Source organism: Kogia breviceps, chromosome 6 (assembly GCF_026419965.1).
Source record: "Kogia breviceps isolate mKogBre1 chromosome 6, mKogBre1 haplotype 1, whole genome shotgun sequence".
NCBI lineage: Eukaryota > Metazoa > Chordata > Mammalia > Artiodactyla > Physeteridae > Kogia > Kogia breviceps.
Window position 1 is genome coordinate 63,881,994 of NC_081315.1, and position 109,831 is coordinate 63,991,824.

The 109,831-nt window shown below is 39.2% G+C and overlaps 3 protein-coding genes and 1 pseudogene across 13 annotated transcripts; 2 read left to right on the forward strand and 2 right to left on the reverse strand.

Moving 5' to 3' along the window:
• Positions 1-11,057: 11,057 nt before the first annotated feature.
• Positions 11,058-66,448, reverse strand: HELQ (helicase, POLQ like). 5 transcript variants are annotated; one of them, XM_059066971.2, is made up of 19 exons: positions 66,127-66,448; positions 64,170-64,887; positions 60,104-60,282; positions 59,343-59,543; positions 58,424-58,496; positions 56,397-56,494; positions 55,164-55,262; positions 53,716-53,861; positions 50,291-50,530; positions 47,209-47,350; positions 46,721-46,825; positions 39,055-39,313; positions 38,036-38,193; positions 36,875-36,973; positions 33,697-33,870; positions 30,501-30,614; positions 29,516-29,650; positions 24,925-25,055; positions 11,058-11,098 (listed from the first exon to the last, which is right to left on the reverse strand). In XM_059066971.2, exons 1-18 carry the CDS (start codon positions 66,313-66,315, stop codon positions 24,948-24,950), a joined length of 3,237 nt encoding a protein of 1,078 aa, XP_058922954.1. In that variant the 5' UTR covers positions 66,316-66,448; the 3' UTR covers positions 11,058-11,098; positions 24,925-24,947. The 5 variants fall into 5 exon arrangements, with proteins under 5 accessions (XP_058922954.1, XP_058922953.1, XP_066892063.1 ...); XM_059066970.2 differs by lacking the exon at positions 11,058-11,098 and having other exon boundaries at positions 24,832-25,055; positions 66,127-66,432; XM_067035962.1 differs by lacking the exons at positions 11,058-11,098; positions 36,875-36,973 and having other exon boundaries at positions 24,832-25,055.
• Positions 66,040-71,814, forward strand: MRPS18C (mitochondrial ribosomal protein S18C). 2 transcript variants are annotated; one of them, XM_059066998.2, is made up of 6 exons: positions 66,040-66,850; positions 67,612-67,667; positions 69,595-69,678; positions 70,727-70,784; positions 71,543-71,602; positions 71,687-71,814. In XM_059066998.2, exons 1-6 carry the CDS (start codon positions 66,751-66,753, stop codon positions 71,761-71,763), a joined length of 435 nt encoding a protein of 144 aa, XP_058922981.1. In that variant the 5' UTR covers positions 66,040-66,750; the 3' UTR covers positions 71,764-71,814. The 2 variants fall into 2 exon arrangements, with proteins under 2 accessions (XP_058922981.1, XP_066892070.1); XM_067035969.1 differs by lacking the exons at positions 70,727-70,784; positions 71,687-71,814 and having other exon boundaries at positions 66,063-66,850; positions 71,543-71,599.
• ABRAXAS1 (abraxas 1, BRCA1 A complex subunit) lies at positions 68,456-91,830 on the reverse strand. Of its 6 annotated transcripts, XR_010841041.1 has the most exons (10): positions 91,647-91,827; positions 89,472-89,562; positions 85,104-85,140; positions 81,297-81,363; positions 79,334-79,527; positions 78,316-78,435; positions 77,270-77,354; positions 74,526-74,640; positions 73,615-74,149; positions 68,456-69,080 (listed from the first exon to the last, which is right to left on the reverse strand). XR_010841041.1 is itself a non-coding variant. In XM_059066991.2 (9 exons), the coding sequence occupies exons 1-9, from the start codon at positions 91,731-91,733 to the stop codon at positions 73,713-73,715; spliced, it is 1,233 nt and encodes a 410-aa protein (XP_058922974.1). In that variant the 5' UTR covers positions 91,734-91,830; the 3' UTR covers positions 73,573-73,712. The 6 variants fall into 6 exon arrangements, 4 of the variants coding, with proteins under 4 accessions (XP_058922974.1, XP_066892067.1, XP_066892068.1 ...); XM_059066991.2 differs by lacking the exon at positions 68,456-69,080 and having other exon boundaries at positions 73,573-74,149; positions 91,647-91,830; XM_067035966.1 differs by lacking the exon at positions 68,456-69,080 and having other exon boundaries at positions 73,573-74,149; positions 85,104-85,623.
• Positions 85,667-86,138, forward strand: LOC131758668 (E3 ubiquitin-protein ligase RNF138 pseudogene; annotated as a pseudogene).
• Positions 91,831-109,831: the final 18,001 nt, after the last annotated feature.

Sequence of the window (109,831 nt, forward strand, 5' to 3'; positions counted from 1 at the left end):
GTGATGTTCTGCTGAGGTGGCAGCAGTGTCTGGTTTCACAGTGTCTCTCCCAACTGACGCGGTTAAAAGATGACTTTATATACTTCCTTTTTTGTTCCCCAGAGCTGCCTTGGTTCCAGCTAATTTTCCAAGTCTGGTCCTCAGGCCTCAAGCCAATATCGTAACTCCTCACTATCCTTCTGTTATAATAGTCAGTGTCAGTTTCTGTCACCTGTAACCAAGAACCCTGACTGTTGCTTGGGGGTGGGCTTTGGAACTAAGCACAAGTTTTCATCTCAACCCTGGTACTAGCTTTGAAGCCTCGAGCAAGACGCTTAAGCATTCTAAGCCCCAGTTTCTCTCATTTTGTAAAATAAGAATTGTATCTTACAGAGTTGTTAGATCAAATGAAACAATAAGTGCAAAATAGCCTCAAAAATACCTACATTTTGGTAAGGGCTTGATGAAGAACAGTTGGTTTTTCACAAAGTGCTTTTGTGTATGTAACCTCACATGACCTTCATACAAGGCAGGGTAGAAATCCCCATTTCACAGATTTGGAAACTGAGTTTCAGAGGGGCAAGGTGACACCCTCGAGCTCACACAAGGAGTGAGTGAATCTGAGGTTTGAGTCCAGGTTTTTTGATTCATGGCCCAGCTGTCTAAGAGCCCTGGCTGCAGGCTTGTAGATGGATAGGAGAGTTTCACTGGGTATTCATGGAAACCTTTGGGCAAAGGTAATTTGGGGGTAGGAATTTGGAACTTAGGACCAGAAAGAGGCATTGTAATCCTACGATTATAGTGAAGAGGGGGAGAGTGAGGTCTATCCGGTGTGCACCAGCTCAGAGGGTAAAGAGGCACAAACAGAAGGTATGGAGTAGCACGCAGAGAAAAGAATCGGCGTCTTTACAACGCCTGAGAATAAATAAATAAGACCATGGGACTGCTTGACAGAATCAGGCATTTCAAAGAGGTCAAACAGAACGAGGACTGAGAACAGGCCATTGAACACAGCTACAGAGATGTCACTAATGTCCAAAGACTCCTCAGTGTTCCCTAGTTTACTCGCCAGACTTATCTATATCATCAGATCAACAAACGTTTTTTAAATTGAAGTATAGGTGATTTACAATGTTTCCAGTGTACAGCAAAGTGATTCAGTTATACATGTATACATATTCTTTTTAAATGGACTTTTTTTTTTTTTGCAGTATGCGGGCCTCTCACTGTTGTGGCCTCTCCCGTTGCGGAGCACAGGCTCCGGACGCGCAGGCCTAGTGGCCATGGCTCACGGGCTCAGTTGCTCCGCGGCATGTGGGATCTTCCCGGACCAGGGCACGAACCCGTGTCTCCTGCATCGGCAGGCGGATTCTCAACCACTGCGCCACCAGGGAAGCCCTAAATGGACATTTTAAAGCATTTGTTTCATTCACAAAAGTAGACAGAAATAAATAGAATAACATCAGTGACATCTTTCATTAAATATACTGTATTATGGTTTTCACTAATTACCATTAATCTTCTAAATAGTAATGTTCCCAGAAATGGAAGAATATAATAATAATAATTTCTAAAATCACTCCATTTGTTGATTTTCAGTACATTTTTCTATTGATCCCTGGAAAATAATGAATAGCTTTTCTGATACATGTAAGTGCACAATGAAAACATTTTTAAAAGCCAGCTCTACAGGTAATGTAAATCTAGCTCCTAATATCTAGAAATAGGAAGTATATAATACCAATGAGCAGTTTGGATTTTTTTTGCAAGGTTCAGGAATACAAATGAGCGCCGAGCCTGACAGGTTCACTCAGCTCTAAAGTCATAAGTTAAAGACTGAGCACAGTATTTGCAATTGACTTTGGAGGTCAATCAACACAGACAAGCAAGAGGATGTTAAAAAAAAAAAAAACCTTCTCTGGTGCTTCTCATTGTCTCCTCTATATCTTCTGGGGATAATAATGACACTGGTTTCTCTTTATCACTATGAAAAAGACATTATTTGGAGAATATAGTGTTATTCTATTTTCTTTTGCTAGTTTTTGAAAATCTATTTTCAAATCTATTTTAATATAAAATATAAATATATTTTTACGAGAATGTATTACTCCCATGTTTGCATCATCAAAATTTACTATCTTTGGGCTTTGTTTAAGGCCAAAGGAGACATTGGCTACTTTGACAGCCTTAAAACAGACTCCAGGAAAGCCATCAACATTGCAGCCTTTGAGACCAAACACAGCAACCTAACTTCATCGTTTTCCTCAATACAGTTCAAGCAGCCATCACTGTTAGGTCTGGTAGAATTTGGCTGTTTGGCTTCAACCCTACTTTTCCCAGCACCTCCAAAGGGCCTGGCTTTCAGGGCTGTGCCAGAGGGTTTTCTTGTACTGTTTACCGTGCCACTTCTGCTCCTGTGGGTGGCTCAGAGCTTCCTGGCAGTGGGAAGACTGCAACACTGGCCCATCCTGCCAGCCCTGCAGGCCTGAGCAAAAAGGCGAGGTAACGCAGGCTCTTTTGTGAATCTGAGGGAAAATATTATAAACATTCGGAAAGAACAAAGAGGGCTTCCCTGGTGGCGCAGTGGTTAAGAATCTGCCTGCCAACGCAGGGGACACGGGTTCGAGCCCTGGTCCAGGAAGATCCCACATGCCGCGGAGCAACTAAGCCCGTGCGCCACAGCTACTGAGCCTGCGCTCTAGAGCCCGTGCACCACAACGAAGAGTAGACCCCGCGCGCCGCAACTAGAGAAAGCCCGCATGCAGCAACAAAGACGCAATGCAGCCAAAAGTAAGTAAATAGATAAATTTTAAAAGAAAAGGGATGAAGAAAGGCCAAGGAAGGTTTAGTGTCCAAATGTGATCTTAGTGTGTGTGTGAGTTATCAATTTACTGCCCATCAGCTCGAAAGCTACAGTTATCTGCTCTGTGATAATGGGCTAGACCCTTGCATCACTTCTCGTTTGCAGAGGGCGCATTGTTAGGCTTTGTCAAGAGAAGGCACTGGAAGGACACGCAGGAGGAAGGGTCTGCTCCTGGTTCTGGTTCTTCCAAATTATTTCCCCCAGTTACACACATTTGCTCACTCAAACAGAAGCTGCCCGGACTGCCAAAGGCTCCCTGTGGTGGAGATGGCTGCGGGACCCAGATCCGCTTTGCCGTCAGGTGCGCCCGCCCCCCGGTTGCTGGTGGCGGCGGCTGATAACACCCCACACTTGCTGCCTTCGCCAGAGCATTTGCCCTCGGCCACATAGGGCTGCCTCAGCCTGCCCAGGAGGCTCTGCTATCCTCTCACCTGCCCCTGAGCTGTCCAGTGACTGGTTGATGAAGGAGGGTACCAACGGCCTCAAAACGACTGCTTCTGTGTTGCAGTCTGTGCTCTCGAGCTGCTCTGTGGGATTAGACTGAGCTAGGCTCCGGTGGAGATCACATGCGTGCCTCGCTTTATTCCCCTCTCCTGCCCGGCTGCCCTCTGCTTCTCTTGAGAGCGCTCCCCACGTAGAGCAAATGAACGCGCATTAGCAGCTGAGACGCTGCTTCTGGAGAACCCAACAAAAGACCCACCTCCAAAGGGAGGTCAGCCGGATACCATTCACAGCCTGCAAGAGCTGAACAGGATGGAGGCTCCCTGAGGGCGGGATCATGCCAAAGAGGAAACTGAGAGAAGACAGACTGGGATCCCAGCCCTGCTTCTGTGCCAAACTCAGCGGAGGGAAGAGTGAGCAAGGGGTGGTGAAAGCAGGAGTATTCAGGAATGTTAGAATTTCAGTGCTCCCTCCTTCCACGGGAAGAGGAGACCAGGTGTGAGGAAGAAGCATCAACACCAACGTCATCAAACTATTATTTATTATTAGTTTTGGCCTCGCCAGGCGGTTTGTGGGATTTTAATTCCCTGCCTCGCCAGGCGGTTTGCTGGATTTTAATTCCCTTACCAGGGACTGAACCCCAGCGTGGCATTGAAAGTGCAGAGCCCTAACTGCTGGACCGCCAGGGAATTCCCAAACTATTATTTTTTAAATGTTACGCTGTTGTATTCATTTCCTAGGGCTGCTGTAACTAAGTACCCCAGACTGCATGGCTTAAACCAACAGAAATTTATTCTCTCACAATTCTGGAGACTAGAAGTCAGAACTCAAGGGGTAGCAGGGCAATCCTTGGATTTCAGACGCATCACTCCAATCTCTGCCTCCGTCACAGTGTTCTCCCCCTGTGTCTTCACATCATCTTCTTATGAGGACATCAGTGATACTGGATTTAGGGCCCAGCCTTCTCCACTATGACCTCATCTTAACTAGTTACTTCTGCAATAACCTATTTCCAGATGAGGTCACATTCTGAGGTACTGCGGTTAGGACTTTAGCATATCTTTTTGGAGGACACAATTCAACCCATAACAACTGTACAGGTCAAATAAGATGCACATGAGGGCCAGATTCAGCCAGAAGGCTGCCAGCCAGCTGACAGGTACAGGTGTTCCTCCTCCGTGTTACTACAGCACCTGCCTGTGTGTGCAGGGTACCCACCTCTAGCACAGAACCTGGCACATTGTATAATAATCTTCACTCTGCTTTGATTTCCTCTTACATTGCAATGCCTTGAAGGCAGGAAGAATTTATTATTTGCATCCTCAGCGCCAGTATGAAACCTGCCACATAGGATTCACTCACCAAATGTTTGTTGAATAGAAGAAGAATGGTTCTAAGACCCTCAAATATTACAGTTTGGCTCAAATCATTGGGCCCATTACTTAACTTCTCTTAGCCTCTAGTTTGCTATTTTGTAAAATGGGATCAATCAAATCCAACCCGCTAGAACTTCTGTGAGTAAAGAACCCAGCCCAGTGCCATGATTCAGAAAGTGCTGGCGTACATCCTTTCTCTGCTTTTCCATTTCTGAAGGTGTGGGGACCCACTCAGAATGCTCAGAGTTGTTCTAAAGATTATTTTAGGCTGAAGACATTTGAGATTCAACAGATGTAGAAAGAAGCCTTCTCCAAGCTTCCCCTTATCTGACTAAAAGTAGAAACTTCTGAGAAATGAGGCTGCCCTAAAATCTCTCTTTGGCTGCATAAACAAACATTAGCACAAACTTTCTTATCTCCCATTTGATTTTTCTCCTAAAAATCCATTTGTCTGTCCTAAAGAAATATATTTGTTCTTCCCATAGAAGCTGTTAGATATACAAGCCTCTAACTTTAACCACTTAACTAGCCAGCTGCTTCTTTTATTGGCTTCTGTGTGTATACCAATAAACCTTTTTTCTCCTGTTAATCGTTTGTCAGTTTAATTCACAAGCCCCAGTCACTAAACATAAGAGGGTAGTGAAAAACACTTTTTCCTTCCCTATAAAGGCTTTGGAAAAGAGCTATTTTTTCATTTGTGGCTGTGTGGCTTGACTATGTATAAATGCAAACATCCAAGCATATTATCTTAACAAGGATGGATGATTCTGCCAAAATAAGTGTGATCATTATTACTCTCATCAGCTTCTAGCAACTGCTGGATCATGTCTGGTTTTTTTTTTAACATCTTTATTGGAGTATAATTGCTTCAATGGTGTGTTAGTTTCTACTTTATAACAAAGTGAATCAGTTATACATATACATATATCCCCATATCACCTCCCTCTTGCATCTCCCTCCCTCCCACCCTCCCTATCTCACCCCTCTAGGTGGTCACAAAGCACCCAGCTGATCTCCCTGTGCTATGTAGCTGCTTCCCACTAGCTAGCTATTTTACATCTGGTAGTGTATATATGTCCATGCCACTCTCTCACTTCGTCCCAGCTTACCCTTCCCCCTCCCCATGTCCTCAAGTCCATTCTCTACGTCTGTGTCTTTATTCCTGTCCTGTCCCTAGGTTCTTCAGAAACATTTTTTTCTTTTTCTTTTAGATTCCATATATATGTGTTAGCATATGGTATTTGTTTTTCTCTTTCTGACTTACTTCACTCTGTATGACAGACTCTAGGTCCATCCACCTCACTACAAATAACTCAATTTTGTTTCTTTTTATGGCTGAGGACTATTCCATTGTATATATGCACCACATATTCTTCTTTATCCATGCATCTGTCGATTGGACACTTAAGTTGCTTCCATGTCTGGCTATTGTAAATAGAGCTGCAATGAACATTGTGGTACGTGACTCTTTTTGAATTATGGTTTTCTCAGGGTGTATGCCCAGTAGTGGGATTGCTGGGCCGTATGGTAGTTCTATTTGTAGTTTTTTAAGGAAACTCCATACTGTTCTCCATAGTGGCTGTATCAATTTACATTCCCACCAACAGTGCAAGAGGGTTCCCGTTTCTCCACACCCTCTCCAGCATTTATTGTTTGTAGATTTTTTGATGATGGGCTGGACCAAGTCTGAACCACAGATGTCCACAGTGACACCTCTCTCCCTTACACAGGACTAACAGGCAGCACATTCATTAACAGTGTTAAAATGTAGATGCTTGCAAGGGAAAAAGAAAAGAATACATACCAGCATGAGTTATTTCTGGATGAGACCATTTTAAAATTTCCTTTTTTGGGCTTTATTTTCTAAAGTTTCAGCATTGAATGTTAGTATTATAATTTTAAAAAGCTATTTTCTCCACAATAAATATTATTTAAAAAACAAAAGTAAGTGATTGGGACTTCCCTGGTGGGCCAGTGGTTAACACTCCGTGATTCCACTGTAGGGGGCACGGGTTCGATCCCTGGTCAGGGAACTAAGATCCTGCATGCTTTGTGATGCGGCCAAAAGAAAAATAATAATAATAGTAAAATTTTTAAAATAAATAAGTAAATAAAAACAAAAATAAATGATTAAACATGTAACATAGGCAACGTCCTCTAGATCACTCTTGTTTGCTGGTTTTTTGTTGTTGTTTTGTTTTGTTTTTGGTTTACCTTCTACTCAGATTTGACATTGTTTTTTAAGCATTTACTGCATATTCAGCACTCCTCACTCTTTGGATGGTTACATTAGTAATAGGAGGTAAAGTCATTTCCTCTGGGATTTTGCAGTCTATGCAGAGGTTCAACATTTGCCTCCCAAATCTGAAACTAGAGCTCATTTAACTTTTTTTTTTTTGCAAAAAAATACGCCAGCTAATCACTACTTCTTTCTAGAGCTCAGCTATGGGAATTATTTTCATTAAGTATAGCTCCTATTAATAAAGGAAAGGAGAAAATTTAAAAAGAAATGAATAGAATGATTTCTTGGAAAGGAATATGAAACAGTAAAACTTCCTTTTGAAACAAAGGTGATTGTAAGACCACATATAAGTTATTTGAAAACAATACTAACATTATAATTCGGTTAAGGACAGCTTATAAGAATATTTAAACAACAGAGAACTTAATCTTGAATCAAGATAAAAAGAAAATCACAATGAATTGGTGTGAAATATCCTTATTAGAAAACCACGGAGAAATGTGTACGTCCACATGTCTGAGTTTTAAAGAGTTTGCCCTTGAATCTCACTAATCAATTGGCATTTGTTGGGGAAATATAATTAAAAACAAAATCTCTTCACAGCCCAGAAAATCCCTCTACAAAGAAAAGAAAGAAAACAATTGTTATTATTGAATAAGCATCAACCGGAATGCGATTCACATGTCGGGCCATCTGCTAAGAGATGGTAGAGACAGAAAGTCACCTCACACTCACAGCAGAGAGGGTGCAGCCCATGGCGTTAGGTTGGTTTTGCAATTTTCCGTGGGGGACAGCTGACGTTAGGCCCACCTCCTCCTGGGAAAGTGGGAGATGGGGTGATGTCTTCCTTGATGCAACTTTCTTAGATATGGCTCCCAGGTTCTTGGGAAATACTCCCGAGTTGTGAGACCAAGAAAAGGCTTATCTAGCCATTAAAAGGATTTACATACAGAGCAAGAAAATTTTAAAGAAAAGGGAAAAGTAGGGGGGTCTTTCCAGCAAGAATTAAGCCTCTTATTTGCCCTCACACATACTATGGGGTAATTTACCAACTCAATTTGCATCCAGTAATGAGCAAAAATAAATAAAGAACTCAGTAATTCAGGTTTATAGTTTTTCCTTTTTTGGCAAAACAGAAGAAATACACTCTTTTCTGATTGCCCAGACCAGGTTTTTTTTAAAAAAGTGTAGCACTATTAACATTTGGGGGGGCCAGATAATTTTTTGTGGTAGGAACTGTCCTGTGCACTCTAGAATGTTTAGCAGCATCCGTGGCCTCTACCCACTAGATGCCAGTAGGACATCCCCTGCACCCAACCTATGACAACTAAAAATGTCTCCAGACAGTGGCAAATGTCCCAGGTGGCGTGGGGATGAGAACCATCCTCCACTGAAAAGTCCTGGCCTAGACAAATTATCAAGACAAACAGCCCAACAGATAGTTGAGCCCAGACTGGGCTGGGATGCCAATAAGGCTTCTGCTCTCACTCCATGAGCCACACCTGTCTGATGCATGTTGCAGTAATGTTTGCTGTGGGCTGACCACTGCAATTATTAGAGGAACTTAAGAGTCTGTCCTCTTAATGGAAGACATCTCTGACCAGCTTAGAGTCAGCCTTTTTTTTTTTTTGCAGTACGCGGGCCTCTCACTGTTGTGGCCTCTCCCGTTGCAGAGCACAGGCTCCGGACGCACAGGCCTAGCGGCCATGGCTCACGGGCTTAGTTGCTCCGCAGCATGTGGGATCTTCCCGGACCAGGGCACGAACCCGTGTCTCCTGCATCGGCAGGCGGATTCTCAACCACTGCGCCACCAGGGAAGCCCTTTTTTTTTTTTTTTTAAGTAACAACACCTTAATTATCTTTCTCAGTTAGTCCAGGGAGCGGGGTTATGACCCAAACCATTGTAGCTTTAGGGGTTGTCTTGTATCCAAGGCCTAGTCAATTGCTCATCCTCCTAGCCACCATGAAAAAGTGTGAAAGAGGAATTCTTTTTCTTAGCTGTGAGGATGAGCCTGACTGAGAATGGAAGCAATTCAGGGGGAAGCAGAATTAAGAAGAAAGGAGACAGTATCCTGGGGAGAAAATTTGAGTCCTGGATCTAGCCATGCCTGAAGCCATCTTCTGAACTGTTTGTTCATGTGAGCATCAAAGCCATGGTTGGGGATTCAGCAAGTGGCATACAGCACTCACAGACTCTCCATGTTTTCCTCTTTTCCCAAATGAATCAGGGAGGTGGAGGTGGAAGAGCTTGGGGTCTTAACATCCTCTTCTAATCTACCTCAGAAGTGTGCTTCTATCTCTGCTCTGAAGTTCCTCTCCTAATCACGTTTGTTATAGTTATTTATATGGATGGCTTCTCTCTGCTACTGAGCTACATGTTTCCTAAGGACCAGATCCTATCAGATTCACCTTTACATCCTCTGCAGCACACAGTTGCCCCTCAATAGAAAGTACAGATTGTGTAAAGCAACTTGAGCAGGTACCAAACTCTGTGATCGACATGTATCTTAAATTGATGCCCTTCTGGTTTCCACAGTGAGATTAGAGGGAAATTTTCAGCAGTGTTCAGATTCCGGAAGCTGGGCCTGTTTATTCCCCCTTAGCCCTCTGGACTCCATCTTTCCTTCCTCTGTCTGTCTTCCTTACTCATAGTTATGGACAGACACAATGGCCAAATAGCTCAGTTGTCATTTTCTTTGCCAGCCAGTCCATGTTTCTTTGCATTTGAGAGACCTCCACCATGCATGAAAACTATCAATATAATTTTATGTTGGTTTATAAGTAACACCAAATTGACGTGCTTAAATAAAATACCCAAATAACACTTGGAAGCCTCTTAACTCACAATATGGATGTGACAAGTGGCCCCAGAAAAAAGGAATAGAGCTAATTCTTTTCCAAACAATTTGAGTTACCTATGGAACTGTTACCAACCAGGGTTCTTGGCCTTCCCCAATCAATAGAAATTGATGAGGCCGGACAAGACATTCAGGGGAGGCTTTAGTGGGGCCCCTGCTGCAACAGGGGGGAGCGAAACAAACAACGGGTTCCCTTGCTTGCTCACTCCCTGGGGGAGGGGTGAGGCAAGCTTGTTTCTTATATGGGGTGAGGGTAGGGGTGTGTCCAGGGGTCAGGCCAGAGGGGTGGCTTAGGTGTTTTTGCCCACCCCTTAGGTGGTGGTGTGTGCAGGGGGCATGCACAGTGCCCTGCTTTTGCTCCCAACACCCTGTTTTTGCTCCAGGCTCTTCAAAAGCGGCAGTTGGGTTTTTTGGTCTCTTTGCATCTTTGGGGTCCAGAATTTGGCATGCACGCAGTTACTTTTAGTCCCATACAGTTTCTTTGTATTTTGTTGCTCAAGGAGAGGTGTGTCCAGGTCCAAGCACTGCAGCACTGCAGCACTGCAGCAAAGGGTCCCAGGTCCCAGCCTGTCTCAGAACAATTTCCCTACAGTTCCAGCAGAGACCAGTCAGGGCACCTGTTTCCAGGAGTAGAATTCAAGCTTCTCATTCAACAGAGATCACTGAAGTTCACTGTGGAGGAGCAGAAATCTGGGATGGGGTGCCTAGATCTTAGCCTGCCTGGCGGCCTGCCTCAGACACAGGAACCCAATCGACTGCTGTGTATGAATGAAACCACTAGCCATTATGAATCAGGAACATGACAAGTATGCATTTGGAATAAATAATGGGAAAGACGCTTTCTCTCTGCTGAATTGACAAGAAAGAGGTTTCGGCAGCATCTGCTAGAATCTGCTCATTTAGCAGGAAAAGATAACAAAAAGGTCACCTCACAAGTCATCCTCCACCGTAAGTATGCACTGCCCTTGGTAACAGAAGGGCAGACGCAGTGACGGCCGAGCTTGTTCTTCTGCATGTGGGACCATTTGGTGAGGCAGCACATCATGCTCACCTTTTTCTTCTTTTTTTTTTTTTTTTTTTTGTGGTACGTGGGCCTCTCACTGTTGTGGCCTCTCCCATTGCAGAGCGCAGGCTCCGGACGCGCAGGCTCAGCGGCCATGGCTCACGGGCCCAGCCGCTCTGCGGCATGTGGGATCTTCCCGGACCGGGGCACGAACCCGTGTCCCCTGCATCGGCAGGCGGATTCTCAACCACTGCGCCACCAGGGAAGCCCTCACCTTTTTCTATGTGTGGATTCATGTCCTCCTTTTGTGCTTCTCTCAAGAACTTTCAGCTTCTCCTGCAAGAACACATGTTCCTTCAGTGAACATCTTGGCAAAGGCGAGTCTTTTTGGCAGCAGGGCCATTAACGATACTAGGTGCCGGCGTAAATCTAGGAAGCCAGGGCACAGGGGAAGGCAGTGACTCAATTACTGACAGCTGTTAGAGCCTCGTTTCTCTGCATTTTAGTTTCCCCAGCAGAGTGGCACAGACACCACCATCATTAACATTTAATTTTGATTTAGTACTTCTGCACAGGCTGGAACAACTAAAGTGCAGCCTGTTGCCTATAAAAGTTCAAGCCCCCTTGAGGTCATTCTGGACCGCACCTGCTCAAACCCAAGTGGTGGCTAGACAAAGCTTTTCAAGGTTGCTCCAGTTTCTGAAGGCTTCCTTCTGCTGCAGGAGTCCTGAAAGGTGAACTTAAGAGCTATGTGAAGAGCTGGAATAACTCATGCAAAACCCCCTTCCTACTCCCCTGTGATCACACTGAGAAAAAGAACCAAGAACTAATATTAAAGACCAAGGTCTAGGTTTCATAACATAGACTGAAGGAAACCAAGTATCAATCTTAGTGATGGCATGTTTTAAAGTGAGCTAAGTGGTGCATGTGGAACAAACCTTGGAAAGTGACAAAGATTCTCTTCTTGACCAAACTTTAAACGGGCTCATCTGAGCCCTCTTTTCGACCAGGCCTTAACTCTGGCCTAGAAAAACTGCAGACTCTCAGCACAAATGATGCCGTCCCACCCCTCCCCGCCTAGTCCCAAGCCCCCACTAAAAGATTTGAACAAACACTAACATAGCTCCTAACAGCTCAAGGCTGCACCCCTAGGATGACCCTACTCCCCCCTTAAACTGTTTGCCTGAGAAAACTGCCAGGAGGATTACTATTTGTTCCAGTCCAAACGTGGTAATAGACAGGCCCCTGCACGGCCCCCATTCCCGTTTAGTAGACTCTGGGGGGCTTGTTCTGACTTACACCACTACCTCCTGTCATACAGATACTAGAAGCTTGCTTCTCCTCTGGATAAGCACTGATCAATAAACCCAGTCTCTGCTGGAGGGCCCGCTCTTTCCCCTCCCGCTCCCCCATTCTTCCTTGAAAACGTCCATCACCTCCACACTTAGTACTGAATAAATCCTATCCTTACCGCTTTACCTAGTGTCCAGTTTATGTTTGACAAAGCTCAGGTCTACATTTTCTATCTGTCCTCGGCAGCAAGGACTAGACAGACAGATCACAGTGCTAACAAGGCCAAGGTGATGAACTTGATCTCCGTATGGCTCTGTCCATATTGTGGTCACACGTGTCCACCTCTGTCAGGTGTTTCACCAGGGCCTTTCATTGATCACAAGGTGAACCAGATGAGCACGTAGAGATGGCTCAGCACAAATCATTTGCTGCTGCTTTTTTGGTTCCTCATTACCGCTTTAAGAGTGCAAATATACAGATGGTGCTTGCAGCCTTCCCTCTGTACAGCTCAGCGAGAAGAGAACCTTCCTGTTGTCGCTCATGCTCTCCCCTCTCCCACCCACCCTTCTCCCTCTGTCTCAGACATTCCCATCACCTCCCACTTCTGTCTCTAGTGCCTGTAAGCATTTATCTTCTGTACACTGTGCTTCATGATGTGACCATCAGTGGTTCATGGTTCATGTAGTTATGCTTTACTGCTCCTAAAAGCAACAAGAACCAAATATTCCCTCGTTTTCCACGAGCGTCTAGCATCAGGCCAAGCACATCAAAACTATTCACTAAAATGCATGTAAATATTTTCATTGAGCTTTCAGATGACTTTGACAAATTTCAGCAAAATGATGTTGAATTCCTTCATCATTTCTAGGATGGGCAGTAGACTCTCAAAGTGCTTACACATTTATAAAGTAAACTAGTGTTATTGTGCTTCATGTAGAGTGAGTAGTCTTGTCTGTAGATTTTTTCCAATTTTATGTGTGATCATACAGTAATACTATATTTTACTACAAAGGAGGATCGTTTAGCATGCAACATTATCATAGCTAGTTCTTTATACTTACATTGCAGTTAGCCTACATTTTCCTAGTTTTATACATATCTCTTTATCATGATAACATACTTTTATGCCCCTTTGAAGACAGAAAACAAGGTCTGGGGTAATATCATAGACTAGATGGCTCATAAAACTTCTCAGAAGTTAGGGATTCAAACTTCCAATCTCTGTGGTAATTGGATCTTTTTTGTTGTCATTTTGTTTTAGTCAACTGGGGATAGGACTTTTTTACTTAAGTTGTTGAAGGGATAAATAAAAAGAAATCTTTTTACTGGAGAAAATGCAATTAATAAAAATGGTAAGGGGTACTTCCCTGGTGGTGTAGTAGTTAAGAATCCACCTGCCAATGCAGGGGACACAGGTTCGAGCCCTGGTCCAGGAAGATCCCATATGCTGCGGAGCAGCTAAGCCTGTGCGCCACAACTACTGAGCCTGCGCTCTAGAGCCCACGAGCCACAACTACTGAGCCTCAGCTCTAGAGCTCTTGTGCCACAACTACTGAAGCCCGCATACCTAGAGCCCGTGCTCTGCAACAAGAGAAGCCACCACGATGATGAGAAGCCCGTGCACCACAACAAAGAGTAGACCCTGCTTGCCGCAACTAGAGAAAGCCCACACACAGCACTGAAGACCCAATGCAGCCAAAAATAAATAAATAACAAACACATTTATTTAAAAAAAATGTAGGCATTCACCACAGTTAATTTCTATAGTTTTCAGGAACACAAAATAATCCTGTCAATGGGCCTAACACATTTAACTGAGATTGCTCATATGCTAAGACCCAGAAGGGGTCCTGCAGAATGGTAGCTCCCCAATTGTGTTCCAGGCTATTTTCAGATGTGTTCGTTTCCTATTGCTGCTGTAACAAAGTACCACACATTTAGTGGTTAAAAGCAACACAAATTTATATTACAGTTCTGGAGATCAGAAGTCTCAAAGGGTCTCAACAGGTTAACAGCTGGTGTCAGCAGAGCTGAGTTCCTTTCTGGAGGCTCTAGGACATAATCTGTTCCCTGGCCTTTCTCAGCTTCTAGAGGCTGCCTGCATGCCTTGGCTTGAGGCCCCTTCCATCAGTGTATTAACTTGTGCTGCCAGGTTCACATGTTTTAGTGCAGCCCTTAGACTAAAACTTCTACTGCCCTCTCTGTGCATATGGATCATTTTGGGGAGGTTTAATCATCTAATACAGTTGGTTCAGCTGGAGCAAAATCACTCATTTCCTCTAGAGTGGTAGTTTTAATTCTAATAGCAAAATTTTTATACATTACAAACATCCTGAAAGAGATGTATGTAATTCTCCTGAAAGAGAATTATCACATCTTTAAGTTTTACTCCAAGTGACCACATATCACTTGGGTAACCACTTACTGAAGAAAAGGATCAAAAGACTATTTTAAAAATGAAAAATGAAGCATGCTAATTCATCAACATCAAATTTGTATTTTTAATCACTTCATAGGATTTTAGGCAGGAGGAGGGGCTGTTATACTGATATATGCTGTCTGCCATCTTGATCAACTCCTTTCCAAACACACATAGGGTAGATTGTAATGCAAATAAACACAATCAAAGAAAGAATTATCAGCGTGACCTAGGTGTGACCTAGGATCTGCCTCTTATTAATGGAGTGATCCTGGGCAAGCCACACTTTCTTCATTTGTAACATAGGGTAAAAAACAACATGTACCTCAGATGGCTGTAAGGAAAACATTATGGAATTAAAAAGCTGTAGTGATTCTTGTGTGGGAAGGTTCTTACAAATGGAAGCAGAAAGCCAAGGAGAGTCTTACATTAGTCCTTCCTGAAAGGACTGAAAAAATATCAGTTTTAATATTTGTTGAGAGGATGGCTGGGTTTGAAATGCTTAAACTTGACCAAAAATTTGATGTACTCAATAGAAAAAAAAAAAATCTTTTTTTGTGGTGGTGGTTACTTATTTGAGCTTATAATGCAAACCCAAAGAAGCTAGGACATTATAAAGATCTTGGTGAAGTTAAACATTCTAGAAATGGGCAAGCTTGCTCATAGCTTGAAAAAATTACAAAAAGGAAAATTATTTTCCTTTTTTTCCTTTTTCCTGGACTTCCTGAAATTTTTAATGTCTTGAAGCTTGATACAAAGGAACTGTGGGTACACTCCTTGATGCTTCAGTGCAGTCAGATGATGCCATCAAAAAGCCCATATTCAAATCTTTTCATTTACTTAGAATTTAACTTGGTTTAGGAACAGAGGTAGAGATTCAGCTTAATATTTCCCTAAAACATGAGGTAGCCATTGTTTGAACTCCATTCACTGAGTTATCCATCTTCTCCATTGTGACTCAAGTGTCACCTGTATTAGCTATTGATTTCTCTGCCTACCACCTCTCCCCTTCCGCTTCTGAAAAAACTAACACAAAACAAAAACTCTACACCCTGGCCACAGAGGTGGGCAAAGGACCAATTAGACCAATGAGAATCCCTCCCAGCAACTTCTCTACCTGGAATGGCAACAGAGAGCTCATTTTGCTTTGATCTTGAAGCCACTGAGTCAGTCAGTCTAGAGTTGCCCGACAAAGAAGAGGTGGCAAGTCCTGAGGTGCTGTGTCTCTGGCTCCAGTTGCTCCAAGGCCAGTTCTATTGCTGCTATGGTTTGAGAATGTGGCTGCTAAATTTTCTTTTTTGTTTAAGTTAGATATACCTGGGTTTTTATCAATCAAAACTGAAAAACCATGTTTATTATATATTAAGTTCTTAAATGTCTTTCAATCTATTTTTACTCTCCACTCTGTTCCCACTAATCTACTTTTCTCTTCTTCTCTAGAGCTGAACTGTTTCAATTTCTTTACATTTTAATATCTTTCAGGGCTAATCTCCCATCATTACCCTTGGTTACAGCCTTTCAGTTGGACTGACCTAGAGATACTGATCGGGGGAGGGGGAGATGGTCCCAGACTGCAGGTACAGGTTTTCTAGTTTCTGTAAAGGTACCCCTCCAACTTGCCATCTCGAATCTTAAATTAATAAGTTGGGATTATTGATCAGTCTCTTATAAGTTGGTTAGCAAGAATCAGGACTCCCTTAGAGACTTGCTCACTTGAGCAAACTAACCATACTGGGGTTACTAGATTTTGTGTGTGTGTGTGTGTGTGTGTGTGTGTGTGTGTGTGTGGTACGCGGGCCTCTCGCTGTTGTGGCCTCTCCCTTTGCGGAGCACAGGCTCCGGACGCGCAGGCTCAGCGGCCATGGCTCACGGGCCCAGCCTCCCCACGGCATGTGGGATCTTCCCGGACAGGGGCACGAACCCGCGTCCCCTGCATCGGCAGGCGGACTCTCAACCACTGCGCCACCAGGGAAGCCCGAGGGGTTACTAGATTTTAAAACACCAAAGGCTTGACTATGGACCTCTGGGGCACACCTCAGTGGCTGCACCCAAGCAGCCAGTAGGTGGGCCAGCTGCTCTTTTACAATCTTTTTAGTTGCAATAAATGAAATATGTGCAGTACAGCCCAGGATTCTACCAGGACGTTAGGATGCCATACTGTGCCTCATATGGAGGGGTGAGGTGTGACAACGTGATGTAATGCTAGGGACAAAATCAAGCAAGGTGAAAGGGACACTCAGGAAGGACAAAATGGGAAAAATTCTACCAAGACAATACTGTATATTGGTTAAGTGCAGAGACTTTAGATTGGGATGGGCTGGGTCTGAATCCCTGCTCTGCCACGAACAGTACATGACCTTGGGCAAGTTACTCTAATTTTATCGGCACCACTTTTCCAACAGCATTTGCTCACTTTGTGTCTTTATGTCACATTTTGGTAATTCTAACAATATTTCAAACTTATTCATTATTATTATATTTGTTATGATGATCTGTGATCAGTGATCTTTGATGCTACCACTGCAAAAAGATTACAACTCACTAAAGGCTCAGATGATGGTTAGCATTTTCTAGCAATAAAGTATTTTTTATTAAGGTATCTACATTGTTTTATTTTAGACATAATGCTATTGCAGACCTAACAGACTACAGTATAGTGTAAACGTAACTTTACATGCATGGGAAAACCAAAAAATTCATGTGACTTGCTTTACTGCAATAATTGCTTTTTTGTGGTGGTCTGGAACCGAACCCACAATATTTCTGAGGTGTGCCCATATCGTAATGGTCTACAGCGTTAAGGCACAAATAACTTAGACTGTGGATCTATTTGCAAAGTTTCCAATGGATGTCTCTCAGACAGGTGAGGAAAACTTTAACTAAACCAGTTCAGTACTTATAAATATTGCTAGTTATTACTTTTTTTCTTGTTTAACTAGTCATCTACATTTGAACTATTAATCTGAAAAGGGAGGGGGGAGAGCCAGTATTTAAGTTGTGTTTAAAGAGAATATTTAAATTATTAATTTGAGTAGAATTCCTTTTTTCACAGAGGTTCTTACTTTGTGCAATAAACTGGGGTAGGTGCTGTGTGGATACAAAGATGGTAACAAAGGTCTTGGCCCTCCAGGAGATTTCAAACTAGTCACATTAAAAAAGACATGGGGAAGGAGGAACCAAGACAGCAGAGTAGAAGTACATGCTCTCACTCCCTCTTGTGAGAACACCAGAATCACAACTAGCTGCTGGACATTCATCGACAGGAAGACACTGGAACTCACCAAAAAAGATACCTCACATCCAAAGACAGGAGAAGCCACAATGAGACGGTAGGAGGGGCGCAATCACAGTAAAATCAAATCCCATAACTGCTGGAAGGGTGACTCACAGACTGGAGAACACTTATACCACAGAAGTCCACCCACTGGAGTGAAGGTTCTGAGCCCCACATCAGGCTTCCAAACCTGGGGGTCCGGCAACAGGAGGAGGAATTCCTAGAGAATCAGACTTTGAAGCGTACAGGGAATTGACTGCAGGACTTCGACAGGACTGGGGGAAACAGAGACTCCACTCTTGGAGGGCACACACAAAGTAGTGTGTGCATCGGGACCCAGGGGAAGGAGCAGTGACCCCAGGGGCGACTGAACCAGACCTACCTGCTAGTGTTAGAGGGTCTCCTGCAGAGGCCGGGGGTGGCTCTGTTTCATGGTGGGGACAAGAACACTGGCAGCAGAAGTTCTGGGAAGTACTCCTTGGTGTGAGCCCTCCCAGAGGCTGTCATTAGCCTCACGAGAGAGCCCAGGTAGGCTCCAGTGTTGGGTTGCCTCAGGCCAAACAATCAACAGGGAGGGAACCCAGCCCCACCCATCAACAGTCAAGTGGATTAAAGTTTTACTGAGCTCTGTCCACCAGAGCCAACAGTCAGCTCTACCCAACACCAGTCCCTCCCATCAAGCCTCTTAGATAGCCTCATCCACCAGAGGGCAGACAGCAGAAGAAAGAAGAACTACAATCCTGCAGCCTGTGGAACAAAAACCAAATTCACAGGAAGACAGACAAGATGAAAAGGCAGAGGACTATGTACCAGATGAAGGAACAAGATAAAAACCCCAGAAAAACAACTAAATGAAGTGGAGATAGGCAACCTTCCAGAAAAGGGATTCAGAATAATGATAGTGAAGATGATCCAGGACCTCAGAAAAAGAATGGAGGCAATGACTGAGAAGATGCAAGAAATGTTTAACAAAGACCTAGAAGAATTAAAAAACAAGCAAACAGAGATGAACAATACAATAACCGAAATGAAAACTACACTAGAAAGAATCAATAGCAGAATAACTGAGGCAGAAGAACAGATAAGTGACCAGGAAGACAGAATGGTGGAATTCACCACTTCAGAACATAATAAAGAAAAAAGAATGAAAAGAAATGAAGACAGCCTAAGAGACCTCTGGGACAACATTAAATGCAACAACATTCCCATTATAGGGGTCCCAGAGGAGAAGAGAGAAAGGACCAGAGAAAATATTTGAAGAGATTATAGTTGAAAACTTCCCTAACATGGGAAAGGAAATAGCCACCAAAGTCCAGGAAGCACAGCGAGTCCCATACAGGAGAAACACACCGAGACACATAATAATCAAATTGGCAAAGATTAAAGACAAAGAAAAGTTATTGAAAGCAGCAAGGGAAAAATGACAAATAACATACAAGGGAACTCCCATAAGGTTAACAGCTGATTTCTCAGCAGAAACTCTACAAGCCAGAAGGGAGTGGCATGATATACTTAAAGTGATGAAAGGGAATAACCTACAACCAAGATTACTGTACCTGGCAAGGATCTCATTCAGATTCCATGGAGAAATCAAAAGCTTTATAGACAAGCAAAAGCTAAGAGAATTCAGCACCATCAAACCAGCTCTACAACAAACTCTAAAGGAATTTCTCTAAGTGGGAAACACAAGAGAAGAAAAGGACTTACAAACGCAAACCCCAAACAATTAATAAAATGGTCATAGGAACATACATACTGATAATTATCTTAAACATGAATGGATTAAATGCTCCAACCAAAACACACAGGCTCGCTGACTGGATACAAAAATAAGACCCATATATATGCTGTCTACAAGAGACCCACTTCAAACCTAGGGACACATACAGGCTGAAAGTGAGTGGATGGAAAAAGACATTCCATGCAATGGAAATCAAAAGAAAGCTGGAGTAGCAATACTCATATCAGATAAAATAGACTTTACAATAAAGATTGTTACAAGAGACAAGGAAGGACACTACATAACGATCAAGGGATGAATCCAAGAAGAAGATACAACAATTATAAATATATATGCACACAACATAGGAGCACCTCAATACATGAGGCAACTGCTAACAGCTATAAAAGAGGAAATCGACAGTAACACAGTAACAGTGGGGGACTTTAACACCTCACTTACACCAATGGACAGATCATCCAAAATGAAAATAAATAAGGAAACAGAAGCTCTAAATGACACAATAGACCAGATATATTTAATTGATATTTATAGGACATTCAATCCAAAAATAGCAGATTACACTTCCTTCTCAAATGCACATGGAACATTCTCCAGGATAGATCACATCTTGGGTCACAAATCAAGCCTCAGTAAACTTAAGAAAATTGAAAGCATATCAAGCATCTTTTCTGACCACAACGCTATGAGATTAGAAATGAATTACAGGGAAAAAAACGTAAAAAACACGAACACATGGCGGCTAAACAATACGTTATTAAATAACCAAGAGATCATGGAAGAAATCAAAGAGGAAATCAGAAAATACCTAGAGACAAATGACAATGAAAACACGATGATCCAAAACCTATGGGATGCAGCAAAAGCAGTTCTAAGAGGGAAGCTTACAGCTATACAAGCCTACCTCAAGAAACAAGAAAAATCTTAAATAAAACAGGCTAAAATCTCAAATAAACAACCTAACCTTACACCTAAAGGAACTAGAGAAAGAAGAACAAACAAAACCCAAAGTTAGCAGAAGGAAAGAAATCATCAAGATCAGAGAATCAATGAAATAGAAACAAAAATACAATAACAAAGATCAATAAAACTAAAAGCTGGTTCTTTGAGAAGATAAACAAAATTGATAAATCATTAGACAGACTCATCAAGAAAAAGAGGGAGAGGACTCAAATCAATAATATTAGAAATGAAAAAGGAGAAGTTACAACAAGACACCACAGAAATACAAAGCATCCTAAGAGACTACTACAAGCAACTCTATGCCAATAAAATGGACAACCTGGAAGAAATAGACAAATTCTTAGAAAGGTATAACCTTCCAAGACTGAACCAGCAAGAAAGAAAATATGAACAGACCAATCACAAGTAATGAAATTGAAACAGTGATTAAAAATCTTCCAACAGGGCTTCCCTGGTGGTGCAGTGGTTAAGAATCCACCTACCAATGCAGGGGATAAGGGTTCGAGCCCTGGTCCAGGAAGATCCCACATGTCACGGAGCAACTAAGCCCGTGTGCCACAACTATTGAGCCTGCACTCTAGAGCCCGCGAGCCACACCTACTGAAGCCCATGTGCCACAACTACTGAAGCCCGTGCGCCTAGAGCCTATGATCTGCAACAAGAGAAGCCACCACAATGAGAAGGCTGTGCCCCGCAACAAAGAGGATCCCCCGCTCACTGCAACTACAGAAAGCCTGCGTGCAGCAGTGAAGACCCAATGTAGCCAAAAATTAAATAAATGAATAAATAAATAAATTTAAAAAAATCTTCCAACAAACAAAAGTCCAGGACCAGATGGCTTCACAGGTGAATTCTATCAAACATTTAGAGAAGAGCTAACACCCATCCTTCTCAAACTCTTCCAAAAAACTGCAGAGGAAGAAACACTCCCAAACTCATCCTATGAGGACACCATCACCCTGATACCAAAACCAGACAAAGATACTACAATAAAAGAAAATTACAGACCAATATCACTGATGAATATAGATGCAAAAATCCTCAACAAAATACTAGCAAACAGAATCCAACAACACATTAAAAGGATCATACACCACGATCAAGTCGGATGTATCCCAGGCATGCAAGGATTCTTCAATATATGCAAATCAATCAATGGGATACACCATATTAACAAATTGAAGAATAAAAACCATATGATCATCTCAATAGATGCAGAAAAAACTTCTGACAAAATTCAACACACATTTATGATAAAAACTCTCCAGAAAGTGGGCATACAGGGAACCTACCTCAACATAATAAAGGCAATATACAACAAACCCACAGCAAACATCATTCTCAATGGTGAAAAACTGAAAGCATTTACTCTAAGATCAGGAACGAGACAAGGATGTCCACTCTCACCACTATTATTCAACATAGTTTTGGAAGTCCTAGCCACGGCAATCAGAGAAGAAAAAGAAATAAAAGGAATACAAATTGGAAAAGAAGAAGTAAAACTGTCCCTGTTTGCAGATGACATGATAATGTACATAGAGAATCCTAAAAATGCCACCAGAAAACTACTTGAGCTAATCAATGAATTTGGTAAAGTTGCAGGATACAAAATTAATGCACAGAAATCTCTTGCATTCCTATACACTAATGATGAAAAATCTGAAAGAGAAATTATGGAAACACTCCCACTTACCATTGCAACAAAAAAAATAAAATACCTAGGAATAAACCTACCTAGGGAGAAAAAAGACCTGTATGCAGAAAACTATAAGACACTGATGAAAGAAATTAAAGATGATAGCAACAGATGGAGAGATATACCATGTTCTTGGATTGGAAGAATCAACATTGTGAAAATGACTATACTACTCAAAGCAATCTACAGATTCACTTCAATCCCCATCAAATTACCAATGGCACTTTTTACGGAACTAGAACAAAAAGTCTTAAAATTTGTATGGAGACACAAAAGACCCCGAATAGCCAAAGCAGTCTTCAGGGAAAAAAATGGAGCTGGAGGTATCAGACTCCATGACTTCAGACTATACTACAAAGCTACAGTAATCAAGACAATATGATACTGGCACAAAAACAGAAATATAGATCAATGGAACAGGACAGAAAGCCCAAAGATAAACCCATGCCCCTGTGGTCAACTAATCTATGACAAAGGAGGCAACGATATACAATGAAGAAAAGGCAGTCTATTTAATAAGTGGTGCTGGGAATACTGGACAGCTATGTGTAAAAGAATGGAATTAGAACACTCCCTAACACCATAAATGAAAATAAACACAAAATGGATTAGAGACCTAAGTGTAAAACTGGACCCTATAAAACTCTTAGAGGAAAACATAGGAAGAACACTCTTTGACATAAATCACAGCAAGATCTTTTTTGATCCACCTCCTAGAGTAATGGAAATAAAAACAAAAATAAACAAATGGGACCTAATGAAACTTCAAAGGAAACCATAAACAAGACCAAAAGACAACCCTCAGAATGGGAGAAAATATTTGCAAACGAATCAATAGACAAAGGATTAATCTCCAAAATATGTAAACAGCTCATGCAGCTCAATATTAAAGAAACAAACAACCCAATCCAAACATGGCCAGAAGACCTAAATAGACAGTTCTCCAAAGAACATATACAGATGGCCAAGAAGCACATGAAAACCTGCTCAACATCACTAATTGTTAAGAGAATTGCATATCAAAACTACAATGAGGTATCACCTCACACCAGTTAGAATGGGCATCATCAGAAAATCTACAAACAACAAATGCTGGAGAGGGTGTGGAGAAAAGGGAACCCTCTTGCACTGTTGGTGGGAATGTAAATTGATACAGCCACTGTGGAGAACAGTATGGAGGTTCCTTAAAAATCTAAAAATAGAATTACCTTATGATCCAGCAATCCCACTACTGGGCATATACCCAGAGAAAACCAGAATTCTAAAAGACACATGCACCCCAATGTTCACTGCAGCACTATTTACAATAGCCAGGTCATGGAAGCAACCTAAATGCCGATCGACAGATGAATGGATATAAGTTGTAGTACATATATACAATGGAATATTACTCAGACATAAAAAGGAATGAAATTGAGTCATTTGTTGAGATGTGGATGGATCTGGAGACTGTCATACAGAGTGAAGTAAGTCAGAAAGAGAAAAACAAATACTATATATTAACGCATGTATGTGGAACCTAGAAAAATGGGATGAACTGGTTTGCAGGGCAGAAGTTGAGACACAGATGTGGAGAACAAACGTATGGACGCCAAGGGGGGAAAACTGTGGTGGAGTGGTGATGGTGGTGTGCTGAATTGGGTGATTGGGACTGACATGTATACACTGATGTGTATAAAATTGATGACTAATAAGAACCTGTAGTGTTAACAAACAAACAAACAAAAAACAACGAATACTAAACTTTCTTTGTGTTATTTGTATGGAAATATGTTAATATAAATGTTTCAGACATTACATGAAAGTTCTAAAAATCTTATATGTTCTGGTATAATGTTATAAGCCATAATCCTAGTTATTACTTTAAAATGTATATCTCAGAAATAACTAAATTTCCTTGTCAATTGCATTACTATGAACTTTCATCAAATCTTTAACTGTGGTCATTTTTAAGTCTTTTGTCATTTGCAGACAGTTCTGGGTGTACTCTGATGCTTTTGCAAATATATTCCTATAAAAGGGTTTCATGTTCAAGGAATTCATGGAAAAGACTCTGACAAGTACAGGTTTCTGGTAACTACTGACTATACTGCTGAACTGAATGAATAAGCATTTTCAGAACTGTAATGAAAAGCTGATGAATTCATAAAAGTGCTAACAAAAGATCAAGATGATGGGACTGAGTGAACTGATGAGGATGATTATAATTTCTTTGACTTTCTGTTTGAAAAAAAAAAAATGGGGATAAAAAAATAAAAATAAAAAAGACATGTTCATAAACGAGGGACTCACAATACTTATAGGAAGGTAAAAACCCATGTATGGGGTGGGGAGGAGGTTGAACTTGGACAATTTCTTAGAGGAGATAATATTCGAGCATTCTTAGTTGAAACTTGAAGTACTTAGTACACTTTAAAGATAATTTCCCATGCATGGGGAATAGCATAAGGCAGTTAGGAAAGAGAGAGTTTGGAAATCCCAGGGAAAATTCTGGGATTTCAAATAGTCCAGTTTGATGAAAGAAATGGGTAAGAGGATAATGAAAGATCTGGGTAAAAGGGTAGGTTGGGGATATGTTGAGAAAGCTGGATTTCATTTTGTGGTAGACACCAGATTTTTGAGCAGAGAAATAATGCATAATTATGTATGGAATTATGGGTGACAGGAATATTCAAACATCATCCACAGTTCTTAATATATAATTAAAATATATTTTTTTCACTCATAAATTACAGGGAATCTTTAATAAAACATATGTACAATAAATAATTCATACTTAAAAATGTTCATCTGACAGTTTCATGCCTTTTCAACGGAAGAGGCCACAATACCAGGGAAATCAGAAGGCAGTCTCAATAACTCTTCTACTTCTTCTTGCAAAGCCTCTGCTTTCTCATGCAACAGCAACTACAATAAAAAATCAAGACATGAGGCAAAAACACCAATTTCTAGAGAACTGTTAACATTTTACCGCCATCTGTTTGACACCTGAATCCTTACATACCACCAAACTAGACATTAAAACTAATAATGAGATTGAAAAATGGCCACTTAAGAACAAGTGATTACAATTAATGAAGCTGAGACATTTAGTTAAAGCCATTTTAGCTGATCACTGCACTGGGCATACCCAAAATAAGGGAGCTTTAATACTCTCAAAGATTTGTTTTATTGAAGACTCAGCCACTTAAAAATTAACTTTTTTTTTTTTTCTTTTTTCTTCCGTGGTACACGGGCCTCTCACTGTTGTGGCCTCTCCCTTTGCGGAGCGCAGGCTCTGGATGCACAGGCTCAGTGGCCATGGCTCACGGGCCCAGCCGCTCCGCAGCATGTGGGATCTTCCCGGACCGGGGCACGAACCCGTGTCCCCTGCATCGGCAAGCGGATTCTCAACCACTGCGCTACCAGGGAAGCCCAAAAAATTAACTTTTAATCTATACAATTTAAGACAATTTTGTAAAAATTTAATTAGTTCTTGAAAATGTTATCCTTTATATATGGATTTCACTATTCCTCAAAGTTTAGTATGCTATCTTTTAAAAGCTTATCAGTGTTTCAAAGAAAAGTTTTATTCAAGCTCCTAAAATTAATATGGTTAATTTCAAAAGAAGCATAATGAGCAAAGAAAGTATTTCTAAACCCAGCACATAGCAGATGTCAATGAAAATTTGCTGAATAATGATTTCTCCCCTTTCTTTAAAAAAGTCAGAAATAAAATATTCGTATTTGTTGCATCTGGGTTTTGAGTATATTGGTGTGAAATATTTGCACTATTTCCCTTATAACATTTTTATAATAAAAAGGTCAGCAAAATCACACAGAGGACAAAAACCACTCTCTACCAATTTGATATAAAGCATAACATTATTTAGCACTATATAAAGGAGTCTAAAATGTAATTAGGATGTATATATATAACTGACACTTTGCTGCACAGCAGAAATGAATACAACATTGTAAATCAACTATACTCCAATAAAAATTAATTTAAAAAAAGAAATTTCAAATATAAAAAAAATTAAGCAATGAAGTCAAGAAATAAAAATGTAATTAGGTGAGCTTTCCAGTAACTGAGGTAATGGTGACCATGCAAAATGAATCTACCAACACATCCTGTAAGCACTCCACAGATCACCAAGAACAATAAGTAAACCATACAAAACTCACATGTCAACATTACTAGAGTACAGAGAACACCACCAACATCAAATGACTTGAAGTGTTCTGTTTACCCCTCAGAGGTCAACTAGTAACCTCTGTTACTAATTCTTTTTTTTTAAAATTTATTTTATTTTTATTTTTGGCTGTGTTGGGTTTTCATTGCTGACTAATTCTTTATATTAAGATTTCCTGTTCAAATTACTGTGTGGTTTCTGTTCCTAATGATTAGACCCTAACTGATACAACCAGAAAGTAAGAAAGTACACCAATAATGATGGGGACAGGCCAAAAAGACACAGGAGCCAGTTTGCAGGGGCTCTTCCTGGCCAACTCTGAGACCATTTGACTACCAAAATAAGTATGAACCCATCGTTCACTCTGATATAAATAAATGAATTAAAAGATAAATGAGGGGGTTTCCCTGGTGGCGCAGTGGTTGAGAGTCTGCCTGCCGATGCAGGGGACATCGGTTCGTGCCCTGGTTCGGGAGGATCCCACATGCCGCGGAGCGGCTGGGCCCGTGAGCCATGGCCGCTGAGCCTGCGCGTCCGGAACCTGTGCTCCGCAACGGGAGAGGTCACAACAGTGGGAGGCCTGCGTACCGCAAAACAAAACAAAACAAAACAAAACAAAAAAAAAACAAACAAACAAAAAAAACGATAAATGAGGAAGGAATAGCTTTTCCTCATAGTAAAATGCCAATAAAAAATATAGAGAGAACAATGGAGCTAGAAAATCACCACTTGACAAACATAGAAATAACTGAGGCAAAAATCATCAATGAATGCTAAAACAAGTGTGTGAAAGTTTAATGAAGAATAGGATATCTACATGGTTTCAAAGTATCCACTCTGAAAATACTAATAAAAAGGGAAAAATAATAACTTTACAGTGGAAAAGCTTGCCAGATGACACTTCCTTAACCGAATGTGATAAAGTGACATCCTGTGGCTCCTGATCTGATGTACTAAGGACACACAACATTTTTGTGGCATTCCTGCAAAAACCTGTTTAACCTCAATATAATCCTAACTGGTTTCCTTACTTCCATTCTTGCTCCCCTATTTGCAACCTCTAACCCACTCTTCTACTCAAAATCCTGCAAGGAATATCCATTTTACTCTTTCAAGCTTACTGGAAAAGCAGAAGGGATGGTGGGAAGGAGAGCATGTACCTCAGTCCATAAGATGGAAGCTATATATTAAGACTGGCTGAGCAATGAGACAGGGGAAGTATGGGTCCTTGGACACACAACTGATTCTTCATATCAGCTGTGAACTGTTTGTGCTTGAACTAATAAACCTTTAACATTTAAAGTCACTTATTTTGGCCATCGTTACCACAGCTCCCTTTGTATCCTTAATAACATATAGTGTAACTCTATAGTCCTGCTCTACTACTTATTGACTAGCTGTGTTTCCTTGGGTAAATCAATTTCTTTAAAGCTTACTTACTTATTTATTAATAGATTTAATTAATTAATTTACTTATTTATTTTTGGTTGTGCTGGGTCTTCGTTGCTGTGCACGGGCTTTCTCTAGTTGCTGCAAGTGTGGGCTACTCTTTGTTGTGGTGCACAGGCTTCTCACTGAGGTGGCTTCTCTTGTTGCCAAGCATGGGCACTAGGTGCACGGGCTCAGGAGCTGTGGCTTGTGGGCTCTACAGTGCAGGCTCAGTAGTTGTGGCGCACAGGCTTAGATGCTCCACGGCATGTGGGATCTTCCTGGACCAGGGCTCAAACCTGTGTCCCCTGCATTGGCAGGCATATTCTTAATGACTGTGCCACCAGGGAAGCCCCAATCTCATTTATTTATTTATTTATTCAAATATTTGCTAAATATCTGCTATAGGCTGAATACTGTGCTAGGTGCTACAGAAATGGAAATAACTATAACTTCATCCCTATCAACCCAAAGAACTCCTAATCTAATGGAACAAATTTTAGTGTCTTCATTTGTAAACGGAATGTAACACCAACTCTGCCCACCTCAGAGGACTGTTGTAAAGATCAATCAAAGCAATACAAACAATGTGAGCACCATTCAAAAGAGTAAGATGGAAATTTACTTTTCAGCCAGTTCTGATCTATATATGACAATAGTATAACAATGAAGTTAAAAAAACAAAAACAAAAAAACTATGAGATTTCAGACCACAAGGATAGAACTATAGTTGAGATCAAGAAGGAAATAATCCCAAACTGTTGTGTAATGGATTTATCCACATGGAGCAGGAGGGTAATGACAAACTGGATTGCATCTAGCAAAGGGTAACCAGTATAGTTAGCCTATGAATAGCCTAAAACTAGGTTATATACTACAGGTGAAAGAAACAGAAAAGAGAGCCCTTGGAGGCAAGAAGAGCCCATTTTCAAGTATGTGAAAAGCTACCAAATGAACAAAGCAACAGCCAAGTTCCACAGGGTAGTACTCTATGATGCCATGGTAGACATTTTTAAGACAGCCTCATTATATTGGGATGCTCTTTGTAACACTAGGGGTCCAAAAATAGAACTACTTAATTTTTGAGGTTGTAGGTTCCTTGTCAGTGAAGGTGTTTAAAGGTGAGAAGACCAGGTGTCGGGGATGCTGAGGAAAGGACTTCTGTGTCAAGAGTAGTGGGAGGCAGAGTTCAGCGAGTTCCAGAGTTCCTCGTACTTCAATGAACTCTTGAAAGCGCATTTATTTTTTAGGAGATCCTTTTCCTCCTTTTAGCAAACTTTGTATCATAACACGTGTACTATTTTTATCCACATATTGTGAGTATAAACTTTTGCATATATAGTTAACCGTTTTCGCTTTTATATCTAAAGTATAAGGAGATTACACTACGAATTATCATAAAGATTGGGCTTCCCTGGTGGCGCAGTCGTTAAGAATCCGCCTGCCAATGCAGGGGACACGGGTTCGAGCCCTGGTCCGGGAAGATCCCACATGCTGCGGAGCAACTAAGCCCGTGCGCCACAACTACTGAGCTTGAGCTCTAGAGCCTGCGGAGCCACAACTACTAAAGCCCACGTGCCTAGAGCCCGTGCTCCGCAGCAAGAGAAGCCACTGCAATGAGAAGCCCGCGCACCGCAACGAAAAGTAGACCCTGCTCGCCGCAACTAGAGAAAGCCTGCACACAGCAACAAAGACCCAACACAGCCAAAAATTAATTTAAAAAAATATATATATATCATAAAGATTAAAAAATAGTTTGCTTACCTTGGCTGATGAAACAATTTGCTTGGCCTGGCGTCTTGATAAATGATCAATTGTTTTTATCAGCACTTCAGGATTTGCATTAGCTAAGTGCATTAGACTTTTATAACCTGCATTGTATAACTGTCTTGCTCGACCCTGAAAAGTATTACAAAAATCATTAGGATCAGAATTTGGGATTAGGAAAAAATAATTAAGTGTCTTACTGAAGGGAAAAAATTCACTTGCAGAGACAGGAATAAACTAGGATAATAAATATGAAGATATGAATCCTGAGGAATTTTAAAAGATGCATTTGGGTGGTTCCAATCTGACCGCAAGATAGCTAGTTTTCTGTGCAGCTTAAGTGAGCTGATGTGTGCTGCAATCAGAAATAAGAAACCCATTATGGCACTTAGGCTAGGGGCATCCCCAATCAAATGTTTTAGTCCAGTATCCCTAAAATGTTACCATCTACTCAGGGGACCTCTAAGGTAGGGGTGTGTGGGGTGTGTGTCTGCATTCCCAAACAGAACTCCTCTGATTTAGTAAGAACTGAATAAAAGAGGATAAACTGAAATCAAGGGTTGGTCAAAAATAGAAAGCTAAGAAACCAGCTGAGGATACTTTCTCCTCACTCCCTTAGAAAATGTAAATGACACTCACTGCCACCAAGTCACCACCACCTTCAACAAGCACTGTTTAAACTGACAGAAGGTGATTCTTCACTGGAGTAGAGGAAGGAAAGGATGTTAAGAATGACACACATACTTGGGGAGAGTCACCCCATCCCTGTTATTTTTTTCCCAAAAATGTGATTTTTCATCAGAACTTCTTCCAGATTATCAGAGATTTCTGGGAGACCATGGCAGCAATTAATTTAAAAAAAAAAGATTCCCATGATAAATGAACAATAAGGTTATTGTCATTTACCCTGTGACATGACAGTAAAACCTGATTTTTCTGTTAGTTGAAATCATCTCAGGTGGGAAACTGGGAGGCTACTAACCTCTAAAACTCCAGTCACTTCCATGAGAGGGATTAGCTCTGTCTTTACACAGTAAGTCAACTTCTTGGTAAGTTCTACCAAAAGGGCTCTATAAACCCAGAACTCCTCAAGTTCCTGCAGAACACAAAGAAATATGCAGAATTTAAATCTGGTAAGTCATTTCAAAATCTAGTTTGCATGGTAGAGGGCTCAGAGAGGACTCTCCCTTCTGTAAATTCTGGAAGTTAGGTTAAGCCAGAGATGAACAATGACTCCAAGCAAAATTATTACAAGGAAACATGGCAGAGACTGAGGAACGTGATGGAATGGTTTTAGGATGAAGAAAAAGGTTGAAAATTGAAAACTAAACAACTATACCCCAATTTAAAAAAAAAAGAAAAAGAAGTCAATAAGAAGAGTTCTATTCATTTTTATCAAAACATCAGCAAGTGATTGCATAGTTTTTCTTTCCCAAATGATTGAAAACAATTCCTACCTCTGGAGATTTATCCTGAAGACAAAATACTGAATATGGAAGGATTCAAATACAAGATGATGCTCAGTGCAGCAATATTTAAAATAGTATTAGAAACCATGAGTTGGTAATTCTTAAAGCTGGGTGGGTAAATGGGTATTCATTACATTATCTTGTCTTTTTAAATATAGGGTTGAAATTTTCTGTAATAGTAGTCTAGTTTTTTTTTTTTTTACATTTCCTTTCTAACCTTTGGGTATCACTGTGAGCATTTGTGATGCATGGAACAACATTAGCTAGCTACTTTGTGACCTACTACTTTCCTACTACTAGAAAAGTAGTCAATGCACTAGTATGGCAGCAAAAAAGGAAGAAAAGAAGACCTTGAATAGAACTACTGAATCAATCAATCCCAAACTGCCTTAGCTCTGGCTTTCCTGCTACATAAGATAATCATTTTTCCTTACTGTTTAAATTTCTATGGAATTTTTCTGTTACTTGCAGTTAAAAGTATCTTAACTAATATGATCAGTGTACTATTTTATTCCACTTACATAACTTTTTGTTGTTGTTTGTTTTTATTTATTTATTTAATTTATTTATTTCTGGCTGCGTTGGGTCTATTGCTACAGTACGTGGGTTTTCTCTAGTTGCAGCGAGTGGGGGCAACTCTTCACTGCAGTGCATGGGCTTCTCACTGTGGTGGCTTCTATTGTTGCAGAGCACAGGCTCTAGGCGCATGGGCTTCAATAGTTGCAGCACGCAGGCTCAGTAGTTGTGGCTTGCGGGCTCTAGAGCACAGGCTCAGTAGTTGTGGTGCACAGGCTTAGTTGCTCCACGGCATGTGGGATCTTCCCAGACCAGGGATCAAACCCATGTCTCCTGCATTGGCAGGCAGATTCTCAACCACTGAGCCACGAGGGAAGTCCTACATAACTTTTTATAAAGAAAAAAATGCTTTAATATATTGAAAATACATTCATGAGAGTTGTCGGATAGACTGACCCTAAGATCAACCATCAAATTATAGCTGCTTTTGAAGTTCAACCTATAGATTCTTTCACTTGAACAATTCTGTAAGGCTCACATCCTTATAGTTCTAAATAAAACAAAGGGATAGAATTATCAGGGAACATCTTTTTAAATATGAAGAACAAACACAGTAAACTTAAGAAAATACATTTTAAAGGCCAGCTTCTCCTTATTATCCATGTTTGTGTACTGATTAGCTACCATGTAATTAGGGAATATAAGCTTAAATTTAAAAATCAGCATAAATAAAAGGTATTTAAAAGGTAAATTTGCTAAAATAATTATCATTCAATCTAAAGCCAAGTAGTTTTGGATTATTTACTCCATTAGCGTATATGATAGAACTAATTGCCCTATACACACACAGAATATGGAGGCTTAAGATAGGGCAAATGAAGTAGATTTTAAGTTTAAAAGTAGAATTCATTGTGGAAAAAAGTTTTTTAAAAAAAAGTACAGAAACAAATATTACTATGCCACCCCCAAATAATAAATTTCAATGCAGCAAAAATGGCTTATCTTGGGCTTCCCTGGTGGCACAGTGGTTGAGAGTCCACATGCTGATGCAGGGGACACAGGTTCATGCCCCGGTCTGGGAAGATCCCACATGCCGGGGAGCGGCTGGGCCCGTGAGCCATGGCCACTGAGCTTGCACGTCCGGAGCCTGTGCTCCGCAATGGCAGAGGCCACAACAGTGAGATGAGAGGCCCGCGTACCGAAAAAAAAAAAAAAAAAAAAAAAAAAAAGGTTTATCTTATAAACTCATCAAAAAACTGTCTGGGTAGAAAACTCTGGTAAGCTTTGTTGTGTTATTTAAGGAAATTCTGAAAGCTTCTTTTAGTGAAGTCTTAAACAAATCGATCTCAAATGCATATGGCCAAAATTAAGTTTTCTTCTTTATTTTATAAGACACACATGTGACGTAGAAACTGAAGTAGCTGCCTGACACTGGAAGCAAAAATGGGAAATTACTGTGGTAATCAAAAGAACATGGTACTGAGTAGTCAGGTATCTGCTGGATATTGGTAACATACTAATCAAACACTTTACACAGTTACCACTCAGGAGAAAGACACTCACACAGAATTTACATCAATGGAGAAGAGTTATTTTAAGAGTTGATTCCAGGGACTTCCCTGGTGGTCCACTGGTTGGGAATCCACCTTTCAATGCAGGCAACGCGGGTTTGATCCCTGATTGAAGAACTAAGATTCCACATGCCACGGGGCAACTAAGCCCTCATGCCGCAACTACTGAGCCCGCACGCCACAACTAGAGAGAAGCCTGTGTGCCACAACAAAGAGCCCACGTACTGTAATGAAAGATCCCTCATGGCGCAACTAAGACCCAACGCAACCAAAAATAAAGAAAGAAAGAAAAGAAAAAACAACAACAAAAAGAAAGTAAAAAAATAAGAGTTGATTCCAAATACTTGAAACTATTAATGATAGTTCTAAAAGTAGGGATAACTAAGGACTTTCTACTTGTTCATTATGTTTTAGTTGATTCTGTCATTCTGTAATACCTTTATTACATGCATATATATAGTATTTTTGTAAATGGATAAAAACAAAGATATATTTTAAACAAATTTTGACTGCTTTGTAATAACAGAGGAAACGAGAACATACTGACTGACTGGTTTTTGAGTTCAGTAACAGTTAAAACAGAAGATGCACACAGCATATATCATCTATTTAATGGAATTACCTCACAGAAATGTAACACACAAGAGGAGAATGCGGCAGCTCCAGATAGAAGGTTTTGTATATATCCTCGAGGCATATTGAATTTTTCAGACACACTCCAAATGTTGGTCTCTTTGAGCAAGGTATAAAGAACAAAAGACAGGTATAGTCTGTTGACAATATTCTTCTCCACCTTCTAGAAAGACACAAGTAAATTTATGTACTGGACCTGCTAAAAAATGTACATTACATTCAAAATGGACAAAAGGTAAAGCGCATGAAGTTGTACCACAGGAGAGCAAGGATAGAATGGTTCCACAGAAATAAATCTAAGTGCTAACAAATGTACTTTAGATTAGTTCAAATTACTGTTTTTCCGAGTGTAGAAAAAGAGATATGCCAAACTGTTTCCAATTTAAAGTTCCTTCTATAGGGAGTGTAGTGAGTTGAACTGTTCCCCAAAAAAGATATGCCCAAGTCTTAACCCCTGGTACCTTTGAATGTGACCTTGTTTAGAAATAGGATCTCTGCACATGTAATTAGTTAAGGATCTTGAGATGAAGTCATCCTGGATGTACAGGGGGCCCTTAAGGGCCCATTATTCAATGACTGTCATACCTTACAAGAGAGACGACATAGAATGACACAGAGAAGGCAATGTGAAAATGAAGGCAGACTCTGGAGGGATGCATCTACAAGGACTGCCTGCAACCACCAAAAGCTAGGAGAGAGGCAAGATGGTTTCTTCCTCAGAGCCTCCAGAAGGAACAGCCCTGCCAGCATCTTGATTTCAGATCTCTGGCCTCCTGAACTGTGCCAGAATATATTTCTGTTGTTTTAAGATACCTGGTTTGTGCTAATTTGTTATGGTAGCCTTAGGAAAGAATACAGGAAGGAAAGGAGTTGGGGAAACCTTTACATTTACTGTAGTACTTATAGGTGGTATATATATGTGTGACTGTGATTATAAATTAGACAAACGTATTTGTTTAGATTAATATGTTAATAAGTTTACAAAGTAAACACTAGATTCTATGATTTCCACAGGGTCATGATAAATAATTAATGTTTCCAAAGTTAAAACACTGAAAGAAAAATGCTTCCTGTAGTTGACTATTTCTATTCTGTATATGTGTTTTTGCCTGTGGTGCCTAGTGATTATTTTTTGGGTAAAGCATTTCATAGCTAATATTAAGCTAACTCAGAAACTGAGTAACTCATGCTTAACATCAGAGGAAATAAAAGATGAATTTTAAAGAGAAAAAAGTTGGTTTAAAATATAAAATTATATTCTTTACTATAGTAAAAGAATGTTTAAGATGAGAACTTAGGGTGGCACAGTGAAGGATATAAGAATTACAGATTCTGCATGTTGTACTGGATCACTCTTCTAAAAAGCATTAAGCTGAAAAAGCATGATAGCTGAAAAACAAGTAGGAAAAGGTTACCTTTTAATTTTCCAATTTTAGTACATCTTCATTATTAACTATAAATTGAGTCAATGTAGATTTTGCTTAGAATGTATTTTCTAAGCCAAGAAAAATGATGTAATTATATTACGTGGCAAGAAAAGCCACATTATGCCAATTTCAAGATTTTTACAAAAAATGTTTAAAGGTTTTTTCCAATGTGAAGACATCAATTAGATCTTACGTAAACATCATGTTCTGCAGAAGTTTCTTTAAAAGATACTTCTAAAGCACTGAACTAGTAACTAACCCATTTGTAATTAAGACAAATCCATGCCCATACTATTTAAAATATTTAATTATCAATTGAACATTTATTGACTATATTTCATAAAATGTAACAAAAATAAATTTTGATTCAAGTTTTAAAAGATACATTATTCTATAAGGTTTTTTGTTTGTTTTTTTTTTTTTTTTTTGCGGTACGCGGGCCTCACTATTGTGGCCTCTCCCCTTGTGGAGCACAGGCTCCGGACGCGCAGGCTCAGCGACCATGGCTCACGGGCCCAGCCGCTCCGCGGCATGTGGGATCTTCCCGGACTGGGGCATGAACCCGTGTCTCCTGCATCGGCAGGCGGACTCTCAACCACTGCGCCACCAGGGAAGCCCCTAATAAGGTTTTATAAATGTTTATTATTTGGTAATGAGTTCCAAACTAATATGATTTTGTTTTTTATTTTATATTTTAGAGTTTGATACAAAAGGCTGTTTTAAGAAATATCTTTATTCAACATTTTGAAGTCCTAAACAACATAGTCATTTCTGAGGTAAAAGACCCAATTTAAATATTGACAACATGAATACTGAAGTGATATTATTTATAATTTTATGATACATCAATACAGGGGACAGCTGCACCATTCAATTCAAATGTAAGTAAACACCTTCCATTTTTCAAAATGAAATCAGTAAAATCTATATAAATTTAAAAGATACAGGGGAAATGGTAGGTAAGATAATTAGGTTTCAAGGAAGATTAGATTACCAAAGAAAATGAAAAAACGTGTATTATGAGGTGGAAGATTATATGAACTTAAGGATTTTGAATGCATGTTTCCCACAGAATTATTTCCACTTCTCTTAAGGTTAGTGTGTGCATTCAACACTTGCTTCATGTTTGTTGACTAAACTTTAAAACACAAAAATATAAGATATCACACAAGAGTATTGGCTTTTCCACTGCAACCTTCTAAAATGCTTTACGTACTTCAAGTACATTGGGAGTTCTTTGGGACAACAGCAACAACAAAACCAAAAATCCCAAACTTGTCCTATCTTAGAATCCCTGATACCAAGTAGAATGCTTAATAAAAAGTTTCTACAAGATTTTTTTCTCCCTTGAACTGAACTTATTACAGGATTCCATAATACTGTGAAAACATTTTACAAATATTTTACAATTTATATAATTTAAGCCATAATAAGTAGCCTAAGAAAAATAGATAAATAAGGTTTACCTTTTCCTATGATAAAGACTTACATGTGCATGACTATTTTAGAAATACAAAGGTACACAAGAAAAGGGCCATCACACCACCCAGAAATAAATACTGTTTAAAAAAACATACCTAAATTTCTGGTCCTCAGATGTTTTAAATAGTAAAATGGGAATTATATTAAAGAGAAAAAAAGTGAACCAAAAGGATCAAGTCAACAAAAGAGATGATACAACAGCATTAATTTTGTTTTATGAACTTAAGTTATTCAGGAAGGAAAAAAAGACTATGGTACCTTCCTGATAGCTTGACCTGATGCTTTCTTCCCAATAAAGTTCTCAGAGACTCCAACCAGAACAGCCACATTTTGCTCTGCTGGGCTGAGCTGGCTAAACTACAGAGAAAAAGAGTATAAATATATAGAAAAATTAAATTGTAACTTTAAAAAGTCTGCCATTAACCAAATCCAGTATTTAGTCATATCACACTTTCATTATTATAAAAGATATGAAAAAACCCACATATTTTGTTTACAAATATTGCAAGCTTAAAAGATATATTATTAAAATATTTGGGTTGGCCCAAAAGTTCGTTCGGGTTTTCCTGTAAGCTGTTACGGAAAAACCCGAACGAACTTTTGGGCCAACCCAATATAACCAACTTTAGTAGAATGACTTAAAGACGCGGCCACAAATACTGTGACCATGGACTATGACTTCCATGGACTATGGGCTCATGTATAATATAGGAGATGTCTGTGGGAAGAGAGAAGAGGGAAAGCTTTTGAAAGTAACCACATTGTATAATACCACTTAGAAAAACAGAGTAAAAATTTTAAAATACGACATTAAAAAGAAAGTTAATTTCCTCCAATTAAAAGCTGCATATTGCTTCTGCCTAATATGTGTTCATGCATCTAGCCTGTTCACAGTAAAATCATAATAGACTGTACTCTACCACTTGGTTTTGTAACAAGTATGGCCAGTTCCACCTTGCTACTGTTGATAAAGATGATACTCCTTCTCAGGTATTAACATCACCGGGTTTGGTTTGACATGATGTGATGTCACGTGTGACTGTAATAGAGCTTTCATGTTATTAAACTATCAATCATTAGGGATGGCTTTCATGGTTTTCTTTATATTTCAGGCATTATAAAATGTAGTGGTCACCAAATCATATGAGTAAACTACCTTTGGGGAAATGGGACCAGGGATGATCTTTTTTTCTTTTCTGCACCTTTATTTTTTTGAAAATGAACATGTTTATATTTAACAGAAAATATTTAAGTGAAACAAACAAAAAATGCGATTGCCATATTACTACTTTAAAAACTCAAAGACAAAGGGCCCAATTTCAAATTCATTTTAATAAAGAAAAAAGTGAATAATCACTTGACAAAAATCAAATCCTGATTCATTATTGTAGCCTGTATTGCAGAATCTTATCGTCTCACCTGCCTGAAGTATATCATCCAATCAGGGTTACACTGAGAAGCCATATCATAGGGAGTTGTTAGGTAAATTAGATGAAGAAGGCTTTCAAGCACAAGTCCTTCAAGACCTTTCTTCAAGTCTCTGTAGAGACTGTCACAATAAGCCAAATCTATAGCTCCTAAAAGAAAGACACAAATAGTTCATCTTTCATAATCACCAAAGGGGGAAAGAGGTGACTTTAAAGTAAGTCTAGTTTAGGAGTTAACTACAAAAGTCTTTAAAATCTCTTACTATGTAACTTAACACCTATTTTGGAGGTCATTTTGATAGTATCCATCAGCATTTAATAAGTACATACCTTCTGACTCAATTCCTCTACTCTTGGGAATCTAACTCGGAGAAACATTTTTCCACACATATCTAAAAATACATGAACAGAGATGCCCAAGCAGCCTTGTTTATAATGGAGAAAAATCAGGAACAGTGTAAATGTCCATCAATAGGGGAGTGGTAAAACAAATTATGGTATCCATACTATGGATGACTATTGTAGTAAAAGGAAAATGAGGTAGATTTAAAGGGATTAACATGTAAAGATGCTCATATTTTATAAGTGAGAAAAGCAAGCTCTGTGTGTGTGTGTATATATATACATATATATGTATATATATACACACGTACACACAAAAATATTTGGAAGGATATATGTATCAAATTGTTAGGAAGTTTGCAGATAATGTCTGCAAAAATATATACCAAATTGTTATTCTTGGTAAGATATTATGATTTTATGATTGCTGAGGGAGGGGAGCATGAAGGAGGATGACCACCATTTTCTCCATATACCTCTACAGTATTCTAAATTACTTGTTTCAAAATACTTTTCAACTTTTTAAAGTTGAAGTAGTCCAACAGTTTGTAAGATAAGATTAATATTATTAATATGAAATTACAAATCCAACTTAACATTACATAATAATTTCTATTTTTTCCAATGCCATTTCCTCAGATTAGTAATGAGATTTAGGTAAACTTTTACCCTTAAAAGACGCTCGTCCCAACTTTGTAATGTGAAAACTATATTGGAACTCTTCTTCCGACCCATGAATAGTGTCTTTTTGTAGAAGTCCTTTTTCTGTCAAAATAGTATCTTTTTGTAGGAGTCCTTTTTCTGTCAAGTATCTAACCGATTTGACAGTTATTTCCCAGAGACTTCTTTCTTTCAACAAAATCTTCTGCTGAACACCAAAAAATGTACCACTCATAAAGTGATGTAAGTCACCAAGATTTGTTGCAATCTGAAACAATTCAGGACATCATTAGAGCATCTTCCCTAATTCAAGGCAACATTCTGAATGAATAATTAATCAAGTTAATGACCCATTTCCATACCGCAAAGCTATTTAAATAAAAAACTACTATAAAATCTACATAGTTGCATAAATGTAATTTTATAACATTTTAAAATCACAAGAAAAAAAATTTAAGGGAGAAGATAGTTATCACATTCATACTTTTAATGAAAACACCTACATATTTCTCATTCAAAAACCCCTTAAGTTTTTGAACGATTTTTCACAATACCTCCAAAGCTGTGCTCTCTGTTTACTTCTCAATTTATCACTAATTCCCACTCAGCCTCCTTCAGAAATCCTTCCTCCACCCCTTTCCAGCAACATGTGAAAACATTCTCTAGCTTTTAAAATTGTATTAAAAAAAAAAACCATGGAAAACACAACTGAAAGCCTCCACTAAAACAGGATCAGGCAATACTTTCCCTGACATATTACCTAAAAATAGACAGCAGTTTTTTACTGCTTTTTGTCTCTCTCATTCCCGTCTCCTTTTCCTGTTCTTTTGCTGCCTTTTTTTTTCTCTCCACTTACTCACTATTTAAAACGTATAATGGCAATCATAAGTAATACTTAACTCACCACTTGGTATTCAGATGTAGAGCTGTCTCTGAATTAGAATAATTTATATTAGCCAATTTCAATGCAATCAGCAAGTTATACTAAAATAGTCAATCAATAAGCATATCTCTCTCTCACAACTCTGACGATATTTCAACTGGAAAACTTAACTATTAATTTCATATTAAACCATTATAAGCGATAACAGAAAATAATATGGAGTACAGACATTTCCTATTGTTTCTCTTTTTAATAAAAATCATTCTTTTTTTTTTTTTTTTTGGTACATGGGCCTCTCACTGTTGTGGCCTCTCCTCTCTCCTGTTGCGGAGCACAGGCTCCGGACGCGCAGGCTCAGCGGCCATGGTTCACGGGCCCAGCCGCTCCGCGGCATGTGGGATCTTCCCGGACCAGGGCACGAGTCCGTGTCCCCTGCATCGGCAGGCGCCACCAGGGAAGCCCAAAAATCATTCTTAATATATATATATATATATATATATATATATATATATATATATATATATTCATTCAGGCCAAATTGTACTTTTAAGATACTCAGTTTGTAGATTATCAACATACTTAGTTTCTATATTGCTGTTTGGTTGGCCGATTAGTTAACCGTGGGAGGAAACAAACAAGCAAAACCCTTTACTTGATCCTTCTGGTGACCAACAGGTTACCTTTCTAGCCCTCTGTGAAAACTTTTAGACATAATGGTTTAAACCCACTGGTACAGCCTCTGCTTTTGGCTTCTCAAAGCTGGGTTCTTCACTGTTGCCTCAACCTGCAAGTTCAGCCATGACCAACTCCAAAGTCAACCCATTCATTAATTCCAGTGTTTACCAAATGCCAAACACATACCAGGCACTGTGCTAGTCACTGGAATTCAGTGATAAATGAGAATAAATGTGGATCCTGCTGTCACAGGGCTTACATTCATTCCACTGGGGTAAAGTTATTAGCCAAATAATGGCACTAACAAGAATACAACTACAAACTGATAGGTGCTATTAAGGGAAAGAAATGTGTTTCTACAGAGCATACAATAGACTGACTGGGCTCAGTGGCAAAGGAAGGGTTCCCTGAGGAAGTGGTGGTGAAGTGAAAGTCTGACTGTTAAGTGGGAGTTAAGTGAAAGTCTGACCGTTAAGTGAGGGTGAAACTGGAGACGGGGAGGTAAGAAGGGCGATTCCCAAGCTTACGGAACACTGCAGTAGGAGCAAGTATAGAATGTTTGAGAAATGTAATAGAAGGCCAGTATGTCTGAGTACAGAGTGTACGAAGGCTGGTGAGAGATGAGGATGAAGAGACAGGCAGAGGCCAAATCTACCACAGTAGACCATGATAAGCAATTTGGGCTCAATCCTAACAGCAATGGGAAACCACCAGTGACAAATTTTAAGCAGAAGGGGGTGACACATGCGGATTTTATATTTTGTGAAGATCATTCTATTGAAGAATTACTTGGAGGGGATGTGGGAAGGCAGGGCAGACAGAGTGAATGCAAAGAGACCAACTGGGAGACCGTTACAGTGATCCAGGCAAGACCGCAGTAGCATGCACCAGAGTGTGCAAGCAGCCTAGGTAACCTCCCTTTTTGCCTTGGATTCTTTTTTTGTGAAAGCACAGTTATGTTACTTTATTCAAAGGTATGCAAAGATCAGAGATAAAACATATGAAGTGTCTAGCAGAGCATCTGAAACATAGTTGTGAGAAACAATCATTGGAGGCTCCCTGTATCCCATGGCTCAACAACAGTTATGATCTCTTATTAATTCCTGGAGTTTCCATCTCTTCCACCAAACCCTGGACCTAGTCTCTCCAGGGATGCCCACCTCTACTTCCTGCCTCCTGACCTCACACTGCCCTTCTTGCCTCTCACCCCTATCCCACCTGGTTGTTCCTGTCCAGAGGACTTGACTTCTGCTTCAGTTCTAACTCTAAAGATTTTCCCATTTCTCCACCCGGTCTGTAATTCCAGCCTCCTTCCACAACTAGAGCTCTGTTGTGAAGCCCTACCCCAAGGAGTAGGAGGAACCCTGATGGCCTGTCCTCCTCAGGATGGGGCCCAGTAGCCTCCTATGGGCAGGCTTGAGACGACAGCTGCCTATAGGCTAATCTCCTGAGCTGACTCTGCCTGGACTTCTTGCTGCTGTACTTCAATTGTTAAAACAGAATACAGTGGTTGCATTGCCAGGCCCATAAAACCAGACCTTTGTGGCCAAGTCAGTCCCCCCAGGATTCCTGTACATGAGTGCACTGGTCTCAGTGCACAGGGAGTGCAATGAAGTCCCAATTCCCTCCTAATTCCACTGCCTTTTGTGGAGTCCTCACTCATAACATACTCATATTTGTCAGATGTATAAATATTTCCCCCTGTCTTTCCATTTGTTAAGCAGGGTCTTTTGAAGAAAATTTTAAAATTATGATGAAGCCTATTAAATTGATTTTTTTCTTTCATGGTTTATGGTTTTTGTTTCCCATGTAAGAAATCTTTGCCTACCCCAAGGTAACAAAATTTTTTTCCTAGATTTTCTTCTAGAAGTTTTATTTTAGCTTTTATGTCTAGGTCTATGATCCATTTTGAGTTAATTTTTTTGGACAGTGTGAGGTAAGTGTTGGGGTTAATTTGTTTGTGGTTGTTCCATCTGGATATCTACTTGTTTCAGCACCATTTATTGAAAAAAAATCCTTTCTCCATTTAAATACCTTGGCACCTTTGTTGAAAATGAACTGATCATATATGGGTCTAATTCTGGACTTACTGATCTATTGGTCTATATGTCAATCTTTGCACCAATATCACACTGTCTTTATTATTGAAGCTTTACAGTAAGTCTTGAAGTCAAGTTCTTTTACAAAACTATTTTTGGCTATTCTATTCCTTTGCATTTCCAAATAAATTCTAGTATCAGTGTGAAATTTCTACAAAAAAACCTGTTGGGATTTTGATTGGGATTGCACTAAACTTATAGGCCAATTTGGGAAGTAACATCTGAACAAAAGTGAGTGTTCCAATTCATGAACATGCTATCTCTCTCCATTTATTTAGGTATTCTTTAATTTCTCTCAGCAGTGTTTCATAGTTTTCAGTGTATAGGTCTGACACATATTAGTTAAATTTATCCCTAAGTATTTCATGTTTTTTAAAATTTATTGTAAATGGAATTGTTTTCCCAATTATTTGCAGTGAGTATATAGAAATATAATTGAGTTTTGTACACTGACCTTGTATCCTGTGACACCACTAATAACACTCTAGTTTTTTTGTACGTTACTTTGGATTTTTCTTGAACTCAATGCCATCAGCAAATAAGATAGTTTTACTCCTTCCTTTCTAATCTGTTTTCTTTATTTTTTCTTCCTGTCTTATTGTATTGGCTATAAGTTCTGATATATGTTGATTAGTAGGGTGAGAGCAGATTTCTTTTCCTGATCTTAGGGGAAAAAACATTTAGTTTTTCACCATTAAGTGTGACATTACCTGTAGTTTCTTTCTTTTTCTTTTTTTTTTAAATAAACAAGCTTTATCAGATTGAAGAAGTTCTTTTCTACTCCTAGTATGTTGAGTTTTTATCATGAATGAGTGTTGAGTTCTGTCAGATGGATAATTATCAATACACTGATGAACTTTGAATGTTAAACCAACTTTGCATTATTGGAATAAATTCTGATTGATCATGGTATATTGTTCTAATAATGTATTGTTGTATTACTAGTACTTTGATATGGGTTTTTATATGTATGTTTACCAGAAACATTGGCGTGTAGTTTTCTCTTCTTGTAATATCTTTGTCTGGTTTTGGTATCAGCATAATGCTGGTCTCATAAGATAAGATGAGCAGTATTCCATCTTCCTCTACTTTCTGAAAGAATGTGTGTATGACTGACATTATTTCTCCTTTAAATGTTTGTTAGAACTCACCAGTGAAGTCAGTTGGGCCTAGAGTTTTCTTTGTGGGAAAGTTTTAAATTATAAATTCAATTTCTTAATAAATATAGAACTATTTTAATTTCTTCAGTCAATTTCGGGAACTGTGTCTTTCAAGAATTTTCCCCACTGGACTTCCCTGGTGGTGCAGTGGTTAAGAATCTGCCTGCCAGTGCAGGGGACATGGGTTCAAGCCCTGGTTCTGGGAAGATCCCATATGCCACAGAGTAACTAAGCCTGTGTGCCACAACTACTGAGCCTTGCTCTAGAGCCCGTGAGCCATAACTACTGAACCCACATGCCACAACTACTGAAGCATGTGTGCCTAGTGCTCCACAAGAGAAGCCACAGCAATGAGAAGCCTGTGCACCTCAATGAAGAGTAGCCCCTGCTTGCCACAACTAGAGAAAGCTTGTGCACAGCAATGAAGACCCAACACAGCCAAAAATAAATAAATAAATAAATTAAAAAAAAAAAAGAATTTCTCCCATTTCATCCAAGTTGTTGAATTCATTTTTCAGTATTCAAGGATACAGCTATTCAAGGGTAATTCCTTACTACCTTTACTATCTCTGGGATATCCAGTGATGACCTTCCTTTCATTCCTGATACTGGTGATTCATGCATACTCTCTTTTTCTTCTGATCAATTCAATCAATAATCTTACTGATCTTTTCAAAGAACTAGCTTATGGTTTCATTAATTTTTTCTCTTGTTTGTCTATTTTTTGTCATTGATTTCTGCTTTTATCTGCTATCATTTCCTTCCTTTTACTTACTTTGGGGCTTTTTGTTTTGTTTTGTTTTAGCTTCCTATGGTGAAACTTAGATCACTGACTTTGGATCCTCCTTGAATTTTAATAAGCATTTAAAGCTATAAATGTCCCCTTAAGCACTTCTTTAGCTGCCTGCCACTAATTTTGATATATTTGTTTTCATCTTCATTCCATTCAAGATATTTTCTAATTTTCCTTGTGATTTCTACTTTGACCATAAAAGTATGCTGTTTAATTTTCAAATATTTTGGTATTTTCCTGATACCTTTCTATTATTTATTTTTTAAAAAATATTTATTTATTTGGCTGCATCGGGTCCCAGTTGCAGCACAAGGGCTTAGCTGCCCTGAGGCATGTGGGATCTTAGTTTCCCGACCAGGGATCGAACCCACATCCTTTGCACTGAAAGGTGGATTCTTAACCACTGGACCACCAGAGAAATCCCTACCTTTGTATTATTGATGTATACTATAATTTTGTTGTCATTTAGATACCATTCTTTATATGATTTCAATCCTTTAAATTTATTGATACTTATTTTATGGCCCAGAATATGGCCTATTTTGGTGAGTTTTCAAGGGCACTTAGTGAATGTTCCACATACACAATGGCATACTGGAAAGAGTACAGGCCAGCAAGGCAGGAACCTGCATTATAATCTCATCTAAACAGAACACACTGAATGACCTTAATCACGAATTCTCTGTTACCTTATTCAATATATAAATGTAATAAGACTCACTGATCTTCATGATCTCTTTCCCTTCTTTATTAAATCCTTGGCAACCCTCCAACTGCAGGTCTTTATTACATTATACATGGATTACTACAGTTGCTTCCAAACTAGCCTTTCAATACTTCTGCATACTATTCTTCCCATTTTACAGATAAGGCAACTGAGTGAGGTTTAAGAGAGAGTTAGTAATTTATACAGGATAACAAGAGACAGAGCAGTGACCCAGACACAGATATGTGTGATATCAGAGCCCTTGCTCGAAACGATCACAGAACACTTTGACTATTTCTCCACTGATAAGTGACTGTGTTACAACTCTTGAGTCTACTATTTAAGCACTCTCTCATGTCTTCCCCAATCTACAGCACACACTCTGCCCCAACTTTTTCCACCCAACCCTTTACTCTTTGGTATCTTCCGCCCTCCTCTACAGCTATAATATCTATTGACTGTTACCCCACATCATCTTAAAGTTTCTCATCTTTCATTCTATTTTAAGTACCTGGAATGGCTCATTCCTTCCCTCTGCTTATCTAAAACCTCTATCTCCTTCAATACCCAACATTAACTCCTATTCTTTCTTGTAGTCTTTCACTCTTGTAAATGGCCAGGGGATACTGCAACATTACACCATTCATCTGCAAGGTAATCAACACCTGTCTCATGATATCTTTTATTTGTCAATTAAATTTTGGATTTTCACTTAAACCATTCAGGTTGATGAAGAGAGACTGCATGACAGGTTAAGAACATTGGTTTTGTCGTTAGAGAAAGTTGAATTCAAACCCTGGCTTTGCCACTTTCGGGCTGAGTGACTTGGGCACAAAGTGGAAATTTACTTAAGGATAACCCTAAAAAAAAAGGTTTAGCTCAAGAGCTATCCTAAAAAAGAGCGCTACTTTCTAATCTTAGGAAAAAAAGACTGTTTTCCCATTATGCCCCACCCAACTTTTTTTAAAATTTTCTGCCTGATAAAGGCTATACTGATCTGACAAATGTTTATGGTCACAGGACTACAATGAACCTTATTCTTAACAATGGCAGAGATGCTGGATTATCCCACATCAGGATCCATGTCTTTAGAGCTCCTTCTATCCCCCATAGTATCCACCAAAGTTTCTTACTTGTTATGGATACCCAGTTATGATTTGTTGATTTTTCACATTCTTTATAATTCAAAGGATTAAAAATGCACATATAAATCCAGACTCAGATTTATCATGTCACAGACTGTTCTTTTCCACATTAGATTAGAAGTTAACATTTTTTTCATACTTTGTAGTTTTCAAAACTTTTTAACTTCCATTATCTCAGGTAATAGCAATAAGATATAAAAATATTAAAAAATACCTTCAAACCAATCAAAGAGAGAAACAAAGTTTGGATTCCCTTGGTGAATTCTTGAACAAGTTGGCTATAACAATTTTCCAATGGTCTGCTTATTAACTCCAATACCTACAAGAGTTAAAGCGTTATTATAAAAAATAAATTTATGTTTTGCATTATTATAAAAAATAAATGGTGTTCCATATAAATTTTATATTTTGCATAGATTGTGTGAAGGCTGGGGGAGATAAAAAACATAAAGACAAAAAAATAAGAATTTAGCAGATGTTCTCATGAAAATGGAAGACGATAAATAAGGAAAATACTTTTCATTGTTTGCCTGAAATACAAAAGTATTTGAACTACTCTTTCTAATTCTTAATCATGGGAGAGAAGGAAACATTATTTAAAGGAATATTAATAATTAATTTTTAAAAGACAGTCTCATAAAAGGGCTAGACCAAAGTCCAAGAAAAGACAACAAAATGACCAACCATCCACCAGATTATTACCTGTTTCTTGTCTTTTTCTTGCAATATAAGGATACTTTCCCCAGTAGAATCTATTCCAGCACGGCCAGCCCTGCCAATCATCTGTTTATATTGATTCCTCTTTAAAAATTCTTTAGCAACATAGGGGGCTCTTAAAATAACTCTACGGAATTGATAAAATTAATTAAAAGTGGTACTACATCTATAGCAATAACATCTATTTTTTAAAGTTTTCATTATATTTATGTGATATTAAATTTAATAACATATTAACTCAAAATAATAGGCAACTACTGTTTACCAAGAATCTATGATGTCCTAGGCTTTATGTACATTATTTGTAATCTAACAAAACTCTTGGTGATAATATTCTTACTTACTTATTTACAAAGGAGCTAACTAAAGCATATATATACATGTTAAGTCATTTAGCAAAACTCACAAAATTAGTAATTATCAGAACCATAACTTGAACTTAAGTCTGCTTAGCTGTAAAACATATGGTCAATCCACTAGAGCAATAATCTCAAAATAGTTTTGATCTGGTACTCCATAAATGAAAAATCTGACCATGGACCACCAACATATGCATATTCATTTAAGAGCTTACAATACTGTCAACATAAAATTGCAGATTTCAACTGATTTTGACCTACAAACATGGTGATTTCAATCTTGTTCACATATACAGAAGTTTGTAGCCAGCTTTCCTATTCAAAGGTAAGAGAAAACCTGTCATTTATGTAAAACAATCAGCCTACCTCTTTATTTATAAATCTCAACGGACAGCCAAGATTACCAAATACATGAAGAAAACTAATGACATAAAAGGAAAACAATAAGAACATACAGAAAAAATGTCTGACAGAAGCAGATAACATGTAGAACAGAAAAGAACTTAAAAAAATTCTAATTAGTATCCAGAGAATTCTAAAGGGTATTGTATTCACACTATGAGAGCAGACTGTTACAAAGAAAGGACAATAAAAGAGAGTTCTTAGAAATTAAAACAAATTAATTTAAATAATTTAATAGAACTGAATAATGAATGAAACAGTTAATGGAATACAGTTAAAAACTGATTTTGTTATGTAGAAAGTAAAGGTGAAGAAATCACATAGCTCATATAGATTGAAAAATGTGTAAGAAAAATTAAGACATGAAAGCTCAATTTAAGAGGCTTCAACTATCTAACTGAAGTTACAAAAGCAGAGAAGAGATAACAGAAGATAAGAAATAATAAAATAACTGAAAAAAATTACTCTAAGATGAAGAAAGGCATAAAACTTTAGATTGAAAGCATGTACCAAAGGGCTACCCCTATGAATAATAAGTAGCTAAACAGGGAGAGTTAGGATTGCAGAATTAGATTTCTCAGTTTCTTGAGTTTCAAACCTTGGCTTTGAAACTCATTTGTTGGCCGTGAAGTTGGGTAAGTTACTTCATTATTCAGTGCCTCAGTTTTCCCTTCTATAAAACGTGGATAATAAAATACGACCTTCCTCACAGAGCTGTTGTGAGGATCTATTAAGTCAACACATGTAAAGCTGTTATGACATGAGTGTGGGTTTGTAATAACTGTAATTATTATTATACACTACAACGAAATGTTAAGGTTAAAGAGAAAGGTCTAAAAGCTTCTGGAAAGGGAAAGACAGCAAGCCCATGCAAAAACAAAAATGACCAACACTAGCTCCTAAAAGACATGGAAGAATACTACAAGGGCCCCAAAGAAAAAAAACTGAACCTAGAATTCTGTTCCTAGCAAGGTGTTCAAGTGCGAGTCTAAAATAAAGACACCTTCAGCTACTCAAAGATCCCCAAATTTTTACTCCCAATGCAGCATTTAAAAAATAATTACCCAAGGATGGCAAAATAAAAAATGGATCATAGAAGGAAGATGTGAGACACAAGAGGCAGTGATAGGCAAAAAAAAAAAAGTATAATTTACAGGTAAGTTTAAATAACTATTGATTATAAGATGAAAGAAAATTTAAAATCTAGAACTAAAATTCCAGGTAACTGCAACAATACATGAGGCAGTGTAGAAAAATACACAAATGCTAAGACTCTTGTTATGTTCAGCAGACGATATAGTTATTGATTAATTCTAAAATGATAGAAAAACACAGTTGCGTTTTTTTAACAGTTTTACAGCGGTTAAACAATTTAAGAGTAACCATTGAAATAAGAGAAATAGGATACATAACTTCCTTCTTTATTTCAACAATTGTCTGAAAAAACAGAAAACTTAACCAGTGACAGAGTCTGAAAATAATAGAAAAAAATATACTTGGCAAAAAATGTAGTCCCAGTATTCAAAATAAAATCACTAAATGAGGAAAACAAGGAGGTATTCTATTCATAAAAGGTATAATTCAGCAATAAGATATTTGCAGTAAACCTTTATATACCTAGTTTTGAAATACAAAGCAAGAACTTTTAAAAATGTAAAAAGGAGAAGTTGACAACTCCATAATTACAGTGGGAGACTCTGAAATTGACAAATCAAAGAATCACAAAGAAAAAGGAGGAGCTGATGATTAATAACTGTTATATATTGAGCTATATACCCAACAGAAAATACATATTTTTTTAAATCTCATGGATGATTTATAAAAACTGACCATTTATTTGAAAAAATGTCACAAATGACAAAGAGTAGAAATCAATTATACTGGTAATAACCAAAAAGATAATTAAGGACCTACTCTTTTAAAAAAAGATACTAGATTCAAAAGTCTTTATGGATGAGTTCTCTAAACTTTCAAGGAAATCTCTGTGAAATAAACTCTTCCAGATCATAAAAAACGATCAAAAGCTTGCCAACTGTTTCTACACAACCAGGATAATGAACCATAACATCAAAACCAGATAGGGAGAGTCACAAAAAAAGAAGGAATTCTAACAGCAAGAAATCTACTAGTGTTATTTTTCATTAAAATATTAAAGTAAATAAACCAAACAATCAACTCAGCAAATGCTGAAAAAAACATTTGATAAATTCTCACCCACTACTGAGAAAGAATAAAACAATAAAAAAACGGTTGGCAACTAGGAACTGGAAAGTTTTGAGATCGGCCAACAATGACTTATATCTTACCTTCGAGCTGGTAGGTTAACACCTGCTGCTAGGGTGGATGTGCAGGTAAAAAGGCAGAGAACTCCTGCGGAGTAGGCCTCCTCCAAGAGCTTCCTTTCATCACTCGTTAAACCACTATGGTGATAAGCAACTCCAAATGGGATGGTGTGCTTTAAAACAGGACACAGGTTGCCACTGCTGATATTCTTCAAGTTCTTAATCACCTCATGTTTTTCTTTCTCTTTGTGTTTCAGATATTCCCTGGGAAAAAGATGTTAGACATGAACCCTTGATCTTACAGTGACACAGTACCTAAAATTTTAATTTCAGTAGGTGCATGTAAACATTCTTTTTTTAAAAGAACTTAATACTTTTATTGATATAAATAAATAGAATGTTCTTAGAATTTTGATTTGACTTCATTAGCTATTAGGCAGTTTCTCTGAACCTTTTTGTGGATCACAGAGCCCTGTGAAAAGCTGCTTAAAACTAAGGAAAGGGCTTCCCTGGTGGCGCAGTGGTTGGGGGTCTGCCTGCCGATGCAGGGGACACGGGTTCGTGCGCCGGTCCGGGAGGATCCCGCATGCCGCGGAGCGGCTGGGCCCGTGGGCCATGGCCGCTGGGCCTGCGCGTCCGGAGCCTGTGCTCCACGGCGGGAGAGGCCGCAGCGGTGGAAAAAAATATTCACATAAATACAACACTTTGCATATAATTTCAAGAATTCATGGACTTCCTGAAGTTCAATCCTGTACCCTCCTATGAATATATGAACTCCAGGTTGAGACCCCTGCTCTAGATGTTACAATTATTTTTTCACAAGAACATATATCTTTAGTGAAGATGATTTGTTTTAAGTCATAAATTTTCTTCTATGAGGATGAAAACATATATTATTAAATCATATGAATTACATGTAAAACACTGTCTAAACTCTAGCATTTTAGAAGGCTCAGTAATATACTACAATGTCTTCTTACCTAGAAGCACCTATTATTTTAAATTCCCTTCTAGAAAAGAAAAAAAGGAAAGAAAGACTAAGTACAACTAACTACTAACTGACTACAAAGCAACAACTTCTGAATACCAGTAGCAAACAAATATAGTCCAAGATATAAATATAATACACACAGCCCTATGTTGTTTTAGCACGCTTCACGGAAAGCACAGAGAGCTCTGGCTGGTGCTAACTGCACAAGGACAGTAATTTCACACGAAGTTGAGAAATTGGAGGCCAGGAGACAATGAAGAATTGGGAAGAAAGTGGTCAAGAGTCATCAGTGCAAGAACTAGAAGTGGCCGCTGAGTAGGGAGCAGTAGACTTTATGTTACTACTTTCCGGCCAGTGTTTGAGGTCCTGAAAGGGACGAATCCTTCTCAAGGAATTAAGACTTATGGATAATCACCCTATAATTTTAGAGAAGGGAGACATTATTTGTAACAGACCAGATAAGACATAATTATATGGAGAAGGGTTTTGTGGGAGAAGCTGAGATGTGAGCTGGGCCTTGAAGAACAGGTGTTAGAGAGGCAGCAATGAGGGGGCAGGAAAGTGCAGTGCTGGCAGAGGGTAGAGCATGACTGTAGGCATGGAAATGGGAAGTTTAAGAATAAACGAAGAAGACAAGTAGTTCAGTCTGGATGAAGCGCAGGGTGGATAAAGAAAGGAAGAAATAAGGATGGGAAACTAAGTTGAGTCATTATCTTAGCATGAATTCTAGGCTAAGAAGCACTGTGGTATCATTTTGAGGGACATTTTTAGGGAAAGTGATATGACCAGAACTCTGGCAGTTGTCAGCAAATAGTGTTTAAAAGACATCCTTAACTCAGAAGTCAAAGGTGGTAATACCTATAAAAAAGATAATTTTCTTTGAGATTGAGACAATCACTTGGGAAAAAATCTCCTTCAGTCTTTGCACTTAGACATACAAGCATATTCTAGGTGATTTTACTATACCTGCTTCACATGAAATTTATGATTAGGAGGCAAATCATTAAGACATAGGACTCCCATGAAATTATGTTTTAAGGACAATACTGAGATGAGAAACCATTTAGCCCCAGATTTACCTTCATCTACATGTAAACTATAGAATAATATTAAAAAGTATGCTCTAAACATGACATTTTAGTCAACAGCCACCAAAAAAGGGGGCTAAGCTATACTCAGAACATTCACCTTATGAGAGCAGCAAGTAATATGGAAAATGTATTTTAGAGGAAGTTTTCCTTCAGAAAGAGTTTAAGAAAGTATCAAGTGTCCATAATAATTCATTAACTAAGGGTTCTGGAGAACCTGATTTTTAAGTAATTCAATATTAAACATCAACATTTATGATCCAAATTAACTGTTATCACCAAAAAGCAAAATAAGTCAAGGATATAACTTGACTAATAATAAACCTCACATCTCCCAGTCAAAAGTTTGTCTCTAAATTTCCCCATCACTTAGTCAGTGCCATACTACCTTATTCTAAGAAAGCAACTGATTTACTGAGAATATCTCAATGATAATTTAATCTCCTTAGGTTTTTATAATCTACATCACCACTGTAAAGGCAGACTCTGTTACTGAAATGGGAAACTCCTGAACTTTATCCCGAACGTCTGCATCTCTGTGCTAGTCAATGAATTTAACTGTATATTAGGTCAATCCATGATGACAGCAGGATTGGGAGGGGAGGCAGAGGATGGCTAGATTAGAATCCATAGTACTGGTATGTGAACAGTGATATAGCACTGGCTCAGGGGCCAAAAAGAAGTCTGAAAAATATGATAAAACTACACATGGGACAAAAAGGTACAGAAAAAACTAAACTGTTCATACTTAAGTTCATTTTATACTTATCTCCATGACATAACAGAACCAACATTAAAATTTTATAGTATAAAATTACAAACTAATACATTTCTTAATTATTTAGGAAATTCAGTTTAAATGTCCACACCACCTAAGTGTGAAGTTTACTAAGAAAACAAAGGCAACAGTACTTAATTAAAAAGAAAGTTAAGCTGAAGATATGATTCATCCACACAGTGATTAGTGATTAGTCCTCTGATCATGTAGGCCAGCGGTTGACCTTGGCTGCATGTTGGACTCTGCCTGGGAGCTTTACAAAATAATGGAGCCTGGGTCCCACTCCCATATACTCTGATTTGTCTTGGATGTAGCTTGGGCACTGAAATTTTAAAAAGGCCCCAAGACGATTCACTGTGCAGCCAAGCCATTATATTAGTCAGCATTCTCTTATATGTAGAATTTTTCTCTGGCCATTTCACATATGTGAATTTCACAGTTCAACTTTCTTCAAGGTCAGGGCCTTTAGAATCTATTATAACAACTTAGTATAATGTTCTGCAAGAAGTAATTAGTGCTTGTTGAATAAACAGAACATACAGCATGTAAATCATAATAAAAATGAAACAATATTTTTAAAAGAGTAACATACTTGCTTAAAATTTTGCATATCATTTCTGCTACATTTTCACAGTTCTTCTTAGTGGGACAAAAAACTAAGCAGGAATAATTGGGAATAACTTCCGTCACCAATGCTACCAAGTGATCAGGATCCATCTTTTTCAGAGTATCAGGATACTGCACAACAAGATTTAGAAACAAGGTAGTTAGCAACCATGAAAGCCTTTCATTTTACCAGTGTAAAAGGTAAGTAAAAAGGTAAGCTTTGAAAGGTAAATAAACCAACCATAATTTTGAACTTCTCATTTAAAATATGATCATTTAAAAGAAAAGATACAACCTATATTAAACAGCAAAATGTTAAGTCCCACTTTTCTCTTGGGTTATTAGGGTTTCGTTAGGTGTTATTTTAGTTTTAAATAAAGGAAGTGAAAATAGTTAATGTTATTAATAACCCCACTACACACCCATCTCCACTGAAGCAGAGAAAGTCCACAGAGAGAAACACAGATTGATCCTAATAATAGTCAAAGAACTGCATAAATAAGCTAAACCTCCTGCTTTACTAACAGTTTTCAAAAACATAGATTCAATCATACTACAGGACATATTTTCAGAAATAAAAAATATATTTATCAAGCAGATGCAAAGAACTCAAAGAACATGAAAAATGTAAAGTTATTTAAAATCTCACTTCCTTCGACTTTACTGAAAACTAATTAAGATACAGATTTAGAATAATACACCTTTATAGAATTCTAAAACTGTTGTAAAATCTCTTCTTTCCCCTTTTAATGTCCTTCACATAAATCACAGAACATTAACATAGTATACATTAACATTTTCATACACCAGTATCTGAGCTATACAGCCCACAAATATTTCTTCTTGTTTTGCTTTTGCCGCTGAATGAATAAATATTTATGGGAGAGGTCTCCAAACATTCTTGGCTCCTGGAGCCCCAAGGTCAAAACAAATAACTAACAGTTCTGATTCTTAGGTAGTTAGGTCCAAACAACTTAATAAGTATGCATTTCCTCACAAATAGTAGCCATCTAAATAAATAATACACATCAACTGAATAAAAAATTTTTAAATTTCATTCTTAAATAACCATCAGAGCCCACTAACAGGATGTGCACACAACTGCGCCCTGCAGTCTTTCAAACCTTAGAAATCCTCATTTTCTGTCCCACATTGATTTTCACATGGTATTTGCTTACAGTAAGTGCAAAAACAACCCCCAACTTCACAAAGATACATTATCATAGGAAGTAATGTAGTGTGATCTAATGTTGACATTGGAAACTGCTTATCTTGAACCAGTAGTTTGTGTGGTGTCCAAGAGTTGTCCAAGCATCAGCTGTTTCTCTGAAACAACTAAACTACCCCATGGTACCCATGCAACTCTTTTGTGGTGCCCCAGGGAAGCTGGGCACAAAGTCTGGGGACCTCACCTTCAGGGATTATCAAGGTTACCTTATAGTTAAGGAGACGTGAAAAAGTCATGCCATTCTCAGCTTTGCTGTCAACCTCATATATTGCATCCTTTATTTTCAGATATTCTTTTAATTCAACCTCGAATTAAAAGGACATTTGCGATTAATAACATATGTAAACTCCTTTTTCCAGAGTATCAAATTTTGTAAAATATGTTGTAAAAAGGAAAGATATACAAAAATTTTAGCTTTTCTAAGGTATGTAGAATGCTTCAACTTAAAAGTTATTTCTTTCCCATCTAAGTTTATTTTTCCCTTTAAATCAAAACAGGGATTAATATCCTTGAAGAAATACTTATGAATTGAATAGCCACATATCTAAAAGAAAATCGGATACTTGTATGTGTCACAAGAGGAAGTATAAATAAGTCAAGTGTTCACACTCTCTTTTATTAAGGAGTTATTTGTGGTATTCCTCAAGATTTAAAGCTTCATTAGTCATCAGTTTTAATCTAAAAATGACCAAATTATTAGTTTAACTATTTGTAGACAAAAAAAGTTTGTAAGTACAGCTCATTGAAATTTTAAAAGAACAGCATCTAATTTGACAATTAAGGTCTGAAAATATCTCTTGAAAATTCTCACATTTGGTACAAATGTAAAAACACTAAATTTCAAATTAAAATTTGGTGATTCTAAAAAAATTATTTTCTGAAAACCTATTTAGACACAGAAACTACAGAGTATATGTACATTATACTTTACTTTTGAATAACTATGAACTACATTTATTTACTTTCTTCAAGTCTCTTAGGAATACTTTTATTGGAGAGTTTAAATTTAAATCCATGTTAAGTCTTAACTTATTTTTAAAAAGCATTAAAACTACCAAAGCATAAATATTTGAAAATATTTTAACTTTTAAGATAAATTTTTTTATATGCCAATAACTTGAAACATGAATCACTAAATTCTCACTGAATGAAAATATTTACCTTATAGAATATAAAGTAGAAAAGCAGAATGGGTCTGAAAAATTCCATTCAATAAATATTCATTGAAGGCCCATGGGTCAGGCACTGTTCCAGATGTTACCCATACAGTACTGACCCAAGCCAAGATCCCTGACCTCTACACACAGACTTGCTACCATTTAGCCATGGTGAGTGGCATTATGTTCCTTCACTACTCTTAGAATTTTTGTACAGTACATTTGCTACTTTTCTTTCTAAACAGAAGATGATACATAACAAACCAAACCTTAGGTACATACTGGTCGAAACTGACTCGTGTAATATTCTGCTTGCAGGAACTCTTGTAGGTCTTCAACATTGCTTAATGTTGCACTCATACCAATAATTTGAGTTGTTTCTAAAAAAAAAAAAAAACAAAACCCAAAGTATTGAGGAAAATGCGTTACTTAGTATATCATAACGGTAATTTTAGCAACCTTTTAGTGTTCTTATTCTTCCTGAGTGATTTGAGAAAGAGGGGGCAGGTAAGAAAAATACCAACACAGTTGACCCTTGAACAACACGAGGGTTAGGGGTACCAACCTGCTTCGCAGTCGAAAATCCGTGTAAAACTTATAGTCGGGCCTCCATATCCTCAGTTCTGCATTCCTGGATTCAACCAACCACAGATCATGTGGTACTGTAGTACTTACTATTGAAAAAAATCCACATATAAGTGGACCCATGCAGTTCAAACCTGTGTTGTTCAACCGTCAACTGTATAATACCAGAGTATTAATCTGGCAGACAATATTACTCAGAAGAGAGGTATAAGCTGATAACACAGATTGGGAGCCATCAAACACAAGGAGCCCTTGAAGTCATGAGTATGGATGAGAATTAGCAGAAATTGTATGAAGAAACAAGAGAAGAGTCTAAGATGAATCTATGGTAACACCAATGTACATGATGAATACGCTTAGAAAGCAGTGTCACAAAGGAGAACAAAAGGAGAAAGTAAAGAGATTCCTTTCATTCAAATATCTATTAAGTGTAAGGCACTGGTGACAGAAGGACAAATAAGTATACAGCAGAAGCAAACACATGTCCATTATGTGCAGGTACTATGCTAGATGCTGTACAAATACTGACTCATGCTATCTTCACAGCAATTCAGTGAGGAAGGTTCTATTACTAGCATCCATTTTTGATGCATAAGGAAAAAGAGGCACAGTTACTATAACTTGCCCAAGGTCACAGACAAAGTTAAAAGTGAGCCAGGATTTGAATACAGCTCCAGAGTCTGCCCTTAGCCATTATGCTATGCTATCTCTCAATGCTAACACATGATCAGTCTTACAGACAGATAGAAGGGAAACCAAGACAGAATGATGTTTCAGCATCCAAAGGAAAAATGAATGATAATCAAATGCTGAAGAGAAATTAAGACTAGGACAGTCAGTGTACACTGGATTTGACAAGTAGATGATCATTTTCCCCTCTTCCTCTGCTTTATATTTTTCCATAGAATTTGTCACCATCTGACACACCGTATGTTTTCTTGTTTATCCGCTTATTATCTGTTCACTTTCACTAAAATATAGGTTTGATAAAGGCAGGGCCTGATGCACAGGGGGTGCTCAATAAATATTTTTTTTAATAAATGATTATAAAATGCTACAACCTGCCTAAATACTAGTTATCAAAATTTTAAAAATAATTCTTAAGATTTGACCTTTATGATTAATAATTTTCCATATATAAAGTATTACAATATATAACTAATAAGCTATTACAATAGTATATCAAAAAATAACAGAGAAGCTATTTAGAATATTTCATATACATTTAAAGACTATCTGAATTTGTAAAATAGCTCCTTAAAGTTGACTATTTATATACAATGTTTACTTGGTATGATGATCATATTGATGGTGGCAACAGCAGCAAACCCTTATTGTGCTACGTGCTAGGCATGGCTGAATGCTTCCATTACATGTGTTAACTCATATAATCCTCACAACAATCCCATCTGGTTGGTACCATTATTATCCCCATTTTACAGATGAAGAGAGGTTGAGTCACATGCCTAAGCACACATAGCTAGTAAGTGGAGGATACTGATAGGGGACATCCTCAAATGTTAACCTCAATTATCTTCACAATTCTACTCACTCATACATTCTTCCAACAAAAATTTATAAGCTTACTTTAGACATAAAAAACTAAGGCAGAAAGCTTAACTACCTTACTCTAGGTTACATAATCTAGCTAGTGATAGAATTAAGTCTTTTATAGGTCTCTTGATTATAAATCAATTAGTGACCACATTTGAAAGAATACTTACTGCTAGTGTAGAGGATTTTTGCTAGAGTCATTTCCAGTATAGCCCCACGGCTTCCTTCACCAATCATGTGCAACTTTGAGATTTAAAAAACAAAAGGGAGAAAAGTAAATCTGCATAAAATACCTATATAAAACAAGCATACATTGGATGAAATGAAGAAGCAATCTTTGCTTTATAACTCAAGCATTTTCGTTATGGTAACTAGAGTACATATACATTATTTCACTGGTATTTTAAGTTAATGAGGTTGTCCCGAGGACAACATTCTGGCATCTGGAATTCATTAAGTACTATTATAAAACTGAACATATATACATATATTCACTGTTCAAGAAACACTTGACACAAAACTGAATTTAAGACTACCATGCATGGGGGCTTCCCTGATGGCGCACTGGTTAAGAATCCACCTGTCAATGCAGGGGACACAGGTTCGAGCCCTGGTCCAGGAAGATCCCACATGCCACGGAGCAACTATGCCTGTGCACCACAACTGCTGAGCCTACGCTCTAGAGCCTGTGAGCCACAACTACTGAGCCCGTGAGCCACAACTACTGAGCCCACATGCCACAACTACTGAAACCCGCACACCTAGAGCCCGTGCTCCACAACAAGAGAAGCCACAGCAATGAGAAGTCTGTGCACCACAACGACGAGTAGCCCCTGCTCGCCGCAACTAGAGGAAGCCCGCGCGCAGCAACAAAGACCCAATGCAGCCAAAAATAAATAAAATAGATACAACATTAAAGAAATAAAAAATGTTTTTAAAAAAAGATTACCATGCATGAAACATCTTCATCTGTGTTATATACATATTAAAATCAATTACTTATTCTCATAAAGGTATTAAGCAGATCCACATAATAATAAATGTTAGTATAATAAAAATGTTGATATGTTAATAAATGGAGTAACCAACCTCATCTACAACAACCAGACCCAGACTGTTAATCCTTTCGGTTTCAATCAAGGAGTTCACCAGACTATGTCCTTTTTCAATAGTGGCAATATATAGTGATTTCTTTTCCCTTCTTTTAATTGGAGGAAATTTTCCTTTGCTTCCAGCATATTCTTCAACAAAGAAACCCAGTTCTATACCAAAACTTGACAAACCTGAAATCTAGAATATTAGTTAAAATAAACAAAAAAAATCAGATACGAACCCTAATTATTAAGTGTTCACAGGGATTTAAAAAATCTAAAAGTGTTTAACACCAAACAATGGGAACAAGGTCACAGATAATACATACCTATATATATATAATAAATGTCATAACTAATGTATTAATCTTTGCAAATGCCACTTTAAAACTAGATAATATAAATATAAATTTTAAGTGTCTCCTCTGATGTTAAAAAAATCAGAACAACTCATTTATTTTGATAAAATAATTGGTTAGTTTCTGCTTGAAAAAGCAGGCTAAATATCAATACAACATGTAAAATGGAGTTTAATCTACAGGTTTAGAAAAAAATAAAACCCCTTCTGAAACAGGTAATTAGAAGAGATTTTCGGTTAAGTACTCCACACTGCATTTGCACATCCTAAAAATAATAATTCTCCAACATTAATAGAGATACCTTTTCTCAGTCAATAAAAAGTTGTTACATTTATGCTAGTTTTTATATCTTAATGTCGAAATTACATTAGCAAATACCACTTGTTAAAAAAAATCACACCTTTTCTTGAACAATCGCCACATATGGTAGGATCATTAAAACATCTTTTCGCCGGCAAAGCAGTTCTTGCAGCATTAAAATCTCAGCCACGAGGGTTTTTCCACCACTTGTTGGCAAGGAATATATTAAATTTTTTCTTTCTTGCACAGAATTCAATGTTAAGCAAGCATGTTGCCATTCTGTGGAATTGAAAAAAAAAAAGCCTTATTTTCCCCTTCTACAATCACAAAGTTTTCTAAGAAGAAAAAAATCAAATGTTACCATGTAGCATCTTCTCATAGTGATAAATGTAACTATATGTCAATGTTAATTGTCAAAATCCCCAATGCATGGTGTGCATTCTAGTTCAGGCCTGGTCAGTGAGGTGGGCAACTAGCCCACCTATTTGCCAGCTGTCGGCTGAGGTCTAAGATTCCACAGGGCAGACAGTGCCTGCTGGACAAGAGATGTTACCTGGGACATGGAGGGGCTAACGGGCACTTCAAGGATCTGTGTGAATTCTAAGGCTTTCCTCTTATGTTCTGCAAGGACACTGTGTAAGTTTCCCTTCCTCATTCACCCAAATACCATCTTAGAGAGAAACAGGGCGAGGAGGAATAAAATTTATGAGGTTTTACACAAACTAAGAAAGACGATTCAACCAGCTCTCACAGCAAGCTGAAGTTTGAATGGCCTGAATACCACCTTAACTGATTGATGAGACTGTTTAAACCATAAAAGATTTGGATTATTGGGCTTCCCTGGTGGCGCAGTGGTTGAGAGTCCGCCTGCCGATGCAGGGGATGCAGGTTCGTGCCCCGGTCCGGGAGGATCCCACGTGCCGCGGAGCAGCTGGGCCCAGCTGGGCCCGTGAGCCATGGCCGCTGGGCCTGCGCGTCCGGAGCCTGTGCTCCGCAAGGGGAGAGGCCACAACAGTGAGAGGCTCGCGTACCAAAAAAAAAAAAAAAAAAAAAAAAAGACTAGGATTATTAACTAGGACACCCAGGATTTCTACAACTTAGCAAGGTGGAATTTATGAAAAGGATCGCATCAGATCGAAAACAATGTGAAAACTAGTATAACTACTCTGTAGGAAAATTTGACAATGTGGATCATCAAAAGTCTTTAAAATATGTATCATTTTTATCCCTAAAAAATGGGCAAAAGATATGACATTTCACACCAGGTAGAAATGCAAATGGCTAATAAATACATGAAAAGATGCTCTATTGTTACCTATTAGGTTGGCAAATTAAACAAATAAAAAATGTTAAACAGCTACCAAAAAAAAAGCCCCCCACACATAAAATCCAGCGTTTACTAGAGTGGACAGGAACAGGCATTTTTGTGTGTGGTTGATGAAAGCATAAACTGCTACAACGTTTTTGGAAAGCAATCTAGCAGCATCAAAAATAAAACTGCACACTGTCTTTGATCTAGCAGTATTGCTTGTAGAACTCTACACCTAAAGAAATAAAAGCAAGGGTATATATATATATATATATATATAGATTATGTGCAAGATGTTCACCATAGCATTGTTTATATATAACAAAGAGCCATCAAGGGGTAAAGACTGAATTACTGCACAATCATATGATGTAATTCTTTGCAGTCTGAAATATTTGCAAGTGACTATGTATTTTTACTTTAAAAGTATCTCAATATTCTACAGCACAGGAAAATATAGGCATTATATTGTAATAATTTTATTTTATTTACTTATTTTTTTATCTTTTGGTTGTGCCGTGCTGCATGTGGGATCTTAGTTCCCCGCCCAGGGATTGAACCTGTGCCCCCTGCAGTGGAAGCATGGAGTCTTAACTACTGGACTGCCAGGGAAGTCCCCTGTAATAACTTTAAATGAAGTATAATCTATAAAAATACTGAATCACTATGTTGTACACCTGAAACTAATATTGTAAATCAATTACGCTTAAATAAAAAAATTTCAAAAATATTTAAATAAATTGAATATTTAATACTTAAATATTAAAAAATACTTCAGGCTAGTATCACCCACTAGTTACCAAACTGCAGATGTCTGTGTGAAAGTACAACTTGACCATATCCACATTTTATCCAACTCAGAGTTTTAAAGTATAAAATGACCAAAATAATGAATATTTAGGAATAACATCTATCTTCATATACTAAACAAAAAAAAAATTACATTAACTTACTTCCCAACATTTCTATAAAACAAATTAAGCATAATTCTACACTTGAGGCAAAAATAAGTTTAAGGTTGAAGTTCTCTAGCTCAGTGGCTCTCAAACTTTCCACACATCAGAATAACCTGGAGGACTTACTAAAGCATATTGCCAGGTCCCACCCCAAGGTTCTGATTCAGGAGGGCTAGGGTGGAGCCTGGGAATGTGCATTTCAACAAATTTCCAGGTGATGCTGATGCTGCAGTAGGAACTGCACTTTGAGAAGCATTGCTTTAGCTCAATGAAAAGTAGCACACATATTTGTGCTTTAACTTGGTCATCCTTAAGCCAGATTTACAAATAAAAAGAGATTTCAAAAAGTTATTTACTGGGACTTCCCTGGTGGTCCAGTGGTCAAGAATCCGCCTTCCAATGCAGGGGACGCAGGTTCGATCCCTGGTCCGGAACTAAGATTCCACATGCCGCAGGGCAAACTAAGCCCGCGTGCTACAACTAGAGAGAAGCCCACACGCCACAATGAAAGATCCCGCATGCTGCAACGAAGATCCTGAGTGCCGCAGCTTAAGACCCAATGCAGCCAAAAAAAAAAAAAAAGTTATTTACTGAAGTTCTTACTTAGAAGCAATCGATATAATTACTGACAGTCATTACCAACGTCTAATTTGGCATGTCCTTGACACAGAACTGGAAAAACTATTATTATTATCCCTTTTTAACAGAGCAGGAACTAAGGCTCAGAGTGCAAAACCTGTGTTTAAGTGACATGGCCAGAATTCATAACTAGGCTGATAAACCCCAACAGTTGAGAACCTACCAGTGTACTAGGCACAGTGCTAGTCACATAAGAAAAAGATGAGTTAGATAGAGCCCTGTCCTCAGGGCACTCATTCTGGCAGGAGATGCAGATTAGACAAAAAACAAGGTGCTAGGAGAAAAGCAGAGGGAAGAAAGTTAACATCTACTTCAAGGACAATATACACCTGTAGCTCTTAAACTGCAAACCTTGCAATTTAGAATTTGTTAGACTCTTGTAGAGCCTTATATAACATTTTGTTTCCTGTAGTCCTATTTCTCCAATCTGACTGTCTTCTCCTGAGATGAAAACTCATGTTTTCATGTGGTTCATAAGATACTAACTTAGGAGTTTCAGAAATAATTTTGAAGTAATTGGATGATTGGCTGCTCTTCAGGGATGGAAGCAAGTGTCCCTTCTGTCTAAAATGACACATATTTGAAATATATGCAAGGACCCAGGATTTTTGAAAAACGTTACAAATGAATTATTATTAATACTATTTCTTTGCACTTAAATCCTAACGTTAGCTGTCCTTAAAAATGTTTAATCAAACTAAACAGTTCAGTTTTACAAATACTGACTTCTTTCACTCAAGACATATGAGCAGTCAATGGAATTTCAGCAACTAAGTTTTGGTAGTAAAGTAAGAGCCAGCCAAGGAAGCAATAGCTAAGAAAACTGAGGAGCAGCTAGACAACCACAGAAAAAAAACCAAGAGTGGAATGTCAAGAAGTCAAGAAATGGGTGTTTCAAGAAGAGTTTGGTCCATTTTGTCAGGTAAGCAACTGTCAAAGAAGGTAAGAACTAAAAGTATCACTGAGTTGCAACCCCCTAGTCACTGTATCTTAAGTGACAGCACAGAAGCCAGAGTTGGAGTGGACTGGGACTATCTGAAGTGAGGAAAGGTAGGCAGCAAGGATAACACGTTGGAGAAGTGTGACCACGAAGGGAAGGAAAGAAGTTCCATAGTAGCAGGATAGGGATGGAAAGCTCAGAGAGGATTGATGTTTCGATTTAAGGGGAGAAATATGACCATGGAAGCATCAGTTTTCTTTTGATTTGCATCAATATTACGGTAATGATGGTAAATTTTTTTCATTCCAGCAAGAAACATTACCATATAATTTTTCAATTCCCTTGAACTGAACATAAAGGTCTCTCACTTTGCTGGGTAATGAATAAAAAGGACCAAGGTCATCTAATGATGACTCAATTGTTTTCTTAGCAACATTAATTTCTTCAGATAGAAGAGTCTCTTTGAGCTGTTTAGTCCTAGAAAATACTGGTGTTTGGGCCTTGGCGTTTCCAGTCATGGTATTTTTTAGATGATCTTTAAGACTTTTTCTCCTATTTGTATCTGAACTAGTTCTGACTTTAGAAGAGGATTCATCAGTTTGCTGTGGTTGCTCTACGTTATTAATGGGCAATTCCTCGTTCACAGCCTTGTGAGAGGATGAGTTCCAATCCCTCTCTTCAGTAGATGGATCACCCAAATCATCTGAAGAGTTATATAAATTTTCAAAGAATAAAACCTGTGAAGAAGGTATATCATACAAAACATCAGCTTCAGGATCAATAGAGACATCTTCATGCCCGCTCTGGTTCTTCGTGTGCTCATCTATTTTTAATTCAGTACAGTCGCCTACAGTAGTAATGCTGAGTGTGTTGTGTTTAATGCTTCCTGAACAAAGATCTTCAGTGGCATGGTCCGTAGCATGTTTCCTATGTTCAGGAAGCTGCAAATATTTTTGTTCCAGGTCATCAACTTGAGCTAAAAAAGAGTTTTCAGCAAAGCTATCATAGTCATCAAACATGTCCTCTTCACTGTCAATATTCTGGAAAGAAAACAAAAAGATTTATGGTCAATTCTAGCTTCATTAAGAATAAAAGTTTCGGGCTTCCCTGGTGGCGCAGTGGTTGAGAGTCCGCCTGCCGATGCAGGGGACATGGGTTCGTGTCCCGGTCTGGGAAGATCCCACATGCCGCGGAGCGGCTGGACCTGTGAGCCATGGCCGCTGAGCCTGTGCGTCCGGAGCCTGTGCTCTGCAACGGAGAGGCCACAGCAGTGAGAGGCCCGCGTACCGAAAAAATAAATAAATAAATAAAAATAAAAAAATAAAAGTTTCAGCTGAGGGCTCTATCAAGCATATAATTATATGGTCACTTATGGATCACAGACCTAAATGTAAATCAGCCTATAAAATAGATACTATCATCCCATTTTATAGATCAAGAAATGGAGGCCCAGAGAGGTCAAGTGACTGGCATAAACTGTCCTCCTAGTGATGCTGGGATCCTAATTCTTAAGCTAGTGCTAAATCCTTTAAAATGGTAGCAAGACCGATAACCATCTACTGGAAGGGGAGAAGTTTCTGATAACCGCAGTAACGTTTCACCTCCGATACTCGCAGGGACTGGCCTGTAATCAAATCATGCTTGTACCACTGGACACTCCAAGGAGATTGTTCTTAGAAATCTGGAATTGAAAGGGAGAGTCTGACTTGGTATGGTCTATAAACAGAAGAGATGGAATTTGGAGGTGGCAATATAGGGGAGTGATTAAGAACCCAAGATTTGGAGTAGGAAGTGTAGTTTTAACTTCTCAGGGCCAGATTTCTGTTGTAAAATCTAGATAACGTAAATAGTTTAACAAAGCACCCAGCACATAATAGGTCTGCAATAAATGGTAGATTTTTAGTACAAGGAGCAGCAGAAACTTGGAAGTCTAGGTTTGCGTCTCGGTCATGCCAGTTACTTGATGCGTGTACAACTTTTGTCTTGGGGTTTCATATCTTATATAAAAATGGGGCTAACAGTGCAACACCTCGCAGGTGAGGATTAACAGCGATAACAAGACGAGGTAAGCACACGAAGGCTAGTAGATAATTGGTCAATCGTTTGCACCTGGGAAGGGAACTGCCAAACTTTTTGGAGTTCCAACCACGCCTTCTTCAGCTGGTCTCCCACGCCTTTCACTGAGCATGCGCAGTGGGAGAGCTGGGTTTGTATCATCACCCCAAGGTAGGAAATGGAACGTGGAACTCAGGGGAATTTGAGAGGTGACGGGGCTGTACCTCGACCGGCTGCACGTCTATGGTTTTTCGCCGCCGGCTCCCAGCCACCGTCTCGTCGTCCTCATCCTTCTCCTCATCGCCGGGCTTAAGCTCGGCCGCGGTGGGGGCGGAAAAAACACTCTCCAAGCTACGGCGGTTCCTTTTGCGGACCGACACCCGCCGGCGGATGCGGGAACAACCTTCATCCATGGCAGGGGCTGGGGGCCCTGCCCGAACGTCGTTCCGCGTGACCCAGCCGCCAAACCCCAGTGAAGGGGTGAGCGCAGCAACACGGGGAACGTAGCAACAGGCGGAAACTGCGCTCGCCACCCCATCCACCTTTGGGAAGGATCACAAACCAATTGTAGGGGCTTTAGGACCGGAAGCGGAGGTACAGACGTAGGAGCCCGCCCTCTCTACGTCCAATCGTAAGTGTCCCAGCTTGCGGCGCTGCAAGAAGGAGAGGGGGAGAACGGGAAGGTACTGCGCAGGTGCATAGAAGCCCCCACCTGCTCTTTCCTTGGATTCCCAGCGTTCGCCTTCGGAACCTTTGAACCAAGTACTTGGGCCAACAGGGGAAGCATACCGGAAGTGCCTTGTCCAGACGATTTGGAAAAAAGAAAGGAAGAGGAGGAGCAACGAACCATGGAAGCTATGGTAGCCCTTTACAATGGGCTAGGAAGGAGAACGTTAACGCACTTCGTAACGGCTGCTGTCAGCCTCACAGATTCTGGGACTCATGCAGGTAAAGTCTCCATATCCTAGGCTCCTTTATAGCATTGCAGCCGTTTGGCTTAGCCCTAATTAGGTCGGTGGAGTCGTCACTGTTAGCTAAAGGACGCCGATGTCTAGGCAGTTTTCTCCAAGGTAAATGGGAATCTGTAATGGCCCGTGACTAGAATTTTAAAACTGAACAGGGCGTGAAATATAGCCCAGTACTTTTTTTAAAAAAACGTACGAGGAGAGTGATGGGGTAATTCTTAAAAAGAGGCAGGGACTTGCCCAAGATCTTCGGGTAGACTTGGTAAAGGAGGAGCATTTTCAGTCACCTAGCAGCAAATTCCAGATGTCTGAGGGCCCAGATCTGGGCGAAATTGTGACATGCGCCCTGGAATCTATCATTTCTGCACTTTTATCTACTTTGTGCTTATCTGTAAAGAATCTTTTCCTTTTCCCTTTGGTATGACAATGCCTTTCAGTTTGCATTAAAATCTGTCTCTACCCATGGAGAGAAGGGAATATAAATTTCCGGAACAGGTGGGAGGTTGTATGGGTGGGGATATATATGCCCTTTTCCCAAAGCCCCAGAAAGCACATTTATCCTAAGTCTAACTCTGCCTCAGATGTGAAGACTTTTAACCTTCATTTAACCTTGTTAGTATAATGAATATAAAACCTTTCTTTTCTGTTATGTCCTTTAATTCATCTTGCCTCCACAGAAGCAAAATCTTTCCTTAGCTGCTCAGCTAACAAAAATAGTTCGTTGCTGTTTCTGTTTAATTGCAGTGCTGTGGAGAAGAAGTTGTTCACAATATAGACAGGTAACCAGCAATGAGGACCTGGTAAGAATTTTTCTTACTTTTAATAAGGCATTTGCAAATATGACCAAGTTCTTATGTCTGCTATTTGAATAGAGTTCAGCTGAAGGACAAAAACAATTAGGATGATAATCATTAGTCTGAGTTGGAAAATTATAATTTATTGAGTAGTTACTTAAATAAACTTTGAAGAGAATCCCTAGATTCCTAGCAAGAAGCATGGCTTCTGTAACACCAAATTTTGCTTCCTAGATATGTGCTTTGGGAATTTAAAAAGGTAGTTTTGGTGCATGCAGTAATTGCAGAAAACCTAACAAAGGGATTGTACCAAGTTTACATATACCTTGGCTCTCTTCCTCATTTCAAATTCAATTCTGTCTTCCTCCTATTCATCACTTTGGCTGGGTGGCGGCTGCTTTAATAAATGTGGGCAAATTTAAAGTTTTATACCAGGACATTAAGTACAGACTCTTCTAAACTGTAGATGTATTTTTATGGGTTTCAAGTACTATCATTGGACTTGGGCAGTATAGGTTTTCTTGCTACATGCAAAGGTAATTTGACACTAATCAGACCATATAAAGTACTTTGCACAGTGCAGAGAAGGAACACAGTCATTACAGGTAAGCTGAATGTAAATTGGATTAAGAACATTTGAGGAGTTGTAAAAAAACCAGAAGAACCCCTCTAGTCCCTCTGAGCATCCATCTCAGTCATCTAATTCACACCATAGTCAAGAGAGTAAAGGAAATTACTAGAGCTCCTCTTTAGGTCATTAAACCCACTAAGACTAATGAAAGCTATGGACTCTCCCAGAAAAAGGCACACAGTCCCATTTATTTGAAATTTTGCATACAACTACAGCAGTTCAGGGACTTCATAGCCATTTCTACATTAAGAAGCTGTATACCGGAGACACCAAAACTGATTTCACGAGGGAGGCCTTGTGATAGAAGCATTAGAGGCAGTAGCGAACAAAGAAAAACGAAAAAGGCTGACACAAACTTACAAAACAGTCTGGGGCCATAAAACTGTAGTCAAAGAACCTGATAGTATTACACTAAGCCTTGTCTTTTTAAATTTTAATTTATTTATTATTTTTGGCTGCGTTGGCTTTTTTGTTGCTGTTGCGCACAGGCTTTCTCTAGTTGGCTGCAAGCGGGGTCTACTTTTTGTTGCGGTGTGCGGGCTTCTCATTGCGGTGGCTTCTCTTGTTGTGGAGCACAGGCTCTAGGCACGTGGGCTTCAGTGGTTTTGGCACATGGGCTCAGTAGTTGTGGCTCGCAGGCTCTAGAGCACAGGCTCAGTGGTTGTGGCGCATGGACTTAGTTGCTCCGCGGCATGTAGGATCTTTCCTGGAGCAGGGCTCAAACCCGTGTCCCCTGCATTGGCAGGCGGATTCTTAACCTCTGCACCGCCAGGGAAGTCCTGCATTGTCTTTTTACAAGAAAAATAGCGATAAAACATCTAGAGAAATATGGGGATGGATTTAGGATTTATAATTTAAGAATTGCATATGGTATCTGTTGTGCTTAATTTTTTCTTGATTTAAATCTGAGAATTTTTAGTCACCTACAGTCTGGACAAAGCATTTGAGGAGAGAATCATTTATCGAAGATTTGAATTTTTTCCCCCCTCCCATAAGCCCTTTTTTCTCCAAAGATTGTATTTTATCCCAGAATCCTCCTCCATGACTTAATTCCTGCTTAGCCAAACTTAAACAAGACACTTGCACAAAATGTTTGAGTACACTGAAACCTTTAAAATGGTGACTCTTTTTCTAAAATACTCTATTTTTCCTTTACAAGCCTAGCTGTTGTATTCTCTTTCACAGTAAGAAAGTTATAACTAATCCCTTGGAGAGATTTAAATGTGGTAATCTAAGATTTTAAGTTTTTTCGATTCAAAGTTAACACAAACTATATTACCATATTTTTTTCCTTTATCCTAGCCTGTTCCAATGGAAAATCCTTATAAGGAGCCTCTGAAAAAATGTATCTTGTGTGGAAAACGTGTAGATTATAAGAATGTACAGGTGAGATCTGGTTTGACTTCACTATGATACTTGACTTTGGGATTTTGGCTCCTTTATTAATACAATAGAGAAGCAAGTCAGTTTTTATAATAGGCTTTGTGTAGGGTGACTGTTTTAGCAACTTCATAATTTCAGATCGCATTATACTTCTGCGTATCGATACAAGGCATTTCTGTTTTATTCAATTAAGAGCCCCTTGGCTGTCTCATTTACTGTTAATTCAGCTTAGCATTCCTCTTTTTTCTTTGCCCAAAATGTCTTTACAGTAGCTCGCTGTGGCAGTGATTCTCAGTTGGTGGAGTTCAGTAGTTTGGGAAAAGCTCCTCTGGTGAAGTTGATCTCTGTACCTCACCACCAATATCGCTATTTCAAATTAATTTTATCTGTTGTCGAGCACTCAGCAAATTAAAAGTGGCAAGTTTAGGGGAGAGAATGGTGCTGGAGCTAAGTATACTGACAGTAGTATAAAGTGATAGCTGCCTTGGTGGGAGAAAACCCAAGGAATTTTAAAATGCAACGTATTAGAATTATGCATAGTGCCTAGAATGATGCCTGGTACACAGAAAGTGCTACAGAATTTAAATTAGTAAAACATAAATAACAGCAAATGGCCTGATGTACCTGTGCATCTTGAAGACCTCATTGTAGTCTGATATTATGTGATAGCCTATCATGATAGATGAAATGTTTTGTACCTTGTTATAAAAGCAACAGTATTTGAGAAAAGTTATCTGTGGAAAAGTCAAGAAAACAGCTTTAGCATTGAAAGAATATGCTCATTAATCTGTTGTACAGACTTTTTGACACACTGGATAAGAGATGTCAACTTTAGTGATTACTTTAGTTATTTAAAAAGATGACCTATTAATAGAATGAACATAATTCAGTGTTTTTATTCATATTTTTGAAGTTTGCCTGAAACGTATTAATAAACCTTTACGTAACTTGAAGGTGTGGCGTAAGGTTTTTTTTAAAATTTACCATTCAAGATTGAATAACAAGTGTATTAATGTAAATTTTTTTCCTTTTCAAATATATCTCAAAACAGCTTTTATCCCAGTTTATTTCTCCATTTACTGGATGCATTTATGGAAGGCACATAACAGGTATTTTGTTTTCTATGTATTATAGCAACTTAAATGTAGATAAGACTTATATAAAGCTACTTGTTATTTAAGGAAACTGGCAGATTTTCAAATAGTGCTACAAATTACTGTGACAGCAGATACTATGGGTAGTTTGAGAAAGCCTCTTCTTAGGCCAAAGAATAATTATTTTTTTGCATGTCTTCTTTTTTTTTTTTTGGTGGTACGCAGACCTCTCACTGTTGTGGCCTCTCCCGTTGCGGAGCACAGGCTCCGGATGCGCAGGCTCAGCGGCCATGGCTCACGGGCCCAGCCGCTCTGCAGCATGTGGGATCTTCCCGGACCGGGGCACGAACCCGTGTCCCCTGCATCGGCAGGCGGATTCTCAACCACTGCGCCACCAGGGAAGCCCTGCATGTCTTCTTATACTCAGTTAACTATAGGCTGACAACATGTAGAAAACTTGGGCTTAAAAAAATTGCTTTGCTGTTTGGGAGTATACTATAATCACCCCCAGGCTATTATTTAAACCAGGGGCCTATTGCCTATAGGCCAAATCGGATCTGCCACTTGTTTTTGTAAATAGCTTAGTTTCCATAGTGTCTGAACTACAACAGCAGAATTGAGTAATTATGACAGAGACTGTATGGCCCACAAAGCCTAAGATAGTTACTATATGGCTCTTTACAGGTTTTCCAATCCTTCCATGACATAGACAATTACTATGCATTTTGATTACTGGCATTTTTTTACGAGTAAGAAAGCAATTTCTTTTATAGGTCTTTGTGGGAAGAAACAAAAAGAAATCACAAAAGCAATTAAGAGAGCTCAAGTAATGGGTAAGAGCATTTGAAAAACTGAATTATGCTAACCAAAATTTTGCTCATTATCTTTTGTGAAGAACTTTCATTATCTCTTTACAGGGTTTATGCCAGTTACATACAAGGATCCTGCATATCTCAAAGACCCTAAAGTTTGTAACATCAAATACAGGGAGTAAATTCTATAAAGTTATCATCAATAAATTTATTTTACAGTTGTGTGATGGTAATACTGGCTCAAACTGTAAGATTTAATAACCTTTGAGTAGAGAACTGATAGGCTAAATCTTATCAAACTATAAAGTATTATGTTTTTGATTCTTAATAATTTGAAATTATATGAGGAAAAAATGTTTCAGGAGTGAAGTTTCCTCTCCGTATCAGAATGTTCATTAAGTAAATCAGATTATTTAAAACGTAAATACTTGTTACATTTTACATATGTATGAATTTTAAAAAGGTACTATGGGATTTTCACTTATATCTGGCCCCCAAATAGCTCATACAGCATACCACTGATAATGAGATGTTAAACATGGAATGGATGACTTGTATTGGAATTTTAGTTTAGGCCCAGATTCTGTGTTGTAAATAGTATCGTAGGGATATGAGTGCGGGAAAGTGGAATGCTTATATAATGTACAAATCCCACATGATAGGGTGTGGATTTGAAATTGCTAAGGAAGATTTTCTAACAAGTAAATAATTATGCCTGGCTAGGACTATGGGTCTTCCCTCTGTAGAGATGTTACGTGGGGATGAACAGTGGTGCTGTCACAGGACCTAACATTTACTCCTGGACTAGTCTATCATGAACTGGTAGTGTCCTGTAAATAAACCAATCCATAGGCAATCTGTTGTATCATCTTCTCTTACTCCAGTGATACAAACTGGTTGCTAAAATATGGAGATTAACTGCGAAAAAAATGTCCTACAAGGATTCTTTTCCTCCTTTTCATTGAGTACCCTGAAAGTTGGGACATCAAACTTAGTTATTTTAAAATTAGGATTCAGACTGAACCCCATTTCCTCTCCTGCCCTGTGCTTCTTATGTAACTAGTAAAGCAATCCCAACAGCAACTCATTATTTGCACAAATCATCCCTGGTATTATGTGGGCTTCATAAACACCCCATGGTAACTAATGCATGTTAACACACAGATAAAAGATGACAGTTTTTGATACTAGCTCTGAATTTGCTCTATCATTTAGGAAATAAGTGATAGAAGAGCAGTGGTCAACATGTGGGTTCAGCATTTCACCCAGTGAGTAAAGCATGAAGGCTTCATGTGATGTGTATGCTTCATGGGAAATTCTGTTATGGAAAGGACAAATAGAAAAAACAAACAGTAAAAGCTCTCTTAACCAACCTCCACTTAAGCAACTCACTGGATTAAACAGGGGCTTTACATCCTCCTTAAAAATCACATGGAAGCCCATGACTCTTAACCTGTTGAGTTCTACATTACCAAGAGTCAGCTATTTTGTTCCCAGACCTTATCAGTTGTATTTTTGTAGTGATGAATATGAGCATTAAGAAGAAAGTTACAGTTGCAGTGAAAACCAAGTAAATGCTCTGAGAAGACTTGATAAAGATAACTAGCTTTTAAAAAAAAATAGTTGTCAAATTAGGTGTGGTTAGGACAAATAAGATTGGGAATGGAAAATGGAAAAACGTAGTAGCATTTTGTACTTAGGTTGCTTTGTAAATTTCTTTAAAGAAACTAAAATTGGGGATTATATAGGGTAAGTAATGGGTTTGATTTACATAGGAACTCCAATACATTTGTTAAAAAGTTCCTGGCCCTACAACACAAGTTTGACGAATGTACACTTCTGCTTTATGTTAAAGTGAAATCTCTGATAGACACCTTATTTATGTATCATCTGAGTCCCACTTAACTGGGCTTTTTGCCTAACTAACCAACTGCTGATCCCAAACATATTGCATTACCAGGCTTTGTTCTGTACTCAAATTCTGAACTGACTTAATTTAAAGTACTTTATAAAATAAATGGACTAGAACTTACCTAATGTGTTACTGCAAAGAGCTGAACACAGTAAAAACAATAGGCATGTTTGGCTTTACCCTTCATCTGATGAAAAATCTCCTTTCGGCCTAAAAGAATCAAAAGGTAGGAGACTGTGGATATTCACCAGAACCGTTCATTTTCTCAATCTCTTCATCTGTTTCTGGGCTGCTCACTGTGGATGCCTTTTCTTGGTTACTACTATCAGTATCTGTTTTAGATGGTTGGTTCTGTATCTCTAACAGCCGTGACTTCTTGAATTGCCATCCACCAGCTGTACCTGAAGCTTTACGCTTAATCATTTGCAGTGCACTACCAGCTGAACTAGCTTCAGGAATGTCAGTATATTCCACCATTAGGGTCAGGTTGTCTGCCACATTGAGATGGTGGTTGGTATTACAACTACTTTTAGAAATATGTCTATTTTTCAAGGAGATAACACATGAATGAAGAAATTCACAATCGGGAAAAAAGGTCTGTAAAGCTTGACAAAGAAAAATGTTCTCCTGAGGGTCTTTCTGGACATTCTTCTCTCCTAAAGAAACAAACAAATGTTTCAACATACAGTATTTATACTACAAAGCTTTTATAGTTATCTATTTGTTAGTAAAGTCAGAGACTTTAAAGAATCATCAAATTTTCTAAAGTAAGAGAAATGATAATCCCAAATTTATATGCCATAATATCCTCAGAGAAAATTAAAGTTGTTATATTTTTTAACATCAAGGTAGTATAGCTATAGTAGTACCATGTTCTTTGTTCAGTGGGATTTAAGAGTATTAATGAAAGTTATTTTTAATTCTAAGGTGAACAAATTGATCAGTTAGTGCAACCAGCTCATCCATAATTCCAATCAGTGAGAATTTTGCTTCAAAGCACAGAGAGTAGTGATATGTGAACTTTTTACTTACGTGTTGCTTCAATCTGTGCTTGCTTTCTTTTTTTAATTTCTCGTTTTAATCTGTTTACATCCTTTAGTAGTTTCTCTACTGCTCTCTCACTGTGTTCTACTTTATTGCATATACTCTGGAAAATAAAGTAATTTAAGAGCATAGATAAAGTTCCAAATTGTATACTACAATCTAGGTTCACAAATAATATAAAATTCTTCATGGTATATAACATCAAATATTTTCCTTTATAAAAGTTTTATTTTATTTTGCTATTTTCTGGAGGAACTCACCAACAGGCATTTGTATGGTGCTTCATAGGTTACAAAATGCATTCCAGATATATTAACTTCCTATTTATACAAAGTTTTATCATTCAAGTTATTTCCTAGATAATACCCAGAAATAAAAACCAAAAATATTTAACTGCTTCAAAACAAAAAATACTGAACTATTTTGAGATGCATACTTATTGCAAACATTTAAGAAACTGCCAATAACAAAGTGACTTTCACTATTACAAAACTACTGAAGATTTTAATTCCTGTAAAACTACTTTTGAAAAGCAGAATGGCCTTATGTGTCATCAGTTTTTAAGTATTAATACCCTTCGAGTCAGTGATTTCATTTTGGGAATATATCTTGAATCAGTAACAAAAATTTATATAAGATGATGTTTCTTAGAATAGCGTCAAATCAAGAGTAACTAATTTCCAATTATAGTGTAATGGGTTGTTAAGAGCCAGTTTTAGTGGCTACTTCATGGCACGTCTGCCCAGCCTATTTCTCATGAACTTGTTCATCCTGCCATAAGAGTTCACCAGTAACCCTTTCACCAACTTTCACCCTAGCTGACCCAAGCAGAGATAATTACAATAGCCAATTGGCAAATCCTAATCTCTTGAATAGAAGAGATTAAATGCAGAAGCTATATAGGTTAGCTCTTTGGTCAGCCAGTGGGTAAATAAACAGCAAGATCTGTAGATACTATGAAGGAAACCAACAGGCAGACACAAAGGGAGAGAGTTAGTTTTTCTGTTTGTTTTTTGGTCACTCTGTGTGGCTTGTGGGATCTCAGTTCCCTGACCAGGGATTGAACCCTGGCCACGGCAGTGAAAGTGCCGAATCCTAACCACTAGACCAGCAGGGAGCTCCCAGGAGAGAAAGTTCTGATGGCATTCAAGCTCCTGGTTCCAATTCCTTCCTAGAGCTCAGTGGCCTTCTGCCCATAGTTCCTCTCACATACCTCTACATTCCCTAATTTAGCCCAAGTTGGTATTTTTTTTTTTAAGTTTATTTTTGGCTGCGTTGGGTCTTCATTACTGCATGCAGGCTTTCTCTAGTTGCGGTAAGCAGGGACTACTCTTCGTTGTGGTGTGCGAGCTTCTCATTGCGGTGGCTTCTCTTGTTGCGGAGCACGGGCTCTAGGCACGCAGGCTTCAGTAGTTGTGACACGCAGGCTAACTAGTTGTAGCTCTCAGGCTCTAGAGCGCAGGCTCAGTAGTTGTACACAGGCTTATCTGCTCTGCGGCATGTGGGATCTTCCTGAACCAGGACTCGAACCCATGTCCCCTGCACTGGCAGTCAGATTCTTAACCACTGTGCCACCAGGAAAGTCCCCAAGTTGGTACTTTACACATTAGAGTTCTAATATACTGCTCTAAGAAATATACTGCTATTACAAAGAACTAAAATACGGAAAATGTTTAATGGTACATCAAATAAAAATCATGACACAAATTTCTATGTCCCCATCACTGTCAACAATGTAAAAGCATGTATACATTAGGGGGAAAGTGGAGAAAATCGCAAAGTGCCAAGAGTTAAGTTATAATGGTAGGATTCTGGATGTTTTCCTATTATCTAAAATTCCTGTATTATATTAAAAAACAATGTGCAGTATTATCAGTGTGTAAAATGTATTAACCCCATTTCTCTTAGTGTGCTATATTGGTGAGTATGGTGGCCATGGAATATACTACTCAGATCTCCATTTTCAGGAAGCAGAGTTGACTGACAGTTCCAGGTGCCATCTTTTTGGGTCCACTACTGTGCTTGTGCTTAGGTCATGCTTCCCCTAGGTTGCTCTTAGCCACCAACTGAGCACAGTGGGGATATCAGTATAAGTCTATTCCTGTAGGATGCCTTTGCTCAAATTTCAGGCCTTGCAGTCTAAAGCTCTTCCTACCCAATCATTCTCCTTTCCCTGTCTCCTTCCTCAGGTGTCAATCTTACATTGCAAGTCTCCCTGCCACTCTTACTTCCTCCCCTAAAGGGACCTGAATGGACACAATGAGGTAGAACTTAGTACTGTGGTAGACTTTTTTGTTCCCAAATATTTGCTCTATTTTTAATCCTGTAAAAGGGTTAGATATCCCTGCCTATTGGCATGACATCCTCTGGCCAATGAAATGTGAATGGAAGTGACAGGCCAGCTCTGAGCAGAAGTTCTAAGAGCTGTTGTGAATTTCCACCAGCTTTCTTGCTCTTTTCCCTTTGTCATGAGAAGAGCATGTCCCACAGATGGGCTGGATCCTAGAATGAACATGACTTTTAGAACAGAAGCAGAGCTGAAGCCAAGATATAATGTGAGTGAGACAAAACTTTTGTTTTTGTAGCCCCCCAACATGGAGGCCTTTGTTATTAAAGCTAAACTAATACAAAAATTTATGTCTAATCAACTGTCAGGTTATCCCTAAACATATATTCAGTGAGCAATGTGATATGAACTCTATAGGTGATCTTTAAATGTTTTTTTAACTTACCTTTAACTCCTCTTGTAAAGAAACATACAGTTCATTTATCTTATGTACCTCCTTTAAAGATCCATCTTCTTTAAAAAATTCAGAGCTGTAAAATATTACCATTTCCTCAGGCAAATGTACAGAACTCATTTTAATGATACAATGAAAAATTTATTCATAGTTGAGGAACAATAGATGATTCTTTTTACTGGCCTTGTAGGGACCATAATTTTGTCAACCTACTTATTTACAGAATAAGTAAAACCAACCAGAAAACCTAGTTATCTATCTTCACCTCAGCAAACTTTTTAGCCTCCTAAGTACTATTTCCAGGACTCAAAAAAGAGGTTAAGTGAAAGCAGATAAAGAGTGAAGGGGGGGGCGGTTCTTTCTTGGCAATAGGATCAGTCAATTATTTTACTGAGTTTAAGTCATCATTGATTATTTTATATACCACGAAGAAAAAAGAAAATTCTAAGGCATGTTTTGTAAAAATCCCAATTTGAGATAAATGTAAGACTATGTCTTAGTATCAATGAAATGTGGTATTCAGTTTCTACAAGACACTGTTAAGCACTGTGGGAACACAAAAATAAATAAGATTTAGTCTATTATTCTCATAAACTTAACATTTAGTAAGTATCCTGTAGTACCAGTGTTGTTATTTCTGACATTAATTATTCCCTTATTGCCCACAAAGAAGTTATAGCTCAGCAGTCTACAGTGTAAGTCTTGGCTAAAGCCTCATTTTTTGTCTTTATTTCATATCCAGTCTAATTTCTTGCCTTTAATCTGAACTGCTGCCTTAGAAAATTATTATTTTGAGGCTAGCTCCTTACTCTTAGAATAAATATGTTAAAATATGTAGGCTATACAACAATGCCCCTCTCTTTTGTATTTTATAAATGGACAGGTGCTAGAAGGAAATACTGAGAAATTAAAAGTCTGGTTTACTTGAGTAATGTGGTCATTAGTTTTCCTTTCATTTTTATTGTGTAATGAAAAAAATTAACTTCAAAAAATGAATAGGCATTAAGTTTAGTGGGGAAGCAGTTGAGGAATCTCACCTGTGTGTTTTTACTGCTCGACTAAAACCAGTGGACATGCAGGAATCAGATACAGTTTTATAACCCAGTTGTTCAGACATGCCCAAATTGGCCACCACTAAAGGTATCCTATGAAAAAGTCTGAAGAAATAAAATTTTTTAAAATAAATATAAAATAAAGTGAAAGATTAGCATCTACTTATTAGTATATAGACTGCCTTTCCCCTACAAGATTAAAAAACAAAACCCCATTCCTTTTTTTTTTTTTTTTTTTTTTTTTTTCTCTTTATAAAAAGATCGCCTCGGGCTCACCAAGACTTACTATCGTTCAAATTTTAATCTCTCTCACTCCTATACCACTTAACCCCATTCCTTAATACTTATCCATGACAGAATTTACTGACTTGAGGCAAATAGCTTTTAAAAACTGTGCATAGTGTAAGATAACTGTGAAAAAATACTTTAATGGTTATTTTAACTGATCACCACATGTAAAAATAAAGGCAGTATTGTTGCGATTCATCCTATCTTACGTGAATGATAAAACTACTCTTCCTTGGTACTACTCTTTTAACTTCATTCTCATACTCCATGAAAATGTTGTCTGTATAACCTGCGGGGAGTCCTATTAACTCATTTTGGTGGATCATCAAGAACCACCCTGCTTGCTGGCAGAGGTTAGAGAAAAACTGCTCAGGTATGCAGGCTTCAGTTCTACCTTATATTCCTTAGCAACCAATACCTAAAGCATGCATATTTTTTCCACCTTATGGTAAATAAGAGCAAATCCTCAGTGCCAGAAACACAAGTCATCATTCCATACTAGGCTTCTAATTTCCTTATCTGACCTTCATTTTCCCATATAAAGAACCGATGGTAAGAAAGGCCAAAAAGGGTTATTGTGACAATCTAATGCAACAATATATGAAAATGGTTGGTAAGCCATAAAAAGCCAAAAAGCCAAAAAAATGTACTCAATAAAAATATTGAGTACATTTTTCTGTTAGCTGAGAACAGCCAGTGACTGGCGAACATTTACCCTTTCTGAGGTTTATATAAGGCATGCTCCAGCCGATGAGTAGAGCAGCTTTCTGTTATTATACTTGGTGTTAATAACAGAAAAACAAGTTCCTGGCTTGAAAGATGCTGCTGTAAGTTTTTGTGAAGCAGTCTCTCTCTGAATGTCATGATCTGGTCTGAATGACGTCGGAATTTATACCAACCAACCACATCCTGAAAGAAAATATAGAAAAACATCAGGTGTATACCTTAATGTTTACAGTTATTATGTATCTTACTGTCATAATCAAGCAGTAAAACTGGCAACCTTAAAAACGGTTTTCTTGGGACTTCCCTGGTGGCGCAGTGGTTGGGAATCTGCCTGCCAATGCAGGGGATGGGTTCGAGCCCTGGTCCGGGAAGATCCCACATGCTGCAGAGCAGCTAAGCTCGTGCGCCACAACTACTGAGCCTGCGCTCTGGAGCCCAGGAGCCACAACTACTGAGCCCACGTGCCACAAATACTGAAGCCCACGCACCTAGAGCCCATGCTTCTCAACAAGAGAAGACATTGCAATAAGAAGCCCGTGTACTGGGCTTCCCTGGTGGCGCAGTGGTTGAGAGTCCGCCTGCCGATGCAGGGGACACGGGTTCGTGCCCCGGTCCGGGAAGATCCCACGTGCCGCGGAGCGACTGGGCCCGTGAGCCATGGCCGCTGAGCCTGCGCGTCCGGAGCCTGTGCTCCGCAACGGGAGAGGCCACGACAGTGAGAGGCCCGCGTACCACAAAAAAAAAAAAAAAAAAAAAAAAAGAATACACTCTACCTTTTATAAAGCATGCAAACTGACTTGGAGTTAAATTACTTTCCATTCAGTTGCCAGGCTACAATTTTATTCAATATAGATTAAAGAAAATAAATTTTTAACTTCCTCTAGTTTCTCTTAATGGCATTTACTGTCTTAACATTTTCACCCTTAGTCAAAATTTAAATGAAAACACCAATGAAAACTAGTTAACTTCCTGTATGGATACTTAGTTTGCTAAGTAAGTAAAATGAACCCAATAGCTTTTAATTGAAATTTATATGGGAATGTTATCACCTACCCCACAGAGTTGGTTCCAAGATTAAGATCATATTAAAGGGTTTTGTAAACTATAATATGCTAAACAAATGTGTTAGTATTACTTATTTATCTTTGGCTGCACTGGGTCTTCATTGCTGTGCGTGGGCTTTCTCTAGTTGGTGTGAGCGGGGGCTACTCTTCATTAGGGTGCACAGGCTTCTCATTGCAGTGGCTTCTCTTGTTGCGGAGCACGGGCTCTAGGCATGCGGGCTTCAGTAGTTGCAGCACATGGGCTCAGTAGTTGTGGCTCGGGGGCTCTAGAGCGCAGGCTCAGTAGTTGTGGCGCACGGGCTTAGTTGCCCCGCGGCACGTGGGATCTTCCCGGACCAGGGCTCGAACCCGTGTCCCTTGCATTGGCAGGCAGATTCTTAACCACTGCACTACCAGGGAAGTCCCTCAAAAAGTTTTAAGCGGAAAAAAGTGCCAAGAAAAAATGTATTTGAAAAAAAAAATCTGTCTTGATCGTTCAAGTTTTAACTGAACACCAAGTGGGCTACAGAGGATCCAAATTAGGTGCTGTATAGGAAATCATCCCTGCACTAGGAAAAATAGTAACTTGTAGCTAAGTAAAAGAACAGCAATGGATTAAGTCCTAGAGTATGTGCTACTGGGAAGGGGTATGGTTAGAATGTAAAAGAGGATGAGATCAATGTAAATCAGAATAGTCGAGGATGAGAAAAAGATGAAGATTTTTAATGACTAGCTTTGCTTTCAGGGAAACCCCTTTGAATTTCTGGGAAGAACAAGCCTTTCCTCACCTTTACATAGGACATTGTGAAGACAAATGCTGCTTAAAAGTTCTGTCAAGTATTACATGTTTTTACAAGCTGAAAATAATACATATAATACAAAAAAAAAGAAAGGTAAATCAGGGAATACCTTTTTGACACTTGATAATATTTTCTTCAGTGCTTGCTCATTTACTTCACCAGAAGAATTATAAAAGCTGTAAAAGCCAAAATTAAAGGCATTTCAAATAAGCTAAAGATATGATTTTATTAGCACTTTTAATTGTAGTTACTCCTAGCCCAACTACCCAACCAAAATCCATATACTTACTTGCCTGTTAGATGAAGTTCTAAATTAAATAGAGAAAGTTCTCAAATTAACAGACTTAAAGTGGTAGAAATATGCGGTCCATAAGCAATGAAAAAAGGAAAAGGAGTGGAGGAACTTTAAAGGATAAGTTTGCGTACCACATGTTTTTTTTAACCTAAAACAAAACAAACTCTCCATTAAATACAGGTATTTGTAAGTTCACATAGCTAGTTCACAATTTACTCATTAAAACTTTTTTTGTACAATGATACAAAAGAATAATGTGAGTAATGAAGTAGCACAATAACAAAGACAATTTATTCATTGCTAATTCCAAAAGCTATTCTTTTCTTTTATAAATTTATTTATTTATGATTTTATTTATTTACTGTTTCTGGCTGTGCTGAGTCTTCATTGCTGCACGCGGTCTTTCTCTAGTTGCGGCGATTGGGGGCTACTCTTCATTGCGGTGCGCAGACTTCTCATTGCGGTGGCTTCTCTTGTTGTGGAGCATGGGCTCTAGGCGTGCGGGCTTCAGTAGTTGTGGCATGTGGGCTCAGTAGTTGTGGCTCCTGGGCTCCAGAGCACAGGCTCAGTAGTTGTGGCGCACGGGCTTAGCTGCTCCATGGCCTGTGGGATCTTACCGGACCAGGGCTCGAACCCGTGCCCCCTGCACTGGCAGGGGGATTCTCAACCACTGCGCCACCAGGTAAACCCTCCAAAAGCTATTCTTAAATTAAGAGAAGTGCTTTAGGAGTTGGTTGTTTTTTGTTTTGGGGGGCTACTGGGGAGTGGAGGATAGGTATTGGTTTAGTTTAGTGACCTCTGTTCTGTAGTTGGAATGTCAAAGATTTAGGGAGAATTGAAAAATAATTCAAAAGATTCTAAAAGATTCTAAAGCATTTACTTTCAGCTTTCTTTCCCCTCCAGGGATTGCAAATAATATTCTCCTCTTTTTAACATTCATCAAGATCAACAATATTCTTTTCTATGATGAAATATCTATTATACAAAATCTTTGACAAATACTATTCATTGTAATAGGTTTTTACTGGTAATTCTAATCTACACACTGAAAAAATTTAGTTACATAAAACTGGAAAAAACATATCCTAATAGGCAATATATTTTTTCTTTTTAACTTACAAAGTGTTCCACCTACCGAAGGGGGATAATTCAGCTCATCAAACAGATCCTTCCAACTTACCTATTTATTCCAACATGAAAAATCTAAATACAAGAGTTTATTCCTGTGTTTCTCTAGGATGGTCCACTCCTGAGCTCCTCAAACTGGGACATAATGCAATACACCAGGGTGTATAAAACAACAGGATAAAAGTGTACATCTTCTGTGCAAGCATTGATTTTTATGTGCAGCTTCTGGGAAGGGGGGCAGTTCTGGGTTTTTTTTGTAGAAACAGATATACTGTACAGTGGAATTCAGTTAAACTGTGCAATTTTTTCAGAGTGACTTTAAGTTTTAGGCTTCAATGGGCTGTTTTCCAGATTCCCCCTAGATTTCTGAGATAAGGGTAACAGTGTATTTCAGTGGAAAACTTTGCAAACAATGTATCAGAACAGGATTGACAAACTTTTTCTATAAAGGGCCAGATAGTAAATATCTTAGGCTTTGCTGGACAGTCTCTGTTACATATTCCTCCACTGTTCTTTTTTTTTTTTTTTAACTCTTAGAAAATATATTAACTATTCATAGAGGTCCATATAAAAACAGGCCATGGGGCTGTACTCTGCCACCCTCTGTATCAGAAACAGAAAACTGGTTATTAAAGTTTATCCAGCTCATACTCCATGGAGTATGGTATCAGAAGACTTTGTTTTTAACATGTTCTATCTATCATTTAAAACAGTTGCCCCCAAACTTTTTGGTGCCAGGGACAGGTTTCGTGGAAGACGACGGTTTTTCCATGGATGGGGGTGGGGAGTGATGGTTCAGGTGGTAATGCGAGCGATGGGGAGCGACAGATGGAGTTCTGTTCACTCACCCGCCGCTCACCAGAACCAGTCCGGGGCCCAGTAGTTGGGGACCCCTGATTTAAAACCAGAAAGAAACAGCACAGTATGCTGTTGGATTAGAGCTCAAGAAATCTGGATTCTTCTAGTTTTGCCCTACCACTAACCAGTTCTTCCCCCCATCCCCTAGTTTTGTAAAGCTAAAAGGCTGAGGGACTTCCCTAGTGGTGCAGTGGTTAAGAATCCACCTGCCAGTGCAGGGGACACAGGTTCGATCCCTGGTCCGGGAAGATCCCACATGCCGCGAAGCAACTAAGCCCATGCACCACAACTACTGAGCCTGTGCTCTAGAGCCCGCAAGCCACAACTACTGAGCCTTGAGCCACAACTACTGAAGCCCACACGCCCTAGAGGCAGCTCACCACAACTACTGAGCCCATGTGCCATAACTACTGAAGCACGCGTACCTACAGCCCATGCTCCGCAACAAGAGAAGCTGCCGCAGTGAGAAGCCCATGCACTACAATGAAGAGTAGCCCCCGCTCGCTATAACTAGAGAAAGCCCATGTGCAGCAACAAAGACCCAATGCAGCCAATAAATATATAAATAAATACATAAATAAATAAAAGTCCTAGGTATGGGTTTCTCATCACTGGATCAGATGGCTTCCTTGGCTCTAAGACTCTATTAAGTTGGTCTAATTATTTAAGGTAGTTGCCAGAAGGTACTGAATCACCTTTTTTACTTTTTACTTTCCCTTTTGAATCCATTGCTGACCCAGAGTCCCTCAAGAAAGTACTTTCTATGAGTCTCCAGCAAGAATCCCTCATTCAACAGATATTTTTTATACGTTTTGTCTATTAGGCAGTATAGGAGCTGTGCCCCTTTCTGGTACAGCAGTTTAAGACCACACTAAGCCTTCTGTCACACCTACCAATGGTGTTTCTCACCTTAATACTATGTTCCATGGCAACTCCTACACAACCTTAGAAATGGTACATACAGTGTAACTGTAAGACAGTAATGCTGATTTTTCATGTATGGTTTATATAAATCATAAAGCTATTTCACCAAAACTACACCATGTTGTTTATGGTTACAGTTGTTTGCTTTATGAAACATCATTGATTTATGTACTTTTCTATGTAAATACCTCAATAAAAAGTTTTTAACAATATCATAGCCTATCAGGGCTAAGAGTACCACTATCTGTAGGACTATGAGTACAAGTTTCCACCTTGGAAAAGTAATAGGGAGTAGGTTAGATAAAGAACCTAACCAGTTAATAGACAAAAGGTAACATTAAAAAATATAAGTGAAGAAACAGATGATAAAATAAACTGGAATAAAAAGAAAAAAGGGCTGCTGTTGATGTATGAGAACGTGTTGCTGAGTTTATAATATGCGATGAGGTGACTGGGTGGGAGAAGGAAAAGCAATCCTCATGGTAAACTGGTACCTGGGAGAGGCAGTGAAGACCAGCTAAAGGAAGCAGATAAATACAGAGAAAGAACTATTAGGGTTGAAATGAACAGGTGACTTTTCAGGTACTTTAAAAAAGTCTTTTCATTTTAATCTGTACCACCAGGTATAACTAAGATACTTTGTTAGTTTCAAAAATTCACTTGCGGAGAATAATTTTCACAATGTGTCATTTACTTGCTCTTACTACTCACCTAAAAAGCTGATAGCATGGAATGTATTTCTGAATGTCTAGAAAAAAAGAATTTTTAGTTATGATTACATTAAGCATCATTTGAATAACATATTGAGCACTTCATGCCAGGATGTACTTTACCATTATCTCGTTTATTCCTCACAACAAAACCTATGAGACAGATGTTATCACTCCTTCCACTTTAAAGATGAGGTAACAGGCAGAGAGATTAAGTGGCTCACCCAAGCCAGTGGTGGAGCCAAAATTCAAACCCAGAGCCTCACTCATAACTACTGATAGAAAGCTATACTCCTTCTAAATAGGTTTAGTAATGGCCACACAAAAGATTAAGTCACAGTTGCTATAGTCACTGAGTTCTGAAATGGTTATGCTGTAATTTTACCCAACTGATAAAAAACAGCTGCTAAAGGAATTATCTTTTGTTATGCCAACTGGTTCTTTCATAAAGGATATGTCAATGTTAATTGTAGACTAAAGAAAAAAAGTCCAACATCTCTGAAGAGGTGAGTTTTATTCTCCTGTCAATAGAAATAACACATCTAAATACATCTAACTTCTGGTTGCTGCAGGTGCTGTGCAAACAGATTAAATTCTATCACAAGACATCATTACAAATCATGAAAGTATCAAGATGAATATGATGTTTCCTCTATCATCCCAAACTTTCAGATCCCTCAAGATTCAGTAGGGAACAGTGAAAGGAGTGAGACATTCACATATGATCCCACAGAAAGTCATCAAGACAATACAAATTCTTCTAGGCATCCCATCTTTATGTGTCCCTGTGTCAACAATCAAATTTTCTCAGATAGCATTTACAGGATCACTGTAGCAGTAATCACCTATTTCAGATAATTCCTGTGACTATGATGTTCTCTTCCTTGGCGAGATCCTACCCAGAGTACTAGCAATTTCATTTGTCACCTAAATCAAAGACATCAGTTTGATTATGGAGAATTTGTGAATCTTCATGTAGGTGAGGAAACCCAATATCAAACTGCTGTTTGAAGAATCTATTCAAGTAAACATCTGAAGGATGCAGACATCTTTGCATCTTTGTACATGCAAAGGCCATCTTTAAGGAGAAAACTACATGAAGTCACCATTTCAATAACTTGATATGTATAAAAAGTTATTGACATTATACTATTATATATATATATACACTATTATAAAAGTAATTCAGGCTATTAAAAAAATTGGAAAAGTTATCATCCTCTTCAGATATTTTTCTTCTAGCAAATATATGTTACCCTCAGATAAATCCCTCTGAACAGAAACAGTCTTTAACTGATAACCGGCCAAACATAATCTGGTGTAGATAAGGCACAGTATAATAAAATGATGAAAATCTCATTAACCAAAGCAATGTAGTAATTTGTAGATCTTGCCACCTGTTTTAAAGTAATCCAACATTTTAAAATAATTTAAGTAAATACTTGAGTGCAACTACAGCACTTGCCAGATACCTTGAAGCTTAGCACTGCTCCTAGCACAGTGGAGTTGCTCGATAAATGGTTGCTTATTTAAACTCCTAAAATATGTCAGATACTTTGGGCAGCACACCAATTACAATTAGGAAAAAAAGACTTCCTAGGGGCTTGTTTTTAAAGCTCATGTGTGAGCAGAAAGAAAAACATTAAGAAAATAAGGGGCTTCCCTGGTGGCGCAGTGGTTGGGAGTCCGCCTGCCGATGCGGGGGACGCGGGTTCGTGCCCCGGTCTGGGAGGATCCCACATGCCGCGGAGCGGCTGGGCCCGTGAGCCACGGCCGCTGAGCCTGCGCGTCTGGAGCCTGTGCTCCACAAAGGGAGAGGCCACAACAGTGAGAGGCCCGCGTACCGCAAAAAAAAAAAAAAAAAAAAGGTCTCCCCAAAAGTCAAACACTTAACCTCATTTGTAATTTAAAAATGCAAATTAGAAAGGGGGAGGGGCAAGATGGGGCAGGGGATTAAAAGGTAAATACTATACATAAAATAAATAAGCTACAAGGATATATTGTACAGCACAGGGAATATAGTCAATATTTTATAACTTTAAATGAAGTATAATCTATAAAAATATTGAATCGCTATGGTGTATACTTGAAACTAATATAATACTGTAAATCAACTATACTTCAAAAAAAAGAAATGCAAATTAATTTTTTTTTTTTTTCACTTATCAAGTTGGCAAAGATTAAAAGATTTGATAATACCTAATGGTGATAAGGGTAGGGGGACCCTGGCACTTTCACATATTGTAGAAGAGTCTAAGATGACATGACTCTTCTAGAAGGTAATGGCCTACCTCTAGGAATTTTGCTTTCAGATATACTCAAAGGCACAAAGATATATGCACCATAAAATGTGCATTGTTACATTGGTTTTTTTTTTTTTTTTTTTTTTTTTTTGTGGTACGCAGGCCTCTCCCGTTACCGAGCACAGGCTCCAGACGCGCAGGCTCAGCGGCCATGGCTCACGGGACTAGCCGCTCCGCGGCATGTGGGATCCTCCCGGACCCGGGCACGAACCCGCGTCCCCTGCATCGTCAGGCGGACTCTCAACCACTGCGCCACCAGGGAAGCCCCTACATTGTTTTGTATTAATAAAAAAATAAAAAGTCATCCATAGCTGGTTAAGTACGTTATGGTACATTCATACAATGGGAATAGGAAGACATCAGAAAGAATGACAAACTATACACATTCATATTACTCTGCATTAATGATATCTTGGAGATATTTATCCATGTATATAGTATGATCCCACTTATGAATATAAAAATACACATACATTTATATGTGTGTATTATATGTAGTATTAATGAGTGAAAAAATACTCATGAAACCAAGTCATTGCCACAGAGGTGACTTTAATGAGTGAGTTTAAATTTATATGTTTACTTTATACATATATAATAAATTTGCATATATACTTCCATTTTTACCTTTTTAAAGTAGCAAACAAATAGTACAGTATGAGTATAAACTGATATAATCTTTCTGGAAAGCAATTTGCTAATACAGATCAAGAACCTTAAAAATGTTCATACCCTTTGACACTGTAACACCATTTCCAGAAATCTACCTATAATAGCTGTAGAATATTTATGTACCAAGATGTTCCCTGTAGTATAATTTATGATAATGAAAAACTGGAAACTCTGATTATAATTTATTTATTTAAAGGACAACTAAAATCACATACAGTCATAAGAGTAAGACCATAGAGAACAGAATGCAGTTATAAGAAATAATATTTAGAGGATTATGTACTATGAGAAAACCATCATGACACCAAATATTTTATAAAGTATACCACCAATTTTGTTTAAAAAAATATATATATATGCTTAGAAAAAAAGTGCATATGTTAGAGAATCAGAAAACTCCCTCTGTATTTTAAAGCTCCATTTCCCTTTTTTTCTGAAAGAACAGCTGCCACCAGCTGCAGTTGCTTCCCCACCCACTTCTCAAACCCTCTGCAGTCTACGGCTTTTTCCCCGTTACACTTCTGAAATTATGTAAGGTTTCCAGTTATTTAACCACCGAGTTTTTTCAGTTCTCATCTTCCAACTTTTCTGCAGCATTTAAAATTTCTGTTGAACCTGTTTTATCTTTTTTCTTGGTCTTGCTTATTGGTTCTTTCTTTTGCTGGATCGTCTTTCTGCCACTCACATATACACACGAGCTATTTCATCCTTCTTTCCCCACAGTAATCTTAATCTGCTTCCTATGTCTCATATTGTTTCTTGCTTTAGACTAGGGCATAGCCATAACTTTAACTGAGAAATGAATGCAACATATTCCTTTAAAGTTTGATTTCTGGGACTTCCCTGGTGGTGCAGTGGTTAAGAATCCATCTGCCAATGCAGGGGACATCGGTTTGAGCCTTGGTCCGGGAAGATCCCACATGCCACAGAGCAACTAAGCCCACGTGCCACAACTACTGAAGCCGGCGCGCCTAGAGCCCGTGCTCCACAACAAGAGAAGCCACCGCAATGAGAGGCCCATGCACACCAACGAAGAGTAACCCTCGCTGGCTGCAACTGGAGAAAGCCCGCATGTAGCCACGAAGACCCAATGCAGCCAAAACCAAATAAATAAATAAATAAAATAAAAAATTTGATTTTAAAAATTCATACCTATTTCTGGTGTTTTTGTTTGTTTGTTTGTTTTAGTTTTTGGCCGCACCACGCGGCATGTGGGATCCTTAGTTCCCCGACCAGGGATGGAACCCTCACCCCCTGCAGTGGAAGCTCAGTCTTAACCGCTGGACCACCAGGGAAGTCCTGATATCTATTTCTTAATAATTTAAAAAGTAACTTATACTGACCCCTTTCAGCATAAACTATCAAAATAGAAGACACAGAAATAAGTGACTCACCAATTGTATAAATAACTTCAACATCATCCATATGAGAATCAGTTATGCTGTTCTTCGCTTCACCTTTCACTTCCCCAAGGAGAAAACCTTCCTATGAGGATAAAAATAAGCAATATATGGAATACACTGATAGAATTACCAATTTCAGTCACTTAACTAACCAGTATTTCCCAAGAATTTTACAACACATACAAGCGTGTGTTACCAGCTGGAGCACACACAAAAGAAAGACTAGGTGCATTCCAGTTTACCTGGGCAACATAACCAGGTTAAAAAACACGAGTAGAAGAGATTGTAAATACCACTGTGACTTTAGCACTCTTGGAATTATAAAAGGTTTAAAGGCAGAAATGAGAACACGATGTTCAAGGAACAAGGAGTAGAGCAGTTAGCCTGAGAATATAAGCCTCCCATCTGTAAGGAAATCTTAGGCTTCTATGAACAGCACCAATAATGGACCATCTTGAATGACTGGCCAAGGAGTCTGGATTAATGGCACATGCTTCTGGGAGTCAGTGGAGGCTTCTGAGCTATGAAATGACACAGGACGGGCTTTTAGATTAAGAATGTGCACAATATCAAAGACCTGTAATTCAATATTAGAGTCTGCTGTATAAAAGAGGAGCTGTGAGCCCTGCTTCTTTTTAGAATGCAGGCATTTTGCCACAATAGTAGTGATGTCTTTGAGCTTCACAGAATTCACTTGGCACATTTAGAAACCCAATGAGCTTGACAATGAATTTTGTATCGTCTTTATAACTTCTTTAGTTAAAAATGCTTTAAAAATGTTTTTTTTTTTTCATTAAAAGAACACAAAAGCAACGTTTCCACAATGTGAGTCTTTGCTGGAATCAAAGAGGAACAATCCAGAACTCTACTCTCTAGCGTTCTATACAAACCTCTGGAAAAGAGACAATGCAAGTACAGCTCTCCATCAAACCACCTTTTAAGGACTTCAGGAAAAAGATCTAAGGGACACAGTCCTCTCTAACACTACGGTACTTTGCAAGTGCTAATCCTTCAAGCTACAGAGGACTTACAGTCCCACTCTGGTTATGTTTACACCAAGGTATTCCAAAGTAATTTCTAAAGCCACACACATTTTAAATCATCATATATTTGCTCTTTGCTAGGTGTTAATCTACAAGCGTATTTAAAATTGCATACATGAAAGATAGCAATTCCAACCTTATTGGGACTGTGCCAAAAAACTATTTTGGATAAGGCAAGCCTTTATTATAAAATGAAGGGCACAAAATTTAGCAGAAATCACTAGGTTTTGTTCAGTATGATATTCTCTAAACCGTATCACCGAGTTACTAAGCACTTACTCTAGGACACTAATTCTCAGACTCAAAGTTTTACAGTGTTTTTTAATTTCATAAAAATGAAAGTTTTTAAAAATAGGTACTGTATTTTTTTAAAAAAACTACTTCACTACTTAACTTCACTAGAGGTTTTGAACCTAGGCAAAAGTGTGAAATAAGCATTTAAATATCTAATATTTCAGGATAAACTTAAATGTTTAAATTACAACCGAAAGCATCCGACCAGGAACTAGCTCAGACCTTACAACTTAATAAATTTGATACCAATGCAAACAAAAGTCAGCTATCCAATATACAAAATTAATTTTCTTCATCTACTAAGATTCCCCCCAAAATAGCCACTGGATGCATCATTTCTCATTCCTTTCCAAGCCGTCCATTTCAACAAACGTGCACAGTAGCTACTCTGCAGGGGAAAACTGAGTTCTCTGCGAAAACAACTGTCGGTAGTTAGGAGAAAGTTAACCGGCAACCTTCCCAGCGAGCTGTAGCGGGAGAACGCCATGTGAACCTTCTTCTAATTCCTTCACAACCAAGATGAACCAGAAAAGGGGGACTACTGAAAGAGAGAAATGCGGGCGTGCGGGACACTCTGGGAGGGGCGCGGAAATAAACACTGGTTGCGAGAGGGAGGGCTAACCCTGTTAAAGGTTCATTGCCCGGAGGCACCTCCGGGGCCGCCCCAGAGCTGGAGGAGGCAACCCCGACTGCACAGAGCCGGCGCGGTGGCGTCGGGAGCCCGCGGGAGGGACCCGGGCAGCGGCGTCCGGGACGGCGCCCGCGCGCGCAAGCGCGCGCCGGTCCTTTTCCGAGGTGACGCCAGATCCCGCCCCAGTCCTCGGCTCACCGTGTCCGAGTCGGTGTTGAGGTGCTGGAAGGCAAGCGCGCCCAGCACAAAGCCAGAGAGCACTGCCGACGTGCTCTCGCCCTCCATGCTGCCGCCGCCCTGCTAGAGCTGACAGGGCTCGGGCGGGCAGCACCAGGCCGGGTCCTCGGCGGCGTGGCGGCGAGGCGGGGCCGAGCGAGGAGGTGGGATCTGCGCCGGCGCAGTGGCCGCGGCGCGTTCCCCCGAGGGGCGTGGCGGGGGGAGTCGCTGGGGCTCTCCGGTGAGGACCTGGCGGCTCTTAGGAGAGCAGTGGTCCGTCACTCTCGGTGTTGGGCACCTCTGCCCAGCGCCAGGGCACGGACAGCGCTTTGGTGGCTAGCTGCTACTGAGGGACCCTGGCATATGTGCAAAACTGTAATAAATGAACACTTCTGACAGAATAGAGGCATTGCCTAGTGGCATAATAACACAATGGAAATGCCACGTTTGGGGTTTTCAGAGTGTCATATGCTGCCATTTACCATTGAAACTTCTGGAACACTAACGAACGTTTCAGAGAATGTCTTTTCTAGATCTCGCCATTGATGTCCCATCCCATGCAGTGGGGAGGAGGGGAAAGGGTTTATTTGAGAGTTTGCTTGCTTTTAGAAAATTGAGGACTCAGTTCAAAGAATATACAGACTTTTTAACATTGTTCTGACAATTTAATGATAGGTATACACGTACTGTGATGGATCATTTGATATAAACGTAAGGAGTAGGAAGACCGGGGCTTGCCAATTTTCCACACACTATATGTAAAGCTATGGTTTTTAAATGAAAGGCAGCAAAATGATTATCAGACTGAATTGAATTGATATTACATATTTCTGGGTTTTGTTGTGTAGCAGCCATATTTGACTAACACATTGAAGACGTGTAGAATTAAAGATTATGTGTTTATTCCCTAAAATTGTTTCGAGCTGTCGTTTCAGCATAATCACTGTTAATATGAAGAGATTTTCACGTAATTTGTGTTTTATGGATAGTAATGATCTAAAGGATTAAAAAATAAAAAAACGTTAGTCCAAGAGAGTGGAAGTAAACCCTCACATGTAAGGTCAAAAGATTTTTGACATGGTTGCCAAGACAATTCACTGGGGAAGGACAGGCTTTTCAACAAATGCAAAAGAATGAAGTTAGATCCTTAAGTCATATATAACGATCAGCTCAAAATGGATAAAAGAGCCAAATGTAAGACCTAAAACGATAACATTCTTAGAAGAAAACACTGGGGAAAACGTCATGACAGTGGATTTGGCAATGATTTCTTGCATGTGACACCAAAGGCAAAGACAAAGGAAAAAATAGACAAATTTTACTTCATCAAATTAAAAACTTCTGTCCATCACAGGACACTATCAAGAGAGTGAAAAGGCAACCTACAGAATGGGAGAAATATTTGCAAACCATATATTTGATAAGGAATTAATATCCAAAATATATATAAAGAGCTACAACTCAATGACAACAGAAAAAAAAACAGTTAAAAAATGAGCAAACATCTTCTTGAATAGACATTTCTTTAAAGAAGCTATACAGAAGGCCAATAAGTACATGAAAAGATATCAATACTTAACATCACTAATCATTAGGGAAATTCAAATCAAACTATAATGGCATACCACTTCACACCCATTAGGATAGCAATGGTATAATAAAAAATATATTTGGTCTCTGTTCCTGCATCCGGGAATAGAGTTCCTTAAAACCCTTAGAGTCTCCAGAGCGATAATAGTGCCATCTGTATGCTAACGTGACTGTTGGGGAGGGAGGGTGGTGGACTAGATAGCTTAAGGATGGGAGCTAGTTTCCAGAAAGACCAAGCCTTGATCAGAGGATTGAAACTTTTAGCCCCACTCCTGACCTCTTAGGTGAGAGGGGCTGGAGATTGAGTTTAAATTGTTGCCGAAATCTCGGCTTCTCTGTGTACCGATGCCGAACAGAAATACGGAGACAGAGGTTTTGGAGGAAGAGAGAGATGGCTTTATTTTTCTGCCAGGCAGAAGGGAAGACACAGCAGGCTAGAAGCTCAAGAACTGTGCCCCCCACCTTAGGGAATTGGAGAAGATTTTTATGTGTGGGGCTCGAAGTCCAGGGTATATAATAAGGATCAAAGTAGTGAAGGTCTTGCATTCTTCTTCTTCCTGCATTATTTCGGAACAGTTGCAGATGGCTTCGGGCAGCCCGGTAATTGGTAATTGGGTCCGTGTGTCTCTGGGTTATAAAGGCCTGCTACTTTTTTTCTGAAATGCAAATGCTACAAGGGAGTGCAGGATGTAATTCACATAGTGTTAAAGAGTAATAGGTTAGTTTTGTGAAGTACAAATCTAGTTAGAGACACTACAGATTAGTGACAGTTTAAAGAAAAAACAGCAAACCTAGGAGTGATTAACTCTTTCAGGCCAGGTTATGTTTCTTCTCTAGCCTGTTCACTGTTCCCTTTATTTTCCTTGTTCTCAGGAGAGGGAAAACTTCATTTCTGTATTTGCTGCAACAAAATCACTAATGGCCAGTGATTTAATCAACCGTGCCTAAGTAATGAAACCTCCATTAAAACCCCTAAAAAATGGGGTTCCAGATTAAAGACTTGAATGTAAGACCTGAAACCATTAAACTCATAGAAGAAAACATAAGCAGTGCACTCTTTGACATCAGTCTTAGCAATATTTTTCTAGATGGTCTCCTTAGGCAAGGGAAACAAAAGCAAAAATAAACAAATGGGATTACATCAAACTAAAAAGTTCTGCACAGCAAAGGAAACCATCAACAAAATGAAAAGACGACCTACCAAATGGGAAAAAATATTTGCAAATGATATATCTAATAAGGGGTTAATATCCAAAATATATAAAGAACTCACACAACTCAACAACAAAAAAACCCGAACCACCCAATTAAAAAATGGGCAAAGGAGCTAAATAGAAAAATTTCCAAAGAAGACATACAGACAGCTAACAGGCACATGAAAAGATGTTCAACATCACTAATTATTAGGGAAATGCAAAACAAAACCACAATGAGATATCCCCTTACACCTGTTAGAATGTCTATTATCAAAAAATGCAGGGCTTCCCTGGTGGCGCAGTTGTTGAGAGTCCGCCTGCCGATGCAGGGGAAACGGGTTCGTGCCCTGGTCCGGGAAGATCCCACATGCCGCGGAGCGGCTGGGCCCGTGAGGCATGGCCGCTGAGCCTGCGCGTCCGGAGCCTGTGCTCCGCAACGGGAGAGGCCACAACAGTGAGAGGCCTGCGTACCGCAAAAAAAAAAAAAAAAAAAAAAAAAAGCAAGAAGTGGGGACTTCCCTCGTGGCACAGTGGTTAAGAATCCGCCTGCCAGTGCAGGAGACATGGGTTTGTGCCCCGGTCCGGGAGGATCCTACGTGCCGCGGAGCGGCTAGGCCCATGAGCCATGGCCGCTGGGCCTGCGTGCCCAGAGCCTGTGCTAACGTGAGAGACCACGACAGTGAGAGGCCCGTGTACAGCTTAAAAAAAAAAAAAAAAAAAAAAAAAAGTGGGATGAGCAACGTGTACATTGATAGGGTTGAGAAAAGGAACTTGGGTGTACCAAATGGACCCCCTGTTGGTCTCACAATATTAAAATGCACCAGATGGGCTTCCCTGGTGGTGCAGTGGTGAAGAATCCACCTGCCAATGCAGGGGACACAGGTTCGAGCCCTGGTCCGGGAAGATCCCACACGCCGCGGAGCAACTAAGCCCATGTGCCACAACTACTGAGCCTGCGCTCTAGAACCCACGAGCCACAACTACTGAGCCCGAGTACTGCAACTGCTGAAGCCTGCGCGCCTAGAGCCCGTGCTCCACAACAAAGAGAAGCCACAGCAATGAGAAGCCCGCGCACCGCAATGAAGAGTAGTAGCCCCCACTCGCCGCAACTAGAGAAAGCCTGCGCACAGCAACAAAGACCCAATGCAGCCAAAAATAAAAATAAATAAATAAAATTTTAAAAAATAAAATAATAAAATGCTCCAAACAAGTCTGCTCTATTTACCCCAGTTTGGAAGAATTTTTTAAAAGCTGTAAAGCAAAGAATACAATGAGAAACCTGACGTGGCATGGCCTGGGGCAATAGTCAGGCATACAAATCAAGATGAAGATTGACTAAACGGGGCCCCTAGACTGAGGACCCAAAATCTAACGCACAGGAGGAGGTAAAACGGGTCTGGGGATGAGGAAGTCTCTGAGATACCTTGATACAGGAGCCTCATGCGCTGCGGCACCAACACCACTTGCTGAAGCCCTAACATGGGCTGCAATTAGATTGAGAGAATACTGTATAGAAATGGAAGAGTTGATATCTTCTTGTTTATATCTTATTAACTTAAAAGTACTTATATATTAAAGGTATTGACCTTATGTCTGTCAAATATTGAAAGTGGTTTTTTTTCCCCAGATGGCTTTTAAATTTTACACGCATTTGAGGTAAATTACTTTTAATACAGAAGCTTTAAAATTTTGTATTTAAAGCTTTTATTCATGCCCTTAATCTTTCTAATGTATCGTGTTTAGGAAGACTTCCCTGTCTTATCATTAGTAACAATTATTCTTGAATTAGCAGGGGACATGTGTTTGAGCCCTGGTCTGGGAAGATCCCACATGCTGAGGAGCAACTAAGCCTGTGTGCCACAACTACTGAGACTGTGCTCTAGAGCCCGTGAGCCACAACTACTGAGTCCCCAAGCCACAACTACTGAAGCCCATGCTCCCAGAGCCCGTGCTCCGCAGCAAGAGAAGCCACTGCAATGAGAAGCCCGCGCACCGCAATTAAGAGTAGCCCCCGCTCGCCACAACTAGAGAAAGCCTGCGCGCGGCAACGGAGACCCAAAGCAGCCAAAAATAAATAAATAAAAATTTTTGTAAAAAGAGGCAATTACTAATTAAGACTAATGCCATTTGCGGAATGGAACCCTAGTGGCGATCATTTACCAAAAGTCTAAACACCGGATCCATACAAACAATAGAATTGCTTTAAAATAGTTTTTTTAAAAGGTAATTTGTTTCTTTCTTCACTAAAAGGAACTAGTATTCCTTAGAGAAAAGGCTGATTTTGAAAGCTGGAGCAAGAGAAAATACAAGATGAGCCTGAAATACTTATTTGGTGTTGGAAAATAAAGATGGACTCAAAAATGAGGTAAACACGTCAACCTGACATAGGAATCAGGTGGAAAGGGCTGATACTGACCAAATCTGAGACAAAATATCAAAATAAATAACAATAGTAGGAAATTATGTCCCACGGAATAGAATAAGAATCTTTGAGTCCATAGAGATAAAAGTGAGTGGATGAATAAATAAATGCGGTAAAAGAAAGCTCTTCCTTACAGTGGAATACCAACTAATAAATGTAGAAGGAATCACAAAATTAGAAAATCCCTTCTGGCAACTCTCATCATCATCATCATAATTGTTACAGGCAACAGTTACTAAAACTAAAGGGTAAAGTTTGAGTAACAGCCTATTTATGTAGTGTCCAAGTATTTCCACCAAAGATATTAATGAATGACAGGAGGAAAAGTAACTTTACAAACACCACCTTAATCAAATAATGAAATAATGAAAGTTAACATCACCAGTAAAGAGGCAAATCAACATCAGATGCCTCCTGGTATGAAGCTCTGAGAAGACAACATCAGTTCAGCCATATTCTTGCTAAAAGTGAATTTTCTCATGAGGAAACACCAAACTCAAATTGAAGAACATTTTATAAAATAACTGACCTGCACTCTTTATAAATGTCAATGGCATGAAACACAAAGGCTGAGAAAATGTTCTAGATTAAAGAAAACCAGGGGACTTCCCTGGTGGGCAATTGTTAAGAATCAGCCTGCCAATGCAGGGGACATAGGTTCGATCCCTGGTCTGGGAAGATGCCACATGTCGCGGAGCAACTAAGCCTGTGTGCTACAACTGAGCCTGCGCTCTAGAGCCCACGAGCCACAACTACTGAAGCCCATGCTCCTAGAGCCTGTGCTCCGCAGCAAGAGAAGCCATTGCAATGAGAAGCCCTCACACCGCAACGAAGAGTAGCCCCCGCTCACAGCAACTAGAGAAAGCCCACACGCAGCAACGAAGACCCAACGCAGCCATAAATAAATAAATTTATAAAAAATTAAAAAATAAAGAAAACCAAAGAAACAGGTAACCAAATGCTGCAAGGAATAACCCCAAATGACAGGGACAAATTGGATCAATTGGTGAAAAGAATGTTTACCAGATTTTATTTTGCCTTCTCTATAATTAACATATGATAACTCAGGAAAACCTGAGTAATAGAGCACCTCTGAAATCTCCACTTCAAGAACTATTTTTAAAATTTACGAATAGATTTCCTCCAGTTACCCAAATTGCTTAGCTTTGAATACATTTGAATATTACTTTGTAAATTTTCTGGCCAGACTGAAACTTTCCCTGCCATGCTCGAAATTTTGCTTTAAAAAAAAAAAAAAAGCATGGATTTTATTTTTCCAATCTGGGGATTCCTTTAATACATTCTATTAATTTTTTAAAAAACCACCTCATTTTACAGGTGAAATACTTAAAGAACTATACAAGATACTTTCATGAATCAGAGATGTCATTATCCATGTCATTCTGAGTCCCCAAAGTCAGAAGATAAGGTGAGATAATCTATTATACAATCCAAATAGTTTAAAATTTCTAGAAGCATAATCTCCCTTCAGCCCAAGTTTTACCCCAACATAATGATAATACAATCTTTACCTCAAAATCCCCATAAAGTCCCACCATACGAAATTCTTATAGGAAGGCTCATAAAGCTTGGCATGACTCTTACTAGGATTGATTCCTCCTACAACATTCCAATCTTACCAAGTATTTTCAAAGTATCATTTCCACAGCAGATGTCCACAAGATATGTTTCCAAAAAGAACATTATCAGACATACCCTTCCTTGATGTACCACCAGGAGATATAAGAAAACACACCAAGAGAAGTCAGCCTTAGAACATACTAGAAAAGAACAAAATCCAGTTATGTTTCCTAGAACCAATGCATACTCTTGTGGGAATATGCTTCCCAACTGTATTAGTTTGCTAGGGCTACCATAACAAAATACCACAGACTGGGGAGCTTAAACAACAGAAATTATTTCTGGTTCTGGAGGCTAACAGTCCAAGATCAAGGTACCAGCAGGGTTTTTTTTTTTTTTTTCTGAGGTCTCTCTCCTTAGCTTCCAGATGGAGTCCTTCATGCTGTGTCTTCTCATGATCCTTCTTCAGTGAATAAACATCTCTCATGTATCAAAACTTTCTCTTTTTTAAAAAAAAAAATTTTTTTTAATTAATTAATTTATTATTTATTTATTTTTGGCTGTGTTGGGTCTTTGTTGCTGCGCGTGGGCTTTCTCTAGTTGCAGCGAGTGGGGGCTACTCTTCATTGCAGTGTGCGGGCTTCTCATTGTGGTGGCTTCTCTTGTTGCGGAGCATGGGATCTAGGCCCGTGGGTTTCAGTAGTTGTGGCACGTGGGCTCAGCAGTTGTGGCTTGTGGGCTCTAGAGCGCAGGCTCAGTAGTTGTGGAGCACGGGCCTAGTTGCTCCGCAGCATGTGAGATCTTCCTGGACTAGGGCTCGAACCCATGTCCCTTGCATTGGCAGGCGGATTCTTAATCACTGTGCCACCAGGGAAGTCCAAACTTTCTCTTCTTGTAAGGAGATCAGTCATTTAGATTAGGGCTCACCCTAATGAACTCATTTTAACTTAATTATCTCTTTAAAGACCCTACCTCCAAATAAGGTCACAGTTTGAGGTACTGTTTGTTAGGGCTTCAACATAAGCATTTGGGGGGGACACAATTCACTCCATACCACTAGCCTGATGCAGTTAGAGTCCCAGATCAGATATCTATCTAGTTCACTGGAGATCTGATCTTGATGCTCATTAAATGGTCTCCAGAAACAGATGACTTCCAGAAGTAGAAAGCTTTCTCCTGTAAAAAATTAGTAAACAGAAACCTCAATTAAATAAAGTTGGGAGTCCAGAAGGGGGAGCTCTCACACCCTGCAATGGCAGCAGAGCTCGGCAAGAAGAAGGACCATTCTTTCCTGGCAAGGACTCAGCAAATGAAAAGCCATGGATGCTTTGTTTACTATCGTCCTCCCAATTTCCATTTCCTCTCTATAAAAGTGTGCTCCTTCCCTTGTTGTTCTGAAACTTGCATGTAACTTGCCATGGCTGCAGACCCCTGAATTGTATTTCTCTGCCGATCCTGAATAAACCCATTTTTGCTGGAGAAATACCTGGCAGTCTATTTGTTTCAGGTCTACATGCCAAACATTTTATGTATCAAGAAGATGGCATCGGGCTTCCCTGGTGGCACAGTGGTTGAGAGTCCGCCTGCCGATGCAGGGGACATGGGTTCGTGCCCCGGTCTGGGAAGATCCCATGTGCCGCGGAGCAACTAGGCCCGTGAGCCATGGCCGCTGAGCCTGGGCGTCCGGAGCCTGTGCTCCGCAATGGGAGAGGCCACAACAGTGAGAGGCCCGCGTACTGAAAAAAAAAAAGAAAGAAGATGGCATCGGATATTGTCAAAGATAAACAAAGTTGGATATTAGTTAAAGTGGTAAAAAAAGATTTTATTTCGTAACTACTATCATAGGAGAAAGAGCTGAGCTCCACTCCAATTTGTGCAGAGGTGACTGGGCATTTTCAAGGAAGAATGAGGGAGTAGGAAGGGGGAGTGAGTGGAGGCTTGAGCAGAAACAGGGAGGTGAAAAATTACCAGAAAAGGGTAAGAGAGTTGGTCAGTGTAAAAATGATTAGACCTAGACCGTCTGTGCCTGCTAATTGGCATTTCTTCTAGGCTTCTACCCTTCCAAAGAGACTGAGAGACAGAGACCCTATCCCTCCCGATGATTACATTTCTACTCTTGTTTTTTGTTTTTTTTTTTTTTTTTTTTTGCGGTACGCGGGCCTCTCACTGTTGTGACCTCTCCCGCTTCGGAGCACAGGCTCCGGACGCGCAGGCTCAGCGGCCATGGCTCACGGGCCCAGCCGCTCCGCGGCATGTGGGATCTTCCCGGACCGGGGCACGAACCCGCGTCCCCTGCATCGGCAGGCGGACTCTCAACCACTGCGCCACCAGGGAAGCCCCCCGATTATTACATTTCAAAGAAATAGTTTTCAGGTCCTTGAGAAAGACACTCTTGGATTGTAGGAAACACAAATATATCTAAAGGGACAAAGGAAGGATTTATACTTTTAAGCCCTTTTTAGTAAATGTTCTAAGAAAGGGAAGTCAGGGGCCTATCATCCGGTATTGGATGGAACAAACAGCAAATTCTTTTGGCAGTCTTCAGCTTTTCAAGACAGAAATTCAACGGGCAGCAGGGTCATCCCAGGGACATGACCTTAATCTGCTAGAAGCCATTTAGTTTGGTCAAGTCTCTTAGTGCAAGGGTTTGGATGGAGTCTTGTGCCAAGAGTTTTTGCAGTTCTCAGTATAAACTTCTTTCTCCCACAACCTTTGGATCAAGATCTATGATCTGACAATGGACTTTAAAATCCCTAAAAATGATTTCAAACAATCAAAGTGACTGCAAATCTTTCTAAGGATTGGACTTTCCAACCATTGGACTTTGCAACTATTGGATTAACTGACCCTGGAACCATCTGGAATATTATCAACTGCAACATATCTACATGGTCAAGTGTGCTCTAGGCCTCCAATAATTAGCTGCTACTACTATTATCTTCCAGATCCTTAAAGAAACCCAAGAGACATCAAGAATAGAAAGAGAAAAGGGAGTAATAATGGAAGCTGTTATCTAATTATTTTCTCACCAAGTCATATAGAAACCATTATGCGATTTATTTAATACAATTCAGGGCATTTGTCCTCCACAATCAGACCAACAAAATTCAGACAGCAACTGATACTTTAAACTGTACGTTTTTGTCTCCTGAATGAGAGAATCCCTGGGACAGTTCTTCCTGTGATTACCTCATCAAAATACATCTTGTAATTTAGACATGATTCTGGTGAACAAGATTTACTGTTTCAGCTGCCAAGGTTTCTCTTAGCTCCAGGAAGCTACCTTGTCCAAGGACCTGCCCTTTCTAGTGTGACTGACATCTAACTGATCGTGCAGGGGTATAAAGGCCTGGCCATTTTGGCCCAATGAGGGACAACTCTTGCGGGTCATATATGTCCCAGAGCTTCCTATGGATTTGGTTTGGCTGAGGCTTTGCCAGACTTGCATTACTGTTGGATTTCACCTTCTGCCTAATCCTATTCCCCCACACCACTCCCCAGCCTCCCAGGTGTTGGTGTTACTGAACCAAACTTGAGTCCCCTTACCTGACATGCAGTAAAGTTAATCTACTGACACTGGCTTATGGTGAAGGAAGGTGCAGCATTTTTTGTAGGGCACCAAGCAGGGATAATGGAAAGCCAGTGTTCAAAAGACCCAAGCTCCCTGATGGCTTTTAGGAAAGATTTTTGTTTTAATTTATTTGTTTATTTTTGACTGTGTCGGGTCTTAATTGCGGCACGTGGGATCTTTCCTTGTGGAGTGCAGGCTTCTCTCTAGTTGTGGCGTGAGGACTCAGTAGTTGTGGTGCATGGGCTTAGTTGCCCCGTGGCATGTGGGATCTTAGATCCCCGACCAGGGATTGAACCCGAGTCGCCTGCATTGGAAGGCAGATTCTTAACCACTGGACCACCAGGGAAGTCGCAGGAGAGGATTTTTTTTTTTTTTTTTTTTTTGTGGTACGCAGGCCTCTCACTGTTGTGGCCTCTCCCGTTGCAGAGCACAGGCTCCGGACGCGCAGGCTCAGCGGCCATGGCTCGCGGGCCCAGCCGCTCCGCGGCATGTGGGATCTTCCCGGACTGGGGCACGAACCCACGTCCCCTGCATCGGCAGGAGGACTCGCAACCACTGCACCACCAGGGAAGCCCCCCAGGAAAGGATTTTTAAATGCAACAATTTTAAAGGATTTTTAGGGGTGAGGGTCACAGGGTATCTGATCAGCTTGTGGGCATTCTTCTGATTAATTTGTGGTGAAGTAACAGGGTGATGTTTTGGAAATCTTAACCATTAGTCTTCTGCTTTCAGCCGGTCTGTGGTCTACTTGCTTGTGGTCAGCTTGTAGTCACCATCCTCCACAGGGTGGGGGGGTCTTATTTTCTTCAGAACAACTCAAAGATATGCCTCAGATTATTATCTCTGTCCCTTCAGGAGGAACTAGGAGTCCTGTGACTCTGCTTTGTGACTGAACTGTTGTTTCTTGACTACTTTTCCTTTGTTTCTGTATTTCCTTGCTTCTCTAATTATTAACTGCTTGAGTCTGCTCTTTGGAACTTGGGGAAGTCCTAGGAGGCTAAAAGTTTTCTACAAACAAGAAGCGGGGCACATGGAGGGGCTTTTGTACCCAAGAAGGCCCCGCAGGGTCCTGCTCAGTTTCATTGGTCCCTGATAAATGCCCTACAGGCAAAATTCCATCTCCGCGGTGGCTTTCAAAGAACACAACATGGACCAGTTGTCAGTTGTACTTTCCAAATATTCAAAATAAACCCATCAGTTGCTCGTATTTTATTAAGATGATAAATTACCAGGGGAGGTCTAAGACGCTGCATGTCACTGGTTTGTGCAAGGATTTTTGACCTGACTACAAGTTCTTGAACAAAAATCTGTGATACATAATTTAACCCTGACTATGATCCAAATTGGCTAGTCCTAGGCTGGCTAAAGAATTGGATATAAAAATAGGTTCAGAATACTTCTTATGATATTGGTGATTGTCACTGCACTTTTTGCCTTTCTCCATTGTTTGACATTCAGGCACTTAATGTTGCTATGAAGTCGTTATCCCAAGGCAATTCCAACTAAAAATACTGTGTCAAAAAAGCAGCCCTGGGACTTCCCTTGTAGTCCAGTGGTTAAGAATCTGCCTTCCAATGCAGGGAATGCGGGTTATATCCCTGGTCGGGGAACTAAGATCCCACATGCCGCTGGGCAACTAAGCCCTTGCACCACAACTACTGAGCACGTGAGCCACAACTAGAGCCTCTGTGCTGCAACTACAGAGCCCACACACTCTGGAATCCGCGCTTGCCACAGCTACTGAGCCTGCGCCACAACGAACAGCCTGCATACCACAAAGAAGATCCCATGGGCTGCAACTAAGACCGACGCAGCCAAAAATAAAATAAGTAAAAAAAAAAAAAGCAGCCCTATGGACAACTTGGTTCCTTTAGGAGCCGACATTGGCCAAAAGGGTGGAACTGAGAATTTCTGGTGAGGAAAGGGGTATAATCCTGGTTTAACAAAGATAGAGGTGCCAACAGAAGAACAAAGGCAGACATTACACACTACAGATAAAGCTCTCATGACTTTTCAGAGCAATCATTCTCCAAACGTGATTCCTGGAGCAGCAGCATCTGGGACGCTGTTAGATATGCAAATTTTCCAGCCCCACCCTAAACCTAAGAAATCAGAAATTCAGGTGGTGGAGCACAGCACTCAGTGTCTCAACAACCTCTCCAAGTGCCTGTCCTAACATTTGAGAGCTGCTATTCAAGACAATCTGCAAGTAACTGAAATTGTTTTCCCTCAGGACTCAGTCAGCATGCCCCTGGGTGGACTCCTAGACAGGCCCTCAAGGATGCTTTCCAATCAATCAGATGACTTAAGTAAAAAAAATAGAGCCCACTATTCCTAGACTATCTTTTTTCCTCCCATCTTGTCTCCTCCTTTATATGTTCTCTTTTTACCTTTGTTTAATTGTAACCAAGAGTAAACTCCTAATATGCTACCTAAGTGAAAGGTCTCTGAATTAGTCCCAAGAAAAGCCAATTATTTCTTAATTTTTCTGAAAGTACCATTTTGAGTCTGAGAGAGCTAAACTGGGATTGCCATGCTGATGATATAATCTGGACCAGCATGCAAACTCCCAATGGTGAGTCTAGTGTAATTGGCACCTGGAGCAAGTATGTTGTTTTTTTTAAACATTCCTTCCTCTATACAACAAAATTATTTTCGGTAATAATCACAAAATGAAGTAAATAATGATAAAGTCCAGAAAAGAATTGCAAACGTTGAAACTTTAAAAAAAATTGAACTGTATGTATAATTGTGCCAGGAAAAATAAGTAAACATCAACTTAATAATAAAATAAATATTAGAGTACAGAAAAAGACAAAATAGTAGATTAATACTTTTTAATTCCATTGATGTATTTTTTTTTTTGAAATGGGAGAAACTCATATCTACACATTGGTCTATGTAATAATCAATAGTAATATTACAGTTTTTCCACCAGAGACATAAGTAATGAGGTATAGTCTCATTCTGTTTGGAATTCCTATGAAAGCCAGGGATTTATATTCACTACAATATAACAATTTTAGGAACAATGTAAGTTATTGACCAAGTAGTCAAATAAAGCCAGAACAAAGAATAACAATAAAAATAGGGAAACACTTTAGCTGTGTTATTAGAATCATGTTAGTTATAGGTTTGATGCTTCAGAGGCATGTGCTTGCTTGCTTAAATTGGGATCCAATAGTATTCATCTCTGTTAAATGTCTGTGGCATTTTAAATAGATGAGTTAATGAAAACTCAAATCATTTCAAGGAAAGACTGCATTTTTTTACCTTTCTATTTGCATTTTTAGACATCTATTTTTCTCATAAGAAGGACCATAGCAGGAATATGGAAACCAATGATTGCACTTGTGACATCAAATTTTGAACAAATATGCATTAAAAAATGAGTATCATAAAGGAAAAACTAAGTTATCTTAACAGCATATCATTATTTATATAGTTTCTTCAAAATGAATGGAGTGTGTGATGGCCATGGATGTGCTCCAGTCAGGTCTCCTTCAAGAGAACCCACTGCAGAAGCACAGTTGGTGGAAAGCCTCCACCTGCAGCCCCTGTGGATTCTGTGGCCATCCTGCCCCCATCCCCATCCTGGCTGCTTCCAATCAATCCATGAGATGTTGGAGGAACCAATGCAGGCCCATTCTTATGAGATACCAGAGTCCTTCAACAGGGGATTGTGGCTCAAGGACTCCCCGTTAGCCTGGTGGAGATTTTCTTAGCTTGCTCTGCAGCCTGAGACTCCTCCACTGTCCTCCTTCCTTCCGTTTCTCTTTCCCAGGTATCAGAGAGCTGGCATTCTGAAGCCTCTGCCTGCTTACTCTCACTCTCTCCCCATTTATCTTTCACAGGCATTTTCCCCAATGTGTCTCTTGCACATTTAATCCTATCTTTGTGTCTGCTTCTCAGCAGAAGGACCCACAAGGACAGAGTACCTGTGTTTTCATACACCTATGAAGGTTTTTCTGAGCCATAAAGATCACAGCTTCAAATTTGTGTCCGCTTAAAAAATAATCTCTAATCACTGATCCAACATGAATATTCATGCTGATCATTTTACAGGTCAAAACAAAATCATTCTCGGTTTTTTTTCCAGCTTTATTGAAGTATAATTTTTAAAAAAATTATATAAATTTAAGGTGTACAACATAATAATTTCATATATATATATAGTGAAATGATTACCACAATAAAGTTAGTTAATATGTCCATCACCTCACATAGCTGTCATTTTGTGTGTCGGGGGTGGGAACATTTAAGGTTTTCTCTCCTAGCAATTTCAAGTATACAACACAGTATTATTAACTATAGTTACCATGTTGTACATTAGATCCCCACACTTATTCATCTTGTAACTCAAAATTTGTACCCTTTGACAAATATCTCCCCATTTTCTCCACCCCTCAACCCTTGAAAACCACCATTCTACTCTCTGTTTCTCTGAATTCAACTTTTTTAGATTCTACATATAAGATTCTACATATAAGATCATACGGTATTTGTCTTTCTCTGGAACAAACAGTAAATCTTTTGGCAGCCTTGAACTTTTTTATATAGTAACTCAGTAGGGGCCTGGATGGCCTCAGGGAGTGGGCTTAGGCTGCTAGAAGCTGTGTAAAACTTTGGTGGAGTTTCCTACTGCAGGGATTTGAATGGAGTGTTCAAGCCAAGAGTTTTTTCAGTTCTCAAAGGTTTTAGTCAACCAAGTCTTTATTTCCTAGAGATGCAATGTTGTAAATTGGAATTTCATTCCTGGGAACCCGTTTCATACTACAAATGTATCAGAACTGAGGAAGAAATGAAGTAGGGAGAAAACAAATGCAAATCTTTGCTTTTATCAACATGAATTAACTAAATACAATATATGATTCATAACCACAGAACATGTTTTGAAGCACTTACGAGTGAGGTATACTGCTAATAGGTTCCCACATCAGTGGCTCTCAAATCATTAAGAATCACCTAAGATTTATATTTATTGTCAAAAGAATGCCATGTAAAGAGACAGATATGCACACAGGGAGAATGCCCTGTGAACATGAAGGCAGGAATGGGGTGGTGTGAATACAGGCCAAATAATGTCAGATTGCAGGCAAACCACTGTTACAGGAATGGGGACCCCTTCTAGGGCCCGAGAGTGGGCTCTTGTCTAACACTTAGAAATAAATTGTCCGAGGAGACACGCGTGCTGACAAAGCAAGAGACTTTATTGGGAAGGGGCGCCCGGGCGGAGAGCAGCAGGGTAAGGGAACCCAGGAGAACTGCTCTGCCACGTGGCTCGCAGTCTCGGGTTTCATGGGAATGGGATTAGTTTCCGGGTTGTCTCTGGCCAATCATTCTGAGTCAGGGTCCTTCCTGGTGGTGCATGCATGGCTCAGCCAATGTGGATCCCAGCGGGGAGGATTCTGGGAGGTTGGTAGGACATATGGACTGGCGTCTCCTCGCTCCTTTTGGCCTTTTCCGAATTCTTCTGGCTGGTGGTAGCTTGTTAGCTCCGCGTTCCTTACCAGGACCTCCTGTTCTAAGAGAACTCACTCAAGTGCTTACTATCAGGCCTGGCCAGGGCGGGCAGTTTCCGCCAGCGTCTCCCCTAACACCACCAGAAGCCAGGAAAGGGGCACAGGACAGAGTCTCCCTCCTGGCTCTCAGAAGGAACCAGCCCTGCCCTGCTGAGTTTGCACTTTTAGCCTCCAGAACTGTGAGACAGTGAGTTTCTGTTATCTGAGCCAACTGGTTTGAGGTAATTTGTTAAGGCAGTCCTAGCATATTAATTCATATCCTAAAGCAGCAGATTATTCTGCTGTTTAAAAGCCTCACTGTGTAATACACCTAATCTACCACCTTAAACCACAACCTCTTCTCCACTCTCCACCAAGATCATGCTCTTTCTCTATAACATTTTATTTTCTTATATCCATGCTTTAGTCTGTTCAGGCTGCTATAACAAAAATACAATAAACTAGGGAGTTTATTAACAACATTTATTTCTCACAGTTCTGGAGGCTGGGAAGTCCAAGATTATAGCGCCAGCAGATTTGGTGTCTGATGAGGGCTTCTTCTCACTGTACCCTCCCATGGCAGAAGAGATGTGTTGGCTTGCTGGGGTCTCTTTTGTAAATACACTAATCTCAGTCTTGAGGGCTCTGCTCTCCTGACTCAATCAGCTCTCAAGGACCCCAACTCTAATAACATCACCTGGGGGTTAGGACTAAAACTGAGTGGTGGGGACACACACACACACAAACATTCAGGCCACAGCAATCCCTTTCATGTCTTCTCTCTTTTCTATAAATCTACATTCCACCTATTGGCGTTCTAGTTTCTCCATTGTAGAAAGTTATTTTTGCTCCTATAGATTTTTTTAATCAATATCAACCATTTTTCTAAAATGGGAGCGTCATACAAATAGAGATTATTTATCTGTCCTCAAATTCCCACTTTATTTTCAATCCCTAGAGTAGGCCCAGATCAAAGTTGACACTAAATAAATATTTGAGGAATGAATACATTTTGGTTCTTAATTATTGACTGTTGGGCTAGTTAGGTATTTCTTGGATTTTTTTTTTTTCTTCCTCCAGTAAGATTCTAAGTTCTTGGAGGGCAAGAATCTTGCCTTATACTTTCCTTGTATTCATGAATTCACTCCTAATGAATACCTGCTTTAAATCAGGTACCCTGCTAGCTACTGAAGGTACATTGAATAATAAAATAGATATGGTGTCTGCTCCAATGGAATTTATAATCTAGCTGGAGACAGAAACATTATAGACATAATCTCTTATATGATGACATAATTACAATTCTGATCAACACTTTGTAGGAAAAATATAGAAAGCTAGAGGCAAGGATAGCTAAGGTACCTACTCCCCCTAGTGTTGGGATCAGGAAAAGTCTTCTCAAGGACCTAAAAGTTTGGAAGGAAAAGGGGCTGGAGAAAGAACCAGTGCTCAGGCAAAGGAACATCAGGGGTGTGGAAGTCCTGACCAAAACTTGGCGAAAGGGTTACCTGAGTTGAGACAGAAAACTAATATATATTTTGGAATCTTATTTTTACTCAACTGTGAAATGTTTCTTTATTCTGGGATATCACCTGAATGAACCCTTGGATTACACAAATGTAAAGCAAGTACGTACCCTTTGCTTTTAGGAGAGAACTGAAAGAAAACCAAGGATGCAGATGTTTTAGACGGAAGTCTTAATCAGTGCTTAGACTCTAAATAGTTGCAGATAATTGAATCATTACCGCATACTGAGACTCATCTGCTTCTGTGGTGAGAAATGTTTCTTGATTTTATTTATACCTAGAGTTGATGGTTACAGCAAAGGGGGCTTACCCTTGAGGAGGTGGGTGTGGGCTTACTCAAGAATTGCTTGCAGGAGATCCAGAGCTTCTGTCCCAGGGCCAAAGAGCCAGAGCCTTCACCTTATGCTAGAGGAGACAGTAATGGGGAAGAGGCCTGGACTTGGTACAACCTCATCTGTGCTGGAATGCTGATACCTTACACACGACTCTAAGACTGCATAACCCCAAATATGCTGATGACTGCTTTCAAAATGACTGTTCCAATAGCAGAGCGGAGAACGGATCAGGAGGGGCAAAAGTGGATTCATTCTCGGTTATTCTGTACTTATGGACCTTGACAGTTAATTTCTTCGCATGCACTGGACTATTTTATTCCCCCTCAAATTTCCAAGATTTATCATACCATCTGGCATATACACAGTATGCCCTCCATGTTTGCTTATTGAATGAATGGACTTTTTCATTAGGAAATTATTTTAAAGGTCATTATGTAGAGTATGG

Coding starts and splice junctions, on each gene's coding strand:
- HELQ (XM_059066971.2), bottom strand. CDS start 66,315: ATGGATGAAGGTTGTTCCCGCATCCGCCGGCGGGTGTCGGTCCGCAAA. Junction 38,194..39,054: donor GGGACGAGCGTCTTTTAAGG/GTAAAAGTTTAC, acceptor TCTTTCTTTTAG/GAGCTATAGATTTGGCTTAT. Junction 25,056..29,515: donor AAATTGTTTCATCAGCCAAG/GTAAGCAAACTA, acceptor TTTTTATTGTAG/TTGCTGTTGCATGAGAAAGC.
- MRPS18C (XM_059066998.2), top strand. CDS start 66,751: ATGGAAGCTATGGTAGCCCTTTACAATGGGCTAGGAAGGAGAACGTTA. Junction 67,668..69,594: donor TAACCAGCAATGAGGACCTG/GTAAGAATTTTT, acceptor CCTTTATCCTAG/CCTGTTCCAATGGAAAATCC. Junction 71,603..71,686: donor TAAGAGAGCTCAAGTAATGG/GTAAGAGCATTT, acceptor ATCTCTTTACAG/GGTTTATGCCAGTTACATAC.
- ABRAXAS1 (XM_059066991.2), bottom strand. CDS start 91,733: ATGGAGGGCGAGAGCACGTCGGCAGTGCTCTCTGGCTTTGTGCTGGGC. Junction 85,141..89,471: donor TGAAGTTATTTATACAATTG/GTGAGTCACTTA, acceptor CTTTTTTTCTAG/ACATTCAGAAATACATTCCA. Junction 74,641..77,269: donor CTTTACAAGAGGAGTTAAAG/GTAAGTTAAAAA, acceptor TTTATTTTCCAG/AGTATATGCAATAAAGTAGA.